At 36.3% G+C, this 144,179-nt stretch overlaps 5 protein-coding genes, 3 long non-coding RNA genes and 1 pseudogene across 16 annotated transcripts; 5 read left to right on the top strand and 4 right to left on the bottom strand.

Moving 5' to 3' along the window:
* Positions 1–21,767: 21,767 nt before the first annotated feature.
* Positions 21,768–23,061, bottom strand: LOC130469081 (uncharacterized). Its single transcript, XM_056838067.1, has 5 exons — positions 22,919–23,061; positions 22,714–22,842; positions 22,523–22,629; positions 22,345–22,444; positions 21,768–22,087 (listed from the first exon to the last, which is right to left on the bottom strand). Exons 1-5 carry the CDS (start codon positions 22,970–22,972, stop codon positions 21,986–21,988), a joined length of 492 nt encoding a protein of 163 aa, XP_056694045.1. The 5' UTR covers positions 22,973–23,061; the 3' UTR covers positions 21,768–21,985.
* Positions 23,062–31,628: 8,567 nt separating this feature from the next.
* Positions 31,629–35,943, bottom strand: LOC110799681 (uncharacterized). The gene is made up of 8 exons (XM_056838059.1): positions 35,767–35,943; positions 34,619–34,753; positions 34,346–34,471; positions 33,980–34,150; positions 32,537–32,743; positions 32,275–32,400; positions 32,004–32,192; positions 31,629–31,911 (listed from the first exon to the last, which is right to left on the bottom strand). The coding sequence occupies exons 3-7, from the start codon at positions 34,352–34,354 to the stop codon at positions 32,148–32,150; spliced, it is 558 nt and encodes a 185-aa protein (XP_056694037.1). The 5' UTR covers positions 34,355–34,471; positions 34,619–34,753; positions 35,767–35,943; the 3' UTR covers positions 31,629–31,911; positions 32,004–32,147.
* Positions 35,944–36,622: 679 nt separating this feature from the next.
* LOC130469055 (uncharacterized) lies at positions 36,623–37,950 on the top strand. The gene is made up of 2 exons (XM_056838058.1): positions 36,623–37,041; positions 37,195–37,950. Exons 1-2 carry the CDS (start codon positions 36,696–36,698, stop codon positions 37,236–37,238), a joined length of 390 nt encoding a protein of 129 aa, XP_056694036.1. The 5' UTR covers positions 36,623–36,695; the 3' UTR covers positions 37,239–37,950.
* A 4,631-nt stretch (positions 37,951–42,581) lies between these two features.
* LOC110790886 (uncharacterized) lies at positions 42,582–52,411 on the bottom strand. Of its 2 annotated transcripts, XR_008930552.1 has the most exons (6): positions 51,760–52,411; positions 46,420–46,511; positions 45,310–45,667; positions 45,056–45,188; positions 44,107–44,177; positions 42,582–43,185 (listed from the first exon to the last, which is right to left on the bottom strand). It is a non-coding gene; the product is annotated as an uncharacterized lncRNA (long non-coding RNA). The 2 variants fall into 2 exon arrangements; XR_008930551.1 differs by lacking the exon at positions 44,107–44,177 and having other exon boundaries at positions 45,056–45,185; positions 51,760–52,407.
* Positions 52,358–85,748, top strand: LOC130470361 (uncharacterized). Its single transcript, XM_056840363.1, has 2 exons — positions 52,358–52,480; positions 84,345–85,748. Exon 2 carries the CDS (start codon positions 84,448–84,450, stop codon positions 85,561–85,563), a length of 1,116 nt encoding a protein of 371 aa, XP_056696341.1. The 5' UTR covers positions 52,358–52,480; positions 84,345–84,447; the 3' UTR covers positions 85,564–85,748.
* A 1,588-nt stretch (positions 85,749–87,336) lies between these two features.
* On the bottom strand, positions 87,337–97,006 carry LOC110799686 (uncharacterized). 6 transcript variants are annotated; one of them, XR_008930548.1, is made up of 15 exons: positions 96,796–97,006; positions 96,569–96,622; positions 95,512–95,705; positions 94,861–94,919; positions 94,663–94,778; positions 94,239–94,300; positions 93,892–94,126; positions 93,171–93,389; positions 92,993–93,056; positions 91,237–91,307; positions 89,425–89,517; positions 89,242–89,343; positions 88,822–88,931; positions 88,162–88,250; positions 87,337–87,536 (listed from the first exon to the last, which is right to left on the bottom strand). It is a non-coding gene; the product is annotated as an uncharacterized lncRNA (long non-coding RNA). The 6 variants fall into 6 exon arrangements; XR_008930547.1 differs by lacking the exon at positions 88,822–88,931 and adding an exon at positions 96,296–96,330 and having other exon boundaries at positions 96,796–97,005; XR_008930549.1 differs by lacking the exon at positions 88,822–88,931 and having other exon boundaries at positions 94,861–94,930; positions 96,796–97,005.
* A 1,985-nt stretch (positions 97,007–98,991) lies between these two features.
* LOC130470360 (uncharacterized) lies at positions 98,992–112,739 on the top strand. 3 transcript variants are annotated; one of them, XM_056840361.1, is made up of 9 exons: positions 98,992–99,353; positions 99,455–99,551; positions 99,650–99,745; positions 100,402–100,466; positions 103,424–107,413; positions 107,515–107,611; positions 107,710–107,805; positions 108,462–108,526; positions 111,473–112,733. In XM_056840361.1, exon 5 carries the CDS (start codon positions 103,437–103,439, stop codon positions 104,646–104,648), a length of 1,212 nt encoding a protein of 403 aa, XP_056696339.1. In that variant the 5' UTR covers positions 98,992–99,353; positions 99,455–99,551; positions 99,650–99,745; positions 100,402–100,466; positions 103,424–103,436; the 3' UTR covers positions 104,649–107,413; positions 107,515–107,611; positions 107,710–107,805; positions 108,462–108,526; positions 111,473–112,733. The 3 variants fall into 3 exon arrangements, with proteins under 3 accessions (XP_056696339.1, XP_056696338.1, XP_056696340.1); XM_056840360.1 differs by lacking the exon at positions 111,473–112,733 and adding an exon at positions 109,517–109,751; XM_056840362.1 differs by lacking the exons at positions 98,992–99,353; positions 99,455–99,551; positions 99,650–99,745; positions 100,402–100,466 and having other exon boundaries at positions 103,618–107,413; positions 111,473–112,739.
* Positions 112,740–126,192: 13,453 nt separating this feature from the next.
* Positions 126,193–131,566, top strand: LOC110799683 (uncharacterized). The gene is made up of 6 exons (XR_002536441.2): positions 126,193–126,211; positions 126,312–126,364; positions 127,026–127,094; positions 128,116–128,268; positions 131,035–131,271; positions 131,365–131,566. It is a non-coding gene; the product is annotated as an uncharacterized lncRNA (long non-coding RNA).
* Positions 131,567–139,727: 8,161 nt separating this feature from the next.
* Positions 139,728–143,812, top strand: LOC110799684 (heat shock cognate 70 kDa protein-like; annotated as a pseudogene).
* The last annotated feature ends 367 nt before the right edge of the window (positions 143,813–144,179 follow it).

Genomic DNA, 144,179 nt, shown 5'->3' with positions numbered 1-144,179 from the left:
ATTAATTTGTTGAAAATTAGAATAATTTAGAATTAATTTGATTTTCATAATTAATTGTAATTTAATTAGAAACCTATGATTAAAAACCACCATAAAAATTGTAAATTTACGATAAATTTTAAATTTTTATGACCTAGACTTGAATCCATATCAATCGGAAATCAATTGGATAATAAATTTTCGATTTTTTCGCCCTAAAATTATGAAATTAATATTATTTATTAATTTGTCATTAATTTTAAATATAAATTTTAAATTTTATGCGATTCGTTCAAATAACTTGCACGCACGAAGCAATGGACGCTTCGTGTTACCCTTAAGGGGTGTTGTATAATGCGGGCATGCGACGACGAGCAAGGGAGCTCGTCGCCCGTGCGGCACGAATGCAATGAGCAAGGGCGTAGTGCACGAGCACAAGGCAGCAGCCCTGCCTTGTGTCGTGTGCCACGAGCAATGAACGGATGGGCATGGGCGAGGGGCGAGCCAAGGCAGTCGCGTGTGGGCAGCAAGCGAGCTGCGCCACAGCGCGCGCTGCCTCGCACAACAGCGCGCAGCCTCGTGCGCAGCGAGCGCAAGCTCGCGTGCCACGAGCGCTGCGCCCAGCATCACTCGCGCGCACCAGCGAGCGATCTCGCGCGCCAGCGCGCGATCTCGCGCGCCAGCGAGCGATGCAGCGCCCCAGCGAGCGATGGCTCGCGCGCACCAGCGAGCGATCTCGCGCACCAGCGAGCGCGGTAACGCGCGCGCGCTGCGAGCGATAGCTTGCGTGCGGTGGGCGCTGTGCGGAGGCTTGCGTATGGGACAGCAGCAACTATGCAACGAGCGCATGGGCTGCGCGCACATGGCCAGCAATGGCTGTGTGCGTACAGCCCATGGGCGTGCAACGCGTAGGGTGTTTGCGTTACGATTAGATCGTTTTGAATGTTTAATTTGAAAATTTCAGTTCACGTAATTTTTAATTGATTTTAAAATTAATAATTTGAATTAATTTCTTGGATTTTAATTTTGAATATTATAATTATAATAAATGGCATTTATTCTAATTATTTTACTAAAATTAAAATCATAAATTAATTTAAATGTGACTGAAATTAAAATTAAATTTTTGGATTCAATTATAAATTTATATGAGCTTTAAATTTTAATTAAATTTGTATGTTTCCGGTTAGACTAGAAATACAATTTTATGTTTAAAATTAGTAAAGCATATGAATTTATTGGTTTGAGTGGGAGTGCTTTTAGTCATAAACTCTTGATTAGGTCTACAAATCCTTAAGGTTAAAACAACTCGATTAGAATTAATAAGGACTGAATAATTGGTAGATTATTGGTGCCCTTGATTAATTGCTGCAAATGTTTACGTGATGCATAATGTGTTTAACTAACCAGCTATGTGGGCCATTCATGATAATGAATGGGTGAATGGTATATATTGTATATGTACTGTTTTGCAGGTTATGAAGTGACTAGTATGGCCCAAATAGGATAGAAAATATGGTCTGCGTACCATTAATTTGAATGTAATTGGTCTAAAGTACCAAAGTTGTTTTTCAATTCAAATATGGTCTGCGTACCATCAAATAGTTGTAATTAGTTATAACTTATCCTATTTGAAGAAAATGGTGCCTCCCACGGAGATTTTCAAGACGGACTTTGAAGTCAAAGCTTCAAGATGAAGTCGGGCCATACTAGATCACAAATATCTTATGCATGTTTTAAGTTATTTATTGCTTTAAATATGTCTTAAAATGCATGAGATCAAAAGCTTGATTATGTTGCATGATTAAGGATTTTAGTTCACTTAAAATCTAACCAACATAGTAAGAGCCTTAAGTTCCAAAACTTAAAAAATTGAGTTAAAAGGTGCCATGCCAAAATATACACTTGCTTGGATATCCTTTACATCAATCTAGTAATAGTTTTCGCTCAGCGAGGTGTTACTTATTGGTCCTAAAGGGGCAAGGTACACAAATAAATTGTGAGTACATGTTAGTTTTGGTGAAACTCAACGATATAAGTAAGGAGTCCTTTTATGTCGTGGCAAATTCGATAGGTTTACCTAATAAGTTCTTAGACGTACCTATCAACCAAGAATAGTTTCTAGACTATTAGCAAAAGGCTTTTGCTTACCTAAGATGTTCTAGGATTAAGTCGACAAACTGTGCTTAGTTCTTCAATGATTTTAGGATCTTGGAATCATTTTATTCACACCTGCCGGAACACATAACTTGAATAAAATGCTTAATAAACATTGAATTATGCATGAATGCTAGAATTTAAGTTTATTAAGAGAAACTGTGAATGGTTATTTATTTGTTTATTCTTTTCAATTGTAGTTTTTAATATGGCAAACAACAATTCATTCAACATTCGATCAATTCTCGAAAAGGAGAAGTTGAACGGGAAAAACTTCCTTGACTGGCAAAGGAACTTGCAAATAGTTCTTATGCAGGAAGAAAAGGAGTATGTCCTAGATGAGGCGATGCCCGAAGCTCCAGGCGACGGGATCACTCAGGCAGCCCTCAATCGTTGGATTGATGCCAACAAGGATGTGAAATGTCTAATGCTCGCCACCATGAGTGCGGATCTGCAGAAAACGTTCATCAACTCAGATGCTTTCACAATCATCAGTGAGTTGAAGAACATGTTCCAAGATCTGGCTCGAGTCGAAAGATTCGAGACTCATAGGCAAATTCTTGAGACCAAGCTTAAGAAAGGCGAGCCCGTAAGTCCACATGTTCTCAAAATGATTGGACTCATTGAGAATATGAGTCGGCTGGATCAGCAATTTTCTCAGGAAATGGCTATAGACACCATCCTCCATTCTCTTCATAGCGGGTATGATCAGTTCAAACTGAACTACAGTATGAATAGTCTGGACAAAACGCTCACTGAGCTTCACGGTATGCTGAAGACCGCTGAAAAGACGCTCAAAAGTGATAAGCAGGATGTGCTTATGGTGCGTGGGGGCAAGTTCAAGAAATCTGGAAAGAAGAGGAATGCTAAGAAAGGTGGCAACAAGGCCAGCCCAACTAAGCAAACTGGCGCCAAATCTGCAAAGAGGAAGGTCAGTCAACCCACTTCTGAATCCGAATGCTTCTACTGCAAGAAGAAGGGGCATTGGAAGAGAGATTGCTTGAAGCTAAAGGAAGATCAGAAGAACGGAACAGTCGTTCCATCTTCAGGTATTTTCGTTATAGACTGTATACTTGCTAATTCAACTTCTTGGGTATTAGATACAGGTTGTGGCTCACACTTATGTTCCAATCCACAGGGACTAAGAAGAAGTAGAAAGTTAAGCAAGGGTGAAGTCGACCTACGAGTGGGAAATGGAGCACGGATTGCTGCATTAGCTGTAGGAACATACTATTTGTCGTTGCCCTCCGGGCTAGTTTTGGAACTGGAAGAATGTTTCCATGTTCCAAGTCTTACTAAAAACATCATTTCAGTTTCTTGCTTAGATGCTAAGGGATTTTCCTTTATAATAAAAGACAATAGTTGTTCGTTTTATTTTAAAGAGATGTTTTATGGATCTGCTAGATTAGTCAATGGACTTTATTTATTAGATCACGACAAACAAGTATATAACATAAATACCAAAAAGGCCAAAAAGGATGATTCAGATCTCACCTATCTGTGGCATTGTCGATTAGGCCATATAAACTTGAAACGCTTAGAAAGACTTCAAAGGGAAGGAATTCTAGAATCATTTGACTTAGAGGATTATGGTAAATGCGAATCATGTTTACTTGGCAAAATGACAAAGCAACCTTTCTCTAAAGTTGGAGAAAGAGCAAATGAACTATTGGGTTTAATCCATACAGATGTATGTGGACCAATGAGTACAAATGCTAGAGGTGGTTTCAGCTACTTTATCACTTTCACTGATGACTTCAGTAGGTATGGTTATGTCTACCTAATGAAGCATAAGTCTGAATCCTTTGACAAATTCAAGGAATTTCAGAGTGAAGTAGAGAATCAATTAGGCAAGAAGATCAAGGCACTGCGGTCTGATAGAGGCGGTGAATATCTGAGCTATGAATTTGATGACCATCTGAAAGAATGTGGAATTCTATCAGAATTGACTCCTCCTGGAACACCACAATGGAACGGTGTGTCAGAACGGAGGAACAGAACCTTGCTAGACATGGTCAGGTCAATGATGGGTCAGGCCGAACTTCCATTAGAATTTTGGGGACATGCACTAAATACAGCTGCACTCACTATAAATAGAGCTCCGTCTAAAGCTGTCGAAAAGACTCCATACGAATTATGGTTTGGAAAGCCTCCAAATGTGTCTTTTCTTAAGATTTGGGGATGTGAAGTATACGTCAAACGATTAATTTCAGACAAACTTCATCCAAAATCTGACAAATGTATCCTTGTGGGCTATCCAAAGGAAACAAAGGGGTATTACTTCTACAATACATCTGAGAACAAAGTGTTTGTTGCTCGAGATGGTGTCTTTTTGGAGAAGGATCATATTTCCAAAATGACAAGTGGGAGAAAAGTAGACCTCGAAGAAATTCGAGTCGAACAACAAACTCTAGAGAATGCTCAAGATGACATTCAGGATGAAACTCAGAGACCTTTAGAAGAATCTGGTGAGAATCATGGTCAATCTAGAAATGTTACCCCGCGTAGATCGCAAAGATATAGATCTCAACCGGAAAGGTACTTAGGTATTTTGACGAACGAGAGCTATGACGTTCTATTACTTGAAAGTGATGAACCTGCGACTTACAAGCAAGCTATGACGAGCCCTAGCTCCAAGCAATGGCAAGAAGCCATGCAATCTGAATTAGACTCCATGTCTGAAAACCAAGTATGGGATTTGGTCGATTTGCCAGATGGCTACCAAGCCATTGGAAGCAAATGGGTTTTCAAACTGAAAAAGGACAAGGATGGGAAACTTGAAGTTTTCAAAGCTAGATTGGTTGCAAAAGGTTACAGGCAAGTCCACGGTGTGGATTACGATGAAACCTTTTCACCAGTTGCAATGCTAAAGTCTATTCGAATAATGTTAGCAATCGCTGCATATTACGATTACGAAATATGGCAGATGGATGTCAAAACTGCTTTCTTAAACGGCGTTTTAACAGAAACTGTGTTTATGACACAGCCTGAAGGTTTTGAGGATCCAAAGAATGCTAAAAAGGTATGCAAGCTAAAGAAATCAATCTACGGATTGAAGCAGGCATCCAGGAGCTGGAATATACGTTTTGATGAAGCAGTCAGTGACTTTGGTTTCATCAAGAACGCAGACGAATCTTGTGTATACAAGAAGGTCAGTGGGAGCAAAATTGCTTTCCTAGTATTATATGTCGACGACATATTGCTTATCGGAAATGACATTCCTATGTTAAACTCTGTCAAGATTTGGCTTGGGAAATGTTTTTCGATGAAGGACCTAGGAGAAGCACAGTACATATTGGGCATCAAGATTTACAGAGATAGATCTAAAAGGATGATTGGACTTAGTCAAAGCACTTATATCAATAAGGTGCTTGATAGGTTCAAGATGGCGGACTCCAAGCGAGGCTACCTACCCATGTCTCATGGAATGACTCTAAGCAAGACTCAGTGCCCAAAAACACTTGATGAGCGTAGACGAATGAATGGGATTCCATATGCATCATTGATTGGTTCAATAATGTATGCTATGATATGTACACGCCCGGATGTTGCGTACGCACTCAGTGCTACGAGCAGATACCAGTCAGACCCAGGAGAGGCGCATTGGACTGCTGCCAAGAACATTCTGAAGTACCTGAAAAGGCACAAAGATGACTTCCTGGTCTATGGTGGAGATGATGAATTAATTGTTAAAGGCTATACGGACGCAAGTTTCCAAACCGACAAAGATGATTTCAGATCACAGTCTGGGTTTGTCTTCTGCCTCAACGGAGGAGCAGTAAGCTGGAAAAGTGCTAAGCAAAGCACCATTGCGGATTCTACAACTGAAGCGGAGTACATTGCTGCACATGAAGCAGCAAAGGAAGCTATATGGCTAAGGAAGTTCATAGGAGAACTTGGTGTAGTCCCCTCCATTAAAGGACCAATAGCCCTGTATTGTGATAATAACGGAGCTATTGCACAGGCAAAAGAGCCTAGACACCACCAGAGAGTAAAGCATGTACTTCGTAGATTTCACCTTCTACGAGAGTTCGTTGAAAGAAAAGAAGTCGAGATAAGCAAAATTGGAACTGATGACAACATATCAGATCCATTAACTAAACCTCTGCCGCAAGCGAAGCACAACTCGCACACTGCAGCTATGGGAATCAAGCATATTGGAGAATGGCTTTGATGTCTCTGTTTAATGTTTTAAAGTTTTAGAGTTTAAATCTTTGTAAAACATTATTGGTTAATCATTCACAATAAATGAAAGGAATTCATTTTTCCATTTAATTTGTGGTTTATTAAATGATGAGTCCCTTCAACTTGACGATATATTCAAGATAGACTGTCAGGACCAGTCCTGTGACTAAGAAATGTCTATCAAGTGAACTTGAATGTCAAAGGTTGAAAATGGTCCCTAGTCGGAGTTTTCTATAAAATTGGACGCATAGAAAACGTTAGACGATTAGAATGCAAGATGACTAGTAGTTCTGTTTCTTGAACTATGTGGACATGGCAATGTCATAATCATTTGCATAGATACTTACTTTGGGAAGACTAGTATCGGACAAGACCTATGAAACTTTACTGTAAGAGATGAAAGTCTGTCATAAGTAAATTTCATTAAATTATTAGACACTAAATCCTCAATACCTGAGTGATTTGAGATTACTTGTTTGAGAACTGGTTGCTTTGACGTTGACCAACCGTCGCACCGTAAAAGGAGGCTATAAAGGCAACGCTCAGGTAATCACCTATCAAATGAAGTCTAATCTCAAGATCGCAAGATTGGGATTGTCCTCCCATAAATCGGGATGAGATGCTTAAAAGTTGTACAAGGCCACTCGGAGAGCTAGAAACTGTGAAATGCATGGCCGTGCTCGGATGAATCATAGGCTATGATTATCTGTTTATTTGATCAGTTGAACTCTGAAACCGAGGAACACCTCTGGACATAATAAGGATGACAACTCTTACCTTATGTTCAAGAGCAAGCATCGAGCGACAAAGGAATTAGGAAATGCACACTTGTCCCTAAGGACAAGTGGGAGACTGAAGGAAATAATGCCCTTGGTCCAAGTATGCATTCTATGTTAAGTCTAATAAATGCGGTTCAGTATTAATTAACAAGTTAATAATTCAGTGAGATCAAGTGAGCTGAATGCCTAGCTAGAGGCCGCTTCAGTTCAAGTGGAATTAATGATATTAATCCACAGCTTACTCTTGACTGAACCCGTAGGGTCACACAAATAGTACGTAAACGGATCAAGTATTTAATGGCATTAAATACTCCATCTATGAATATTCGGAACCGACGGATCTTGGTTTCAGTGGGAGCTAAGATCGTCACAGGCAAGAAATGAATACTCCGGAAACGATGATATTGCCGGAAACGGAAATATGGATCGTATCGGAAATATGAATATTATCCAAGTCGTAGATGTTGCCGGAAACGGAAACATGGTACGTATCGGAAAATATTGTTGGAAATGGAAATATTACCAGAATCGGAAATATTGCCGGAAACGGAAATATTGTCAGAATCGGAAATATTACCGGAATCGGAAAATAATTCCGGAAACGGAAATATTAAATATTTGTTCGAAACGGAAATTAATTCCGGAATCGGAAATATTGAATATTGTTCGTATCGGAAATAGATTCCGGAAATGGAATTTTAATCGGAAGCGTATCGTACGAATTAGCATCGGACGAGGCCTGCCGGACGAAGGCCCAGCACGAAGCCAGGCCATCGCCCAACAAGCACGCACGCCACAGCCCAGCGCGCACAAGGCCACGCATGCGTGGGCCGCGCTGCGTGGGCTGCTGCTCGCATGCGTGGGCAGCCCTTGTGGCTGCCGTGTGTGTGTGAGTTTGAGCTCATGCGAGATTCCTGAATCTGCAAGAGTCAGTGTATGATTAAATGTCTATTCCTATTGGATAAATTGATTAAGTAGAATTCATGTAGAATTCTAATTCCAATTAATTCGCATCCTACTAGGATTACGATTCCTTTTCCATAACTCTATAAATAAAGGCCTAGGGGTCATAATTTATACACAAGTTTCAAAGTATTCAAAAGTGAGTTTTTTGAGAGAAAATTCAAACACCCATCTTGCCCCAAAAGTGCCGAATTTTCTGAGTACCTTAAGGGCGATTCTAGTTGGTCAATCTTAAGGCGGATCCGGACGTGCTGTGGACTTTCTACGGAGGGACGACACTTGGAGTCCTAAAAGACTTGTTCTTGTTCGGTTCGGGCGCAGCTAGGGAAGGCACGCAACAAAGAGTATGCATCTAAACTATGCTAAATGATTATGTGTAAATAATATGTTTCCTGGGTTAATGGTTGTTTCCGCATGATCTATGTAGTGTCATATGTATCATAACCTAACAGTTATATCAACACCGGCTGCATCAATGACCTATGAAATAACCAAACGTATGAAATTGAAAAACAAAACAAAACAAAAGAACACCATATGTGAAGAGACGATTACCAACTTTATCATCTCTACAAATAATCACAAAACCACAGTACAAGGTAATGTAATGTTGTAGGAAAAGGAATGAACACATACATAGCAAGGTATATTTTGACATGGGTACAATGTTTTCAGTGTGCTTCGATCCAACTGCATTAATCCGCAATGTTTGAACAGAACATCACTTCATAATACAATCATATTGATGATGTTAGATGTTATATTGCACAAATAAAACAATCATGATGCACACGTACTCACCTGTTGTCTTTGTCACAAAAGGTATATTCATATAAGGCTCGATCCTCAGCGTTTCTTAGTTGCTCAAGGCAATCTTGTATGTCTTTTGAAGGGGTACCTTTTATGGAATTCTCCTGCATATTTTTGGACAAGGCTTAGATCGTCTACCTTCTATAGATGTTAGAGTACAAAGATTTTGAATTATGGGGTGAGGGGTCGGGGGAAGGGACAAGTGTGAGGCACTATAGAGAATCTGATATGCTAATAAGCTACTGTACAGGAGCCTATCTGATAGACAAGGGGTTTCAGTTTCACAAAATAGGTTATCAAAATCCAATCTTAACTAGGCACTATAGAGAAAGTCACTCATCCCAGTCACTAATATCAGAATATGTATTATAACCAGAGTACTCCATCTAAGTCACTCATCCCAGTCCATGTCAGTTCCTAGGGATCACCAATTCAGAACCAAGAAACCTAACTTTAAGCTCAATTTTCACTGAAAAAGACTAAACACTATGAAGCATATGACTTTCTAAAGATGAAGAAAAAAATAGATCAGAACAGAAAAATTGAATTCTCCTATAACATGGAGGCAGAATAGAGCCACACTCATAGTTACTATACGAAACAAACTGAAAAGGCAAAAAGGGAGATTGAAAATATGAGTGAAAGCAAACAGGACAAACCTCCCTTTTTGTAGTTGTATCCGATCGTAGAATGCGTGTTGTAGCCCTCTAAATAATTAGATAAAATCAAACCAATTAAATAATATACAACTAAATGTATCGAAATGGGAAACATGACAACATACGAACCTTTTTTCTACTTGATGATTCTCCCTCAAAATCAGCCTTCAACTTCTTCACCTATTATAAAGAAAAAAACTAACCATTTCAAATACCAGCGGCGGATAACAAACACAATTCCAAATGATCATTAGAATAAGAGAATGACCACTATTACCTCATACTTTTCTTGCTTGAGACCATTCCCATCGGAAGCAAGTTCTTCCTAGATCAATTAAATCGTGCGCAAAACATTAGCGGAAATCACAAAATAAAATAAGAACATATTTCAAATGGCACAGAGAGTGAGCACATGCCTGAACAATCCCTTGATCCTCATTAGCACCGATAGTTTCACTAGGATTTTTATTCTTGTTTGTAATTCCCTGGCAATCCTTCAAAAAATGATCCCCTTCTTTATTAGCATTAGTCATACCAGTAAGTATGGTTTCACATTTGCCATTGATATTCGTACACAAATCAGCCAATGACCGCATATGGGTTTTAATCTCAGAGTTATCAGTCTTCATGCATGCTACATCCTTCTCAATTTTCTGTAACCGATTCTCATGACTCAACCATTTCTCACATTTTCCATTGATATTCGTACACAAATCAGCCAATAACCGCATATGGGTTTTAATCTCAGAGATATCAGTCTTCATGCATGCTACATCCTTCTCAATTTTTTGTAACCGATTCTCATGACTCAACCATTTCTCGTCTCCCTGCATATGGGTTTTAATATCAGAGATATCAGTCTTCTTCATGCATGCTACAGCCTTCTCAATTCTCTGTGGCCGATTCTCATGATTCAGCCGTTTCTCGTCTCCCTTCAAATAATGTTTATATTCTTCCACTTCTACCATCAACTGTCGAGAAACAATTTAGTAAAAGGTACACAATTTAGGGATTAGTGTTAAGATTACTCGTAATAGTACCCCCCCCCCCCCCCCCCAAAAATAAAAATAATTACTAGCATCCACAATGTAAACACCTGTGCGCAATCATATCCATCGCAATTCTGCATGATGAACTTGTGCAACTTCTTTGTTTTATCGTCATCCCACTCGATAACGCGAGGAATGTTGATGCTCCAAAGTTCATAAAATTCTTGGTTAATTGAGTAGTCACAGAACATAACCTGACATCATAACTTGATTGTTAAAGATAAATATTCAATTATATATGTAACTACTTAATGATTAGAAAAATTAACTTACCGTGAATAATATAATGCATCCACCAACTGCAGTTTTTTTTATCTTTTTTCTCCTTGTACACTTTTGATGCAACAATGATGTTGTCATATATAAATTGACCCCAGTTTAGTGAAGGAATGATCTCAACATCTTCCAATAAATGAAGCCAGCTCTCCTTTGGCTTGTTCGAATAGGTTGGGGCGAACAAGGCTGTCATAAGTAGAAAAACTAGAGCTCTTTTGAAATTAACCACACTGGCATCAAGTTTCACAAGGATTGCACACAGATTTTTCACATCAATATTAGCAAAATCCAATGAATATTTTGTTTGCTTAGACTTATCTTCCTTTTCCACAACAGTTGAACCCTCAGCTTTAAACCCCAAGATGTTTTGGACATGGATTGGTTTAAAATTGATGATTTTTCCGTGATATTGAACGTTTTAGATTCTGGGTCAAAGTTGTTCAACATCCATAGACACATGTTACTCCTCAAAGTCAAAATATTGTACTTCAACAATGAACCAAACCCAAGGAAGTCTACTACGTCTTTCTTCTCTTTTGGAAACCTCTTCAACAATATGATAACGCTTTCGATATCACAATAAGCCGCAACACCTTGATGCTGTTTTGGAACAAAAGGCAAAGGACTAAAAAATGAATTCACTTTAAGAAAATAACATGCATGCTGATGAAATTGACACATCATAGATACATTACCCCTTGAGATTTATCATCACGCTTGCTGATTTGAATTCTTTTGTGGTGTTGCCTCTCACTTTCACTACAAACATTATTTAATTAGAAAGTTGAGTCTATGGCGTAGCAATTAAAACTAATAATAAATTAAAAATACCGCATTCGTTCCTTCCTCTTCAGAAGCGACATCTACAACTGATATTCAGGTGATAGTGTAGACTTCAGAGGACAAAAGTCAACTAACCAAATAAGTTCAGTTTCACTGGCAAAATAAATCTGAAAATTAACAATATCCATTAGATTTTTAATAGAAAGAAATTCAAATATAAAAAAACCAGCAACTCTCCAAGAACAATTCAACAACTAAAATACCACACAATTTACAATTAAACTACTACTATAAAAAAGTCAGCAATTCTACAACAAGGGCAACAACAAGGTCAACAACAATGTTAAAGAATCATGATTAGGTGATTACCATTTACCAAATATCAAGTCAGTAACTCAGTCAGTCACAACTACAGCTACCAACCTCATTAATTCTAAACAACACCTCAATAACAATTCAATTAACGTGTCAAACCACCGAGTGCTATCACAAGGTTGGTGTGCTTTTCCTTGTGGAGTTGTGGTAGATTTTCAAAGGTCAATCGCCTGTTATTTAGTTTACTATATTGCCCTTAATGAGAAGGGTAACATTAATGAATTAACGCTGGGAAATTATTTGCTTACTCCTACACTTTCCCATATCTTCTTCTATTAAAAAGCCGAAAGGAAGGAAGTGTTTTGCGTAATTTTTTTGTACAATTTTGTCCTTGTTTTTTTCCTTTATTTTTAAAAAAATTATTAATTTATATGATCCCAAATGTCATTTTATACGACACTTATCTTGCGCTTACAACACCTCAAAAATATCAATTTTAGTTGTTGAGAACCTCTGCCTTCATTTTAATTGATTGAGAACCCTTTCTCCTCACGGAGGCAACGCAGGGTTGCTCTGCCTTCTGACGGCAGTTTCCCTTCAATTCTGATCTCTCTATCTTGCGTGTGGTGACTTTATCTTGCGTGTGGTGACTTCTCTGATTTCTTGCGATTTTGCATGATCTAGGTGGTTTTTTGTTTGTATATTGTGGTTGATCAGTGTTATTGATTGCTCGTTAGGTGGATTGTGATAATTTGATCAAAGATGACCGAGATGCCTTTCGTTGAAATGAATTGTTATTTTGCTTCTAATCATGATTTATTTTGTATGTTTGTCTTACCAAGTGTTTGATTGAACTAATTTGGGAGTCAAAGTTTGTAGATAGATGAGTTTCATGTATTTTCTTCTATTCATCTACAATTTAAGATGTATGCTTATGCTTTTTAAATATTTTTTGTTATATTGTTAATTATATGGATGATTATGGTGGAGACGTGGACTAATCATAAAATACTGTTGTTAAAAATTTGCGACAATTAGACACTATTCTATATTGTGCTTATAATTCTTAATTCATGTGGTTGGGCTGCCTTATTGCCCACTATCTTCTCCCGGTAGGGGTCGATGATTAATTTAGTCATGACTCTATGCCAATTTGAAGTGTTTGCTCTTTCTTTATCCTGTATTTAGTATCCTCTATTACAGTATGCCAAACTTTTTTTTTTATCCACTTTACTTTTAGTCAAATTTCTATACCTCTCAAAAACAAGTTTATCCCTTGCAACACTCAATTAGCGTTCAGTAGATTACTAGATACGTTCAATGTATCTTAAATTAGTTTGAGAATACAAGCCTCTGACATTTTTTTTGTTAACTTTGTACTTATTTCAGTTATGTACGTTATCCTTGCACCAATGCATAGTTTTTCCTATACTATAATAAAGAAGCTCTTTTTAGCCTTGAGAAAAGACGATTTCCTTCATTAAACCGGCCAGTTGATAATATGCGAATAACATAGATGAATGTTTTCTTTGTTAAATTTACTTTTTCTTTTGCAATTAAGTGTATGATTTCTAATGATTCAACACGAATTTTACTCTATGATATCAAATTATCAATATTGACTATAAGAGTTTTCTTGATTTTTCCCTACTAGGTAACATAATCTATTACTTTCTAAAATTACATTGCATTATTATTGCGTAGATTAAGATAAGAAGATGATTTTTTTACCTAATAATTTTTGCACTAAAATTGTGTTTTAAGTTTAATTCCTATAGCACAGCAAATTGATGGAGTTTGCCAAAAACAAAGACTATCACATATCAATACGTTATCGATTACCGAGTGACGGGGCAAGAAACACTTTTAGTTAACAAATTGAAAGTGTCTTTTTCTGTATACTTTACCTACTTTTAGTTTGGACTATATTCTTCATGTATAAGAATTAAGAAGCTCAATGCAAAGAATCTAAATAGTTAGCTAATTATGTTTGTTTCTACACTTATTTATTTGTTTTATTTATTGAGCTTCACTCTTAGTATTGGTTAGCCATTTTTTCTAACAAAGATAATTGAGAAAGTTTAATGCATACCACAAGTTTATAAAAATGAATGTCCTGGCAAATCCCATTTTTAGATGCATGTACACAACAAGAATAGCATTATTGTAAAGTACTTTGTTACGAAGTAATTTAAATGTTTGTGCATACATTAAACTTTTTCTAAAAAAATCACGTGCAACGCACGTAAGTTTAAACTAGTAAGAATAAAAATGGTCTGGACTTTTAACTTCCAAAGTCCTAATGTAGACTTTTGCTACTATTCTATAATTTCTCCAAATACTTTCCAATTTACCAAATGCCTTGTCAAAAGAGACGACTGAGAACTCAACTGAATGAAAATTTGGTTGCTAATTCATGAAAGCAATTGGATGAACTGTATGTCTTCCTTTTCGTTGATTACATAATAATTAATGACAAACTAAACTACCATGTTGGAATGGGAGTAAGTATCTTATGGAGCAAAAAGGATAAAAATGGTGATTTAAAATGGCTTGCTGAAGGTCAGGCCAAGTAGCCCGTGAACTCCCGATGCCCCAAAAGTACTTTTTCGTGAAGATCTGGCCAGCAAATGTCAATTTTGAATGATCTCAATTCAGTCACTATTAAAGTACTAATCTTAATCTAGTTATCAAGCTATGCAGCCAACTACAAATGTAAGACAGAAACTAATTAATCTATTTAGACTTTGTTTTAGATTTAATTATCAGAAACAGATTATTAAACCAGGATTGAAGAATAATGAAATACTAATATACCAACATGCCAACATCTAACGAGGTTTAAAAAAAATGTTTCAGATTCAATTTTACAAGGAATTAAGTAATGACTAACAGACTAAGTCACGAACCCTAACTACTATTTGAGGCACTGACTATTTTTAAATCAATTTTAGAAGAAATTAAGTACCTGAATTCGAGAATCAATGGGTTTAGACATACGGCGACGACGGCGAGCCTTCAATCAACTCGTCGTCTGCTTGTCGTGGTTGGTAGTTTGTACACAAATGTGGAAGTTAGTGACCAACGGTGGTTGCCTACTCGTGTGGTGGTTCAGTCCGGCGAGTCGGTTAAGTTGGGACTTGGGCGGTGGCGGCGAATCGGCGATATCAATAAGAAGGAATGGAAGGGAGGTTTGAGGTTTGTGTAATTGGACTTTTGTTTGTGCAATTGGGCGATATGAGGCTGAGCCGTTCCGAGTTTCTAATAATCTAATATATCTAATCTAATACTTCATCCGTTCCGGAAATATCGCACCATTATTGACTTTCACTCATCTAAACATTACTTTGACTCTTAATATCTCGAATTGTGTCCAAGGAAAAATTATAAAAAATTAATATTTTGAAAATATATATCGATACGAATCTAATATGACCCCACATGACTAAAATTTCGTTTACGTACAAATCACAAAAAAGGCCACCAAGTTGTATTGTGAATAGTGGTAAAAAACAACTGGTGCGATATTTACGGAAAAGGCCGGAAGTAATTATTTATTTTATATTATATTTTTATTTTATTATTATATTTATATTTGTATTTATTATTTATTATTTATATTATTATTATATTTATTAAATTTATTATTTATTATTGATTATTTATTATTTATTATTTATTATTTATTATTTATTATTTATTATTTATTATTTATTTATTTATTATTTATTATTTATTATTTATATTATTATTTATTATTATTATTATATTCTTAATTTTTATTTATTATTTATTATTATTATTATTTATTATTTATTATTTATTATTTATTATTTATTATTTATTATTTATTATTTATTATTTATTATTTATTATTTATTATTTATTATTATATTATTATTTATTATTTATTATTTATTATTTATTATTTATTATTTATTATTATTATTTATTTATTATTTATTATTATTATTTATTATTTATTATTTATTATTTATTATTTATTATTTATTATTTATTATTTATTATTTATTATTTTATATTTATTATTATTTATTATTTATTATTTATTATTTATTATTATTATTTATTATTTATTATTTATTATTTATTATTTATTATTTATTATTTATTATTTATTATTTATTATTTATTATTTATTATTTATTATTTATTATTTATTATTTATTTATATTATTATTTATTATTTATTATTATTATTTATTATTTATTATTTATTATTTATTATTTATTATTTATTATTTATTATTTATTATTTATTATTATTATTTATTATTTTATATTTATTATTTATTATTCTTATTATATTATTTCTTATTATTATTTATATTATTATTTATTATTTATATTTATATTTATTATTTATATTTATTATTTATTCTTTATTATTTTACTTATTTATTATTTATTATTTATTATTTATTATTTATATTTATTATTATTATTTATTATTCTTATTTATTATTATTTATTTAGATTATTTATTATTATTTATTATTTATTCTTCATTATTTATATTTATTATTTATTATATTATTATTATTTATTATTTATTATTTATTATTTATTATTTATTTATTTATTATTTATTATTTATTATTTATTATTTATTATTTATTATTTATTATTGTATATTATATTTATTATTTATTATTATTATTTATTATTTATTATTATTATTTATTATTTATTATTTATCTATTTATATTTATTATTATTATTTATTATTTCTTATTTATTATTTATTATTTCTTATTTATTATTATTATTTATTATTTATTATTTATTATTTATTATTTATTATTTATTATTTATTATTTATTATTTATTATTTATTATTTATTATTTATTATATTATTTATTATTATTATTGATTATTGATTATTTATTATTGATTATTTATTATTTATTATTTATTATTTATTATTTATTATTTATTATTTATTATTTATTATTTATTATTATATTATTATTTATTATTTATTATTATTATTTATTATTTTATTTATTATTTATTATTTATTATTTATATTTATTATTTATTATTTATTATTTATTATTTTTATTTATTATTATTATTTATTATTTATTATTTATTATTTATTATTTATTATTTATTATTTATTATTTATTATTTATTATTTATTATTTATTATTTTATTATTTATTATTTATTATTTATTATTTATTATTTATTATTTATTATTTATTATTATTATTTATTATTATTTTATTATTATTTTTATTTTATTATTTATTATTTATTATTTATTATTATTATTTATTATATTATTTATTATTTATTATTATTATTATTATTATTATTTATTATTTATTATTTATTATTATTATTATTATTTATTATTTATTATTTATTATTTATTATTTATTATTTATTATTTATTACAAAAGAGTAAATAATAAAGGTAAAATAAATTGAAAATAAGATAATTAAGAGATCGAGTGATGTAAAAGATCGGTAATTTCGGTCACCCTATTTACTATTTTCGCGTTACCGCATACATGCATGATATAATGGATCTCGAAGTCGTGTTAGATAATTTAACCTGGTGTAGAGTGGTGAACGAAAGCCACATTCGAGGTTCTTAGTTACGTCCTTGCTTATTAATTCTATGCATTTCATTATCTAAGGGTGACAATATAATTGTTAATAAATTTATACCTAATTTAGGATTCCTAATTAAAACTAAATTAGAAGTTACCAAATACTTTGAGAATTTCCGTTTATTAATTAGGAGTTACTGAATAGTGAATAATAAAGGTAAAATAACCTGGAAATAAGAGAATCAAGAGATCGAGTTTTGCAAATGATCGGTAATTTCGGACACCCTGTTTATTATTTTTGCGTTACCGGATACATAATTTAAGCAAACTCAGCAGGGTCGTATTGGATAATTTAACCCGGGTTTATTATTTTCAACTACGGTGGCGGGAACATAATCTAAAATAATTCTTGTCATTTCACCCGCTTATGTACAACAAATCCTAACACTCATCTTCATTGTATTCACTTTTTACTCACACGAATAAGCACCTTAATTAGTATGTACTCTGTATATGTTACCAATAACTCAATAAGCTAAATAAAATGTTTGAAACACCCGACTTGTACCTGAATATCCGAAGTGGAAGTATTCTTACCCGTAGATAAGTTGGAATTGAATGAACCCGCTCTTTCCATTACCAGATTCAAAATATAGTTATTGGACTCGATCTTAACCCGTGTCCGAGAGTGAACCCGACCTGAATTTTATAAGATCTGAATTTGACCAAAACCCGAATCTAACTGCTACAAACCCGATTCAAACTCGACTATATAAGACTCGAACCTGAAATTGAACCCGACCGGAACATGAGTCGACCAGAACCTGACTTGTAACAGACATGGCAAAGTGACCCGACTAGACACGACCCAAGACTCGAGATGACCCTACCCGATCATGACCCGAGATGACCTGATCCGGACCTGACCCGATGACCTATTTGGACATCTCTAGTCTGTCTAAAGTCTCAACTCTAAGCCCAATTTTCTAATAACCCAAGTCATAGTTTTTACTGTCTGACTCTCTCACATAAGCTCTCTCGGTTACTAACTATCTCATCTCTCTTCCGAGTTCCTCTTTTCAATTGTTCATGGCGGCTTAGATCTAATAGGCTAATACTCGTTGGTCTCTGAATCTCGTTGGGCTCCCCCTTCTCATTGGCTAGTTGCTCCGTCCACCCTCATTGGTAATTTTCATTTTGTTTAATTTAATTTTTCGTTTTTTTCGATTTATTTCTGCTCAATTACACGATTATATGTAGATTTTATGGTAATTTTGTAGATTATAGGTTGATTTAAAGTAATTTCGTTTTTGATCCGTGATAGTTTGATGTGGTGTATGCAACTATGCATGTCTTGCCCTCTTACTGAATTTTCCTATAAATGCTTTTTGCAGAAGTTTGGTGACTATGGTTTTTGGGAATTGTGGGTTGAATCAGCTATTAAGGGGAAATTATTTCCAATCGTAAGGAATTGGGGTTGGGGTTGTGCGGTTGTTATTGTGTTCGTGTGTGCAAGTGTTTATACGGGCAATCAGTAGCAAGGACCCGTTTATTATCACTGCAGATTTGTGAAATACAATTAACTATTACTCCGTATGTGCACTCTTATCATTATTATATCGGGGTTGCCTTTATCTTATTTATATTTTTGATATTTGTTGTAGTTTTTCAAAGGAAATGGGTCGTAAGAAAACAAGAGCTAATAAAAACTACCGTCCATCGACCAAAGAAAAAAAATCAGAAAGTGAACATGTTATAGTCAATAGAGAAGTTTCTAATCGATTCAAGTACCCTCCCTTTGAAGAGATTTTTAAGTCGAAATATGCAGATAGAGAAGTTTGTTGTGGCCAATCTATTGATTTTGATTCATTCACGGATGGTGAAGCCCCTTTTGTATTTAATTGGTTCAACACTCAAGATTGGGTGTGGTTATTATCCACCGGTGCTAAAGTATACACTAACTTAGTAAGAGAATTTTACGCCCACGCAAACTTTAGTGATTTGAAATCAAAAGGGGTGGTAACTAGTTGGGTTAGGGGTAAAGACATTGTTCTTAATGAGAAGTATCTGTCTGAGGTTTTTCAAATACCTTCTGTGGGGATGTTTGATTTCACGTCACACAAGTACAACACTCATAAAGATTTTGATCTTGGAAAATGCATGCAATTGTTGTTGGGTGATAAAACTGTTATTGGTCACCGAAAGAAGCCAGAAACGAAAGAGTTTGAAGCTGATGTTAGGTTGCTTCATCTGATTGTGGCAAAAACAATCATTCCTCGTTTGGGAAACAAGGCTTCATTTACCTATCTTGACATGTTTGCTATGTACTGTATTCTAAGCAAAAAGAAAATGAACTTGCCTAAGTTTATACTTCATTATATGTCTCTTGCTGCCGGACAACAGAAACTTTGCTTGCCTTATGGAATGTGGCTCACCCACGTATTTGAAAAAAAATTGGTTGATCTAAGTGGGGAAACTTGTACTGAAACGATGAAGGGAGGAAAGTTGAAACCAAAGTATCTCTTCAACATAATGACTCTCACCGCTAACATGCGATGTAAATTGGAGGGAGGTGAATGGGTAAAGCCTGATGGTGATGGTAATTCACACTTGGGGGAGGATCAAATGGGTACCTCATCTGATGATGACGGTTCTAATGGTAAAAGGCGTAGACATCTGAAAAATAATTATTTCCCCCCTCCCGAGACACTTAAAAAGACATTAAGGTCGTGCTTGTTGGTGAAAAACATGTTGAAGGATATGTTTCCGGATAACTTTAGCACGAGTAAAATGCAATTGTTGAACGACCAAGTGGATGGTGAAATGAATTTGATGTTTGAAGATCCCAATGAAGACGAGGAGGACAAAATGCCCCGACCATCTTATTCAACAGCCGAAGCTGAAGGGATATTGTAGTGACAATAAGAATACAGATAAACTTTGTTTTTTCATTAATATTGTTATTATCTTTTTGAATGATACGTCCATCCAACCTAGAAGCTACTCATAGGAATGCAGATGATGATCAAATCCATTGAAGAATCTTACATATGTGGTCAAGTTGAAGAAGCGTTAATATGTGTTTAAACTATCTCCTTTTTTGTGTAATATAAGTTGCAACTACAATGTTGCAGAATGCACATCATTTGTCTTTTAAACTATGTGGTGTTTTACAGCCTGTTAGACTTATTTTTTCTAGGTTTGTACTTTTGTGTTTAAACTATGTTCTGTTATACGGCTTGTCTTTTAACTATCTCCTTGTTTAAATGTGATTATATTCTACTTCTATATGCTGCTTCATTATGTATGACATATGCATGCAAATTCACATAACTTGGGAGGAAGGCGCAATGGAGTTAGCTGTATAACTGTATTTGTAAGTGCTTCGCTTATGGAAGATGGAGGTATTCATGAGGGAACAAACCGAACCCAACAGATTTGAGGTTAGGGTGTATTGGTGTACTTGGGCGGTGGATGGCCATCAGTTTACAAGAACTTGATTTGTTCATTTGAACTTAATTAGAAGTTCGTGTAGAATATACTATTACATACTTTGGATTCCTATTTATCATTTAGTCATTACCAAATCAACGAAATGAGTATTATCGTTTTTAGTTTACAAGATATGTTGAATCCGATCAATTTAAACTAACAATTAAATCTACACAAAGTTTATGGAGTAGAAGGGTTGGGGATTTTCAGATTGAAGGAAATGCCAACAACTAGTTACTTACAAGTTTGAAGGATACGGCTGCAAAAAGGTTTTCTAGCTAATCAAGTTATTAAAACCTACTATTACTTTTTACTTCTTAAATATGTGGGTGCTAGAATCATTCATACATGTCTTACTATTTTATGAAATTTCATTGGAATCTTACAGTTAATGGTGAATGTGGAAGCATATAAACAATTGTTGAAAGGGGAGAAGATGGTGAAAGAACATGAGAGCCGGTTACAACGAATGGAAAATAACGTGTCAAGTATGATGACTGACATTTGTGCGATTAAAACCCAAACACAGTCATTGACGGACATGTGTCTGAAGTTTACCAAGGATTGTGAATCTTTACTAACAACCTCAAAGGTTATACTAGAAACGCTCGGTAAAGAAGAGTTCTCTATATTACTCATGCATTGTGGAGTAAATTGCGTGGTGACCGTGTTTTTTTGTATTGTTTGCAATGTAATCAAATTTCTTAATTAATAAATTTTAATTAATGCTCACATTGAAATTGAAATAAACGAAGTGTTCAAAAAACAATTAACAAAATCGTGCGTTGCACGGAAGCTAACTAGCTATCTGATGTAAATAGCCCTTCAACATGTAAAGTAGTGAAGGATAAGAGGCACATGCCTATAAACATTTACCTCAGACTACACTTCAAACATTTCCAAAATTGACAATCCTTTGTATTTGACAATAAGAACATTACAACTGCACATGTTAGGAGCCCCTAATTGCATTTTGGATGACCTTGTCCTTAATTGAATTATTCTTACTGCGAATGAGGCGCACCACCATCTTCAAACGCCAGTCTTCTACATCCTGAATAAAAGTTTTAAAAAATGTTACATGCATGTGACATTCCATTAAAACTAGCAAGGATCTTAGAGGAGGATGCATGGGTGTAGCTCTCCCACGATTCATACGGATCATACCCCATAAGTAGGCTAGACTTTAGTTTACCAGTTACGTGTTTTGTTTATTCGTACTTTAATTTCTGTACTTTTCCTTTTTTTTTTTGGACTTCGTTCCTTACTAGAAATCGAAAAAGAATTCATAACGAAAGTATGATGACTAACCATATCAAGAGGCGGGAATTTATGTTTGCTGAAAGTTTCTCCCCTGAGTGTAAGATTAATAATGTCCATCATTCGAATCACAAATACACCACTGTCGCATCTGCATATATGCAAAATATGTTACAAAATTGTAAACTTCATATAGTAACATATGATTTACAACAAGATAGGTACGAACGAGTGTAGATCTGTTGTAATCCTGCGCTTTATCAGCATGTACTTGTCTATTGTACTGAAAGGCCCATTCTGCCTATTTGAGGAAAGACACTTTCCAACTTCTTGCATCTGGCACATCAGGGGAATTATGTAATCATGTTGCAAGGTAGTTAAATTTGCAACCTATGTGAAATCGATGTTTTATTTCCTTACCATTCTTTTCAGAGCGTCATGATGTCTGTTCCGTACTCTACTGAGAGGGTCGATCATATATGTTTTCTTCTCTATCATGTCAACTACCAGCAGGAACCAATTACGCTCATCTTGAACCGGTACCAAAATCTGCGAAGAAACAAAGCAAAGTATTTCAAGGAACTGCAACTGCTATCAAGAGGCATCACTTTTGGTATAGTTATACCTTGCTACAGGTTGACACTGATTTTGGAATTAAAGTAGGCAGAAATTCGTGCATCTTCCCATGATCTGTACTTTTTGGATCGTTGTGTAGTGTACAACGTATACACACATGTTTAGGGTATGCAATATTTAGCTCCTTGCAAACAAAATCAATGACCTATCCACTCCGAAGGGAAACAAAATAAAGGTTATGCAGTAAAATCATGTCCCTAAAAACATCTAAATTCAAGTAATCCAAAACGTAATTGTCTTCGTATAAACTTACATCACTACTAATCGTTATTTTGGGATACAGGCTACACATCTGAACCCTCTGAATGTGTAGAAATCCATCTAAGCTGAATAACACCTCTCTATATCCCCAAACAATGAAGTTAGACCTAAACACTTGGTTTACTAACAAGAAAAGATTAGGGAGTGCAACACATTTTGATGAAGTACTCACTCGGGAACCTTAATTTTGTCAAATAAATATTCACAAATGGCACGATCTTCATCACTCATTGCAGCAAGAAATTCTTTCACCAAAACCACTGGAGTTTTGTGAGTGTCGAGGTTGTGAACCTCCTCACCTCCATCAGAATTAGTCTGAAATACAACCAATAAAATGTAAGCAAAACTTTTATCACAATTATCAGTAAGTAAAACATTCGGATCATTTTAAACAACCTCGACCATACATGCCCTCTTTTGGATAACGTTTATAAGGATAACCACTCTGTGACATCACAATTAAATTTAAACGATATGATGCCCAATTTACCTCTATTGCATTCGATCCAACATCTGCCACCAAAGAAGACACAGGTTGATGATCCTGAACAGAATTGAAGAAAACAATTTGTGTCAACACATGAAGCTTGTTAGTCAATTCCCAAATTTTTGAAATGTGTTGGGAAAATGGAATAATTGTACCATGGTTTCCGGGGGTTTATTAACATGTACTCCGTTGTTAAAAGCCAATCCTCGATTGTCTCCGATTTGAGCACCAACCTAGTATAGGGAATATCTTTCAACACATTATAAATGAAACACCTAATTTGGAAATTCGTTAACAAAAATTAAAACACATTTCAATGTAGCCCAAAGACATAGGATAATGATATGATTCCCAATTTACCAAAGACTTCCAAATCTTTTCAAATGAAATATGAAGTAACTAATTTGGAAATTCATTAAAAGAAACTAAAATACATTTCAATATATCATAAAGATTTAGGTTGAAGATATGATGCCCAATTTACCTCTATTGGGCTCGATCCAACATCTGCCACCAAAGACTTAAGTTGATGACCCTGATTAGAAAAATGCATTTTGTTTCAATACATGCAATGATGCAATAGATTGGTTTGTTAGCCAATTCCCAAAATTCTGAAAAATGCTGGGAAAGTAGATTAAATGTACCGTGATTTCTGAGGGTTTATTAGCATGTTCTCTGTTGTTAACTGCCGTTTCTTGGTTGTCTGGCTTGTGTCCAACATCAACGTCAACCTAGTTAGGAGGGAATTCTTTCAAATGTTTTTAAATGAAATAACAAATTTAGAAATTCAATAATAGAAATTAGAACGCATTTCAACTTAGCCAAAAGACTTAGATAGATGAAATGATGCCCATTTTACCTCTATTGCATTCGATCCAAAATCTGCCACCAAAGACTGTTGAAGATCCTGAATAGAAGAAAGCATTTTGTTTCAACATATGTTAGTCTGAAAAATGTTGGGAAAGTAGATTAAATGTACCATTGCTGCTGAGGGTTTATTAGCTTGTTCTTTGTTGTTAACCGCTCGTTCTTGATTGTCTCCAAATTCAGCGTCAACCTAGTACAGGGGAATATCTTTCAAATCATTTTAAATTAAACAACTAATTTGGAAATTCTTTAACAAATATTAAAAAAATATCTCAATGTAGCCCAAACACTTAGGTAAATGGTATAATGCCTATTTTACCTCTATTCGGCTTGATCAACCATCTGCTATCAATGACTTAGATTGAAGATCCTGAATACAATAAAGCATTTTATTTCAATACATTACGTAGACTAGCTTGTTAGTTAATTCCCAAAATTTTGAAATGTGTTGGAAAAATGGAGCAAATGTACCATGGTTTCCGAGGGTTTATTAACATGTACTCCGTTGTTAAAAGCCAATTCTTGATTGTTCCCGATTTCAGCGTCAACCTATTAAATGGGGAAATCTTTCAAATCATTTTAAATGAAATAACTAATTTGGAATTCAATTCATTAACAAAAATTAAAGCACATTTCAATATAGCATCTTTTTTGTCATAATGCACACAACAAAATAATATCGAACAGGTGACCTTGTATCAACAAAATAATATCGAACAGGTGACCTTGTATCAACAAAATACTGTAATGCGTTTTGGGCATTACCAAAACTAACTGGGGTTTGAACATGGACTGTTGTTGGAATACTCTTTCTCACTTCAGAATTAATTATTTGGGTTACTCGAATAATCATGACAGAAAATCTCTTCAAAATAAGACAAGAGTACATCATGCAAAAATAAAAAAATAAACATATCATTGTTACACAAGTTTCAAATCTTTTTCGCTTGTATAATTGGTTTAGACAGAAACAAAGGGAAATGAAAGTTTGCCTAAGAGTTGCAAAATTTTGTGAACAACTGAACATCATAATAGTATAAAAGCAATACCCCGCGTGAGTACTGAAATTACCGTGTATGTGGATGAGCAAAATAATAAAAGTTATAGAGTACTTCTTACCTGAAGTTCATCATTCCCATAATTATGATCCTCAAATACCAGAAAATCATTAGTACCATCCTTTGTGGACGCTTTATCAGTACCATCCTCTATTGATGCGTTGTTAACATCCTCATCATGTGGTTGTTTAAAATTATTTTTCAATTCTGTATTTTGTCCTTCCCCTCCTTCATTGTCTAACTTTTCTTGAACTATTTTGTGTTCAAAATCGATTTCAGTGGTGTCTAGCACAATTTTCTCCCTCATTTGTCTCTCATCTTCATCCACATCCACATCCACATCCATTTTCATACTATTAACTTCTTCAACTGATTCAGATTCACTTTTAGAAGAGCCTTCAACCAACTCATTTTTGACCTCCTTGACAAGATTTGCTATTGTAGTAACTGATTTGAGGATCTTGCTAAAATTAGCGTCAACATTCCTATACAGCGTAGTCAAAGAGACAATTTATGTTTTAACATCACCCAAGTCCTTCTTAAGTGAGCCAATCATGATCTCAACATTTGCAAAATGATCCAGGTGTTCTCTATCCACTTGTTTCTCGTCACCTTTCAGTAATTGCTTTTGTGCTTCTAATTTAACCATCAACTATATAATTCCACAAAAAACCATGAAAGTTAGGAGTTTAGTGAAAGATAATGCAAGTAATATAAGTATGGATTTACCTTTCCACAGCGATATCCACCTATCTTGTAGACAATGTACTTGTGCAGTGTTCTTGTTTTGTTGTCATCCCATAAGACAATTCTTGGAAGGTTGTACTTCCAAAGGTCATCTAAATCTCTTTGAATTGAGTAATCACAGAACATAATCTTCAATCAAAGTAGGTGACATTAGCACAATATGATGATGGGTGGGAAAACAATGTCAATCAATAAGGAAACGTACCATGAAGAACAATATACATCCACCAAATGGACCGATTTTGTTTTCTTTGTATGCCTTAGCTGCATCAACTAAGTTGTCAAAAATAAATTTCCCCCAATTTAGCAGAGGAATGAGGTCGACATTCTTGACAAGATGAACCCACCACCTTTTTGGCTTCTTTGTCGTTGTTGGAGCAAAAAAGAAGTCATAAGTAGTAAAACAAATGCCCTCTTAAAATTATCATCGTGGGCTTCAAGTTTCTGAGCTATTGAAGACATAGTCTTGATGTCCAATTTCTCAAAATTCAAAGTCAAATCTTCAAGAGTTATGTCTTTCCATTCATCTTCACAAATAGTGTCACTCTCATCATTAAAACCTAATATGTATTGTACATGTAATGGTGTAAAGGTTTTCACCTCGCCGTTAATGTTGAAAGTCAAATTATACGGGTCAAATGCTTCCAACATCCAAATACACATACTACTTCTAAGAGTAAGGCAGTTGTATCTCAGTAAAAATCCGAATCCAATTGACTCAAGGACCTTTTTTTTTTCTTGTGAAAAACTTCGCACCAATGTCAAAATACCTTCAATGTCACAATACGCAGAAAAACCATCCTAAAACCAACCACAAGATACAACTCAGTTCTTAAATATGGAAGTTTTGAAAAATATACACAGAGGATTTAAAAAGAGTAGGACAATAAACTAATCAATAATGAGACGTAAAGACATTTACCCCCGACAACAGAGACGACGGTACTTCTGTTCCACTGTTACGCTTCTTTGGAGTATTCATGTTCGGTTCACTATAACCACAAAATTCCAAACAGGGGCATATCATATAATTTGTATTTTGTATAATTGAGGCAAAATCGCAAACATAAAAAAAATAAAAAGTAAAATTCAACCAATTTATGGTTTCGATTTAAATTAAAAAACCAACCTCCTAATATATGTCCTCTTTGCACATGTCATATATTGTTGGCTATGTGTTTGTATTGTGATATAAAATCAGTTATAAGGATTTGTATGATACACTGTGCAGGGGCGGACCCAGCTGTCTACATAAGCGTCCAAAGGGACTCCCATTCCTAAAAAATGAAACCAAGTTTCTTAGCCCACTTAAAGGAAAATGAAAACTAGCCCATATTTTGGCCCCCCATTTTTGAGTTATTCGGCCCAATTGAAAGAAATCAACCTTCAAGCCACGTAAACCCAAGATAGAAAGTGGAGTAATAGTAATTCTTTTTTCTTTTTCCTTTTCTTTTGTTTTTATCTTAATTTCATTAGATGTTGACAGTAAAAACAACATACCTAATAACTGATTGATTATCACTCTCTCTTCATTTAATTTAAAAGTTTAATGTTTAAGTCAATTTTTTGTCTTGAGCACACTACGTATTTTTACAGGAATAAAATAGTGATATGGAGGTTTTTAGTTTCTATACCTTATTCAACGTTTTAATTAACATAATTTTTCTTTTTTACACAAACCTTCAGATATTTATAATATTTAATTAGGGAAAAGGTACCAGCTAAGACCCGAAAAACATGAGGTTGAAACCCCAAAGAAATATCCGTAAACTAGACCTAATCCCTCCTTTTGTCCCTCTTCGTTCCCAAAAATTTGACAAAAACGGTAATGCCCACTACCCAAACCCACGTTGTAAAACCCCTAATACAATAGAGATCTTATTAAGCTATACAATACCTAGATTTGATATCTATACAATCCCACAACCTAGAATGCCAACTCATAATCATCCTTTTTCCTAGTGAGTGGCCAAAGTAGTTGTTAATTTTGAACTAGAATATGCATTTGAATTTTTTTCCCCTACTGGTCAACCACAAAGGCATTATAAATGAAAAATATTCAAAAAGAAATTCGAACTTATGACCTATCATATACGCAAGTCCTCATGTTTTTATCGCCATCTTAATAATCACCCGACCGTGCAATTTATGTTATTTATTTTGGACCCCATTTTTTAGTTTATGGATCTGTCACTGACTCTGTGTATGAATTATAAATTACCATCGAAATTATTTAAGTCAGAGCACACAATAATCATTAAATACATACTCACTAATTACAATTACGAACCGCAAAGAATAACAGTGAAGTAGGAATTACATTGTGAAAACGACAACGAATTACAAGAAAATAGCACTTACGAGTTACGAATAAGATGCAGTTGGGTCGTCGCCGTCTTCCTGCGGTGAAAGCGAAAAAAACAAAAAACAAAAAGATACTACGATCTGGTAACATAAGAGAAAAGTTAGGGTTATTTCATTTATTTGGGATCCAAATTTCAAATGAGGAGCGTAAAGCCGTAAACATCGGCATAGACAAGGAAACTTGCCAGAGTATAATATATGGGGATATATATATATATATATATATATATATATATATATATATATATATATATATATATATATATATATATTCTTTAATTTTTAATTTGTCATGATTTTAAAATATGGTTTAAACTTTAAAGTGGAGTAACAATTTTTTTTTTGTGCGCATTTATCTTTTCTTTTCTTAAAAGGTTGTGTTTATCCTCTAAGTGTTTTATTCGCTTTAAACTTCCATGTCATTATTATTTTTATTTGAGATGCATAATATTTCTTCATAAATGGATTGACAATTTAAGAAATAATATCTAGAACTTTAATTAGTATTTTATTAAAATAAAAGAACATTTACTAACTTATAAAAATTAGATAATGGGGATTATGTATAACGGTTTTCTTTGGTATCGAATAAAATATATATATATATATATATATATATATATATATATATATATATATATATATATATATATATATATATATATATATAACCTATGCACCTTGTGCATAGATTAATTAAGTAATCATTATATGATTATATTAATCAATTAAATATATTATTCATAGCTAATTAAGGTTAGATTTTCAACTTTTTATTTTTATTAATTTATTTCTTTTATACTATATGCTGCTCTTGTACATAGACGTCGATTATGACCAGATGTTTTTCTAAAATTTAGCCCACCTACGCTGCTATGTACATCAATGGAAAAAATTAAATAATACGGAGTACACTCTAGATTAATGCATGACATTAAATATTACGTAGCATTGTTTTATTTAGAATCTTATTGTATTGTTATGCATTGATCATATAATTTGACGGTGGAGTAAAAGAAAACAACAAAATTTTGTTAGAAGAAAGCAATTACCTGACACTTCTATTAATAGGAAATGTAATACTCTGCTTTCAACCAATTAATCCCTAAAAAATTAGGTATCACATTTAGGTTTCTAGGGAATTTTTTATAACCGATCATATTCATAACAACATACTTCGTATAATATATATAAAAAAAAAAGGAAGTAAATAAAGATGTACTATCTCCGTCCCTTAATATTTGCACCGCTTTCTTTTTCGGGCCGTCACTTAATACTTGCACCGCTTCTATAAATGGAAATCTTTACCTATATTATATTATTTCTCACACTTACCTACTACCCCACCTACACCCCTATTCCCTACAGAAAATCATTTAAAAATCAACACCCCTCACTCACCACTCCCCACCCCTTACACATTTCCCACTAACTATATTAAAAAAAAAATACCACAATATCAACAAACACCCATTAAATTAATAAGTCAATTCAAATGTGTTAAACTCCACACCGGTCAAACCAGTGCGAGTATCAAGGGACGGAGGGAGTAGTATATTAGGGAACAAATTAATAAAAATAAAAAGGCCTGAAAAATCTAGAACTTTAATCTTGACTATTCTTTTTTTTTTTTTTTTTCTTTTATCCACTTCACGTGTGTTTATAAAGCAGAGTGTTTATAAAGCAGAAATTAGGAACTTTTATCCTCTTCCTCTGTCAAACTCTATTAGACGCCATATAAGACTCGAATTCCGAAATATTTCCAACTTAGACAGTTAGACGCCATCAAAGCAAAATTTGAAGCTGTCAAATTGTATTTCTCTATTAATGTTCTCAAATTATTCCATCTACTACTATCCTTATAATATACGAAGTCCTAATTCAAACAAATCTAGGATATATAATCGTATTAGAGGACTAATAGCTACTCCGTAGCAATCTAGACTCCTAAATAATCAATATCTTAATAGAAACTCATAATTAATATGCTAACGGAGACTCGATCTCATCAAACATGTTTAAATTCCCGTATTTATACAATTATACATTTGATTGGATGGAGATGAGGGCGTTGGTTTTAGGAGCGATTAATTGGTCAGTTTTGGTGGTTTTTCCTTTTATTGATGTTTTCTTAGTTTTAATATTTGATGAGGTTAGTAACTATCAGGCCTCAAAAGAAAAATGTTAGTAATTATCTTTTAAATTAATTTCCTTTTATTATTTATTATTATTATTGTTATTATTAGTAGTATTGTATTATTATTATCATTATGTTAAAGGAGATGAATAATAAAAGGGCAAAATCGTAATTTTCACCACTAAATACGGGCGTGTTTAAAAGCACGGGCGTGTTTAAAAGCACGGGCGTCAAATAACGATACACAAAAATAATAATCCAAACTACCAAAGATAGACATATACGGGGTAGTATGGATACGAAGTATAAAAGACAAAAAAGGAAAGAGGAGGCATAAAAAGCGGAAGTCAGCAGGAAGGATCGAAACCGAACTCGACTGCTTTAACAAAACCTAAACAACCACTGAGCCAATCGCATAGTTTATTGATTTTATTGTCGCGTACAATTATTATTCGCATTTTTTGTAGGCTAATGCGTCATAAAAATATTTTTTACTATCAATGCAATATTTTTAATATGAAAATATGTAAATAAGGTAGTGGATATAAATTAAAGAAGGAAACACATATTTATTATATTTATAATAAATAAAAATATTAAGATTTTCCTACCTTTTCTGTCACATTCGCCCATGTATAATAGGTTATATAAGTTAAATATTTTATTTTCCAATTACGTTCATTGTGATCGAAATTGACGATGGTTGCATGTGACACGGCTAAAAGGTCGCATGTTACGAACTTTATCATTTACAAATAAAATAATATCCAAAAACATAAATTAATTGTCTTATCAAAGTAAATAACCAAAGCAAATGATTGAAATTACATCAAACCCATCCCCCTCCTTTCAATCACCACAAAAAATAATCATAACAGCCATCCAACAGTTTGGCTTGCAGAGTAGTAATGGCCAAGGCTTATGAAAAGGTTTACAAAATCCATACCAACTCATTGTTCCTCGTCCTTCTCCGAATAACTTGTTTTCATTTTTGACTCATTCAACGAGCTCAGAAAAAGCGTCTCTCAAAAGTTGAGCCTATGATTTTGAATTTCGTTGGGCTGAAGATATTAAAATAGTTGTTGTCAGTGAGAATGTATTAAGAGAGCACAATCTTTTGTACAAATATTATTGAAGGAATTGACAATATTACCGTCAAAGTTATGTGAGCACAATCTTTAATGTCTTCAGCGTCTAAGTATCTTAGAAGGTACACTCCGGAATCAACTCTTAATTTTGGAAAAACATTTATAATATGAAGGGTGTAAGTAGTTGTGTCTCCAAACAACCGAAGCATCTACTTGTCTTTGTCATTCATGTATTTTTTCGAGCATCTGTTAAGCTATTGACAAACCCCACAATACTTGTCATCTAACTTTAGATGTAATAATTCATTATTAAGGCAATGCAATGTACAAACTTACCAATTTAAGTACCCTTTTCTCACATTGAGCGTTCACTGCGATAGATCCCACAATATATTTTACTTGAGCAGCCAAATCAATTACAACAAGAAACCAATGGTCTTGTTCAAATAAGGGGATATACACCTGAGAACGAAATAGTATAAGACTTGATTTAGAGAGGTCAATATCCACACTTTTTCTAAAGACATTGTAAAACCATAATCCTACACATTATGGTACATTAATTTTCATGAAAAAAAAGATATTTTAATTTCACTACCTGGTTAATCTCATCCAACTCATTTCCACGACTGTACCAGATGAGTGAATCCGAACATTTTATACGTCTAGAGGGACTTGATATATCATCACCCACACTAATTGAAATAAGGTTATGGAAATAGGTGGGTAAATACAATCTATTCCGAGTAGAAACACGATGAGACCATTCTCTTTCGAACATGTCCAACATATAAGCATCGATGAACTGTTAGTCAAAACATAGTAAATTCAGTACACATTAAATTAACAAATATGATGAAGGTTGCAACATGCGACCTTTAAGTGAGATAAGGAAATAATAAGGGTCTAAGTTATCAAAATTTTCACCTTTTGGGGTCTAAGTTTATTTTTTTCACCTTTTGGGGTCTATCTACAATTTTAAGCAAATTAACCCATATTTAACTCACCCTTAACCATACATGAAATAAATATACTTGGTATATTATATATATATATATATATATATATATATATATATATATATATATATATATATATATATATATATATATACACTCTAATTAACTAATTCTTTTTTAACTAACTAATAATAATAAAAATAAGCAATTTTTTTCCTTTTTTTAATTTTTTTTTGAGATTATTCCATTAATTAATTACCTAAGAATTGCAAAATTTGCAAGGCAATAAGCATAGTTATTTGGGAATCTGGAGTTCTCACCTTTCAACATTAAAAAAAGGGGTAATTTTTGTGTCAGACCGCCTTCTTTGAGGTGATCCATTTTACTGTTTTTTGTTTTCTTTATTTCCCATTCTTCTTTAAGGTGATCCATTTTATTATTTTTTGTTTTTTAATATCCATCTGAAAATGCCTTACATGTTTTTACATTGGATATTTGGATGTCATCTCCTTAATAAGTGCTCATTTGGTAATGTAGGAGAGTTGTAGTGACCAGATGCTGTGAGTTGGAGTGCCAAAAATACTAAGAAAAGAACGATTATTTGCTTCTATTATTTAATATAAGCAATTTTTTTCATTAATTTTTATTAATTGAAATATAATTAGTTAATTAGAGTATATATTTATATTTTTATTTCATGTATGGTTAACGGTGAGTTAAGAATGAGTTAATTTGCTTGAAAGTTGAAGATAGACCCCAAAGGGTGGAAAAAAAAACTTGGACCCCAGACGGTGAAAATTTTGATAACTTAGACCCCTATTGTTTCCTTATCTCACCTTTAAGTTGTGTCACAATGATGACATTACATACTTATGTGTAATGATTTGAATTGGAAACTAAAATATTTAACTTATATAAACTATTATACATGTTTCAAAAAGGATAGAAAAATCTCAAAATTCTAATTTGTTTCTTCTTTATATCGACTACCTTATTTTACATAGCCTACCTGACAACTATTTGCGACATTTATCATCACTCTTAAATTAATCATGAAACACAAGATACGCATTGATAATTACCTCGGGGTCCATCTCTCCACCTTTAAGGACAGAACTTGCATGTTTTGCAGTACAATTGACACATTCTACATCTCGATAGTAAAAATACTTGTCCTTGTCCGTACTCGAATTAAGTAAGTATAACATTGGTTCACGTACACTTGGGTGTAAAACCATTTTGTCATCAACAAACTGAAAATTTCACAAATTATTAGAAATATACTTTGTACTACGTATATAGTAAAGTTTGAAGGTTATATCGGATAAATTAAGTTGTTTAGGAATTTTAGCAATCTATCATAATAAGTAACCCCCAGCAAAAGAAACAGTAGACATCCAAAAGTTTTAAAGTTGTGTAATATTTCGTAGTAAATACAAAAAACTTACATTGTCCATGTTCTTTTATGATTTAGATTGGATCATACCCTCCAGATCATCCAATATTTTTTGTGTGTCATTAACCATAATCCATATATTTCTCAGTATCTCCTCACACGAGACATTTCTTCCAATCTACACTTAAAGCAAATAAATTCAAATTCGAATAATGAGATTACCATGAAACATGAATAATTGTACAAGGAAAAAAACACAATAACACAAATTAAAACAAAGGGAAATTTTATTTATAAAAGTAAATACTTCGTACAAAAAACTTACGTCGTTCACATTGCCCATGTTGTTTTTTGATTTATATTGTATCATACTCTCTAGGTCATCCAATCTTTTTTTTGTTTTGTTGGCCATAACCCATATATTTCTTAGTATCGCCTCATAGGATACATTGTATCCCGTCTACAAAGCAAAAAAATTCAACAATCGGGTTACCATGTAACATGGATATATAATTGTAGTAAACAACGAAATATAGGATAATTTTACAATAGCCACAATAAAATGGTAGCCACCATAATTTATTTAATCTTAGCCTTTAAATAAAAGTGGACTAATCTTGTCCATTGATTTTATTGACTTTTAATTAATCATAAACTATTTTTTTAGTGGAATTTATCATAAACAATTTTGTAATTATAAACGGTTTTATAAGAAATAAAAAAATGAATTAAGAATACCCATTCTTCCAAGAACCTGTAATTTGGTATCTCTCTCAAAGAACAAAAACAAAAAAAAAAAATCAATAAGACCTTCTCGTTTCCCTTCTTTTTCTGTAGATTTGTTCATATACTACGTAAGTTTTAATTCGCAGGTGTCAAATTTACGCTTATGATTTGCAAACCTCTCCGAATAATGGGAAATAAATTGACTATTAACCGAAATACTCCGATCCATAAATCAAAAAAGCAAACAGTATCAATCTTGATTTTTTTTTTTTCTATTTTTCAAGGAAAAAGAAAATTTGTTCAAATTTCAATCTAATTACTCGGTAAAGAATATCGTGGAAATAGAATCATGTTCTTCATTAATGCATGTTTTCCAGTTAAATTTCAATTGTTGATCGGTGCAACGGTTTTAATATAGGAGAAGATATAAAGAAAAAGAAAATCGACAACAAATAGGAGAAGATATATAGAATCATGTTCTTCATTAAACTTCCAGGACTTCTCTTTTTCATTGACAACAAATCAACAATGGAGGTACCATGAATCGAGGAAGAAAGCACGAAGATAGGAGTTTTAATTACTTTTTTTAAAAAAAAGTTTAATTTAAAATCAATGGTCCAGATCAATCAACAACAATTACGGGTTAAGTTAGGGTCTTATAGTGACTACCATTTTATTGTAGTCATTCAAAAGTCTTTCCGAAATATAATAACACAAATTAATATGCAAAAGAAATTTAATGCGTACCTTCTCATCCATCATCTTCAGATTTGTTGTTTGTCGTTCTAATGTAGAGATTGAATTCTTAGTTTCTTAATACATGGAAGAACCGGTGTTCGCGTTCATATTGTATATAGTTCAAGAGTTAGTATAGGAACATTAAAAAAGATAAGAAAGAAGAGACGTGTGTTTTTTTTTTTTTTGGAAAGATGTATATTATCCTCTAATAAATATTCGATTACCTTAAAAACCAAAAGAGGGACGAAAAACCTAACTAAATATATTCCGCTAAGATTTTAACATAAATATGTTAGCCAAGAAATTGAATATACCGAGAAGAAAGACCCAAGTGAATTTTCCTAGAAATCTCGTAAAAAACCAAACAGATTTTTTCCATAGATTGTTTCTGAATTTTCAGTCTAAAATCAACGAGTTTTGGTAAAAGATATTAACAACCAATTTTTTTTTTTTTTTTGGTAACCAACTAAAACAAACTTCGTAATATTTTTTTTTTATTATGAAAATAGGAAAATAAATCTTAGCCGTAAATATTAATAATAGTCTGGAGTTAATTTTTTTTTGTTCAAAGTCATCTAAATTAACGACCCTGGATATCTATAAAAAATGATAAAACACTGAATGCATGTTGGCTATCCATAACCACAAGTCCACACTCCACAATACGTCATTACGGATGGTGCGTAGACGTGTAGTTACATATTCTTAAGGACTCTTATAATATACGAAGTATATATGTTGATTATTAAAAAGATAAACCAATAGATATTTACAAAAATCAACAGATATGTTGGCGAAAAAAACCCTAGATAACATACGCCTCTAAAATTTAATATAAATATGTTAGTCAAGAAATTGAATTTGAGAACAAGGCTCAACATATAATATCTCATATACATCGATATTCCCAAAAAACTAAAAGCTTTGCTTTAAGTGCCATGTCGGGGGAAAAAACTAATGAGCAATCTACCGATTCACATATGAGTGCTTTTGCATTAAAAGATTTACAAGATTATGCAAGTTATTTTTGTTTCAAATATAGGACCGGCGAGCTCAATTTGGTGAAGATCGGAGACAGACACCAATGCCCATTGTGTTCAATGGAGAACGAATATAAAACGATTAATGAGTTATTGCATCATGCGGAAGCCATTGCATGTTCTGAGATTTCAGATATAGATTACAAGGCTAAGCATTTAGGGTTGGCGATGTACTTGACGGATAAGCCGTCGAAACCTGTCCAGGAACCAAAATCAAGATTGACTAGTTATAAGAGCGGTGCCGGTAATTTTTTATTTTATTGAGTTGTTTTTTTTGACAGCCAAATTTTATTGAGTTACGTTAGATCACTATTTATAATGTATATATAATTTATTTGAGTTCTTATTCAAATATTACAATGGGTCTAGTTAATTTGTATTCATTTCAAATACACAGGTGTTGAAGCTTCAAGTTCAAAGAGGAGGAAAGCAAACACTTAGGAAACAAGTAGCACAAATTGCATACTTCCACTTGCTTGTGATACAAGCAAAGAGTTGGTATGGCCCTGGATTGGATTGCTTGTTAACCTTCAAGCTGAACAAAATGAAAATGCTCATATTCAATTTCTGGAAACTTATTGCCTAAAGCATAAGAATGCGAAGATGATATGGGCAGGGGACATTATTGGTTTCACGGGAGTTGCATATGTGGAGTTTGGGAGTGACTGGGAGGGGTTAGACAATGCAAACAAGTTTGAGGAAACTTTAACAGCATGTCAACGAGGAAAGGAACATTGGTTGGGAGAAGGAAAAAGAAAGACAGGGATATATGGTTGGATAGCTTGTGCCAGTGACTTCTACCGTACCTGCCCGGTTGGATATCAACTGCATAGAATAGGGAGGTTGACAACTATTTCATCAAGAAAAGACGAAGAACAACTTTATATGCTTAAAGTTCACACATCATTGGATAGAGGGAGCAGCAGCCGAATTCTATAAGAGTATCGATTTCAATTATATGTATACAACTTGCATACATCTTATATAGTAGTTTAAAATTTGGTAAAATAATTGTTCATCAACTACATTAGATATTTTTTGTCAGCAAAGCTAAGACTTCAACATCATCTTTTTATTAATCAGATTCTTGTCGAGACCCTTTCAGATTTACTTAATTTTTTCACTTTACCCCTCGTACTCATTCAAGACTCCTAAAATTTATGAAAATATAAAAATAAAAAATAAAAATAAAAATAAAAATAATTGAGATTAAATTTACAATTTAAACCTCTTAAGTAGAGTCTTGGAATTCCAAGACTCTTGCTCAGAAGTTACGAAAATGATCAAGGTCGCAACATGCGACCTTTAAGCCGTGTCACAATGATGACATGGCACGCTTATGTGTCGTGATTTAAATTGGAAACTAAAATATTTAACTTATATAACCTATTATAGAAGAGGGTATACATAATTAGGGTTACAAATAAGCCGAGCCGAGTAATAACCTTATCGAGCTAAGCTTGTTAAGGAACATTGGTATTCGAGCAGGCTCGAGCTTGAACGAGCTTTTATTTTTTTTTGTTCGAGCCATGCTCGTTTAATAAAATACTTTCTCGGGCTCGGCTTGAGCTTGCTCGTTTGTATTTCGAGCTCGAGCTCAAATCTGAACGAGCTCTAAACGGGTTTTAGTAAATGATCGAAACCTATTCAATTCAAGGGTACTTATAGAGTTATAGTGGCCATAAAGATTGACGAAATATGAAGAAGTAGCTAATTTGGAAGTCAAGCAAAATTCTTGTTGATTGTCGTGATTGAGAAGATTAAAAGAGGAAGCAGGAAATATGAATGTATAATTGACAAAATTCAAGCAAATATGCATTGACTATTGAGTTTCTAGATATATAATTCCTAAAATTTGTTTACTTTTTACCATATTAAATTTAGACTAAATAATATATACAAATAATACATATTCTATATTTAAATTTGTATTATTCTATTAAAATATTTTACAAGCTATAACGGAGTTATAAACGGGCTACTAACGAGTTACAAAAGAGATATAAACGGGCTGTTCGTGAACAATAACGAGCCGAACGGGATGTTGTTCGAGTAAAGCTCGTTTAACAAACGAGCCTTAAATATTTGCTCGAGCTCGTTCAATTGCTTAATGAACGAGCTTTGACCAAGCTTTGACCGAGCTTGTTCGCGAGTTGTTCGCGAACGTCCTAGCTCATTTGCACCCCTATACATAATGTTTGATATACTCTACGATCGTAACTATGGTGAAAGAAAATTATTATTTGATTCTATTGTTATGTATTTGTTAGATTTAAATTTTGTGAATTAATTTGTTTATCAAAAAAAAAAAAAACTACAATAAAATAATGGAAATTAATGTGGTGATAATTACATATTTAATTCGGATGAGTAGTTAAGTTGCTAATATCTTATATAAATTAACGGGACCTTAATTTAAGTTAAGAAATCTTCATAAATTGATAAAAAAAAAAATCAAAATTAGAATATACTCCGCATTTTAATATTTATTCAATATATATCTTTTATTTTAAACACCCAAAAGATGCCTTAAATACTAAGTTAGATTTCACGTAGGTTCCTAAAACCTAATCACTTCACTTTTTCGAATTCATTCGGAGACAGCTGTGACGGAAACAATGGCTCTTGAACAGAACCGAGATGAGGATATCCAATATAATAAAGTAAGTTGTATTTTTTTTCCTTAACTAAAGCATCGTGCAGTTTAATTACTTGTGTTAAATATTTTTTGTTTGGAACAATCATTTTGTGAATAATATTTTTTATTTGGAACATCTTGTGAATACATATAAGATTGTTTATGTGTTTTAGCAATGGTTTGTTTTATATTTTGTAGATTAACGTTGATGTTGATATGAGATCTCTCTTGGAATTAACTTTTAACATCGCCAAAGCTGTGCATATAAAAGTGGAGGGTCTGGGAAAAGCTTTTGGAATAACTTACTCCAACAATAATACTGATATTGCGTCATATCGTCCAGAATCAAGGGCACATGAATTTGAAATCTCTTGTCAAACGAAAGACAGTTGACACAGACAATCAATGTCCTTCATCCACCATAGTGTCAAACTATGTTCATGGTACCAAAAAAACAAAGAACAATTCAGTAAGTCTGATTCTACTTATTTATTTAAATTTTAACATGTTTGTATATTAGCTAATATGTTTTTATAATTTAATTAGGTGAATAATTTGTCAATTGTTTTTTCTAAAACGTTTTCACCACAGAATGAGGTAAACGTACATCTTCTTTATTCTTTTACATTTTCTCGGGTTAATCTACTGAATGGATACTAATTGTTTCTCCATTACCATTGGTGCTAGTTAATGGTTCTGAATGACGACTTGATAAACAAATCGTTAGACCTGAGTAAGATGCCTGCGAAATACAAAGATTATACAAAGCACTTGGATCCTATAGCACAAAAATTGTTCATTGAGTTACTTTTGTCGGATGAGGATAACGATTTTTATCTCTCTTCCGATAATAGATTGGTATGTACTCTTGATAATGCAATGAGTATGCTCCCAGATAAAAATTTGAAAGCTCCGGTAATTATATATCATTGTCGTTGAATTTGGAATTTGGAATTTCATGAATAGTTAATATTCTTAGTTATTTCTAACATTTTGTTTTGTTTTGTTTTGCATCAGCTCATTAATGCTTGTTTATATACGATCAGTTGGAGTGAATCCCAAAAGAACACGGTTACCAAAGTATATATGCCTACGGACTTCCATAGTATGATTTTGGCAGGAGGAAATCCGCCAAATCCATGCTATTTACAGGATTTTAAAGATAGAATTTCCCCCTACATTCAATCTAAAGCTAAAAAGCCTCAGGAGGTGAATTTTCCTCATTTATTCACTTATGTAGAAATTATCCTATATAACCCTAGAATCATGACTAGCTTCTCATATAAGTCCGGAAATTTTGGGCTATAAATGTAAATTGCGTGTATCTGTTTAATTAGGTGGATATTTGCATACGTGGCCAGTATTTTGTTATTTCTTTTTCTCCATCCAATTCCATTTCCCTCATATGCAAAGTTTGTTATCAGGTTTAAATCCCTCTCAAGGAAGACGATGTTTGGTACCTTGTAGTTATTGATATAAAAAGGAAAGTGAACTATGTTGTTGATTCAATTGGTTCTTTCAACCGTGATGATCGTATGTCTAGAGCCCAACTAGTGGTAAGCTTTCAATCGTCCTTATATTTAGACTTTTAGTTTATGACGCTCACAATGGTATTAATCTAATTTATGCTACACATCTACTTGCATAATGAGAATCAATAGCTCTATTTTTATTTTGACCTGTTATAATTAATCTTGAAGTTTGAAAATAATAGTTCAAATAAAATAAAATAATAGAATAAGATAATTTCATGATACACTGTTGCACCATCGTTGTTGTGAATCTGCTTTAAATTTATAATTTCATTTACGTGGGCTTTTTTTTTACCAGATTGAGAGTGCTCATCGGTTTTTCAAAATTAAATCAGCAGTCAAACATTTTGTTGAAGAGGCTAAAAGATTTCCATACCAGCATGTACAGGTTCCTGCACAAACAAATGTTGTTGATTGTGGGTGTATATGCTGAAATACGTTGAGGCACTAGAAGTACCCCAAGATTGGAGTTACATTGATTACACGGTAATTTTCAAATAAAGTAATTTTGTTTTGACTTTATCTGATTCGATCACTTGGTACAACTTTGATGCTCATTCCTGGTTTTGGTACGCCACTGTATGTGTAGATTGAAGATATACGGAGGGATAGAATTACATGTTTTGTAAACCTTTTCACAAATTATGGAAATTACTCTTCTCTGCATTCGAAATTAATGATGGGATGGGATCGTGATCGAAAGAAGGAGGATGATTATGATGTTACTCCGTAATAATCTGCTGCCCTTATGAAAACAAATGCATGTCGGTTACTTGTTTTGGTTATATCATTACTTTGATAAGACATTTAATACATGTTTTTGGATATAATTCCGTTTTTAAAGATTATGATCGGTTTGTTTTTGTATCTGAGCTTTGTTCCTAAGGGGTATACAATTTTAAAGTTTGCTTCCTACAACACTTTGGATTTAATAGATGATTAGGAATTCATTATCACAAATGCGCCACAATAGAACATCAATTTATATTTAATTGCAACGTAAAAGAAAAAGCAAACCTTCTAGGAAGGTAATAATATTAATTCACTGTATTTAAAAAAATCTTAATTAAGGCAGTGTAAATGCCGGGTTTAAAATTACTGATCAAAATACTTAAAAGTTGTCCCGTTATATGTAAAAGTTTAGTTGATTGAAGAAAACGTTCGCCCGTGCCCGGTCAATATCTTTGATGCTTAATATATTAAGTATGTAGTATTTACTTCAGACCTGTAATTTATTGAAGAAAACGAAAAGTTAAGATAGAATATCAAAATACTATTCAATAAAATACAATATGATGAAATTAAATATACATTTTCGTGGGACTATTTGGATGTGGTTTTTATAATTTATAATTACTCGATCTTTTTCCTTTGGTTTCTCTGTCGCATGTGTCAATTGTAGTTTCCCAAATAATGACAATTCTTATTTCTTTTAACTAGTTGTTGGCCCGTGCGCTAGCGCGCACGGTCCCCCAAGTTATCGAAAAATAAATACGGAAACACAAATCAAACCCCGACCCTAATTAGTAAATGGAAAAAGTTTAGAAAAATGTTTGATTGGAAACTAAATTTGAATAATACTTGAACTAATGAATACTACCTACAAAGGCAAAGTTGAATACAAAGCAGTCCATGATAATGTAAATGCAGAGTAATTGAATACAACACTGAAGCAAAACACATGTCCTTCAAGTTGTCAATAAGTTGAATGCTCAAGAATCGGTAAGACAGAAGAAGCAGTAATACAGAAGTGGTAGCAAAAGCCACCTTTCTGAAGGATAACACAGTGGTCCCCCAAGTTATATATATCTATCTTCCAAGATATTATGCAAATCAGGAGCCTAATTATGGAATGAAAATAATCGGAGACATCCATCGAGTTTTCTAAAGTACAAATGACCCAAAAGGAGTAATGGGTAGTTTAAGTTCTAAAACAGTGTTACATAATAAGGACTTCTTCCAAAAGTGTAGATGCATATTGCCATGATACATAACTTCGTCACTTAGTAACTTTCACGCATTTGTAGCGTGGATGAGCATTCTCGGCAAAAGGAAGACGTCTGTGAAAGAGATCACTCCTCAAATGTAACCTCCAAAGCCTCCTCGGTGTTGTCCTCTACCGCCGCCTAATCCAACTCCACTTGCTTAGGCACCACTGTAGGGCATTAATCACGGAGAGAGTTGTTGCTGGTCGACTATGTGTTGCCTCTTTATCAGCCTGAAATATAAACATGTTATGTGAGGTTCATGGTTTGTATATCACAACTCATTGGCTAGTAATCAAAATAGGTATTTAGTCCTCCAAGGTTTTAGTATGCACATGTAGATGCTTATTGAAATAATAGAAGAACATGATGCTCTTTGCTGTTCTACGGATTCAGGGTCATAAAACTGAATTGTTTTCTTCCGTTTGAAGAATCTAGATCATAAACTACCAACACAGGCAGAGCAGTCAAAAAGGGTGGGTTAACAAATATCCCAAGACCATTGATAGTGTTTGTGTGGTGTGAGCCTAGTCCATAGCGCTCCCACCGCCTCAATTCTCCTCCATTTTTCATCACATATAAATTTTCTTTTAAAAAAGAAAACCAAACCATGGTTAGGAAAATATCAGAGAAAAGCGAAAAATAAATATTATAATATAAAAACAAGTTCCTTTAAAAAAAATGATTGGCAGCCCTTATTAAAACAAACCTAAAAAAGTAATTCGACTTAAGGTGTCAGATTACGCATGACATAAATCAAGAAATAGAAATTGAGAAAGACGAACATGATCCAGAAGGTTTCATCGTACTGAACAACCTATCAATTATATAAAAAAGAACTATACTTCCTTAAGACACCTGTACTCTTATGTTAATCCAGTACTAAAATTTGTCTTTATCAGGTAAAGCGCATAACATCGGTGTAGTTAGGCAAAGTAACGCGAACTGTTTTACAAGGGGAAAAAAGCACAGCATGCAGCAAAAACATCGAATAGATAAGCGTGTAAATTATAATCTCGGGTAGTCGGGTGTGTCATAACAAAGAGATACACACTTCAGACATTCATCCTTAATCCTTGTTCAAAAGGCTAAAAAATCCAAAATAAAAATAAAATTGAGGGAGTTGATTCCAACTTCATAAGGAGAACACAAACCTCACTAACTGAATGCCTGAATTAGAAAGAGACCTCCTGCTCTCTCAGGGAAATGAATGACATCCATACATCTAGGTCGGTAGAGAAAAGAAGGCGGCAGTTAATACAAAATGTGTGACCAAAGGAAATGTGCAAATCTGATTACATCATGAACAGGAAATCCAACACCCATTATTATGATTAGTAACACGAATTCCATTGTGATCAACGGAGCTAAAGCTCATTGCACCATGAAATGGGAAATCTAAAACGCATAATACCAAAAGAGAGAACACCTGCTGCACCTAGTATGAACACAAAGTTAATAGTACCCATCAAGTCGAAACTTGATACACTTGAAATTAACCAACTACCTAACCCCCATAGAGTTAAAACTCAATATGCACTTTATTTAGAGTCAAAACTCATTACACTACCTCTTAAGATAAACCGAACATCATCCTTGAATACTACCTAGAATGCAACAGATTATTCGAATATTGAACCGTTGCCTACGCCAAACACCTCCACACCACAAGAGAAGAACATTCATTTCAAACAACCCCGTCTTGACAGAACATTCATTTCAAAAAACTCCATCCAGCTATGAGGCCCGTCCCTGAGCCAGCAACTCTAATGATAACCCTAATCAATCTTATTAGAACCATATAGAAAAGGATAATACGATTTGCCAATATTTAAAAATTCATTTGAAACCAACCAAATCAATTAACTATAAGAAAGAAACAATCGCAATAGAATCGTAACAAAAACAAGAAACCCTGTATTCAAAGATCAATTAAAATGAGATAATCAATCCAAGTTATAAGGGTCAACAAATGCAAAAATTTAAACCATTAATTTACTCAAAACGACAAACAAAAACCATTAAAATTAAAGACAATGTATGATAACTAATCTGTTATGTGCTAAAACGATAATAATTAGAGAAAAAAATATGGCGCCTTACCCATTTTTTGTTGCGGGGACGACAATGAATTGGGAACCCTAAAACCTAGACATAATGGATCCATGGAGACGTTTCATTTTTGTTTAGTGATTTCTTCATCGTGATTTGTTGCTGCTCCAACTCTGCCGATCTGCTGTGGAAAGGGAAGTAGATGACCGGTGAGGATCCGGAAGGAGAGCAGTAACAAGACAAATATTTTATATATTATCTTCATCAATCAAGCTACGAGTATGAAAAAAGGAAGAGAGAAGTACCCCAAGATTTTTCTTGACATCATCGGCAGTAGGGCAAGCTTTACCGCTTAAAGCATCCAAAAAGTAAGCGGCAACAATCATCTCTGCAACACAAATTAATCTTCCCTCATTAACACTTGACTTGAGTTGTCTAAGCTCTGAAGCTCATTAGTGAGACAATTGAGTTCCTTGCATTGCTGCTCGAGTCTGTCATTGACTAATACTCCTGAAGTGATGTGGATGGAGAAGGGTGTAACATATTCTCCATTATGATGCAATGATTTTTCTGATTATCTCCTCCAGTAAGTTGAAGATTTTTCAACCCAAGAATCTGATTCATGATTGCATTGTTTTGTAGCCGTTGATGATTGTTAAGTTTCTGCATAACAAATGATCTAATATAAGTGTTGATTCAATTCATAAAAAATTTATGTTTGTTTCATAATCAGAAATTTCCACTTTTAACCGAGTTTTAGATGGTTTGAACCTGCTGCAATACTAAACTTAGCATTAGCATGAAAATGGGAATCTTTCGTCCCCGTTTTGCATATCGAAATGCCTACAAGGCTACAAGGGAGTAAGTTCAACCCAGTTATATGATTCATAACAACAAACGACTCCACAATACTTGTATGTGTATCTTTAAGACAAAAAAAACCGAAATCATCATCAGGAAAAAGAGATTCTGACAAAAACCTGAGAATTGCTACTGTCAAAACCCAGAAGTTAAGAATGCTTAGTGACGACTAACAGAAGACCGTTTCACAAAGTCTTGAGTTAGAATATTTGGGTCCCTCACTCCAAAGAAGATGGATGCAGTGTGCACAGGATATGATTTCGAAAATCCATGCCAACATGATCTTTAAGTGTTCTTATTGTGTGTTTGCATTAAATCATCTCCAACTACTTGGTATGCAAATTTGACAAGACCCAAGCAAACTGGTAAAGATAAATAGATGGATAGGTGTCAGAACATTTGGTAGATTTTCAGCATGAGGACGACAAAAAGGACGTATTCATAGGGGAAAAAAAAACCAAATACGCCAAGGTTATACCAAATTAGAGTTCGGATTTTAGTTTTATTAATCATCTAATCAGCACAAGGCAGAGCATATGAAGAAAGAAAGGAACCTGGATCCTGATCCATTCTTAAAACCCCTGGACAACTACACAGCCACTCCTTCCAAATCCAAGCTTGATATTGCTTTCATATCACCCATGCCCTGTAAAAACCAAATATTTAACCACAATTAGAAGTTTAATGAGATCAGCTGCATGTAACAAATTAACAACTACAGAAAATCTTCCCGAACACAAATCATAACCTCGGCTAAATAATCATACAGAGTATGATTTGTACTTTCCTCGGGCCCTCTCTCAACTAATCCTGTAAAAGCACCCCCGCCCACCCAAACCAAAAACACGCAAGATGTTGGGAGAGAAAGAGGAAAAGAGAGACCCTTCTAATTTCCCAGACATATACATTGATATTCTCACTCATTTAACCAAATTGACACGGTGAAAATATGTCTGCTACATATGAAGTTTAAACAGAAGAATTGGTAAAGGGCATATTCCCTAGGAAAAAGTTCCCTAAAACAACCGTCGTCTTCTAAAATTTACAAGACTTTCAATCCAACACATTAGTCAATTACAACTTCAAGGACTAAGAAACAGATAGCTGGAAATCTGGCAGTTTTAAGGCAAATGTACAAGACTGACCTTCGTGAAAAGGAGGAAATCTGTTAGATTTAAGACCTTCATGTTACCTTTTACTCTTTTGCAAAACATTCAGAAACATCACTTAGTAAATTAGTCCATCCCTTGTCCAGTTAGAGCAAGTAAAATATATCCAAACCTGTCCTTGGCACACAGAGCATATTTACAGCTACTGGGCATCCAAGAAAAATGCATATTTATTACCCACCAAGGAGATCAATTTAAACAAGGTAAACAAGCATAAGAACTATTAATCAGAAGACAAGGTAAACAAGCATAGGAACTATTAATCAGAAGACAACAATATATTACAGAGAAAAATCACAAGAATGTTTCATAAAATTTTTGAAAAGTTGTGCAGTAACGAATATCAATTATGTCATGTTTGCATAGACCACCACAATGTTCTTATTACACTTGAACTCAACCTTCTAAATAAAATAAGGTGAAAAGTCATCCCAATACCGAAGGACAACTTGTCCCAAATCGATCATTTTCACCTTAAATTAAGGGTGTACAATGGAATCCGGCATCATTACTCCATAATCTAAATCAAATTTATAACGAGGATGGAATAAAAAGTACTCCATAGCAGTAGAGTGACAAAGGTATTTCCCAACTTCTAACTGATTTAAAATCTTAAACAGAAGTGCATACTATGGTGGCATTTATATATTGAACTAAAGATGACCTTCTAATACTACATACTCTCCAGATTAGAACCCCTTACAAAAATAATACACAGATTTCAGCGTAATAGCATAAATATTAGTTTATTGTATATAAAACTCAAACTACTATACTGAGTTGAGGTTTGCTCTCAGCATCTTCAAATAATCCAATAAGAACACACATCAAACAAAAGCAACATACAGGGACAATTTAGACGCCATAATTCTGCACCCAACATCTCAACCATGATCTACTCCATACTAAACCGTTTAGTACTATATTAAATTCAGAGATAGTGTAATGTATTATAACTTCAAAATCGAATGGGAGGCGACAACAAGTTAAATAAGGAACCAGAAATTCACTTGTAAGGATGAACTACTCCACTAATCAAAGAACATCATCACTTTATCATGCTTCCTATATTCAATGAAGTTCAATAGAATCAAATCATCATGAAGACTGACATTTAAAGTAGGAATATTGCATACTGAAAAAAAGTTATTGGAAAAATCAGGAATAATTAAAACACAGTAACAAACCCTAGTTCCAAATTCTATCAGATTCCAGGAGAAGAAAGGCGAATCAAAAAGTTCAACAAAAGAGCATAATTCTACAAACTCGAATAAAAATAAAAACCCAAATTATTCATCCAAAATCAATAAATGGGCAACATAATTCAGCAAAATCATCAAGTGGGGTCAAAATGGAAAGCCCTAGCCTCAACAAAATTCACAAGAAATCCCCAAAAAATTAAATACGAAGAACCAAAATGAAAGACTCGTGTTTGCTTGATTCCACTCGTCAATACTAACCATTAATTGAAAAAAGTCGAATTGACAACAAAGCAACCAAATACCACAAATCAACTAACAATCAAACGCTAAAAATTGGCCTAAACAGCAAAATCAAGAACAAAACCAAAGGAAACGAACTAATTAGGTTGAATTAACATTCATTTTACTGTAACCGAGCATTTAAATGACCAATCAGTTTGACTTAAAAGAATAGGCTCCACTAAAACAGTAAAAAACCTGTAACTGAGCATTTAGATGCCACAAAAACTGAAACCGAGCATTTAGATGACGACCATCTGAAATCGAGACCAAACATCTGATTGACCATAAACCTAAAACCACGAGCATAGAAAAAGCAGAATGAACTCGGTATAAACATAGATAACCATAAACCTAAAATCGGGAACATAAATGTAAATATAACAAAATCAGGAATAGCAGAGCATTTAGATGACACCGAGCATTTCAGTTTGAACCAACCATGTAAAGGGCGACATTCATTTTAAAAAATGACCAATCAGTTTGACTTAAAAGCATAGGCTACACAAAAACAGGGGAATAACTAAAACCAAGCATCTAGATGACACCGAGCATTTCAGTTTTAGACGCCACCTAAATGCTCGAGGTCATCTAAAAACTAAAACCGAGCATTTAGATGCCACAAAAACTGAAACCGAGCATTTAGATGACGACCATCTGAAACCGAAACCAAATATCTAAATGACCATAAGCCTAAAACTACGAGCATATAAATAGCAAAATGAACTCGGTATTAAACATAAATGACCATAAAAATCTAACAAAATCAGGAATAGCAGAGCATTTAGATGACACCGAGCATTTCAGTTTGAATCAACCATGTAAAGGGAGACATTCATTTTAAACTGTAACCGAGCATTTAAATGACAAATCAAGTTTGACTTAACATAATAGGCTTCACAAAAACTGAAACCGAGCATTTAGATGCCACAAAGACTGAAATCGAGCATTTAGATGACGGCCACTTGAAATTGAAACCAAACATCTAAATGACCATAAACCTAAAACTACTGGATTAGAAATAGCAGAATGAACTCGCTATTAAACCTAAATGACCATAAACCTAAAATCAGGAACATAAATGAAAATGACTATAAACATCTAAATGACCATAAACCTAAAATCGGAGGGAGTACGTAACAATATGCTTTTAAAACAGATTGTGTGTTATTGTTTGAAAAAATGTGTTTTTAATTAGTAAATACGTAAAAATGTGCTTTTAGAAGGTTTAAAAAATATAAAAAATGACACCGGTTACACGTAGCTGTCAACAGTGACAAGAATAATCCAATCCATCAGCTGCACTAAAGGCCAAAGCCACTGCAGCACTGTGAAGAACTTGCATTTATTCATTATTTTTTCCATTCTCTATAGGCCTCTCCAGAGCTCCCCGGATAACTTTTTACAATAGTTGGGAAGCAGTGTTAGCTTTCCCAATTGGGTGGGTGGTAAGGATGTAAAATAAGACCAGCTTCAAGAACCCTCAAATTTCGTTTTTGCCATGCATCGTATTCTTGTTGATCGGTAAAGTCTGATGAATTCAACTGTTGTAACAACTTTAGTGGCAGAACCAAGTTATCAATAAGTTTTCCAAGATGTGACAAGGGTATGAAAATAGTAACTGGTTCAGCTTCTAGAAGCATAGAGAAACAATGGAACACATCAAGGGTAGGGCTCTTTTATAATACCAAACTTTTTTGAATACATGAACATGAGAAACTAAGGATAGCAAAGAAAGAGTACAAATTCTCCGACTCTAACAAAAATAAGAACTATATTCTCAATTAAATTTAGGAAAATTTGATATAGGCAGTCCAAACTATGAGTGTTTGTCTTTAAAAGGGTCCAACTATGAATTATTACTGGCAGGTCCAAACTTTGAGGGGTGTTCACTTTAAACGGACTTTTTGACCCATAACCTGCCAAACAAGTTTATTTTTAATTTTTTTCCTTGCCACATGGCACAACATCATTGGATGTTTGATTTTAAAATAAATAATAATTGAATTTTTTTATTTACCTCCTCCCTCCCTCAGCAACACCACCAACAACAACCTTCACCCTAACTGACAACCCCAACCCTAGCCGTCGACCCCAACCTAGCCGCAAACCCTAACCCCTAGCCGCCAAGCTAACCCCAACGATGCCGGCAGAATTCACCCCCCCGTCGGTCAATTGCTCCCCTCGTTGCCTGGCCGCAGCCGAAAAACACCTGAACCCCCGCCTAACTTAATCGCTCGGTTTTTCCTAGGCAGGGGATGGGGGTGGTGGAGCGGTTTTTTGATGGTGTGGCGTGGCAGTAGTGGTGGTGGTGCAGCAGCGAACTAAGGGGAGGGGAAGAGAGAGTGTTGCGTGGGAAGAGGGGAAATGGGGGACACGAGAGAGGGAGGAGGCACGTAGGACGGAGGTCGGGTTCTGGCGTGCCGGCGGCAGGGGTGGGGGTTTCAGGGGCGGGGAGGGGATGGAGGGGAGCGAGAGGAGGTGTCGAGGGTGGGGGAGTGGGTGGTGGGTCAGGGGATGAGGTTTATAGGGCTGGGAACCGAGGGGTGACATTGCAGGGGAGAGGGTGGCAAGGGTGGTGGTTTCAGGGGTGGGGAGGGGATGAGGTTTCCGGGGCTGGGAGAGGGTGGCAGTGCAGGGGAGGGGGTGGCAGTGCAAGGAGAGGGTGGCAAGGGTGGTGGGTTTAGAAGTTTACGTGTTGTAGCAGGTTAGGTGACTTGCTAGGACCGTTTTTGTAAAGCACCCCTCAAAGTTGGGACTTGCCAGTAATAATCCATAGTTGGTTCCTTTTAAAGACGAACGTTCATAGTTAGGACCGCCCTTGTCAATTTTTCCTTAAATTTATCGTGATGGACTGATTGTATCACCTCTTTTATAGTTTTCGAGTGAAGTAAGATAGAATCCACCGACAAACATACTTAACAAAAGCTCAATTTGAATTTAATCTCATCATCCTAAGCTGACCCAATACATTGGTTCATCAATCAATTAAATATTAACTAACTCTCTATCAAATTCAATAACCTAAAACAAAAGATTTGCATATTATAAAAGATCAAAACTTTGCAATTTCAATCGCAATACTACAGTACAACAATTTGACAAATTGAGCTTGAATTTCCCAACTATGGAGAAATTAACTAAATTGAAGCATAAAGCATCTACATCATGATCAACAAAGTCCGAAAACTCAAAATTAACAAACAATTCAACCAATTAAGGCCAAAGAACGACGAAATCTCACCTGAGAAGCAGCGATCCTTAGAAAAGCTCGTCGAATTCTAGAATCAACAATCTCATAGACTCTCATCTGAACTCTCATAATCTCACCAACAGTCAAAAGCTTAGTCTTAGGGCTACTCCCACCGAGCTGTGACCCAGGACTACCGCCATTACTACTTCTCCTCAACCCTAAGCTTGACGAAGCAGAAGATCTCAACCGAACCAAACTAAAACCCTAAAATCGAAACCCCAAAAATTTGGTTGACAAATCAAAGTACCAACATAACAGGACAAATAATCCACCATCCTGCTTCAAACGGTGGGATTTCGTAGGGACCTTTTCTTCTGAACTGCAAAAAATGAGGGAGAGGTCGACACAAACCCGTCTCGCCTACAATTGCACCTATCCTCTGCCTCGTTTATGGCAATTCAAAAGAAAAAGAAAGATCCACCCCCGCCATCAAAAGATCGCCTACCCCCGCCATTAAAAGATCGCCTACCCCCGCCATCAAAATGTTATTTTCGTTTTTTCTTGCTTTGAATTCGAATCCCATGGCTGGTTAGTGAGAGGATGAGAAGGAAAGAAGACAGGCGAATGGTGAGTTTTTCAGGGCTGGTGAGTTTTTTCGGACGCCATTGTTGAGGAAGAGGAGAAAGCGGGCGCCATCACCAAGGGAGAGGAGAAAGATAGCAGATGGCAAAGAAAGGAGGACAAACGTGGCAAAGGAGTAAGGGTAAAACGGGTATTCCACGTTAATTTACTGTTCCAAACTTGATGTTGTTGCTTTTATAAGGGTTATAGATTTACCAGCGTATATAATTAATCAATCAAATCTGATTAAGAGATTTTAATATTAATAATTACATAGTTAAGTTAATTTATTTAGGGGAAGGAAAAAGAGCGGGAAATTTTTTAACATGAGCGCGACAAGTGTCAGGTTTGCTTTTAGGGGCTTCTATTTTAGTATAGTTACTAGTATATTACCGTGCGATGCACGGTTTATAATCTAAATATAAATATGTGAAATATGGTAGACTATTATCAAAATATAGATATCTCCAGATTAAAATCAATGATGGATAAGTTTGTTATTGTCATTCGGTGTCTTGTTTATTAAAACAATTAAAACAAATAAAGTACATACGAAATATATAAAATTATTTACATTCACATTCACCACTTGTGTCACGTGTAAAATTCCCATCTACCCTTCACTTCGATAGTAATACTCACTCAATACTCGCATAGTAGCCCCATCAACCTCATTACCCGACCACTTAACATCTACCTACACTATTTACTTTATTAAGTTAGAGATGACTTTTGATGTGGGGTGGGACCTGCACACCCGTACTCGCCTACAATTCTCATCTACATCCCCTCCATCTACGATAGGAATGATACCCACCCCTCACAAAGTCTCAGGTAATGTTTGGTTGACATGAAAAAACATAGGAAGTACGGCCCAATTATATTCTCTTACTCTCTACCTTTCTCATACTACATGTAAAAGTACCCACTTGAAGGCATCAATTTTGAGTTTTTCTTTGTTTCTTTTGCTACACCCATGAGTAGAACTCAGGAAAACTAAACTAATATAAGAAAATATCGATTATCAAAACACAAACTCTCCAAAGAATAAGTAGTATACCATGTAGTGCCTTATAAATCAAAATTTGATTTTTTTTTTTTTACGTAAAATTTAAAAAATGAATAAATTGTGTGAGTAATGTAAGCATGTATGATGTTATCCCCACCCATCGTCGTGCGCGAGTATGAACCCCAAATTTATCTCAGTTTCACCAACTTTACTTTATTTCTTTATGTCAACCTTTTATTTATATGTTATCGTCTCTCACCCTACTTTATAAGACACAATTATATGATCTTACTCTCGATCTTTCTCCTACTACGTGTAAAAGCACCCACTTGACGGCGTCAATTTTGAGTTTTTTTGGTTTCTTTTGCTACACTAAATGAGTAGAACTCATGAAAACTTAGTTAATATAAGAAAATATCGATTATCACAAAATCAACTTTCCAAAGAATAAGTATTATACCATGTAATGTCTTCTAAATCAACACTTGATTTTTTAAAATAAATTTTAAAAATGAATAAATTGTGTTAGTAAATGTAAGCATGTACAACGTTATCCCCATCCATCATTGTGCGCGAGTATAAAGTCCAAATTTATCTCCGCTTCACGACCCACTTTTTTGGTCAACTATGGTTTTGTATGCTAAATGAAAATCATAATATAGCATCTTGATAATGTTTTTGTAGAATGTCATTGATTATTTTGATTGGAACCTAATTTTTATATCAGCGGTATCAACTTTTAGTTAGAGAGTACTTATTCTTACCCCATTAAATGTTGTACCATCCACTTTACCATAGCCAATATAATGTTTTATACCTAAACCCATCCATCAGGACTATCACCATCCGTCCCCTTACTGTAAAAGAAAATCTTCAACCATCACCTTACTCCACTCGATTCGAGCTCGTATTAGACAGTAATAGTCATGCATCCCCAAGTAATTAAATTCATGCTAAAATTTTACATGATTATAGTATATATGATTATACATTTGGCCTAAAACTTTATGTATTGGCTATAATTTTTTCTTAACTTTCATCATCAAGTTACGGATATTTAAAGGAATAATTTATAGAATACATGATCTGGACTTAGCCATTTTGATCTGTATACTAACATTACTGTATTATGAATTATATACCCATGTAATAAAATTTTCTTATGATAAGAAATGTTACAAACACTTTTGTATTACATCAAAATGTATCCAAGAAAATGGCCTAATCAAATAACGAATCAAAGTAGTAAATGAGACAATAACGAATATAGAGAACAAAATTTATATACTTCGTATAACGAATCATATATGTTAAGAAAAACCCTTTAGCGTATAATCATATATATTTATAAGTTATTCATTATTGTTACCATAAATACAGTAAATTAAATATGACAAAAAATTATTTATTGATTTATTTATTTATATTAAAAGAAAGGCGAATCAATGAGTGACATTTGTCATCACCACATTGATTTCCTCTATTTTAGTATAATATATAGATATAGATAGAAGATTCCTTATTTGTTTAAATATGGTAGATATGGTAGGTGACTAGGTGTGTATAGCCAAAAGATTTTGTATATAATATCATGTCCACCGTATACAATTAATGTAAAGTTTGAATCAACTTTACAATTATACAATTAGTCATGTCCTCTTTTAATAAGTTCACGAAATTAAGGAGGGGTAAAAAAGGCAATTCTTAAATATGTGTGTATCGTCAATTGAGAATCCAGACATATACGTGTATTTTTTTTTATAATTAAATTTAAATAAAAGGGTACATTAATTCCGGTAGTGACACGTGGACAGAGAGGAGAGAGGAACTTCTGTTTTAGTATAGAGATAGATAGAAGATTTGAATCTATGTAAATCAGTAAAAGATATCTAAAACTATATAAAAATATATGATTATCTTTTTTCCGTGGAAACTATAAAAGGATAGAATTACACTTTGATTAGATTTCCCCGAGTTAAGGTAACATATGGGGACTAACATTTGCTTTTTTTCACCTTTTGGGGACTCACTTATTTTTTTTCACCGTTGAGGACCTTCAACACAATTCCGGCCAAAAAAATAAAAAGTTATTAAAAAAAGTTAATTAGTTCCTTGGGTTAATATGTTAGTCCCTTGGGTTAATATGTTAGTCCCTTGGGGTAATAGAAAGTAAATGTCTTATACATTAATTCTTTACACGTTACCAAGGAATCAATTGCCCGCAATACGACACCGTATCTAGATATATTGACTGCAATACAACAAGTAAGAAATTGCAATAGAAAGTCAAAATTCTCTTCCTTTCGTAATTTTCCAGCCTTTTCTTCTTCCTTTGGGCTTGGATTCAAACCAAATTTGAAATTCTCAGTGAGTCGATCTCTCTTCATATGGTATGTATTTTGTTCTTCAATTCTTTTGTTTATTTCTCATAATTATTGAGTTGTTTGTTGTTTGAATGTCACCATTGAAGGGTTGAGTTAGGGTTTATGGTTTTAAAAATAACTTTTTTAAAAAACACAATTTAGGCATAATTCTTGTTAGTTGTTGCGTAAAATGGTATTTGTTTGGGCTCCCAATTGATTCTCAATTGGGCCACTAAGTCCAAAGCCCAATGGCTCTAAACAAACAGCATCAAAACCTACCAATGGCTAGTCAGCCATCCATCAAGGCCCAAGGCCCAATAGCAATAAATGACCTATGGGCATTTATTATGCAAACACTATAAATAGGCCGCCAAGGCTCACACCTCAAGGTACGTCCAATTTATCGCCTTAAGACTACTCTTCTAGAGAACTTCTCTCTAGAATCCGAGCATCGTTCTTACTTAGGCATCGGAGGGGCTTTCCTCGGAAACACCCCCGAGGCTAGTGACTTTGCTCTTGTGCAGGTGAATTCGGACTCTACTCATTCAAACAAGCAAGATCTTCAACACATACGAAAGGGCCTTCATTCGAAGCCCATTGTTTCCATCTTTACAACACCGGAACAATTTGGCGCCGTCTGTGGGGAAGAACACTTCAAAGCCTTTTGAAAGACATTAACCACCTCTTTCTGCAAAATGGTTAATGATGTTGTCAACAACGATGATGACGATATGATAGTGCGGTCAGATTCGGAATCTGACGAAGAGGAGCACCCTCAATCGATGGCGAGGTCACAGCCAAGCAGAGCTACGACCGCCACAAACGCAGGACCTCCGATTCCAACTAGGGAAGAGCTCACTGCGGCCATGACCATCATGCAAAACTTCCTCTTCAATGAGAAGCAGCAAGGATTGGCAAAAGACCGCAGAGAGGAGAGGAGGACCAGGCGAAGGCTGAACGAGCAGCCCAGTGTAGAAGTGTCCAGACCCGAAAGAGAGCTCCTCCCCTTGACAGGAACACACCTGACGTCGAGATGGATGGAAAGCACGTGGGACACCCAAAAAAGGGCACAACAACAACCAGATTGGTTTGCAAAACCATCACCTACTCCAACAACTCTCCAAAGCGAATCGACTACTCGTAACACCCGGATCCGAAGCTTGGTGCTCAGCAGGTTGAGGCCTTCGGTCCACTCAAGGTTAAGACCCTCGATCCATACGAGACTCGGGGTAGGCGAATCAAGCAGATCTGGCGAACGACCCGAGGTCAGTAGCCGAGAAAGAAGAAGAGACAGGAGGCATGATCGAACCCCTAGCCCCCATCGTACGCCCGAACGTTCTAACCACAGAACCTCGGCGAACGAGGGCATCAGGGCTAGACTCGGGAAAAGAATCATGACTCCCACGTCATCCCCTTTCTCGGACGAGCTGATCAGGGAAGAGATACCAAAGGTGAGACTGCCAGCACACCTGACGTATAGCGGAATCACGGATCCAAGGGATCATGTCATCTCCTACGAGCAGCAAATGTTCTTGAGTCCCTACTCCGAAGCATGTTGGTGTAAATATTTCCCAACCACGCTAACCGGAGTGGCGGGAGAATGGTTTAGATCGCTGCCGAAGGGATCGATCAAAAGCTGGAAGAAGCTGAAAAAGAGATTCTGCACACAGTTCGTGAGCAACAATCGCCCCGAGCGAACCACGGCAGAACTGACCTCGATCCAACAAGAAAAAGACGAAAGTCTAAGAGAGTTCATGGCCAGATTCATGAAGGAATCAACAAACATACCAAACTTACAACCGGATGTGGCCATCTTCGCCTTGAAACACGCGCTCCAGGAAGGGAAATTCCGTGATAAGCTCTCGATGAAAAACCCCTCCAAAATAGCCGACGTGCTCCAAATGGCTGATGCGTTCATCAGAACCGAAGAGTTCAACAAAGCCGCTGCAAGATTGAAAGGATCGTCGGATCCGAGAGAAACAAAGAATACCCAGAGCAAGCCCGAGGGCGGCTCAAGGAAAGGGAAGGAGAAAGTAGGAGCTAGAGAGATGAGCCCGAAGAAAGACGGGAGAAGGGGTGAACTTCAACCCAGATACACTAACTACACTCCACTGACTCTGCCCCGAAAAGAAATCTTTAGCCTCAACAGAAATGATGAAAAGTGGAAACTACCTGGGAAGCTCAAGTCCAACCCAGCTCGGAGAAACAAGAACAAATGGTGCGAGTTTCAAGATGACTTCGGTCACCACACCGAAGAATGCAACTCGCTGAAAGACAACATTGAGGACCTCGTTCGCCGAGGCTACCTGAAACAGTACTTGTTAGACCGAAGAGAGGAAAAAGAAAAGGCCGCCAATGGCAAACAACATGAGCAACCCTAGAAGAGGGTCTACGAAGCAACAGGACACAAGAAAAACGACATCCTAGTGGTGTTCGGAGGGCAGAAGTCTGGCCAGGCCAGCAAGAAACACCTAAGATCCCTCTCCCATCGGGTCAACTTCAGCGCGGTGGGAGACAACCAGCCACACCCCCCGAACATGACCTTCACTGCTGATGATTGCTTCGGAGTCCAATACAAACATGACGATCCTCTAGTCATTTCCATGGACCTCAATAACCACAACGTACATCGAGTGTTAATCGACGGAGGAATGATATATGCGTTTTATATAGAATTTTTACCCCCGTCCCTTAGTACTTTTATGTATCAAACGTGCTCTTAGGAGCCGTTTCTAGTACTAATGTGTGTTATTGAGTGTGCCTTGAGTTTCAGGTTTGATTATGAGAAATTGGTCGTTTTAGACCCGTTTCATTGTTGATCAAGGCCACTATATGAGTCCGAGAAGTTCGGGACCTCCATCGTCGACTTTCGGGAGCCTGAGATGCTTATGGTTGAGCCCCGGGAGTTAGACTTGGTGATACGGGCGAGATACATTGAAGATTGCAAATCGCCCTGGAAGCTGAGGGCGAAATGCAACCATCGGGCGGAAGTATAAGCAAGCCAAGTTCATCAACGCGCGCCCGATCGGGCGCAGCTCGCCCGATCCGGATCGGGCGGTCAATCTGGAGGCTTTGTGGAGATTTCGCAACCCGCCCGATCGGGCGGATTTTGGCCCGATCGGGCCGACTATCGAGTGATTCGCCCGATCGGGCGAAGCGTCGCCCGATCGGGCGACGCCAACCTCCAGCAGTTTTTCGCGTTTTTAATTCCATTTTTAGGCCTTATTTTGGCAAAACTATATAAGCAAACTTGTTTTATTTTTTAGGGACATGTTATTTTCCAGCACAAAACCCTTAGTTTATTTCTTTAAGTTTTATTTTCTCTCTACATCTATTCAAACACTTAGTTCGATTTATATAAAAACGCAAGCTTTCAATTTCCATTGTTCTTCAAGTCGGTATTGTTTCTTACTTTAATTTATTCTATTGCTTTGATCATGTTTTCCATTATGTTAATCGCTTTGTTATTAGTTATCATGAGTGAGTAGTTTAATTTCTAGGGTTTAGGGGATCCATGAATGCATGATTGGGATTATATATGGACTTGATTATTTGATTGATTAATTATAATTTCTATAGCTTATTATTATTGCTCGTCAATTCTGTTCGGCCGGACTATTTTGATTTGAGTTTGATTAACCTTAGATTATGCGCCGAGAGGTATAAATCTGATGTTTTTGGTCTGTGGCTATTGGATAGGAATTATTTCTAGTACGTAGCGAGAGCCCGCTAGTTGTTCTATCCTAAGGAATTCATAAGATTCGAGAGATGCATGTTTTCCTAGTTATGATTGTTAATTGATTGTTATTGTCCTTTGTCCAATCCCGGTCTGCATTTATGGTGAACCGCTGCCCTAGATTCCCTTAATATTGTTATATTCCAGTTTGATTATTTGCCTTAGCTTAATATACAAACCATTCCAATTCTTTGTTACCAGTAGTCTAGATTAGTTAATTAATAGTGGAAAGAACATTGTTTCCCTGTGGATACGATCCCTGCTTCCCTTGCTATATTTTTAGTTGGTGAACGTTAGGTTTATCTTTGATAGGAGTGCGATTTAGCCTGTCAAATTTTGGCGCCGTTGCCGGGGAAATTTGACAGGCTAAATCGCACTCCTATCCTATTTGAAGAAAATGGTGCCTCCCACGGAGATTTTCAAGACGGACTTTGAAGTCAAAGCTTCAAGATGAAGTCGGGCCATACTAGATCACAAATATCTTATGCATGTTTTAAGTTATTTATTGTTTTAAATATGTCTTAAAATGCATGAGATCAAAAGCTTGATTATGTTGCATGATTAAGGATTTTAGTTCACTTAAAATCTAACCAACATAGTAAGAGCCTTAAGTTCCAAACTTAAAAATTGAGTTAAAAGGTGCCATGCCAAAATATACACTTGCTTGGACATCCTTTACATCAATCTAGTAATAGTTTTCGCTCAGCGAGGTGTTACTTATTGGTCCTAAAGGGGCAAGGTACACAAATAATTGTGAGTACATGTTAGTTTTGGTGAAACTCAACGATATAAGTAAGGAGTCCTTTTATGTCGTGGCAAAATCGATAGGTTTACCTAATAAGTTCTTAGACGTGCCTATCAACCAAGAGTAGTTTCTAGACTATTAGCAAAAGGCTTTTGCTTACCTAAAATGTTTTAGAATTGAGTCGACAAACTGTGCTTATTTCTTCAATGGTTTTAGGGTCTTGGAATCATTTTATTCACACCTGCCGGAACACATAATTCGAATAAAATGCTAATAACTTGTTTGAATTGCATGGTTGCTTTAATTTCAAGTTATTACTCATGATAAATGTTTAGACTTTGCATGCTTCAATGAATGTTTTAATTATTGTTTATAATTAAATATCTTGCACTGCAATAAATCCTTTTAGAAAGGTAACAGTAAATTTCCTCGATTGGTAGTGAATCCAAGAACGATTCACGGAAAAGAGAGAAAGTGAGCAATTTAAAATGTACGTTTCTTATATCGACTTTTATGGTTGTTTTCGAATATCAAAATCGAATGGCAAACCAATTGGTGCTTGTGAATTCAAAATACAATGTAGTTTTGAGATCATAAAGCATTGAGTTTAAACGCTCAACCTTACCAATGGTTAACAACCTAATATCTTTGTCCATTTATTTCTCGAATGAGTCTAGTCCCTAGACATTCGAATAGATCGATACTTAGAGAACTTTAGAAGCTTCTGGTAAGATCATCTAGTTGAAACAAAATATTCAACATAAATTAAAATGGTAAAGAACCTTGTTGGTGACATTAGACATGTCTAACAAAGTATAAAAGTCAACACTAAAGAATTCAATTCTTAAGACTATAAGAAAGGGTACAAGAAATAGGAAAACGAGGAACAAATGAAAGGAATTTACGATTCCGTTTCTACCTATAAGTTTATGTTTAAAGAGAAGTGACCTAGCAATCAAACTTCCTTGGTATCATATACCGCTTGAGGTTCTTACTTCGGTAATAACTCAAACAATGAAAGCTAGGATACACTAATGACCTACAAGTGGGAAATGAAGCATGGCAATACTACATTAGTTGTAGGGTCATCTAGTTTGTTTTAAGTCCTTTCAAAGGTTGGAACTTAATGGCTATTTTGTTCCATAATCAGCATACCTAAATTTCTGCTTCAAACACAGAAAGACTCACATTCATAAGAACAAAAACAATGCTTGTTTGTTTGTTTATTTGAATGAAATGGTCAATTACTGGTTGAGTCAATATGCTTGATTAAAACAAACAACTCTTTAAAGAACTTTACTAGGTTCAAATCAAACCCTTGATTTGAGTTCCATTAAATCTTTGGCATTGTTGCTTAGACCATATCAACAAGTTAACATTCATAAGCTCTATTTTGATAGACTTTTGAAAGTTGGTTGATTTCTAGATCAACTTAAGACAAGCTAGTCTTACTTGTTGAAAGTAACAAAGAATATGAACTATTGTTAGAACGCCTAGACGATAGAGTTCAAAGCTAAAGAAAGGTTTTATGATTTTATTATTTCACATGGATTTGAGTGAATATAGTTTTATTTACTCAAATGTGATATAAGTTGAATCTGTTTGGCTAGTTCAAAGATTCGAAGTATAAAATCCACTTGGTAAGAAATCATAAAGATCTAGGTTAGATCATGTTGATGATTACTTGAGACCAAATATGATCATCAATGATTGTGTGGTGTAATTTCACAATCTAGGTCCATAAGATATGGCATATCTTAGTTGGAATAATCGAAGTCAATTAGTACTTGATTCGATCAATGATGGATCATAAAGACTTTTCCTATAATTTCTAAAACAAAATGCTCAACTACCACCAAACTAAACAAAATTCGTCAAAGCTATTGAAAAGTAATTTCAGGATATCTTTTCAATTATATATATCTAAAGAGTTGCTAAACTCAGTGGGAGCTTAGTGTTTGTTATTCAACAAACTAAGGCCCAAGTCTAGATATATGTTTCATTGTGATTTATTCAAATGAGACACAAGGGTATTGTTTCTACCACGAATTTTTGAGAACATAATGTTTGTTTGCTCGAAATAATGTCCTTTTGGAGATTCGTTTCCAAAATGACAAGTGGGAGAAAATAGACCTCGAAAATCTTCGAGGCGAACAACAAACATAAACGGACATTCCGGAGGCTTTTCGAAGTGCTTCAGAAAATCCGAACTTATTCTGTAAGGACTTTACAAGTGGCTTTAAAGAATAAACATCTCTTAGAAGACTTTACAAGTGCTTCAAGGAGAACAGAATATTCAAAGGACTTTCAAGTGGCTATTGATATTCTATTGTTTGATGTTCTATACCCAAGTAGGCATAGAATTCAAGTCACTGAAACTATGAGATTCTTCTATTAGATAGTGAAGAAACATAGAGATCAGGTCAATGAAACTATGAGATTCTTCTATTAAATAGTGAAGAAACCTACAACTTGCAGTCAAACTATTATCATATAGATTAATGAGTTTGTGACTTGTAAGAAAGCTATGACGAAATATAGATTCCCTAAAATGGTTAGAGGCCATATATAGACTATATGTTTAAATGGTTAGAGGCCATAAAACATACTCAATGTTTTGATGACAAAATTAAAATTTTGTTGATTTGCAAGAATAGTTTCACATCTATTGGTTGCAAGTTTGTTTTAAGGATAAAAACCATCAAACATGAAATTGTGTTCACACGCAAAGCTAGATTAGTTGCTAAAAGGTTACAAGCAAATTCATGGCATGGATTGTGTTGAAACCTCATGCATAATCGTAATGCTCAAGTCTATAATTCAAGCAATGATTGCATATCGGTACATATAGCAATTGGATGACAAAACAATTCCTCAATAAAATGTTGGAATAAACTATGTACATGGTATGTCATAGGATTTGTGGATCCAAATAAATGCTTGAAAAAGAAAGCTAGCTTATGAAATCTAAGTACAGATTTAAGCAAGCAATTGGGAATTAGAAATGTATTTTAGTGAAGCTAATAAGTATTTTAGTTTCATAAAATGTACATGATTCTTATAGATATATAAGAAGTTTAGTGGGAGTACATAAAACTTAATTGGTCCTATGTGTATTACACACATATCTCTCTATTGTGAAATAACATTCAAATGCTAATGACTTAGATTTGAAATAATTCATCAATGATGTGTCAGGTTATGATTCATATGACAGTTCATAAATCATGCGGAAAAAACCATAAAGCCAGGAAACATATTATTTACACATAATCATTTAGCATAGTTTAGATGCATACTCTTTGTTGCGTGCCTTCCCTAGCTGCGCCCGAACCGAACAAGAACAAGTCTTTAGGACTCCAAGTGTCGTCCCTCCGTAGATAGTCCACAGCACGTCCGGATCCGCCTTAAGATTGACCAACTAGAATCGCCCTTAAGGTTCTAATATTTTCGGTTAGGTAGGCAAGAATATTGGCTGATTTTTCTGCTTAAAAATCTTAGTTTTGAATACTTAAAACTTGTGTATAAATAATGACCCCTAGGCCTTTATTTATAGAGTTATGGAAAAGGAATCGTAATCCTAGTAGGATACGAATTAATTGAAATTAGAATCCTACATGAATTCTATTTAATTAATTTATCCAATTAGGAATAGAAATTTAATCATACACTAACTCTTGTAGATTTAGGAATCGCGCATGAGCACAAACTCACACACACACGACAGCCACAAGGGCTGCCCATGCGCGTGCGAGCAGCAGCCCACGCAGCGCGGCCCACGCATCCGTGGCCTTGGCGCGCGCTGGGCCTGCCTTGCGGTAGGCCTGGGCGCTGCCTTGGCTGGGCTTGTGGCGCGCGTGCTTGCTGGGCGATGCCCCGGCTTCGTGCTGGGCCTTCGTCCGGCAGGCCTCGTCCGATGCTAATTCGTACGATACGTTTCCGATTAAATTTCCAGTTCCGGAATTTATTTCCGATACGAACAATATTTAATATTTCCGATTCCGGAATTAATTTCCGTTTCGAACAAATATTTAATATTTCCGTTTATTTTCCGATTCCGGTAATATTTCCGATTCTGACAATATTTCCGTTTCCGGCAATATTTCCGATTCTGGTAATATTTCCATTTCCAATAATATTTTCCGATACGTACCATGTTTCCGTTTCCGGCAACATCTACGACTTGGATAATATTCATATTTCCGATACGATCCATATTTCCGTTTCCGGCAATATCATCGTTTCCGGAGTATTCATTTCTTGCCTGTGACGATCTTAGCTCCCACTGAAACCAAGATCCGTCGGTTCCGAATATTCATAGATGGAGTATTTAATGCCATTAAATACTTGATCCGTTTACGTACTATTTGTGTGACCCTACGGGTTCAGTCAAGAGTAAGCTGTGGATTAATATCATTAATTCCACTTGAACTGAAGCGGCCTCTAGCTAGGCATTCAGCTCACTTGATCTCACTGAATTATTAACTTGTTAATTAATACTGAACCGCATTTATTAGACTTAACATAGAATGCATACTTGGACCAAGGGCATTATTTCCTTCAGTCTCCCACTTGTCCTTAGGGACAAGTGTGCATTTCCTAATTCCTTTGTCGCTCGATGCTTGCTCTTGAACATAAGGTAAGAGTTGTCATCCTTATTATGTCCAGAGGTGTTCCTCGGTTTCAGAGTTCAACTGATCAAATAAACAGATAATCATAGCCTATGATTCATCCGAGCACGGCCATGCATTTCACAGTTTCTAGCTCTCCGAGTGGCCTTGTACAACTTTTAAGCATCTCATCCCGATTTATGGGAGGACAATCCCAATCTTGCGATCTTGAGATTAGACTTCGTTTGATAGGTGATTACCTGAGCGTTGCCTTTATAGCCTCCTTTTACGGTGCGACGGTTGGTCAACGTCAAAGCAACCAGTTCTCAAACAAGTAATCTCAAATCACTCAGGTATTGAGGATTTAGTGTCTAATAATTTAATGAAATTTACTTATGACAGACTTTCATCTCTTACAGTAAAGTTTCATAGGTCTTGTCCGATACTAGTCTTCCCAAAGTAAGTATCTATGCAAATGATTATGACATTGCCATGTCCACATAGTTCAAGAAACAGAACTACTAGTCATCTTGCATTCTAGTCGTCTAACGTTTTCTATGCGTCCGATTTTATAGAAAACTCCGACTAGGGACCATTTTCAACCTTTGACATTCAAGTTCACTTGATAGACATTTCTTAGTCACAGGACTGGTCCTGACAGTCTATCTTGAATATATCGTCAAATTGAAGGGACTCATCATTTAATACTAAACCAAGATTAAATGGAATATGAAAATACATTTCATATATGATAAATGTTCAACCCCAATGTTTTACAACCATGGGCCTCAAACCCATCTTTAAAACAGTTCATGGAATTCAAAGCTATGCTTGATTTCCAGTGCTACAACGTGAGTGTTGCTTCTCACTTGTTGCATAGGTTTAGTTATCATGCTTTGCCAATCTTAATATCTTTTCATCGAATGTTCTTCGAGATATGATGATAAGATCTTTTGAGTGTGTTTGTTTTGTGATCTATTCCTTCTAGCTACAAGAGTAGTTCTACGCATCTTGCAATGAAGAATCATCAAGTCAGAAGACATATGATCCATCCAAGTTCAGTGAAGAACTCTTTAACATAAACAAACAACCCTGTTTTATTGCTTCTTAGGCAATAAGTACTTTTACTTCAACTGTATAGGTTGCTAGTGATGCTTTGTTTGGATTTACCTATCCAAGCAGTTCATAGATATGTGGAAGACTCTCCAACTATATCTTAGAACATAGAAATTATTATTTTAATTTCCCACGCAACAACTCATGGTCTCCAATCCATGTTGCCATTTTAAAACACGATGCTCTATAGCTCGTCCTTATCAATGGTTAACTCCAAAGGGTCTTGCTTGATCCTTTGCCAGTGTTTATGCGTGTAGCATCAATATTTAGCGTATCTTTATTTCCTTGAATCAAGAACTATTCCTATGTACCTTTTCAAGTACCATAAGTATTCTTGGTCTCAATCTAGTTGATCTTCACTTAGATCAATAGAGATTGGTATATGTTCGTCATGCCTAAAGTCATACGATACGTTTTTGGCGATCCTCATATTATATCATACATGATAAATTCTTTTGCAGAATAATTCCCAATTGAATTCTATTCATGTAACTTTAGCTCATTCAATTCTAGTAGATACTGAATCCAGCTAAATTCTTTGACATATAATATAGGTTAAGAATCTCATTTAGACTCTTTGATGTTTAACTTAGTAAATGCTTATACATAGTTCAAACATTCTTTACTTAGATTTATTCACATGAGTCGAATGTCTCCAATGGAGACTTTCGTGTTTGATTTAGTAAATGCCATTACTTAACCCAAAACAATATCATAAGATCTTTGTAAATAGATCTTAATACCCAGTATGTACTAAGTTTCGCCATGGTCCATCATTGATGAATAATTTCAAATCTAAGTCATTAGCATTTGAATGTTATTTCATAATAGAGAGATATGTGTGTAATACACATAGGACCAATTAAGTTTTAAGTACTCCCACTAAACTTCTTATATATCTATAAGAATCATGTATATTTTATGAAACTAAAATGCTTATTAGCTTCACTTAAAATACAGTTCCATTTCCCAATTGCTTGCTTAAATCTGTACTTAGATTTTATAAGCTAGCTTTCCTTTTTAAGCATTTATTTGGATCCACAAATTCTATGACATACCATGTACATATTATATTCCAACATTTGATTGAGGAATACGTTTTGTCATCCAATTGCCATATGTACCAATATGCAATCATTGCTTGAATTATAGACTTAAGCATTACGATTTTGCATGAGGTTTCAACACAATCCATACCATGAATTTGCTTGTAACCTTAAGCAACTAATCTAGCTTTGTGTGTGAACACAATTCCATGTTTGATGGTTTTTATCCTTAAAACAAACTTGCAACCAATAGGTGTGAAACTATTCTTGCAAATCAACAAAATTTCAATTTTGTCATCAAAACATTGAGTATGTTTTATGGCCTCTAACCAATTTAGGGAATCTGGGTTTCGTCATAGCTTTCTTACAAGTCACAAACTCATTAATCTACATGATAATAGTTTGACTGTAAGTTGTAGGTTTCTTCACTATCTAATAGAAGAATTGCATAGTTTCAGTGAGTTGAACTCTATGCCTACTTGGGTATAGAACATCAAACAATAGAATATCAATAGCCACTTGAAAGTCCTTTGAATATTCTGTTCTCCTTGAAGCACTTGTAAAGTCTTCTAAGAGATGTCTATTCTTTAAAGCCACTTCTAAAGTCCTTAAAGAATAAGTTCGGATTTTCTGAAGAACTTCGAAAAGCCTCCGGAATGTCCGTTTATGTTTGTTGTTCGCCTCGAAGATCTTCGAGGTCTATTTTCTCCCACTTGTCATTTTGGAAACGAATCTCCAAAAGGACATTATTTCGAGCAAACAAACATTATGTTCTCAAAAATTCGTGGTAGAAACAATACCCTTGTGTCTCATTTGAATAAATCACAATGAAACATATATCTAGACTTGGGCCTTAGTTTGTTGAATAACAAACACTAAGCTCCCACTTAGTTTAGCAACTCTTTAGATATATATAATTGAAAAGATATCCTGAAATTACTTTTCAATAGCTTTGACGAATTTGGTTTAGTTTGGTGGTAGTTGAGCATTTTGTTTTAGAAATTATAGGAAAAGTCTTTATGATTCATCATTGATCGAATCAAGTACTAATTGACTTCAATCATTCCAACGTAGATATGCCATATCTTATGGAGCTAGATTGTGAAATTACAACACACAATCATTGATGATCATATTTGGTCTCAAGTAATCATCAACATGATCTAACCTAGATCTTTATGATTTCTTGCCGAGTGGATTTTATACTTCTGAATCTTTGAACTAGCCAAACAGATTCAACTTATATCACATTTGAGTAAATAAACCTATATTCACTCAAATCCATAATAAAGTCATAAAATCTTTCTTTAGCTTTGAACTCTATCGTCTAGGCGTTCTAACAATAGTTCATATTCTTTGTTACTTTCAACAAGTAAGACTAGCTTGTCTTAAGTTGATCTAGAAATCAACCAACTTTCAAAAGTCCATCAAAATAGAGCTTATGAATGTTAACTTGTTGATATGGTCTAAGCAACAATGCCAAAGATTTAATGGAACTCAAATCAAGGGTTTGATTTGAACCTAGTAAAGTTCTTTAAAGAGTTGTTTGTTTTAATCAAGCATATTGACTCAACCAGTAATTGACCATTTCATTCAAATAAACAAACAAACAAGCATTGTTTTTGTTCTTCGAATGTGAGTCTTTCTATGTTTGAAGCAGAAATTTAGGTATGCTGATTATGGAACAAAATAGCCATTTAGTTCCAGCCTTTGAAAGGACTTAAAACAAACTAGATGACCCTACAACTAATGTAGCATTGCCATGCTTCATTTCCCACTTGTAGGTCATTAGTGTATCCTAGCTTCCATTGTTTGAGTTATTACCGAAGTAAGAACCTCAAGCGGTATATGATACCAAGGAAGTTTGACTGCTAGGTCACTTCTCTTTAAACATAAACTTATAGGTAGAAACGGAATCGTAAATTCCTTTCATTTGTTCCTCGTTTTCCTATTTCTTGTACCCTTTCTTATAGTCTTAAGAATTGAATTCTTTAGTGTTGACTTTTATACTTTGTTAGACATGTCCAATGTCACCCCAACAAGGTTTTTACCATTTTAATTTATGTTGAATATTCTGTTTCAACTAGATGATCTTACAAGAAGCTTCTAAAGTTCTCTAAGCATCGATCTATTCGAATGTCTAGGGACTAGACTCATTCGAGAATTAAATGGACAGAGATATTAGGTTGTTAACCATTGGTAAAGCTGAGCGTTCAAGCTCAATGCTTTATGATCTCAAAACTACATTGTATTTTGAATTCACAAGCACCAATTGGTTTGCCATTCGATTTTGATCTTCGAAAACAACCATAAAAGTCGCTAAAAGAAACGTACATTTTAAATTGCTCACTTTCTCTCATTTCCGTGAATCGTTCTTGGATTCACTACCAATCGAGGAAATTTACTGTTACCTTTCTAAAAGGTTTTATTGCAGTGCAAGACATTTAATTATAAACAATAATTAAAACATACATTGAAGCATGCAAAGTCTAAACATTTATCATGAATAATAACTTGAAATTAAAGCAACCATGCAATTCAAACAAGTTATTAGCATTTTATTCGATTTTATTGTTCCGGCAGGTGTGAATAAAATGATTCCAAGATCCTAAAATCATTGAAGAACTAAGCACAGTTTGTCGACTTAATCCTAAAACATCTTAGGTAAGCAAAAGCCTTTTGCTAATAGTCTAGAAACTACTCTTGGTTGATAGGTACGTCTAAGAACTTATTAGGTAAACCTATCGATTTTGCCACGACATAAAAGGACTCCTTACTTATATCGTTGAGTTTCACCAAAACTAACATGTACTCACAATTATTTGTGTACCTTGCCCCTTTAGGACCAATAAGTAACACCTCGCTGAGCGAAAACTATTACTAGATTGATGTAAAGGATATCCAAGCAAGTGTATATTTTGGCATGGCACCTTATAACTCAATTTTTAAGTTTGGAACTTAAGGCTCTTACTATGTTGGTTAGATTTTAAGTGAACTAAAATCCTTAATCATGCAACATAATCAAGCTTTTGATCTCATGCATTTTAAGACATATTTAAAAGCAATAAATAACTTAAAACATGCATAAGATATTTGTGATCTAGTATGGCCCGACTTCATCTTGAAGCTTTGACTTCAAAGTCCGTCTTGAAAATCTCCGTGGGAGGCACCATTTTCTTCAAATAGGATAAGCTATAACTAATTACAACTATTTGATGGTTCGCAGACCATATTTGAATTGAAAAATAACTTTGGTACTTTAGACCAATTACATTCAAATTAATGGTACGCAGACCATATTTTCTATCCTATTTGGGCCATACTAGTCACTTCATAACCTGCAAAACAGTACATATACAATATATACCATTCACCCATTCATTATCATGAATGGCCCACATAGCTGGTTAGTAAAACACATTATGCATCACGTAAACATTTGCAGCAATTAATCAAGGGCACCAATAATCTACTAATTATTCAGTCCTTATTAATTCTAATCAAGTTGTTTTAACCTTAAGGATTTGTAGACCTAATCAAGAGTTTATGACTAAAAAGCGCTCCCACTTAAACCAATAAATTCATATGCTTTACCAATTTTAAACATAAAAATGTATTTCTAGTCCAACCGGAAACATACAAATTTAATTAAAATTTAAAGCTCATATCAATTTATAATTGAATCCAAAAATTTAATTTAATTTCAGTTGTATTTAAATTAATTCATGATTTTAATTTTAGTAAAATAATTAGAATAAATAATATTTATTATAATTATAATATTCAAAATTAAAATCCAAGAAAATAATTCAAATTATTAATTTTAAAATTAATTAAAATTACGTGAACTGAAATTTTCAAATTAAACATTCAAAACGATCTAATCGTAACGCAAACACCCCACGCGTTGCACGCCCATGGGCCGTACGCACACAGCCATTGCTGGCCATGTGCGCGCAGCCCATGCGCTCGTCGCATAGCTGCTGCTTTCCTATCGCAAGCCTCCGCACGCACTGATGCTCGCTGCGCGCGCCAGCGCTCATCGCACGCGAGCTATCGCTCGCAGTGCGCGCGCGCGACATCGCTCGCTGGGCGCGCGAGCCATCGCTCGCTGGGCGCGCGACATCGCTCGCTGTGCGCGCGAGCCATCGCTCGCTGGCGCGAGCCATCGCTCGCTGGGGCGCGACATCGCTCGCTGGGGCGCGACATCGCTCGCTGGGCGGGCGACATAGCGCGCTGTGCGCGCGAGTAATGCTGGGCGCAGCGCTCGTGGCACGCGAGCTTGCGCTCGCTGCGCGCGAGGCTGCGCGCTCTTGTGCGAGGCAGCGCGCGCTGTGGCGCAGCTCGCTTGCTGCCCACACGCGACTGCCTTGGCTCGCCCTTCGCCCATGCCCATTCGTTCATTGCTCGTGGCACACGACACAAGGCAGGGCTGCTGCCTTGTGCTCGTGCACTATGCCTTGCTCATTGCATTCGTGCCGCACGGGCGACGAGCTCCCTTGCTCGTCGTCGCATGCCCGCATTATACAACACCCCTTAAGGGTAACACGAAGCGTCCATTGCTTCGTGCGTGCAAGTTATATGAACGAATCGCATAAAAATTTAAAATTTATATTTAAAATTAATGACAAATTAATAAATATTATTAATTTCATAATTTTAGGGCGAAAAAATCGAAAATTTATTATCCAATTGATTTCCGATTGTTATGGATTCAAGTCTAGGTCATAAAAATTTAAAATTTATCGTAAATTTACAATTTTTATGGTGGTTTTTAATCATAGGTTTCTAATTAAATTACAATTAATTATGAAAATCAAATTAATTCTAAATTATTCTAATTTTTAACAAATTAATCATAATTACAAATTAGATTGCATAATTAACAAGACTAGGCATTCAAACTTGTTAAACATATGCAGTAGGTCAATCAAAAATTCAAGATTTATCAACAAGAATCGCAAATATTTAATTTAACATCTTAAATTTACGAAATTTTGCATTCGAAAAACTAAAACCTTCGAAAAGTCATAGTTAGGCTTCGAATTTGAGAATTCTGGGTTCGGCAGAAAAATATTATTTTTGTCAAAATTTTAGAATGCCTTTTACATGCGGAATTGACACAAAAATCACTCAATTCGGATGAGTAACGAAGAAACTGCCGAAAAACTGCGTACGTATGATTAAATAAACGCAATTTGCAATTAATTAACAATTACGAAAATTAATCACCCCTTTTAATTCTTGCAAATTTGTAATATTTAACCATGTTCATGCAATTTAGATTATGAAAATAATAAGGGGCTCGTGATACCACTGTCAGGTTATGATTCATATGACAGTTCATAAATCATGCGGAAAAAACCATAAAGCCAGGAAACATATTATTTACACATAATCATTTAGCATAGTTTAGATGCATACTCTTTGTTGCGTGCCTTCCCTAGCTGCGCCCGAACCGAACAAGAACAAGTCTTTAGGACTCCAAGTGTCGTCCCTCCGTAGATAGTCCACAGCACGTCCGGATCCGCCTTAAGATTGACCAACTAGAATCGCCCTTAAGGTTCTAATATTTTCGGTTAGGTAGGCAAGAATATTGGCTGATTTTTCTGCTTAAAAATCTTAGTTTTGAATACTTAAAACTTGTGTATAAATAATGACCCCTAGGCCTTTATTTATAGAGTTATGGAAAAGGAATCGTAATCCTAGTAGGATACGAATTAATTGAAATTAGAATCCTACATGAATTCTATTTAATTAATTTATCCAATTAGGAATAGAAATTTAATCATACACTAACTCTTGTAGATTTAGGAATCGCGCATGAGCACAAACTCACACACACACGACAGCCACAAGGGCTGCCCATGCGCGTGCGAGCAGCAGCCCACGCAGCGCGGCCCACGCATCCGTGGCCTTGGCGCGCGCTGGGCCTGCCTTGCGGTAGGCCTGGGCGCTGCCTTGGCTGGGCTTGTGGCGCGCGTGCTTGCTGGGCGATGCCCCGGCTTCGTGCTGGGCCTTCGTCCGGCAGGCCTCGTCCGATGCTAATTCGTACGATACGTTTCCGATTAAATTTCCAGTTCCGGAATTTATTTCCGATACGAACAATATTTAATATTTCCGATTCCGGAATTAATTTCCGTTTCGAACAAATATTTAATATTTCCGTTTATTTTCCGATTCCGGTAATATTTCCGATTCTGACAATATTTCCGTTTCCGGCAATATTTCCGATTCTGGTAATATTTCCATTTCCAATAATATTTTCCGATACGTACCATGTTTCCGTTTCCGGCAACATCTACGACTTGGATAATATTCATATTTCCGATACGATCCATATTTCCGTTTCCGGCAATATCATCGTTTCCGGAGTATTCATTTCTTGCCTGTGACGATCTTAGCTCCCACTGAAACCAAGATCCGTCGGTTCCGAATATTCATAGATGGAGTATTTAATGCCATTAAATACTTGATCCGTTTACGTACTATTTGTGTGACCCTACGGGTTCAGTCAAGAGTAAGCTGTGGATTAATATCATTAATTCCACTTGAACTGAAGCGGCCTCTAGTTAGGCATTCAGCTCACTTGATCTCACTGAATTATTAACTTGTTAATTAATACTGAACCGCATTTATTAGACTTAACATAGAATGCATACTTGGACCAAGGGCATTATTTCCTTCATGATGGACCATGGCGAAACTTAGTACATACTGGGTATTAAGATCTATTTACAAAAATCTTATGATATTGTTTTGGATTAAGTAATGGCATTTACTAAATCAAACACGAAAGTCTCCATTGGAGATATTCGACCCATATGAATAAATCTAAGTAAAGGATGTTTGAACTATGTATAAGCATTTACTAAGTTAAACATCAAAGAGTCTAAATGAGATTCTTAACCTATATTATATGTCAAAGAATTTAGCTGGATTCAGTATCTGCTGAAATTGAATAAGCTAAAGTTACATGAATAGAATTCAATTGGGAATTATTCTGCAAAAGAATTTATCATGTATGATATAATATGAGGATCGCCAAAAACGTATCGTATGACTTTAGCCATGACGAACATATACCAATCTCTGTTGATCTAAGTGAAGATCAACTAGATTGAGATCAAGAATACTTATGGTACTTGAAAAAGTACATAGGAATAGTTCTTGATTCAAGGAAATAAAGATATGCTAAATATTGATGCTACACGCAGAAACACTGGCAAAGGATCAAGCAAGACCCCTTTGGAGTTAACCATTGATAAGGACGAGCTATAGAGCATCGTGTTTTGAAATGGCAACATGGGTTGGAGACCATGAGTTGTTGCGTGGGAAATTAAAATAATAATTTCTATGTTCCAAGATATAGTTGGAGAATCTTCCACATATCTATGAACTGCCTGGATAGGTAAATCCAAACAAAGCATCACTAGCAACCTATACAGTTGAAGTAAAAGTAATTATTGCCTAAGAAGCAATAAAACAGGGTTGTTTAAAGTTCTTCACTGAACTTGGGTAGATCACCTATCTGCTGGCTTGATGGTTCTTCATTGAAAAATGCGTAGAACCACTCTTGAAGCAAGAAAAACGTCTGCTAACTTAATGGTTCTTCATTGCAAAATGAGTAAAACCACCATCAAAGTAAGAAAGACTAGATCACATAATAAACAAACTCGAAAAGATCTTATCATCATGTCTCGAAGAACATTCGATGAAAATGATATTAAGATTGGCAAAGCATGATAACTAAACCTATGCAACAAATGAGAAGCAACACTCACGTTGTAGCACTGGAAATCAAGCATAGCTTTGAATTCCATGAACTGTTTTAAAGATGGGTTTGAGGCCCATGGTTATAAAACATTGGGGTTGAACATTTATCATATATGAAATATATTTTCATATTCCATTTAATCTTGGTTTAGTATTAAATGATGAGTCCCTTCAAATTTGACGATATATTCAAGATAGACTGTCAGGACCAGTCCTGTGACTAAGAAATGTCTATCAAGTGAACTTGAATGTCAAAGGTTGAAAATGGTCCCTAATCGGAGTTTTCTATAAAATTGGACGCATAGAAAACGTTAGACGATTAGAATGCAAGATGACTAGTAGTTCTGTTTCTTGAACTATGTGGACATGGCAATGTCATAATCATTTGCATAGATACTTACTTCGGGAAGACTAGTATCGGACAAGACCTATGAAACTTTACTGTAAGAGATGAAAGTCTGTCATAAGTAAATTTCATTAAATTATTAGACACTAAATCCTCAATACCTGAGTGATTTGAGATTACTTGTTTGAGAACTAGTTGCTTTGACGTTGACCAACCGTCGCACCGTAAAAGGAGGCTATAAAGGCAACGCTCAGGTAATCACCTATCAAACGAAGTCTAATCTCAAGATCGCAAGATTGGGATTGTCCTCCCATAAATCGGGATGAGATGCTTAAAAGTTGTACAAGGCCACTCGGAGAGCTAGAAACTGTGAAATGCATGGCCGTGCTCGGATGAATCATAGGCTATGATTATCTGTTTATTTGATCAGTTGAACTCTGAAACCGAGGAACACCTCTGGACATAATAAGGATGACAACTCTTACCTTATGTTCAAGAGCAAGCATCGAGCGACAAAGGAATTAGGAAATGCACACTTGTCCCTAAGGACAAGTGGGAGACTGAAGGAAATAATGCCCTTGGTCCAAATATGCATTCTATGTTAAGTCTAATAAATGCGGTTCAGTATTAATTAACAAGTTAATAATTCAGTGAGATCAAGTGAGCTGAATGCCTAGCTAGAGGCCGCTTCAGTTCAAGTGGAATTAATGATATTAATCCACAGCTTACTCTTGACTGAACCCGTAGGGTCACACAAATAGTACGTAAACGGATCAAGTATTTAATGGCATTAAATACTCTATCTATGGATATTCGGAATCGACGGATCTTGGTTTCAGTGGGAGCTGAGATCGTCACAGGCAAGAAATGAATACTCCGGAAACGATGATATTACCGGAAACGGAAATATGGATCGTATCGGAAATATAAATATTATCCAAGTCGTAGATGTTGCCGGAAACGGAAACATGGTACGTATCGGGAAATATTATCGGAAATGGAAATATTACCAGAATCGGAAATATTGCCGGAAACGGAAATATTGTCAGAATCGGAAATATTACCGGAATCGGAAAATAATTCCGGAAACGGAAATATTAAATATTTGTTCGAAACGGAAATTAATTCCGGAATCGGAAATATTAAATATTGTTCGTATCGGAAATAAATTCCGGAATCGGAAAATTTAATCGGAAGCGCATCGTACGAATAAGCATCGGACGAGGCCTGCCGGACGAGGCCCAGCACGAAGCCAGGCCATCGCCCAGCAAGCCAAGCGCGCCGCACAAACAGCCACGCCAGGCCCAGCGCAAGGCCAGGCCCAGCAGGCTGCGCGCAGCGCGCAGCGCGCACAGCGCGCGCGGGCGCTGAGTGGGCTGCTGCTCGCGCGCACGCATGGGCGGCCCATCGTGGCTGCCGTGTGTGTGTGCGTAAGTGTTTGTGTTCGTGCACGTTTCCTAAAACGTGCAGAGTTCGGTTAATGATTAAATTCCTAATTCTATTTGATAAATTAATTAAATTAGAGTTCTTGTAGGATTCTAGGTTTAATTAATTTGTATCTGGATAGGATTCCAATTCCCTTTCCATAACCCTATAAATATGTGGCCTGGGTTCACAATTTATAACAAGTTTCAAAGTATTCAAAGTGAGTTTTTGAGAGAAAAATTCAGTCACACATTTGCCTATAAAGTGCCGAAAATAATAGTACCTTAAGGGCGATTCTAGTTGGTCAATCTTAAGGCGGATCCGGACGTGCTGTGGACTATCTACGGAGGGACGACACTTGGAGTCCTAAAGACTTGTTCTTGTTCGGTTCGGGCGCAGCTAGGGAAGGCACGCAACAAAGAGTATGCATCTAATCTATGCTAAATGATTATGTGTAAATAATATGTTTTCCTGGGTTTATGGTTTTTCCGCATGATTTATGAATTGTCATATGTATCATAACCTAACACATAAAGCCCTTCGGGCCGGATACTGGTGGCCCACTATGGTTTCCGAGGCAAAGCAGATGGCAAGGAAATGCGAGAAATGCCAAAAGTTCGCACCAGCCATCCATCAACCAGCTCAAACCCTACAATCAACACTGTATCCCTTACCATTCGCACAGTGGGGGTTAGACATCATTGGTCCCTTCCCCTCAGCTACGAACCAGAAGAAGTGGTTGATTGTAGGAGTCGACTATTTTAGCAAATGGATCGAAGCTGAAGCTGTCTCCTCCATCACCGAACCTCAGGTCCGCAAGTTCATATGGCAGAACATCATCACAAGGTTCGGCATACCAAGACTGATGGTCTTCGACCACGGGAAACAGTTCGACAACACCCCGTTGCAAAAATGGTGCAAACAGTTCGGCATACACCTAGCTTACTCGGCAGTTTGCCACCCACAAAGCAACGGGCAAGCCGAAGCTGCTAACAAACTCATCCTCAATGCACTCAAGAAAAGAGTCGAGGATGACAAAAACAAATGGTTAGAAGAGCTACCCGGAACGCTATGGTCCCTTCGGACCACTGAGAAAGAAGCTACCGGGCAAACACCGTTCCACCTTGTATATGGATCCGAAGCTGTCATCCCTGTGGAAATCGGAACAGAAAGCCTGAGGATCCAGGCATACAACAGGTATGATGGACTCCAAGGAGAAAGCAACAACCAACTTCTGTCCGAAGCTCTCGATCTACTGGACGAAGCTCGGAACGATGCAAGGACACTCAACGCAGCCTATTTACAGAGGGTCAACAAGCATTACAACCGAAGAGTCAACGCCAGACCCCTAAAAGTCGGTGATCTAGTACTCTGAAACGCCGCCTCGGTTCAGAAAGGACGGATCCATGGCAAACTCTCAGCCACTTGGGAAGGACCATACATCATCCATTCCGAAAAAAGGCCAGGCACGTTTATGCTGAAACAGTTAGATGGAACAATTTTGAAGAACCATTGGAATACCGATGTTCTCAAGAAATATTTTGTATGATCTCTGTCTGTAAACCAAGTAAGTTGTTTAATGAGAAGAGGAAAGCCATCGGCACCATGTGTTTCATTAAACTTATCTCTATATTTATTGTCCCTTTATATATACATGCAGCCTCGGATCTGATCAATCCGAGACTAAAAACAGGTTGACTTTGCCCATTCCTTGATAAAATGCAAGAAATGACCAAATCATACACTTCAGGGAATCGTCCAGAATCCTCGGATTCGCGACACCCAGATAAAACTTGTTCGCAACAAACAGTCGCTCAAATCAAGTTATAAAACTTCGGCTCAGATCCACGGATCGCCGAAGTCATAACTAAGAGGCAGACTAGCGATCTCTTGCCCAGGTTTCCGAACCACAAGAGATCGGAAGAACAATCCAGACCTCTTAGCAGATCGACGGATTTGAAGAGTCTGGAAATTAAAGAGTCTCTTAGCAGATCTACGGATTTGAAGAACTCGCAAAATTAAAGAGTCTCTTAGCAGATCTACGGATTTGAAGAACTCGCAAAATTAAAGAGTCTCTTAGCAGATCTACGGATTTGAAGAACTCGCAAAGTTAAAGAGTCTCTTAGCAGATCTACGGATTGGAAGAACTCGCAAATTAAAAAGTCTCTTAACAGATCTACGGATTTGAAGAGCTCGCAAGATCAAAGGGTTTGTAGCAAGTCTACAGAAAGAAGAGCTCGGAGAGTCTACGGATTCAAAGACTTAAAATTGCGAAAGTACAAAATTGAAAAGAAGCAGCCAAGTAACAAACATTCATTTTTCATTCAATATTTGGGGGAAGTACAAATACATCAAATAAACTCGGTACATACCCGAGGACCCTCAAAAATTGAAAACAAAATGAAACAGTTAAAATCGGCAGCCATCAACAGACAATACCGGCCTACCGAAGTACTAAGAAAACAAAAAGAAATGAGTACAACGCAGCGCCGAGGCAAAAGGGGGAAAGGCAAGCACATATTCGAAAGTCCTCAACTGGAACCGACCGACTCTGAAGAAGACGACTGCCCGAATCCCTAACTCTTGGGAGTCTCAGGAGCAGCCCCTAGGGGAGCATCCTTCGAAGAACCCCCAGCAGTAGTATCACCCTCGGAAGTCGCCTTCTGGGCCCGAGCCTCTGCAAGAGCAGCTTGGCGTTCAGCTTCAGCTTCGTCTCGATCAGCTTGGCATTCGACCAAGTGGTCCTCGGCCTGCATCCAGAGGGGAACTTTCTCGTTCCAAGGGAAATGGGGCATGTGCTTCGCAAATATGCGCCGAGCACCCAGGATATCGTTCCAGTATTGCTCTCTACACTGATCAGCAGTATAGAGATCAACTCGCTCTTGCTGCAACCTCCCAATGTAGTCGTCTTTTTCCTGGAGCTTCAGCCGAAGAACAGGCACCTTATCAGCTTGCTGCTGGATCAGCTCCCGATGCTTGACAAAATGGCAAAGCCTCAACTCTGCCTCTTTACTCTCCTTATCGGCCGCTTCAAATTTAGACTTCATCTCCTGGAAGAGTCTATCTTTTTCTTCAAGTTCGCTAGCGAACTTAGCGGCCATATCCTTCTTTTCCTCAGCAAAGGAAGCGATCTTCTCAGCATCCTCTTCAACTCGGAAGATGAGCTTGCCAACCTCGGCCCCGATCTTCTCAGCAGACTCTCTAGCCTCGCGACTATACTGAAGGTATAGCTGCTTGACTTCCGTAAGCTCGGAGAGGAGTTGCCCAGCCTTCTGGTCCAAAATGGGAATATCACGAGCATAAGCCTCACGATATTTCCTCAATTGTTTCTCCTCAATCGAGCTGCACTCGGAAGCGAACGAGGACCAGAAAACAGCCTGGGAACGAGGGAAAGATGAGCAAAAGTAGAAAAAGCATAAAACAAAAACACAACTCAAAGAGAAAAATCCAGCAATTACCTCGTTCAGATAGTACTGGGCCATCATAGCCGGATTCCTCTCTTTAGCCCCAGGAACCCTCCACTGCGGGTTAGCACGAAGAAGATTCTCCCGAGCAGCTTCGGGGCCCACCAAGGATCCCACGTGAGCCAAGGGGTCCTCTCCCAAAATCGGAGCCCTGGCATACCGAGCCATCGCCTCCCTCACTTCTTCGGGGATCCGTTTCAACGGAACATCCGAACAGGGATCAGCATGGATCAGCCTATCCAAGGCCGAGGTAGAAGTAGAACCCAAAGTTGAGTGGCGCCTCTTCCTCGTCAGACCTTGCTCGGGCTGCTCCTCCTCTCCAGCAGAGGGAACCTCTTTCTGAACCTCGGGAACCGCAGCTTCGGGGCCCGAGAGATCTACCATCTCCTTGTCTGGACTCTTCTCTCTTTCGAAGGGAAGATCAGCAGACTCCTTCTTCTCCTCAGCTACCTCAGGGACATCCGAGCCAGGAACAAAATCGGCTTCAATCGCCTCCATCACCTCGGTGATATCCTGGATTTCGATCCCCAAAGCAGCAGATGGTTTCAGGGGAGAGGGGATGATATCTTCCTCGATCAGCGGCTGGTCCACGGGCGGCGATTCAGCAACCACCACACTCTTTAACTTCTGCCCCGGCAAGGGCATGAAGTGAAGAAGATTCTTAGGAGGAGGCATGACTTCCGAAACCGCTTCCTACATGGCAAGCGTTCAAAGATCAGTTTCGGAAAAAGGGAGAACGGACTACAAAAAACTCCAAATCAGAACAAATACCTTCTCCGAGGAATGAGAAGCCTTTGCTTTCTTCGGATGCGCGGAAGGCCTCAAAAGAGTGATACCCTTCCTTTTGCGTTGATCCTAAAAAGGGGAGACCAAGGGTCAACAAATGTAAAAGAAGAAAAAGGAAGAAATAAAGAAAAAAGCGTGAAGTACCCAGTTCCTAGATAAAGAGATATCTATCCGAGCCGGAGATGAAACCGAAGGAACGGCACGCGGCACAGCGTCAGTCCCAGGACCCTAAAAAGATGGTCCAGGACCAAGACGTTAGCCGACGGCCAACCAAAAAGAAAAAGACAAACAGAAAACCGAGCCTATAAATGAACACTCACCGGATCCGAAGTTGTCTTCAACACAGGAAGCACAACCTTCACAGGAACAGCTTCAATAGAGGAGGCAGAATCCCACGGATCAGCTCGAACTTCGGATATCCGAGCAACCCCCGAAGGAGACAACACGTAATCCTTCAGGCGAGGATTACGGGGATTATCTTTTCCAAACTTGTACTCAGGAGCCGGGTCGTGAATAGTCTTCAGATCCAAAGAAATGCCCAACTTCTTAGGATCAATGCAGCTAAAGCCGTACTCTGCAAAAACAAAGCACAAAATATGTCAGCAAAACGAAACAGGAAAGAGAAGGACAAACTCACTGAAAAAACGGTCCCAGCCGAAAGACACCTACCCCTGTCAAAAATCCTGCTGAGACCGGCAACAGCAAGAATGTCCTCCCGCAAAATATAATTAAGGTTCGGGAGCCAGCTAGACGGCAGTCGATAATTATCCTCTTGAGCCAAGAACCACTGAAGGAGATCCACATAGTGGCGATGATTCCGATCCGGAGCTGCCACACCCCTCATATCAGGATCAGGAGCCACGAACCACTTCGGAAGACGATAAAAATTGGGATGCTTCGGATCCGTCGGCACACGAACGAGCAACCACTCCGTCTTCCAATTGTGGTCAGAGCTAAGGTAAGGGTACGCCGTAATGTAGTTCGGCTCCCCCCTCTTTCGGGACTTTTTGTTGACGATGGTCCACCAACCATACCCATCACCCTTGGAAGCATGATTGAGAACCAGATCGTGAAGATCCCGAAAAACAGCGACAGAGCAAGAGAAATTGACAAAGTCACACACTCATCTGAATCCGATTATGTGCCTCATGGATTTGGGTGTGAGCTGGGCCAAACTAATGTTGTACGACACCAAAAGCTCGGATACGAACGAATCCAAAGGAAAGCGGAGACCATTCTCCAAATGATGAGTGTACACGGAAATGAACCCTCTCGGTGGATGAGTCACCCGAGGACGCTCCTGTTCAGGAAGCTCGCACCAGTACCCCAAGGCGTGCTGAATTCCGTATAGCTCCTCGGCCTTCCGATGATAATTCCCCAACTTCGCTTCCACCAACCAGTCACCACTGACCGATTTCTCCAACGGACCGTCGATCTTAGTGGTCTCGTGCAAAATTGAGGCATACCTGCCCTTCGGATCAGCTTCCGTCCAATGAACTGGAAACTCGGGGTAGCGACGACGAACACCCGAAGAGCCAGCTTTCTCACCAGAAGTTGCGCGTTCAGACACGCTAGACCCACCAACTACATCATCTTTGGAAGCATCCCAACCAATCGAACGCCTCTCCACCGGCCTCTCCGAAGGCCGACCCCTCGAAGTTTTCGGTAACCTTCCCGAAGGCACGTTCTCCCTCTCACTAGAGGAGCCAACGACGAACTTGCTTTTGCCCCTATTCTTTGCCATGGTCGCGAATTCTCGGTCTAGGGTTTAGATTGAGGGGTAGAAGGAAAAACGAAGAAGAAAGGAGAATTCAGAAACAAATTACCTTTTTCCGAAGCGGAATTCGCCGATAAAACGAACAACACAAGTTCCCGAAGTCTAAAGCTGGCCGAATTTCGTAGATCTGAAGAAATTTGAAAACTGCGATCGCCGGAATTTAGAGAGAGAATAGGTTTGAAAGAAGGAGTAAAAAGTTCGAAAGGAGCAAAGCACCCAATATTTATAGAAAAGAAAGGGGGCGCATCAACTTCCTCAACCCATGATCTCCACGACACAATACAAATTCCCACACTTGTCATCAATGCAAGTCATCTCTTTTCAAAAAAGAGAGGGAACTTTTGGACTTCTGACAGCTGGAAACCCACCCATTTAATTCTAAATGGACCGGGTCTGGGGGGCATGTTGTTTGGGCTCCCAATTGATTCTCAATTGGGCCACTAAGTCCAAAGCCCAATGGCTCTAAACAAACAGCATCAAAACCTACCAATGGCTAGTCAGCCATCCATCAAGGCCCAAGGCCCAATAGCAATAAATGACCTATGGGCATTTATTATGCAAACACTATAAATAGGCCGCCAAGGCTCACACCTCAAGGTACGTCCAATTTATCGCCTTAAGACTACTCTTCTAGAGAACTTCTCTCTAGAATCCGAGCATCGTTCTTACTTAGGCATCGGAGGGGCTTTCCTCGGAAACACCCCCGAGGCTAGTGACTTTGCTCTTGTGCAGGTGAATTCGGACTCTACTCATTCAAACAAGCAAGATCTTCAACACATACGAAAGGGCCTTCATTCGAAGCCCATTGTTTCCATCTTTACAACACCGGAACAGTTTTGATTGGGAAAAAATAGTTGGATACGGATACATTTAAATTGAGCAATCCCTAAGTTGATACATCTCCAATACTTGATCAAAATTGGGAGATTTTTGGTAGAACAGGGGGACAAAATTAATGGATACAACTGAATTTTTCATTTTTTTTTTGTTTTGCAAGATATTTTACTTTTGTCTTTTTTAAGTAGTATTCATGAATTGTTGGAGAAGAAATAAACTTCATTAGAATTTGATTTATCGTGATTTTAGTTTTTTTTTTTTTTTATTTTACAGTTGGGCGTTTGATATTATATGCATTAAAAAAAAAAAAATCAATGTCTAGTTAACGGTGAGTTAAAGGGTGGTTGAGTCATCGGAGTTGCAGTTTTGGTTTCTAATTGACATCATTTTGCAGTTTTGATTTCGAATTTGTGGTTGCATGTCTAAATTAATAATTTATTTGTGTTGATTATCAAAAAAGAAAATGTATGAAGTAACATTACCACTACTAATAATATTAACCCTCTGTTTCTTCTTCGCATTTTTTTCAATGGAAGAATAGCTTGTTTTTTCTTTGGGAACGCTTCTCACCACTGCACTTTCCTCTGAAATTCGAATTAAAATTGTTGGGAAATTAATCGCCTCAATTGTTGAATCAGTTGTGGTTAGACATGTCAAACGAGTCGGTCGGGTCGGGTTGTAAAAAATTGTTTTCGGGTTCGGGTTGAATCGGGTCGGTCACTTTCGGGTTCGGGTTCGGGTTTATAAATGCTTGTTCGAGACCCAGAACTTTCGGGTTCGGGTTGACCCAATGGGTTGAGAGCATTTAAAATGCCACGCGCACCTTTTCTCTTATAATATAATGTTTAGTTTCTTAAAGAATGTGTAAACTAATTTAAAGTTCCTGTTCTTTTATTAAGTTGATTGTTTACGTTTTTGTGTATTAATATTTAGTTGTAGTTTGTACTTTTATATTAATTGTTTGGTTTGTTTATGTTAGGTTGCTGGAAAAAATGGATTAAAATTCAAAATTTAGGTGGTTGGTTGTTCGTTATGGAGAAAAGGTGTATGATATTCCCGTGAATGATCCTTTGTTTTATGGAATGAACAAACTATTGGAGGACCTGGAAAAGCAGATGGATAACGAAGGTTCTCCTTTTCCCCCTAATCCAATTTTGAGGTACTTCTGTTCCTATACCTTGAAAATGGTGGAGTTGGACCGTTTGAACCTGACTCTTATGTTTATAATGTGTAAGGACACCGATATTAATATAGTTCTTGAGGATGGCGTTGAGCCCAATGCATCAGTGTTACATTTTCTGGCCGAAAAAGAAAGAAAGGCAGCAGAGAAGTTAAAAAAGTTGAAGCAATTAGAGGAAGAACGTAGGAAAAGAGAAATGGATGAAGAGTTCTTGAACTTTTATGAGAGTTGTAGTTTAGGGGACTCTAATTCCCCCATTGAAATTGCTGAAGTGAAGCTTGTAGCTACTGGTTATAATATTGAGAGTGATGATGAAGGTGAAAATATTTATTTTAATATTTTCCCAAATGTCCCTTGGAACCCGCATCCTCCAACTCCACCTCAGCCTTCTACACATGGCACACCTAGTTCTTCTTGCTCTGCTGACCCAACTCATTCTTCTGCTTCCCATGACCCATGTCATGCTTTCCAGGATGGTCCTATTGCCCAATTATGTTATGAAGAGAGTGACGAAATTCCTCCTACTGATCCACCAAAGACTCCTAGGAGAAAGAACTTTGCTAAAAGGACAAAGAAGGGAAAAAAGCAACAACCAATTGCTATGAGTTTAATTGTGGGGATGGTCTTCGATGACAAAGAACGTCTACGTGAGATTTTGACAGATTTCTGTGTTCAAGAGAAGTTTAATATGAAAACGGTAAAAGCGGAAAGTAATAGATACACAGTCAAGTGTGCTGACAAAAAATGGAGATGGAGAGTACATGCCACTCCGATACCTGATGATAGTAAGTGGTTAATTAAGACTATGCAGCCGCTTCATAGTTGTAAGAAGTTGCTGCGCAGTAGAATGGCTGGCGTACGGTGGCTTACTACCCATTTGCTTGAGGACGTTAGGGCTAACCCTAATGTGGAAGTAGCAGAATTGGTTGTACTTGCTGATCAGCGGTTTCAAGAAAAAGTGCCAGTCCCCACAATGTACAAAGTGAAGGCCGCTGCTCTGCGAAAGATACAGGGGTAATTTGCCTAGTAGCTAGTTTAAGAAATAATATTGTCATTTAAATTCTCTGAATTACTTTGCTGGATTTAAATTTTTTGGATAACATTGATATTTGGTAGATGTAATATTTATAGATAATTTACTAATTAATATTCCATCCTTGCACAAATAGATGTATTACATCTTCAATATTATGGATGTAGTTTAATTAATTTTTTTCATCTTTCTCCTTTGATGGTATCAATTTGTATATTACCTTGGATAATTTGTATTCATGATGTAAGAAAAATCAGGGTCGTGTTAGATAATTTAACACGTAATTTAACAAACGAATCAAATAAGAGGTTCTTAATTAATTAGTTATGGAATCGCTTATGTCTTTATTCTACTACTTCCTTATCTAGGGTGACCCTAACTTATAAATATATTAATAAGTTCATATACTTCGCGACTTCCTATTTGTTACTTAGAACTTACTACATTAAATAGTAAATTACTTAAGACCAATGCCACTCCTTCGCCACTAACAACCAAGCTGCTACTGCAGCTAGCAACGCAACAACACCAACACCAACACCTCACCACACCACCGTCGCCTACTCACCAAGAGCAGCCAACATCGGAGCATCGCTGCTCTGCACTCCCCCTCCATCAACTCCAATTGCAGCATCCCTTAGCCAGCAATCGCACCCAAATACAGAACAAAAACAGAGAAATTCGGGTTTGACCGAACCAGTAACGGAGTTCGACCAAACCCAATAAATTTAGTAATAATTAAAGGGTCGCACTAGATAAATAAATGCTTAGAATAAATAAGAAATGACATGACTAAGGAAGAATGAACCTTTTATAATTGATTCGTTAGATACATTAAACCCTGTGAAATTATCCAACACGACACAGGTGAGATTGCGTATGTCATGTATACTTTAACGCAAAAATTGTAAATAAGTTGTTCGAAATTAACAATCTTTTGCAACACTCAATCTCTTGATTCTCTTAGGTCAAGGTCATTTTACCTTTATTATTCACTATTCAGTTATATCGATAATTTCATTTTTATTACCGAACTTTACAAAATATCTGATATTAATGAATATAATGGTGTATTTTAGTATTTTGTAACTCCTAAACGTACCTAATTAGGAGGTCCAACATAAATATAGATTTATTAATAATAAAAGGGTCGCATTAGATAAGGAAATGCTTAGAATAAATAAGGAATGCCATGACTAAGCACTAGATGAAAAAAGCTCAAGTGGGGGCTCATTTTAAGAGGTTAAGTGCGGGATTTTACATGTGCAGCACATGGCTTGCCCGCACTTGATGTTTCTCAAGTGATGCCAATATTCGCGGGCTCATTTTAAGGGGTTAAGTGCGGGCTTTTACATGTGCAGCACATGGCTTGCCCGCACTTGATGTTTCTCAAGTGCTGCCAAAATATTGGCAGCACTTGATACTTCAAGTGCTGGCAATTTACAAAATGAGCCCGCACTTGACAAATTTAGTGCTACCAATTTTGCAATATGAGCCCGCGCTTGACAAAGTTTGTGCTGCCAATTTCGAAAATGAGCCCGCACTAATTTTTTGCTGCCAATTTTGGAAATTAGTCCGCACTTGACATAAAAATGGGCAGCACAAGCATAAAAAAGAGCAGCAATTGATATATAAATGAGCCGCAATTGATGTAGAAATTTGTTATATAACTGATATCGCTACTACATATATTATACAACTAGACCACACATACTAGTTAACCTCCATACATCACATAAAAAAAGTATCCAATTAATAGATAATTAAATTGAATAGTATATAATTATAAATATAAAAATTGATTAAATTACAATCCTATGAAAAACTAGCATCCATAATCTAAGATTCACTACAAGAAAATATGAAAGACAATAAATGGTAATGAACTTTGCCAACTTTTCTCGAACTTCATTTATCTACTCAATGGTAAAAGGCTGCTCCCTCGGATTGTTGAATACCTAAAGAAGATTGATCATCGAGAAAAAAAAACATGTTAGTTATATGATAAATATTGTATGGTACATTAAAGTAAGACATAAATTGCTCACAACAATGAAATAATGAACCTTATAATAATAAAAAATGGCTTATTTCTCTCCTAACTTTCAACCAATGAGCCTAAATAAGTATTTTAAACATTTTGGATGTTTAATATACTTAGTTTTATGTTTCAAACACTCATTCTCACCTACTTTGGTCATGTTATGCACTAAAGGCTCGTTTGTTCATTATAATTCATATTTTGACTAAAATGGCTTATTTCGCTCCTAAGCTTCAACTAATGAACTTAAATAAGTATTTGAAACAATTTACATGTTCATTATACTTAGTATAACTAGTTGTTGGCCGCCGCGCTAACGCGCGCCGTCCCCCAAGGTAGAAAAAAAATCAATCGTGTAACTATTTTTATTGAATTATCTCAAGTATGGTTAATTAATACAACCTTGTATTTAAAGGAGGAAATATATTTCTTACTGATTTCTATAAATACATCTATAACATTTGTTTTGTAAATATTTGTTTCTCTACTTTGAATAAGCATTGATTTCCAAAGCCGTGCATGTCCAGAGTTTTATAGTCTACCTGTGGCTTTTTCAGCAGGCTCTCCAAGGTTGATGAATCCTTCACTGGTTGGCTAGATAAGAGGGTAACATTAGCAGCCGGATCACTACCTACAAACAATCCAAAAAGAGAATCAGAAACTTAAGCATACCCAGGAAAGCAACAGCTTTACTTCTATTTGTATTACGATGTTCCACATTTTAAATCAAAATAGAAACCTGTAAGAGAAAGTTACTCAAAAGAGTAGATTGTTGACCAACGGAAAGTCTATATTTGGAACAAGCAAGAAAACAACCGCCACACCAGAAAATTCAAACATGAAACATCATACAAATCCTAAGATAGTAAGATAACATAATCATGATAGGTTAGTACCTTGAGAAATTATACCCGTAGGGATAAATACCAAGTTTAAGACGACCTAACACCAACCCACTTTAACAGGTATTGTGGGACAGTTCAAGTTATTCCAACTGATAGACTTAACTAAATGAATGGAACAGTCCACCCCACTTTTACACAAGGACAGAACCATATCTAACGCAAAACAACCTAGTACAGTCAAAACATCACCAGGAGTATAGCTAGTGGTTCAGTGTCCTTTGAAATGTTGGATGAGACAAAGAATTAGAAATCAACCCATTGCGTGTTTAATAATTTACCCCAATATGTGGACTTTACCATAGATATGTAAACTTCGAACCATCGATATGTAGATATCATTTTTTTGATTCTTTGAAGAACATATGTCCATAGAAGCTATCGTTATGTCCCAATAGAAGCTATCATTACTGCAAATAACAACATCAAGTACATAAAAAGCAGATAAATTGTTACTACTTTACCAAGGCAGCCAAATTTTCTGTATGCATTGTATCATATACTTGTCAGGTTCCACAAACAGTTTAACCTCAAGTTCCCTCCCTCTAATGGACACAAAAACATGTTAACTACAGATGCACACTTATGTAATCTTAGATCACTCTTAACAACTTCAAGAATATAGCTAAGACTGTTGGCCCTTGATTTGTTACCCAAACACACTCTTAGTGAAAATTACATTCTTAACTGAAACATGGTTTAAAACATTAGATCACAAACCTATGGAAGATGCATTTGGACCAATGATAACAACTTTGGCATGTCAATCCCCTCATCAAAACGGAATAAATCATTTGCTACTTTCTTATAGTCAGGCATTGCCTGAAAGAAAACTCTACAAAATTAGTCGCACAATCAACATATGTTGAGTTAAAACCAAAAATATAGTGAAGTTAGAGCAACCTTTTGAGGCTGACCCAATCTTTGGTACATTAAGACCAGTAAAGAGTGAGCATGTGCATTTTTTGGAGCTTTGCTTGCCACATGTATCAAACCCTACAGACGAGCAAAGATTTGTAACGTTATAAACAGAAATAATCCCAAGGGATCATTATACAATAGCTAAAAAACATTATAGGGTCCATCAACATTTCTTTCTTGATGGAACTCTTAATCCTTAAGGGTCTAGGATTCAAGATATATTTGGAAAAAAAACAATATTGCCTCAATTAGACTTCCATCAGAATTTATTTCTAGAACGGAAGAATCTATATTATGGGTCTAGAATTCACAATATGGCACGTGCTTTAAAATAACCTTACTCAACTATCACAAGCTAATAACAAGTTTTTTTTCCTAATTTTTAGCAAACTTGCGCGCCGGCCATCAACTTGCAATTAACGAAATATGAAAAGTGTCAAAATACCCTCTAAAGATATAGCTGAGTATACTTGCATTTCAGGAGAGCCTGAAACAACATAGCATATATTACTTTGGACCACCTTCATGACTATGGTCCAGTCAAAAGTTTAATTTTAAACTAAGAATCGACCCATTAGAACAAAATACTCAGATTGAAGAACTTTCACATGGAATATTAATTGAATTCTGAGAAAAACAATGCCTAATGAACCCGACTATTATATATAATTACAGAAAGTTGGGAGTGTAATTATGAAAGTGAATGTTATTCACGAAAACAGACTGCTCACCCTTGTAGATAATCTAAATTGAGAAATTTTCTACCATAGAGATTATTTCTCCCAACCAATCTATTAAATTCAAAATCCAGACTAAAATAAGATAACTTTTAACTATTAAATGTTTTGGATGAAAGCTCAATATCAGTAATCCATTTGAATGTCAAAAAATGAAGCAAAATTACCTGGATAACTTTATATTAGTGTACTGTATAAATTAAATCCATAGGTCAGATGGAAAGCCTTTAACTATAAATTAAATCGAACATGAATCCGCTCCTCCAATTATAAATCGAGAGACCTTTCCCCCCTTCAGCCAGAAAGCAGCCAAGAGCTCAAGGACCTTCCAGAGAGCATGAACTGTCCGGTTGATTATAAAGAATAGGGCTAGCAAATAGGACATATAATAAAGATATACTTTTCATTGTTTTTTCAATTATTCCATGGAAAAAGAAGGGGGAAGAAGAGAAAGAAAATTTTCCTTAATTCATGATTCAGATAAATGACAATTTAACTAAAATTGCAAAATCGAACTTAGTTCCCAACCAGGGTCCAGAGGAGCAAAATGGTTACAAAAGATGAGGTATAAGTTTAATTATGCTATACAACACAGTAGTTCAGCTGTTCAGCTCCACATTCTATCCCAAGTCCTACCAATCATAGCAAAAATTAATGCAGTTCTGAAATATCACGGCAAGATAGCCAAGAAAATGCACACGAAAAAGCTCAAATGAGATATGCTCTAAGACTACTCCTTGAATCATATGACTAAATCCTCACTCTCCATCTAGGGATCCAAGAGGGGAATTCACCACTGTATAAATAATGTTGTAAAACTAATATTTCTGTGGACTAAACGATATAACCAAGGGATAAACGTTCGTATTACGGACAGTAAAGATTCCTAAGAGGCCAAGAGCACAAGAATACAATGCAGACGGCAGGAAAAGAATACAAGAGGAATAAACTATTACAGGCATATCAAAGAACTATTATGTATGCATACATCATAGCTCTTTGTCAATGAGCTATGATTGACAAATGCACATATATCTTGACCCGGATAACAACGTACCTTAAGAGTCGTATTATATTGGTCAAACTGGTCGGTATTTAAAGGTAGACCAATGCGTTTACTTGATAATCCTGCATGCATTACAACATATAAGTGACGCGGCAAATTTGACTGTGGAGCTCAACATAGCAAATAATTGAACAAATATTCTACATTTTCCCTCACCTAGCCACTCATCCTCGATCAATATAAAGTTATAAACAGACCATTTGGACCCCTAGGACGCATATACATACTCCAAGCAGATTCACTAATTTTATCAAATATCTATTGCAGATGGATTCAAGTTATCTTTGCTAGAATCCTTATTCCTAATGCGGTTTTTCCTCCAACATTCTTGCCAATTTCCACATAAAAACCTCGTAGTTGAGTCCTGGAATACCGATAAACAAGGAGATCCCATGGCATACTCCCCTTCAAAAAAATCCAACCCTAATAAATGTGGCATATTACGGAAACCCCACATCACTAAAGTTCATACATTTCCAATTCTAAGATCCCTCTCTTCAAACAAATGGGAAATCCCACAACTCAATCATGATATTCCAATTAAAATCCCAATTCTTTTTCGCGAAAAGAACGCTAAATCAACAAACAATCACCAACAAAAAGATGAAATAAACGGTCGTTCAATTCACACCCACTAAAGTACTACTTGAAATCATGCTTTATTAAACAATTGGGAAACTATTAATCACGAAAAATTCACAGCTAACCAGTCTAATTTCGAGGGTTTGCGACAAATACGGGCAAATTAAAATAATTAAAAATTTTGATAAAAAATTTAGGGATAAGTAGCAAACCAATTTTCACCAGGGAAATTTTAAATAGCATACGGGGAAGCAACATACACGTTAGCCTTAAGAAACAGAGCGAACAAATCCAACAGACAAAAAAAATAGTCTAATTTCTTTTTACTAATTCCCTTTATAGATAAATGAGAAATTCTCATTTAATAATAAGAAAAGTTACAAAATACAAGACATTGTGTCCATATAGAAGTAATTAAGTTTATCAGTTGCACATGATATTATTAAAGGAGACCACCACAACTCCCTGCTGATTTGGACTAAAACGAACAAGTAGAGTAATGAATACTAAGTACCCAATTCCAAAGTAAAAAAAAAGATTGTGAGAGATTAGAGCATCCATTTCTAACAACATACACCACATTATCACCAGAATACCACAACATGGACTTATATCTCCTTTGCCAGATGTGTCCATATCAATGGCGACTCATTATTTCGATGAATCATTTCTTCGGGCAACCAAACCAGCAAGCGAGGTGTTAAAACTATCATCAATAACGTCTGGCTAGACCCAAAGCTCCACATTTATCACAAACACCTTTGCCCAGCCTTTTGGGTCCCTAGACATTAAACAGATGGGAAGATGTAGATGCTAGGGCCAGTATTTTCAACCCTAGGGTCTTTCAACCTAACGCACATTGCACTAATTATTTGCAAGGCAAGCCATAATAAACAGATGGGAAGATGTAGAAGCCAGGATCATTATTTTCAACCCTAGGATCTTTCAACCTAAAGCACATTGCACTAATTTTTTGCAAGGGAAGCCATAATACTCTAAGTGAAAGTTGTCACCACCAGAGCGAGTAGTCCCCCGGTTTTCAACCATTTTAACCTAATTTACACAATTCAACCTACTTAGCAACAGAAACGTAATTACCAACCATTCTAACCCAAAATTACATTAAATTCAAGAACAAAAAATATTTAAAAAAAAGAGAAATTACCTTGCGAAGAATAATGTAAAGAAGCTCAACACCAACTTCAAAATCACGAACATTTTGGTGATGTCTTCCATCAAAAAAAAAAAAAAAATTTAATAATAAAAACAATCTAAAAAAAAAATCTTAAAAATAATCAGGAATTAAGAAACGAAATAATTAAGATAAGCGAAAATTGAAATACCTTCATTGCCGTCGCAACACCATGGTGAGATTAGTAGTAGCTACAAAATGGATTCTCCTGGACTTGGGGAGAAGAACCGAACGTTACAACCGGACAACGAATCTGTAGATAAGCCCCACATTTTCACAACCCACACCATGCCTTTTTTTTTTAAATCTCCCATCGATTCAATTTATTCACGTGCTTCTTCGTGGGCATTGATGATCGGACTGATAAACCCTAAGAACAATAAAACAACAAGATAAATCAAACTGCACAAAAATGTAGGAATTACCAACAAATTAGATCTTTAAAAGTCAAACATCAAAAAAAAATCCACTGCAAAATGCTAAAAAACGATACCCAAGACTGACTACCGTAAAAAAAATGCTAAAAAAAAGCAAAAATTTGAACATCAAACAGGAAAATCCCATATTTCTAAAATCAACAAGGTTGTATAAATAAATTCAACAGGAGATGAGTATGTAATACTTGTTGTGAGAATAGGGGTATGCTCTATAAGGAGTACTTTGTATGAGTTCCAAGACTACATATTTTAATATTCAGGCAAGAAGTTGTATTAAGGAAATCCACAAGACTTTAATACTGATCTAATTAAGGAATCTAACTTCAGCAACGTCGGTCATGAAGAATAATGGAATATATGAGGAGGAAACACCATACAAATCTGCTGACAATTCGTTCGAAGTTGAAGTTAAAGAATTTAAGGGCATTGTATTACCTGAAGAAAAAACTTGCAATTTTCTGGAAAAAGGAAGATTAAATCAGAACTTCAATCTTTGAATTCTAGAAACAGTTGTAAAATGCAGAAGATTCTTCAACACTCTGCAAATTTGAAGATGAAGCTTCAGATTGAGCTGATTTGAATAAAAATGGTGGAATATGAAATTGAAGCGACGACTTCCTCCTTTTCTTCAGTATTGTTGTTCTTTCTGTATGATTGAGCTTTGTAATTGCTGAAACGCAGATTCGATGTACACAAGGTTAATAATGATTTGATGAAAATTCAACCAGAAATTGAACAGAAATGACAGTCGTTTTCCCACTCTTTCACATGCATTTAATTACCTGTTCCTCTCTCCGAATTCATCCAGGGAACTGAAGAAATCGATCGATTTTGAGGTAAACAGCTGTAATAATTGCAGAAATTTCAAACATAATTAGACGGATTATAATCAGAAATGCTGTTAGCCAAAATTTGATTTAACAAAAAAAGCTTCAAATTTTCTAATTGTTCAATCGTCCAAATAATCCACACATTTTAATCATTTTGAAGATTATTACAGGTTTTATTACAGGTTTTAACTCTTTAAATTCCAAAACTCGTTAACCAAAAATTGATTTAACAAAAAAAGCTTCAAATTTTCCAATTGTTCAATCGTCCAAATAATCCACACATTTTAATGTTTTGATGATTACTACAGGTTTTATTACAGGTTTTATCTCTTTAAATTCCGAAATCCTCCATTGAAATAAAAACTACAGTACAAACCTTCAAATTCCAGAAACGAAAAAAGCTCATTCGAGATCGTCAACAACAGGTGAAAGCTACTACTCATTAATGGAATTCATCAACAGGATTTGAGATTCTTCACAGCATTATCGATCCTGCATTCGAGATACACAAACATAAAATAAGCACCATTCCAATATGAATGCAAATAGAAAATGCTAAAAGAGCATAACTTACCTCCCAGAGACCACCTTGGCTATTTCAGTCCATCTATTGCTAGCTAGATATCTCTGTACCTGCATAAAAGCTACTATTATTGTCACAACTACATTCAAATAAATAAAAGAAAGGCCTCAATATAAAAGTTACAAAATAATTAATCTGCCAATAGAAAAGTTCCAGATATTTAAGTTTTTGAGCATGACAAAGCAAAAAATGCCTATTTTCTGAAGGATACGCCTTAACAAATTTCTTAACCTGATATCCAAGAAAGTAAAGGCCGGAGGACATGTATCTTTACAACACTATAAGAAAGTTGTCACCTCATACAATGTCAAAGTAGATCTCAGGTGCATAAATAAAAGGGTTCTTGCTTGTCTTACTATGTTGGCTCATTACCTTAAAAATATTACCAACCCCTATCATCAAATTGAACCCCCTCAAACTCCATTACATGTTCAGATTACAAAACCCATTTCTGCTATAAAGGCAAAAAAAAACAAACACACGGACGAATAGGACACAGATGAAGCAAACAGAAAAAGAGTATTCGAAAACTTAAATCAACTCAGGGTCCCATAATTTTAGAATGTAAAATGAACCAAATTTCTTTTTTATTCCACAGTTAAGAAGATTTCCATGCGAGTAACAACATGTAACTTTTGTTACCTTCTTCTATCATCTTCTGGCGCCCAGATGGTTCGAGCTTTCCTTTCTTCTTGTTTGCCACAAGATTTTTTTTCCAACGAAGTTGCTCAACCTCCCGCTCTATGTGAGTGACAATTAGCTAAATTCATAAACATGCTTCCTTAATATAAGAACCCGTTTTCAAAAGCTGACGCGAATCGCGATCTCCCTCAAATCTGCGAGAATATTACAGAAATTCAGAACAATGGACAGCACCAAACAAAAACCCTAAAAATTGGACTGCAAAATAATTTTTAATTAAACAAATCCTAGATACCAGAGCTTATGCTCGAGCGCTCCAGAGACAAGATGTATTCAAGAAATCAACTAAAATCCCTAGATTACAAAAATTGAGGCAATGCTTCAGCACTATACTCAAATTTCACAAATAACTGCAAAAACTCCAACCTACAACTAATTCGGTTAAGACTTAAGACCATCAATGCTCCTCTAGAAAAGAAAATGAGCCTGCAACAATTCTTATGTGATCTCTTTTAACTCCCTAAGCCATCTTTTTACCAGACCATTAAGTACTTGTTTGTCTGCATCTCTCCACTTGATAAGCCAGAGTATAAACAACTATTTACATCAAAGAACATATTCTTTTAACAATCCATGATTATGCAATGACCTAACCACAACATAAGGTTATCATCTTCACCACCCACATCGTCAAAAAATTAAGCCCAAATCAAATATCCTAAATAGACAGTTGATAAAATAATTTCCCGCGTCATTAAGGAGAAGATTGAGAAATTGAAGATACCTTGCAAGAGTTCTTCCTTAAACTTTTGTCTCTGTCTAAAACCAAACCAAACTTAGTTTATAATCTTGAATTCTTGATTGATTTAGTTTAAATCAATACTATATCTTTATAAATTTATAATTACCCAATTCAAATTTCAATTACCCACATACTATATACTATATGTTAAATCATGAGCGAAATTAAGTTGAAATTTGACCACAATATGTGATTCACACACATATTATTACCAAGAAATCATGAAAATCGAACTTGGAATAACAATTTACATACCACGAAAATAGGTGTTCATGCTCCTGAACTTCCTAATGCCTCCAAGCCAAAATCCTAAAATAAAAAACCTAAATCAAAATCCTAAATAAAAAACCTAAATCAAAATTCTAAATCAAAATCAAAATTAAAAAACTCTACCAATTTCAGCAACATAAATCAATTTCAATTAGTAACATTTCGCAAGATAAATTGAGCACGGAAAATCACGAGAAGAGAGAACAACGAACCTCTACAGCTCTACTCCTCGCTTTCCTACCCCGCCGGCCACCATTATTCGGTTTACAGAAGGAGAAGAAACGCGCATCAACGTCGGCAAGGAGGTGACAGAGACGGCGGTTGAGGTTGAGACGGCGGTGCTGGTGAGTTTTTCTGGGTGCAATTGCTGAGGGAGATGAGAAGATCACATGTGGCAAAGAAGGTTGGGCGCCATTACTGAGGGAGAGGAGGTTGGGCCTAGACCTGGAAAACGGGTCGTTTGGATTGGATTCGGGTCGGGTCCGTTCGGGTCGGGTCATTTCAGGTTATATTTCTTTCGGGTCGGTTTCGGGTACGGGTCGGGTCCATTCGGTTTTTCATAATTGGGTCGGGTCTGGTTTCGGGTCAGAATATCGAATCGGGTCATATCGGATCGGGTCATAACGGATCGGGTCATATCGGATTGGGTTTTTCGGGTTATAATAATAAGAATAATATAAATAAAATAATAATAATAATATGATAAGGTAAAAAAAACTTGTATTTTAAACTAACTAGTTATTGGACCGCGCGCGGTCCCCCAAGATATTAGAATCGGTTCGGTATATTTTATTAGCGTGTAAGGAAAATCTATAGCGTAAAACATCGAGCCAACCATTAAGCTAAACAACAATTACAAATGGTAAAAGATGACACAAACAACCACGAAGTTATGTAACCGTACAAACTGGTGAGTACCATATCTTGATCCATGGAAGATAGATACAAAGTACTTGTGCAAATTAGAACATAAAGTACTCGGCGTAGTGCTCGAGTTATAATATGTACAAGAGTAGTTATGTTTATATTACAAAATATTTAAGGGGTATTTGTTGAGAACACCGCACTACGGGCTTGTCCCCTTTAAAAACCTCTAGGTAGTGAGGCTTCATCCCCACCTACTATACTATTGCAAGAGAAGCTATTTCTGTTGACATGAAGCGTAGGGCTCGGAAACATATTAAGTGCAAATTCTAAAGGGTTTGATTCTAGGCTAAGTAGAGACTACCTACATCTTACAAGTTTCCAAGGTAGATCAACCACAATACTAATTATTTTACAAGTGATTAAGCTTAGCTAAGCAAAAGGGTGGATGACAGATAGACTTGAATTACTGACCATAGGATCTAGATTCTTCATCCTAAGCAAAAGGGACGACTAATGATGCACTTGAATTACTTACCAGAGGAGTCATCCTCTTCATCCTCTCCTTCGTCTGATTGCCTTGAAATACTCCCCTGTGCATCATGGAGTTCAGCTATGAATTCCTGCTTTAGTTTCTTTTTAGGAATGGCTCCTTGCTCTACCTGCTTTCCAGTCACTGCTGCCTGCTCAGGGTTCTTCCTACGAAGTGTTGGTTGTTCAAGCTGCTGCCTAGCGACCATTGCTTGTGCAAGCACCTGGCTGGCACTCGGTCCTTGTTCAGGCTGCTGATCAGCAAAGTGATGCTCAACATTTTCTGCTTGGGCCTCCTCTGGTTCCAAAGCAATCGATTTCAAGCACCATTCAAGCACGCCGTTCTTTGAAAGGCCCACTGTTGGACCGATTTCCAGCAGTAAGTGGGTGGACTTGAGCATTTCCTGGAGCTGTTCAAAGATCACTGCATCATTCTGGAAATATAGGTGTTTGTTAAACTCAGGAGACGTGTTTAAGCCTATGTGCGGTACAAGATAAAACTGCCATTGAAGAATTAATAAGACAACACAAACTGCAATATTATACATATAAGTGACTAAGTTCCTAATTTCATCTGCAAGTTTTGTAGAAAGTTCGAGGGAAAAGGACAGCACTTTTCTGTGCGTTGTTTACAATTATTTGATTTAGAATGCTGGAGTGTGGGGCTTTCTTTGTGTGGTCTCTGCTTGTCTTTCATTTCTCATGTAATTTGCAGTTTAAACCTAATAAATTTAAATTTAATTTCCTTCAATGGTCAGCCTAATTTGATAAAAATGTGTAGCGTTTTGTCCTTTTCTTTCTAAATTTGTACATGTGTACATTCTAATGGGTTTTGCAAGTTTTTTCTATGTTTGACTTGTTAGTCTAAGGGAGATAGGCTTACGCTGTGCTTCTGTAATCCCCCGTAATTTTATACATTGTTTATATTTTTTACGTATATTTAATATATTTAAGTACAATTTGCGGATTTTAGAAATGAATATGTAATTAAAATATAATTATTCTATCTCATTTTGAATACTTTAATGACTTACGAAATCAAAATGTATTTTCGAATTTTACGTTAAAACGAATTCGAATTACGAAAATCGATTAAATTTAGAAAACGATCCTATCCGATTTTGGATTCGAATCCTAAAACTAAATTCCTAAGTCTAGCCCAATTGAATAAAGCCCAATATTATAAACCCATAACCCCATACTTCTACTCCATGTAAAACACAAAACACAAAACACCAAACCCCTCTATTCCTACTTCACGTAAAAACCAAAAAGGGCAAAACCCATCTCTCTCCTTTCCTGCTTCCTCTTCCTCCCTCTGCCCAGCCGCCGACCACCACGAGCACGCCACCAAGGCCGCCAGACCACCTCGCCGGTAAGCCACCGCTTCATCCCCTTCTCCTTCTTTCTTTCTCTTCCGTTCTCCTTTTTGTGTGACTCTCTTTCTCACTCGTTCTTTGTTGCCCGAGCCAACAGCCACGTCGCTGACCACCAGCTCTCACCACCACCTTGCTCGCGCAGCCCCCGCGTCGCCACCCAGCCTGCGCCGCCGCTGCCTTGTCCCTGCTCGCCGGTAGTTCTCTTTCCTCCTCCCTTTCTCTTTTCTCTTTTATTCTTTTGTTGTGGTTGTGTATTCAACTGATTGTGGATGACCACCACTCGTTCGCGCAGCCACCGCAAGTAGCACCACCGTGTGCCGCCGTCTCTCAGCCCTGCCGCAAGCCACCTCTGTCCGCCAGCCAACTCTCTCTCCTCCTTCTTGAATTGGTAACTTTCTTAAACCCTAAGTAACTAATTATTTTAAATTAAAGTTTGTTAATTTAGATTATGTTCTTAAATTAAATTTATAATTTTTATGGTAAATATGATTTTCAGATTTGATGTTGAGATTAAAAACGAATTAATTTTCAGTTTTGATTAATTAAAATTAAGATTAGGGCTTAATCATAATTTATTAACTTGAATTATGTTTTCTTGAATTAAAGTTATGGGTTTTGTGATTTAAATTATAAATTTGAGATTATATGGATTTTATAATAAAGTTATTAATTTTCAGATTATCTAATTACATTGAAATATTGATTTTTGATTATTTAAAGTATGAAATTCAAGGTTTTTATGATTATTAATCATGATGGGTTGAGTATGGATCATTGAATTGGTTGTGTTGAGATACTAGGAACGTAGATTGACCATGGTGAAGCTTTTAAATGAAATTATATTGCTGAAAATTTAAAGTACGATGTTTGCAAAAGTTTTCAACGAATTTCAATCACTAATTCAATAATCATGATTCTAGGAAATCAAATGTTTAAGTTTTGATATTGGGGAAAGTTCTAAATATGTTTAGGATGCATTTAGAATGCTTTCTTATGGTTGTCAATGATTAGGAATTTATTGGGATTATTTGTTGGTTGTTTTAGGCGGAGAATTCTCTTTAGGCGACTTTTGAAAGTGTTAAAGTGGCCTATCAGTTTGTTTACACAAGGTACGTACATACCTGTGTGCTTGGAATGTGTGCTAATTGTTGAAACCATGTTGAATCTTGTTGTTGAACTTGGTTATGTTGATATTATGGACGAACTGGGTTATATTGAATGTGCATGTTTAATACTGTTGGACAAACTTATTGAACTTATTTTGCACTATGAGAACTGTAACATGTTAGTATGGATGATTGATACAAACATGTTGGTTGGGAACACTAGATTATTCTATATGATTGGTTTGGATCGATTGGTTGTTGTTCCCTTTCTATCTTTTCACTACTTTATGAGGGCGGAGGACCTTGTTTAGTAAGTTGAAACTTTATGCCCATATACAGGGTTGCTCATGGTTAAAGGAAAGGTTGGATAAATTGGAATGAGTCTTGATTGATGCTTTTATGATCACTTACTTAATTCCAAGATAAAAACAGTTGTGAACAAATGTGAATTGTATGTCTTATGTAATGGTTGAGTCATAACGGAATCTCAATTTGTAAATCATGTAAAGTGAAACCGAATAGCAATAGCTTTAGACTGTGCACGTCTGAAGTGACGGACAAACAGGAGTTGGGGTTCATGGTGGTAGCCCATGGCCTTTTCTGGGACCGGATTGATCACCGTGTTCTATTTTTATTCAAACGTTCCTCGATATCGCAGGTCACTGAGGTTACGGAGTCGCGCCCGTACCTCGTCTTCCTTGGGGAAGACTTTTGGTTGGACAACTCGGTCCATTGTCTATTTCAACTAAAATAATATCATTGTCATTAAGTCTAGCTTAGCCTAGTCGAGTATGGTCGTCAAATTATTATGTTTTGTCTGTCCTTACTTATATTTATTAGTATCATGTTAGGGTTGTTGGTTTGATAGTATCATGCTAGGATTGTTGTTGTTTTAGTATGTAGTACTCAGCTTTGCTGATTACGTGCTTTGTTTGTGTGTGTTGATCATGGCTATGCCTTATTGATCCTGTGATGACCCATCTTTGGTGAGCAGTCTCTAAGGATCAATAAGCGTTGCCCATCTACAGGTTTGAAGATGATGCATCATTGGGATCGGGATTAGAGAGCTTGTAGTTCTATTCGTTTAATTAAGTGATTTAATTTGTTAACTTGGATTTGAAATTTGTCGTACTATTCGTATTTCCTTAATTCAGTTAATTGGTTTGGACCTAATATGTAATAGATTATTTATGAACCTAAAAGTTAGTTTTATGTTTTCCGCTGCAAAATTCTGAATAAGCCGTAACGTTTTCACACGGGCGATAATACTTTGATAATTCCCTACAGTTATATTTAAAAAGGGGTTATTTTAGAAAATGGGAATTGTTGGGGTGTTACAAAGTGGTATTTTTGAGCTAAAGGTTTTACTGACTTTTCGTGTCTGCTTTTCAAATTATTAGGCGCCTAAACTAGCTAGGTTCCTAAAACAAATTTCCTAGAATTGAGCTTCTACTTATTATATCATTCAAAAAATGCGTACTTTTTTTTTGGGGGACCAAATTCATTTTAATTTTGTTTGAAAGCATATTTATATTTCTTATTTAAATTCGAAATTAACTTATTAATTTGAAACTTTTCATTTATTCGAATTAAGTACGTTCCTTTTCTTTTCGAAATTTAATTAAATATATTCGAAATATATATATATATATATATATATATATATATATATATATATATATATATATATATATATATATATATATATATATATATATATATATATATATATATATATAAAAAAAAATCGTTTTTATTATTCATTCTTGTTTTATTCTTTAAACATTTCAGTGTTTTACTATGATTTATTATGAGAGATGGGTAGTATAGGAAAGGGCATATAGAATAGAAGCATTGTGTTTGCATTATATCAACATGATTGTACTTTATCTGCCTACTAACTGTTTGTGTCCTTCCTATGCTTTGCGATTGCTATTTATTCTTACTTATGGTGTATTGTGGGATCGTACGGTAAGTGAGAGTACTAATTACTAACATAGAAACTATGTTTAATCGTCATAGATCACTAATCATGTCTGACATAGAAGAGAATAGAGTAGGGAGCAACTCTAACCCTATCGTTCTGAGTGATGATGACTCCAGCCCTATCGTTCTAAGTGATGGTGACTCCAATCTTATTATGAGTGATGATGAAAAGGTGATGAATTATGAACCTGACAGTAGAATTCGTAGTCTATAGCACATTTGTCGCGAAGTAATGAAAACAAGTGCATATGGTAGTGATGATGAGGCAATTCGTGAGTATGACCGTGCTGTGGGTCAAACAAAAATGGATATCTACAAAGCCTTTCTGAGGGTTGAATCTGATTCTGAGCCTGAGATTGAGTTTGAGTTTGAGCCTGAACCTGAGCCCGAGCCCGAGCCTGAGCTAGAGGAAAATAATCATCAACTTCAAGGTCTACGAAGATCCTCAAGGCCAAGAAAAGAAGCTTATTATTGTGATATGGATGATGATGATGAACTTAAGTATGAGTTGTTCACCCTAGACGATTATAACGAATCAAAGGACAAGTCCGATGATGTCTCCCTTTAACTTTGCTTACATATTTAGTTGCGTGTGAGAAAATGTTGGACAATTCGCCCAACCATAGTTTATGTTTATATCGTAGAACCTTTTTACTTTATTTTGAGAACAGGTGTGTGTTAATATTTAGGATTGTTATCGACATTCTTTTGAGGAATAAAAGTTAGATTATGGATTATCCAAAGGATCAAAGTTTATTACGGGCACGCAAGGGGAATGTTTTCTTCTTTATTCAACCTTATTATTCGTGATGATTGAAGTTATTCCTTGTTTCTCAGCTGAATGTTCTGCATGCAAATATCATTCGTAGATGATTGTTCATTTTATGTGAATTTTGGATGTTGGTGTGATATTACATTGCTAGAGGATAATATAAGTAAAGTTTTGAACCTGAATTAGAGTATATTAATTTCAGGTCGCGTTCTAGGATGACCAACAGTAATGACCTAGCTGCTGTCTTTCGCCTCTTGGCGGAAAAACTAGCCCAGGAAAGAACTGAGCGCCCCAATTCTGCAGGAGACATGTTTGAAAGGCTTGCGAAAGTTAAGCCACCATACTTCAAGGGGCAAGCAGACCCGACCTTCTTAGAAAACTGGATTAGGGAGTTTGAAAAACTATTTTGGGTGGTAAACTGTCCTGAAAATATGAAAATAGGTCAAGCTGTCCTTTACCTAAAAGATGAGGCCGATCTATGGTGGAAAGAGAATGGAACTAGGCTAAGTGTTGTTGAAGGATTTAATTGGGACTCATTTGTTGTTGCATTGAGGGAAAAGTTTTATCCTCCTTTCATAACAAAACGAAAAGCGCAAGAATTCATAAACCTTGGGATGGGGAGTATGACTATCGCTGAATACTATAGTAAGTTTATAACTTTGTCGAGGTTTGCACCTGAGGTGGTAGCTACTGAGGAGCTAAAGGCTCAGAGGTTTGAGCAAGGGTTGACCGATGAGATTCAGTTGGGATTAGATGGAGAAACCTTTACATCCCTAGATAATGTGCGTGAGAAAACCACCCATATTTATGAATTGCAGTCTAGAAGGGACAAGAAAAATGTGGTTGGGGAGAAAAGAAAAGAGTTTAATGCTGGGAAAAACCAAGGGAATTTCAAGAAAAGTACGAAAGTGAACAGGAATGAGGGTGGAAATGGAAATTTTCAACAGAGGAACAATCAGGGGCACAACAATAGCAACCAATCTGAGAGAGTGCATCACTGTAAGAGATGCAACAACAACCATCCTGGTAAAAACTGCAAGGGAGAATTAGTGACATGCAACTATTGTCAGAAAAGGGGCCATAGGGAGTATGAGTGCTTCACCAAGCAGAAAAAGGAACAAAATGGTAATGGAAGTGAAAATCAAGTGAGGTTTAACCAGTCTGGAAGACAAGATTCAAAGCCTGGAGGGGCACAAAACAATCAAGGAAACTATAATAAGCCCGCAAATGATAACAACAACCAGAATAAGACTCCGGGCAAACCGTTCTTGATGTCTAGAAATGAAGCTGAATATTCTGCAGACGTAGTTCATGGTACTTTTTCTATTAACTCTGTGCTAGTTAAAACATTATGTGATTCGGGAGCAACTTATTCTTTTGTTTCGTCATCTGTTGTTAAGAGTCTGAATTTGGTAGATTTTGAGTAATTGATTTACCTGTTAGTATACCTACTAGTGTAACCATAAGGTGTACCAAGTTGTTTAAGAATCCGCCTTTTAAGATAAAAGATTGCGTTTTCTTTCCGATTTGATAGAGTTTAATCTGGGAAACCTATATGTAATTTTGGGGATGGATTGGCTAAGTTTGTTCAGGGCCAAGTTAGAGTTTGTAATTCAGAAACTAAGTATAAGGAACCCTATTGGAAATTTGACCTCATATAAACGTTTTGGGAAGACCAAGAACCTTGGGGTTATTTCTGCAATGCAAGTGAGGAAATTGATGATAAGGAGTGTGAACTATTTTTCTGTAGGAGCTAGATGTGAGTTAAGAAGTCGGAATGAAGATCGAGGATGTTCCAACTGTGAATGAATTCATGGATGTGTTTCCTAGTGAGATTGCAGGTATGCCACTTGCTAAGAGCCGTTGAGTCCCCTATAGACTTAGTTCCTAGAATGACGCATATATCTAGAGCACCATATAGAATGACACCTCCTGAAATGAGCTAATTAAGAAAAAGTTGCAAGAGTTGTTTGGTCAAGGAATATATTAGGCCTAGTGCATCACCGTGGGGAGCTCCTGTGTTGTTTGTTAAGGAGAAAGATAAGAGTATGGAATTATGCATCGATTTTAGGGAGCTAAACATCATCAAGAGCAAGTATCTATTGGATCAATTGAACTGGGCGAGTGTGTTATCGAAGAATGATTTGTGTTTGAAGTATCACCAATTGAGGATAGCTGATAAAGATATACCTAAGACCTCATTAGGACTCGTTATTGTCATTATGGGTTTAGAGTAATGTCTTTTGGGTTAACCAATGCACCTGCCATAATTATGGATTTGATGAATAAGATTTTCTACGAATCCCGAATTAAGTTCGTTATTATGTTACTGATGGTATCCTGATTTATTCAAGGAATGAAAAGAGCATAATGAAATCTTGAGGATTACTTTGGAGACGCTTAGATAGAATCTAGTTTTATGTGAATGAAGTACACAAATCTTGAAGTCATGTGCGTATAAGTGACACCGGTGGAAAAGTGAAGGACTATATTGATCGAAAACCACGTTACGTAAGGGAGTAAAATTAAGAGAAGATTCGAGTGGTCCAGGATTGTTAGAAATTTGTTGTCTTGAAAAGAGGGGAATATATGAATTGGTGAAATACTAGGATTTAAGCCCAAGAGTTATAAATCCATGAAAGGCGTAATGAGGTTCAGTAGAAAAGGAAAGTTGAGCAGAAGGAGTGTCTGTAGATCCTGCTAAGGTTCGAGCTGTGAGTGAGTGACCTACTCCAAAGAACGTGTCTAATATTTGAAGTTTCCTAGGCCTATTTGACTGTTATAAGAGGTTGTGAAGACTTTAGAAGAGAGCAAAACCAATGGCAAACTTGTTGAAAAAGGAATCAAAATTTGAGTGAAGTGAGAAAAGTGAGGAAGCTTCTAGATTTTAAAAGAGAATTTGACCTCCGCAACTGTTGTCGCGTCAATTGAAACCTTGTAAGCCTAATTACCAAACCCATGACCTAAAGTTAGTTGCTATTGTGTTACCTGCGAATATTTGGAGACATTACCTTTATAGGGCAACACGTAAGATCCTTACCGAGCACAAAAGTCTGAAACTTTGGCAATAAGGCCCAGTTGAATCTTGGGGACAACATCGAAAAATATACTGCTTTCCACCCTGCAATTGATGGTCAGCCTGGGAGGACTAACCAAACTACGGAATATATGTTGAGAGCCCGTGTTATTGACTTTAAGAGTAACTGGGGAACCACCTAGATTCGATTGGATTTCTTGAAAGATAGTTACCATACGAACAGTAAGATGTCACATGTTGAGGCATTGTATGGGAAAGAAGTGTAGAGGTTCCACTTGTTGGGATGATTTTAGTGAAAATATAGTATTGGGGGCAGAATTCGTTGAAGAAAGGAAATACCCAAAGTTATTCCCTGAGATGAGTTACGAGGGCGTAACTCGTTTTCTTTAAGAGGGGTAGAATACGATATAAATTCGCGCTTTTTACCTAATTTTATGGTGTTTTTATGCATTTTTATGCTTATTTTAGCAAATTATTCATGTCGATGCAAGTAAATAGATTCTTCGCGTAACAAATAGGTGTTCATGAGTAATTCAAGAAACTTTAAGTTGGCAAAAGAGTGTACATAAATGCCACAAGTATTTCTCCAATGAGAATGAGTTGAAAAGTTTGGAAAGATAGGTGAATTTTCGTGTCAAGTTTCGGGACGAAACTTCTTTTAAGAGGGGTAGATTGTAATCCCCCGTAATTTTATACATTGTTTATATTTTTTACGTATATTTAATATATTTAAGTACAATTTGCGGATTTTAGAAATGAATATGTAATTAAAATATAATTATTTTATCTCATTTTGAATACTTTAATGACTTACGAAATCAAAATGTATTTTCGAATTTTACGTTAAAACGAATTCGAATTACGAAAATCGATTAAATTTAGAAAACGATCCTATCCGATTTTGGATTCGAATCCTAAAACTAAATTCCTAAGTCTAGCCCAATTGAATAAAGCCCAATATTATAAACCCATAACCCCATACTTCTACTCCATGTAAAACACAAAACACAAAACACCAAACCCCTCTATTCCTACTTCACGTAAAAACCAAAAAGGGCAAAACCCATCTCTCTCCTTTCCTGCTTCCTCTTCCTCCCTCTGCCCAGCCGCCGACCACCACGAGCACGCCACCAAGGCCGCCAGACCACCTCGCCGGTAAGCCACCGCTTCATCCCCTTCTCCTTCTTTCTTTCTCTTCCGTTCTCCTTTTTGTGTGACTCTCTTTCTCACTCGTTCTTTGTTGCCCGAGCCAACAGCCACGTCGCTGACCACCAGCTCTCACCACCACCTTGCTCGCGCAGCCCCCGCGTCGCCACCCAGCCTGCGCCGCCGCTGCCTTGTCCCTGCTCGCCGGTAGTTCTCTTTCCTCCTCCCTTTCTCTTTTCTCTTTTATTCTTTTGTTGTGGTTGTGTATTCAACTGATTGTGGATGACCACCACTCGTTCGCGCAGCCACCGCAAGTAGCACCACCGTGTGCCGCCGTCTCTCAGCCCTGCCGCAAGCCACCTCTGTCCGCCAGCCAACTCTCTCTCCTCCTTCTTGAATTGGTAACTTTCTTAAACCCTAAGTAACTAATTATTTTAAATTAAAGTTTGTTAATTTAGATTATGTTCTTAAATTAAATTTATAATTTTTATGGTAAATATGATTTTCAGATTTGATGTTGAGATTAAAAACGAATTAATTTTCAGTTTTGATTAATTAAAATTAAGATTAGGGCTTAATCATAATTTATTAACTTGAATTATGTTTTCTTGAATTAAAGTTATGGGTTTTGTGATTTAAATTATAAATTTGAGATTATATGGATTTTATAATAAAGTTATTAATTTTCAGATTATCTAATTACATTGAAATATTGATTTTTGATTATTTAAAGTATGAAATTCAAGGTTTTTATGATTATTAATCATGATGGGTTGAGTATGGATCATTGAATTGGTTGTGTTGAGATACTAGGAACGTAGATTGACCATGGTGAAGCTTTTAAATGAAATTATATTGCTGAAAATTTAAAGTACGATGTTTGCAAAAGTTTTCAACGAATTTCAATCACTAATTCAATAATCATGATTCTAGGAAATCAAATGTTTAAGTTTTGATATTGGGGAAAGTTCTAAATATGTTTAGGATGCATTTAGAATGCTTTCTTATGGTTGTCAATGATTAGGAATTTATTGGGATTATTTGTTGGTTGTTTTAGGCGGAGAATTCTCTTTAGGCGACTTTTGAAAGTGTTAAAGTGGCCTATCAGTTTGTTTACACAAGGTACGTACATACCTGTGTGCTTGGAATGTGTGCTAATTGTTGAAACCATGTTGAATCTTGTTGTTGAACTTGGTTATGTTGATATTATGGACGAACTGGATTATATTGAATGTGCATGTTTAATACTGTTGGACAAACTTATTGAACTTATTTTGCACTATGAGAACTGTAACATGTTAGTATGGATGATTGATACAAACATGTTGGTTGGGAACACTAGATTATTCTATATGATTGGTTTGGATCGATTGGTTGTTGTTCCCTTTCTATCTTTTCACTACTTTATGAGGGCGGAGGACCTTGTTTAGTAAGTTGAAACTTTATGCCCATATACAGGGTTGCTCATGGTTAAAGGAAAGGTTGGATAAATTGGAATGAGTCTTGATTGATGCTTTTATGATCACTTACTTAATTCCAAGATAAAAACAGTTGTGAACAAATGTGAATTGTATGTCTTATGTAATGGTTGAGTCATAACGGAATCTCAATTTGTAAATCATGTAAAGTGAAACCGAATAGCAATAGCTTTAGACTGTGCACGTCTGAAGTGACGGACAAACAGGAGTTGGGGTTCATGGTGGTAGCCCATGGCCTTTTCTGGGACCGGATTGATCACCGTGTTCTATTTTATTCAAACGTTCCTCGATATCGCAGGTCACTGAGGTTACGGAGTCGCGCCCGTACCTCGTCTTCCTTGGGGAAGACTTTTGGTTGGACAACTCGGTCCATTGTCTATTTCAACTAAAATAATATCATTGTCATTAAGTCTAGCTTAGCCTAGTCGAGTATGGTCGTCAAATTATTATGTTTTGTCTGTCCTTACTTATATTTATTAGTATCATGTTAGGGTTGTTGGTTTGATAGTATCATGCTAGGATTGTTGTTGTTTTAGTATGTAGTACTCAGCTTTGCTGATTACGTGCTTTGTTTGTGTGTGTTGATCATGGCTATGCCTTATTGATCCTGTGATGACCCATCTTTGGTGAGCAGTCTCTAAGGATCAATAAGCGTTGCCCATCTACAGGTTTGAAGATGATGCATCATTGGGATCGGGATTAGAGAGCTTGTAGTTCTATTCGTTTAATTAAGTGATTTAATTTGTTAACTTGGATTTGAAATTTGTCGTACTATTCGTATTTCCTTAATTCAGTTAATTGGTTTGGACCTAATATGTAATAGATTATTTATGAACCTAAAAGTTAGTTTTATGTTTTCCGCTGCAAAATTCTGAATAAGCCGTAACGTTTTCACACGGGCGATAATACTTTGATAATTCCCTACAGTTATATTTAAAAAGGGGTTATTTTAGAAAATGGGAATTGTTGGGGTGTTACAAAGTGGTATTTTTGAGCTAAAGGTTTTACTGACTTTTCGTGTCTGCTTTTCAAATTATTAGGCGCCTAAACTAGCTAGGTTCCTAAAACAAATTTCCTAGAATTGAGCTTCTACTTATTATATCATTCAAAAAATGCGTACTTTTTTTTTGGGGGACCAAATTCATTTTAATTTTGTTTGAAAGCATATTTATATTTCTTATTTAAATTCGAAATTAACTTATTAATTTGAAACTTTTCATTTATTCGAATTAAGTACGTTCCTTTTCTTTTCGAAATTTAATTAAATATATTCGAAATATATATATATATATATATATATATATATATATATATATATATATATATATATATATATATATATATATATATATATATATATATATATATATAAAAAAATCGTTTTTATTATTCATTCTTGTTTTATTCTTTAAACGTTTCAGTGTTTTACTATGATTTATTATGAGAGATGGGTAGTATAGGAAAGGGCATATAGAATAGAAGCATTGTGTTTGCATTATATCAACATGATTGTACTTTATCTGCCTACTAACTGTTTGTGTCCTTCCTATGCTTTGCGATTGCTATTTATTCTTACTTATGGTGTATTGTGGGATCGTACGGTAAGTGAGAGTACTAATTACTAACATAGAAACTATGTTTAATCGTCATAGATCACTAATCATGTCTGACATAGAAGAGAATAGAGTAGGGAGCAACTCTAACCCTATCGTTCTGAGTGATGATGACTCCAGCCCTATCGTTCTAAGTGATGGTGACTCCAATCTTATTATGAGTGATGATGAAAAGGTGATGAATTATGAACCTGACAGTAGAATTCGTAGTCTATAGCACATTTGTCGCGAAGTAATGAAAACAAGTGCATATGGTAGTGATGATGAGGCAATTCGTGAGTATGACCGTGCTGTGGGTCAAACAAAAATGGATATCTACAAAGCCTTTCTGAGGGTTGAATCTGATTCTGAGCCTGAGATTGAGTTTGAGTTTGAGCCTGAACCTGAGCTCGAGCCCGAGCCTGAGCTAGAGGAAAATAATCATCAACTTCAAGGTCTACGAAGATCCTCAAGGCCAAGAAAAGAAGCTTATTATTTTGATATGGATGATGATGATGAACTTAAGTATGAGTTGTTCACCCTAGACGATTATAACGAATCAAAGGACAAGTCCGATGATGTCTCCCTTTAACTTTGCTTACATATTTAGTTGCGTGTGAGAAAATGTTGGACAATTCGCCCAACCATAGTTTATGTTTATATCGTAGAACCTTTTTACTTTATTTTGAGAACAGGTGTGTGTTAATATTTAGGATTGTTATCGACATTCTTTTGAGGAATAAAAGTTAGATTATGGATTATCCAAAGGATCAAAGTTTATTACGGGCACGCAAGGGGAATGTTTTCTTCTTTATTCAACCTTATTATTCGTGATGATTGAAGTTATTCCTTGTTTCTCAGCTGAATGTTCTGCATGCAAATATCATTCGTAGATGATTGTTCATTTTATGTGAATTTTGGATGTTGGTGTGATATTACATTGCTAGAGGATAATATAAGTAAAGTTTTGAACCTGAATTAGAGTATATTAATTTCAGGTCGCGTTCTAGGATGACCAACAGTAATGACCTAGCTGCTGTCTTTCGCCTCTTGGCGGAAAAACTAGCCCAGGAAAGAACTGAGCGCCCCGATTCTGCAGGAGACATGTTTGAAAGGCTTGCGAAAGTTAAGCCACCATACTTCAAGGGGCAAGCAGACCCGACCTTCCTAGAAAACTGGATTAGGGAGTTTGAAAAACTATTTTGGGTGGTAAACTGTCCTGAAAATATGAAAATAGGTCAAGCTGTCCTTTACCTAAAAGATGAGGCCGATCTATGGTGGAAAGAGAATGGAACTAGGCTAAGTGTTGTTGAAGGATTTAATTGGGACTCATTTGTTGTTGCGTTGAGGGAAAAGTTTTATCCTCCTTTCATAACAAAACGAAAAGCGCAAGAATTCATAAACCTTGGGATGGGGAGTATGACTATCGCTGAATACTATAGTAAGTTTATAACTTTGTCGAGGTTTGCACCTGAGGTGGTAGCTACTGAGGAGCTAAAGGCTCAGAGGTTTGAGCAAGGGTTGACCGATGAGATTCAGTTGGGATTAGATGGAGAAACCTTTACATCCCTAGATAATGTGCGTGAGAAAACCACCCATATTTATGAATTGCAGTCTAGAAGGGACAAGAAAAATGTGGTTGGGGAGAAAAGAAAAGAGTTTAATGCTGGGAAAAACCAAGGGAATTTCAAGAAAAGTACGAAAGTGAACAGGAATGAGGGTGGAAATGGAAATTTTCAACAGAGGAACAATCAGGGGCACAACAATAGCAACCAATCTGAGAGAGTGCATCACTGTAAGAGATGCAACAACAACCATCCTGGTAAAAACTGCAAGGGAGAATTAGTGACATGCAACTATTGTCAGAAAAGGGGCCATAGGGAGTATGAGTGCTTCACCAAGCAGAAAAAGGAACAAAATGGTAATGGAAGTGAAAATCAAGTGAGGTTTAACCAGTCTGGAAGACAAGATTCAAAGCCTGGAGGGGCACAAAACAATCAAGGAAACTATAATAAGCCCGCAAATGATAACAACAACCAGAATAAGACTCCGGGCAAACCGTTCTTGATGTCTAGAAATGAAGCTGAATATTCTGCAGACGTAGTTCATGGTACTTTTTCTATTAACTCTGTGCTAGTTAAAACATTATGTGATTCGGGAGCAACTTATTCTTTTGTTTCGTCATCTGTTGTTAAGAGTCTGAATTTGGTAGATTTTGAGTAATTGATTTACCTGTTAGTATACCTACTGGTGTAACCATAAGGTGTACCAAGTTGTTTAAGAATCCGCCTTTGAAGATAAAAGATTGCGTTTTCTTTCCGATTTGATAGAGTTTAATCTGGGAAACCTATATGTAATTTTGGGGATGGATTGGCTAAGTTTGTTCAGGGCCAAGTTAGAGTTTGTAATTCAGAAACTAAGTATAAGGAACCCTATTGGAAATTTGACCTCATATAAACGTTTTGGGAAGACCAAGAACCTTGGGGTTATTTCTGCAATGCAAGTGAGGAAATTGATGATAAGGAGTGTGAACTATTTTTCTGTAGGAGCTAGATGTGAGTTAAGAAGTCGGAATGAAGATCGAGGATGTTCCAACTGTGAATGAATTCATGGATGTGTTTCCTAGTGAGATTGCAGGTATGCCACTTGCTAAGAGCCGTTGAGTCCCCTATAGACTTAGTTCCTAGAATGACGCATATATCTAGAGCACCATATAGAATGACACCTCCTGAAATGAGCTAATTAAGTAAAAGTTGCAAGAGTTGTTTGGTCAAGGAATATATTAGGCCTAGTGCATCACCGTGGGGAGCTCCTGTGTTGTTTGTTAAGGAGAAAGATAAGAGTATGGAATTATGCATCGATTTTAGGGAGCTAAACATCATCAAGAGCAAGTATCTATTGGATCAATTGAACTGGGCGAGTGTGTTATCGAAGAATGATTTGTGTTTGAAGTATCACCAATTGAGGATAGCTGATAAAGATATACCTAAGACCTCATTAGGACTCGTTATTGTCATTATGGGTTTAGAGTAATGTCTTTTGGGTTAACCAATGCACCTGCCATAATTATGGATTTGATGAATAAGATTTTCTACGAATCCCGAATTAAGTTCGTTATTATGTTACTGATGGTATCCTGATTTATTCAAGGAATGAAAAGAGCATAATGAAATCTTGAGGATTACTTTGGAGACGCTTAGATAGAATCTAGTTTTATGTGAATGAAGTACACAAATCTTGAAGTCATGTGCGTATAAGTGACACCGGTGGAAAAGTGAAGGACTATATTGATCGAAAACCACGTTACGTAAGGGAGTAAAATTAAGAGAAGATTCGAGTGGTCCAGGATTGTTAGAAATTTGTTGTCTTGAAAAGAGGGGAATATATGAATTGGTGAAATACTAGGATTTAAGCCCAAGAGTTATAAATCCATGAAAGGCGTAATGAGGTTCAGTAGAAAAGGAAAGTTGAGCAGAAGGAGTGTCTGTAGATCCTGCTAAGGTTCGAGCTGTGAGTGAGTGACCTACTCCAAAGAACGTGTCTAATATTTGAAGTTTCCTAGGCCTATTTGACTGTTATAAGAGGTTGTGAAGACTTTAGAAGAGAGCAAAACCAATGGCAAACTTGTTGAAAAAGGAATCAAAATTTGAGTGAAGTGAGAAAAGTGAGGAAGCTTCTAGATTTTAAAAGAGAATTTGACCTCCGCAACTGTTGTCGCGTCAATTGAAACCTTGTAAGCCTAATTACCAAACCCATGACCTAAAGTTAGCTGCTATTGTGTTACCTGCGAATATTTGGAGACATTACCTTTATAGGGCAACACGTAAGATCCTTACCGAGCACAAAAGTCTGAAACTTTGGCAATAAGGCCCAGTTGAATCTTGGGGACAACATCGAAAAATGTACTGCTTTCCACCCTGCAATTGATGGTCAGCCTGGGAGGACTAACCAAACTACGGAATATATGTTGAGAGCCCGTGTTATTGACTTTAAGAGTAACTGGGGAACCACCTAGATTCGATTGGATTTCTTGAAAGATAGTTACCATGCGAACAGTAAGATGTCACATGTTGAGGCATTGTATGGGAAAGAAGTGTAGAGGTTCCACTTGTTGGGATGATTTTAGTGAAAATATAGTATTGGGGGCAGAATTCGTTGAAGAAAGGAAATACCCAAAGTTATTCCCTGAGATGAGTTACGAGGGCGTAACTCGTTTTCTTTAAGAGGGGTAGAATGCGATATAAATTCGCGCTTTTTACCTAATTTTATGGTGTTTTTATGCATTTTTATGCTTATTTTAGCAAATTATTCATGTCGATGCAAGTAAATAGATTCTTCGCGTAACAAATAGGTGTTCATGAGTAATTCAAGAAACTTTAAGTTGGCAAAAGAGTGTACATAAATGCCACAAGTATTTCTCCAATGAGAATGAGTTGAAAAGTTTGGAAAGATAGGTGAATTTTCGTGTCAAGTTTCGGGACGAAACTTCTTTTAAGAGGGGTAGATTGTAATCCCCCGTAATTTTATACATTGTTTATATTTTTTACGTATATTTAATATATTTAAGTACAATTTGCGGATTTTAGAAATGAATATGTAATTAAAATATAATTATTTTATCTCATTTTGAATACTTTAATGATTTACGAAATCAAAATGTATTTTCGAATTTTACGTTAAAACGAATTCGAATTACGAAAATCGATTAAATTTAGAAAACGATCCTATCCGATTTTGGATTCGAATCCTAAAACTAAATTCCTAAGTCTAGCTTCATCCTGAACGTGTCTGCAGCCGTCATCCTGAACAACTTCTCAGAATCTTCCGTGAATGAGGTGCATTCTATCGTGCCAGTACCATCAGATGCCACAAAATTGTAGGTAATTCTGCAATGATCATGTTCAAAAGTGTTACACAGCATTACATGTATTCGTCAGTAACAAAGCATTCTAAAGTTTGTAGCTTACTTGGGAGTAGACACGGTATCTGCTTTGCATCTGGTGCAAGTGTAGGTTGTCCCTGCTGGAATGTCTCCACACCGTCCACAAGCAGAGCACCCCAAGTATGCATTGATCGTGCTCATTTGAGGGTTGGGTATTGTAACCCTTAGCCAATGGCGCTGCTCTTGCAAGGTGTTGCATGGCTAGGGAAAAAAGTCGACAGGTTCACAAGTCAGGCACACTTCTTTATATTCCGAAGTGCATCAACATTACCGGAACAATAACACATACACTATCTGTGTATCACTTTTTCTCATATGAGTGTGGGTTTCCAGCAGGTTTAAGCTCAGTTACCCTGGGCCACTTTCTTGAAGTCAGTGATGGTTACCAGGTGTTTATGTTGTGATCGCTTTATTATGATTATGAAGCAACATTATAATGTATTTCTTTTCTTACTGAATGCAAAGTTATTGTAGTTGGTTGGATGACATTTTGTTGTTACTTAGTTTAGCAGTTATGCAATGCAATTTAATTTAGGTTATGCAATGCAATGTAAACACAGTGATGATGTTGTAGCAGCCCTTATATTTCCTATCTATTTTTAGCAGCTATGCAAAGCAATTTAGTTTAGGCTATTCAATATCTTCGAAGTTACTTCCATTATCCGTTTTTTTTTCTGTTTGCTGACATTTGTTTCTTACTTAGCTTAGCAGTTATGCAATGCAAACATAGTTCAACACTGATATGCTAGCCTAAAAATATTAGTTTTAGTTGTTGGAATTATGAAATCATCTGCCATTATTGTTTCATTCACTGGTGTTGTAATAATTGAAGACGATAATCAAGGAACATAGGACAAAAGCAAAGGTTTATACCCTTATCAGCCTCAGGGAATCCAGTGTGATGATCACCTTCTGTTTCGTAGGGTTCCTGACATCCAATACTCTTGCTTGCCTGTCACTTAGCCAGTCAGTGCGATTTTTGACCCTACAAAACATATGGAGGTTATTTGCCAGGTATTCTATGCTGTGTTTTTAAAGGGTAAGGAATAATATGTGTTGTGTTACCATTCCCTCAATGCGTCTGCTCTTTCTCCTTTTGGATCAGTAATGATTCTAGTTGACATAGTAGAACCAAGCGAGAAGCCTGTACATTACGCATCGTCTTTGGTAAGATTCTTTGTGTATGCAGACACTAATGGAGGATTAAGGTAATCAATACCTTTATGAGAGCTGCCTCTCAAAGCCGTGAATCCAAAAACAGTGAACTATTCTGCCATGAGGAAAGCGGCTTGCAATGTTCTCCAGTCAGCTCGTTCCAAACAGAAATCGTCATTGGCTGCTCATTGCTGCAAAATTGGGGAAGGTTTGGCACGTATGATTAAAGTGCAAGATGTTTAGATTTTTAAATAGGGTATGAGTTGTACCTATGGTCTGTCACCACAATTTCACGAACTAAGTATTCGCGTTGTTCAAATCCAGTGACTTTCCGTGCTTCTTCTTCGAGGTACAGAACAACAGCAACAACATCTGCGAATAAAAGGAGCATAGAAATAAGTATTGACGCATGTGTAGAGTATCACAACATGGTAGGAAAAAGGGTAGTTTCTTACCAAATCTTTCAGTTGGATCATACACTCTTCGGATGGTGGCTAGGCATTGGTATTCTGGTAATATCGGGCCTGACTCAGCATTAATTCGTTGGATTACCGCCTGTGAGCCAAAGCTCATCTGGTATCCAAGCAGACCATATTTCGCGTCTTTGGCTTTCCAATATTCATCGCTGGGTTTAATCGTAGCATTAACTATTTCATAACTCCCTAAGTGTTCAATAGCTTCCTTGTAGACATCGACTTGATTTCCAAAAAGTGCAGCACGCATTCGATTTCCCTGCATAAAACAATAGCATACAACATCTTAAATACGTAAGTACCACCAGTATACAAAGTATAGGAATCCAAAAAACTATGTTAAAAGGACCTCTTATTTACCATTACAAGATAGAATTTCCATGATTTAAAGAGATGAAGAACTGAAAAACTCTGCTGCAGTGGTCTGAATCCCATGCAAAGTTGTTCAGCTTCTTTAATCGATTTTGGAGCTTCTTTGGCTGCTGGTTTTCCTATTGGTTCTGTAATTGGGTGTTTAGTGATTTCTCTTAGTTTTAAGCCTTTACTCTCTAGTTGCCTATGAACCAAGTGAATCTTCTGATAAAACAACAAGCTGGGAAATTCCTTTGATTTTATGATTTAAAACATTTGGTTATGCATTTATAACGGGATGTTCTCTCTCATTGTTTCATTCTTGAATTCTAAGTACTGCCTCCATAATCAAGTATATTTGAATCTGACTCCTCAAGCTCAGACAAATTTCAAAAAAGGCTTAGCTGCATTTTGTTCTGTGATAGGTTGCCTATTATATTTCATGGCCGGTTTCTTAGTTCATAAGTGTAGTGTTAGGTTGCATATGATATACAAGATAGAGTAGATATCAGTATGGGTATATTAAGACTTGAGAAATTGCGTGAAATTCATCACAGAAAAATAAATCTAATATTACCTATGCTATTTTTTTCCCATCTAGTTCAGTAAATAGATTTATGCATACATGTTCACCCTAACTTAACCCTTGCAAGACTAATTGATGTATGCACAAAACTGGTCTCGGTATAAGAAGAATAGTTTTGTGACTTGTGTCACTTAAGTTTATAGGTTTTCTAGCAGATTAGTGTTTAGTTTCCGACATCTCATATTCTCATATTAATAAAGTGTGCGGTTGCTTCTTAGCATTAGGAAGACCTATGTCACTATATGCAATTTATCTGTAGTAGTATATTTTCATGTTTGCATACGACTAAACCGACATAAGAATATATCATAGGTAGCCTAAGTAAGGAGAGGATGTGTCCCATATATGCATGCATACTTGGTAAACAAAACCGTAATCATATATGTTCAGCAATATGGGAGCATAGTCGAAAGTCCTGTTTTCCTAAGGCAACGGGTTTTAAAAAAGAAATTAGTAGGCGAGAACGGTAACTGGATTTTATCTATTGACACAGTGGGTTTATCTATTCACATAGTGCAGAGCTTAATCTTTTCTAAATGGCAGCTATGCATTGGGAATGAGGCAGCAGAAGGAAGACTAACATTTATAGGGAGAACACTGATGTCCACCACTCACACATAAAACATGCTTTGGGAATAACTTAGCCTGGTCAACATTTCATTTAAATCACTAATTTGGGTGGCCTCAAACTGCTGACTTTACTGTGTAAATCAGATTGATACACATGGCATCCAAGCCTATTCATGGTTGGGCCTCCCTGCTCTCCACTGTGTGAACAGATAAAATCCACCAAAGACTTTGCATCATAATATAATATAAACTAACAACTGTATGGCCATACTCCCCTATAAAAAGCAACACCTATCCTCTATTCAGCCTCAAACTAAACCCACCCCTTAAACAAAGGCTCTTCAGGCATATCATTTTCTGAAGGACAATAAGCTCCCGTTCACCTAAAAGCCTCAAAATTAAACGTTCCTCAAATGGCAAGTGATGTCAAGATCGGGTCTTCTGTTGTACCCTTTGGTACACAACAGATCGTATTCATCATGCTTAGATGGTGTATGAATACCTGGATACTTACAGAAATATCACAATTAATATGAATGTTCTGATGTACTGTCGATACTAAGTATCATGGTCTGATGTATTGTCGATACTAACACGACATACATTTAAATTACCAGGCCATGTGTAGGTTTGATGAGATGAAGGTTTATGAAACTGAGGGTTGACACCACTAATTCCCAGTTCGATTGGCTGTCCCCTCAGGCTATGCGCCTTCAGAATCACAAACCACCTAAGGACCAGCACTATATGAGCAGCAAGCGGTAACCGTTGGACAACTCTATTATAAGCCTGTTCTGGTTGCATTGGTTGCTCTGTGGCTGGCCCTCCCCAGGCACAGGCTTGATCAGACTGTCCGCCATGTCTTGCCCCCATAATGTATAGAGAGCTGCCTTCAATCCAATGTATCCTAATTTTTGGACTATTAATGAAGCAGTGGTATGCATGTTTCCTAAATTTGCAAGTGTTGTATGTATTTGTCTATTAATGCTTTTACATTATCGTGTTATTTCTTATGACGATGCTACTACGTTAACTTATTTAACAGAATAACATCTTGAATAGGAAGCCATATGCATAAACCACAAACAGGCCAAGGAAATTAGACTCTACGAGGAAAAAATTGTAAACACAGCAGTTGCATGCATACAATTCAACATAAAACATGTATGATTAAAGAGTAATATGGAATCCCATAAAGCTAATTGCAGTGGTGAACACGTGCGACTAAACATGCAGTCATATTCGGAAAATCTAATAAATTGATAGATGGCGTACGGAACGAAATTATAACTACACATGCAGTCATATTCGGGAAATCATCATTGATTACGGGAAAAAAAAATTAATCGCTGGACGATATTCATAATGTCCACAAGCTGAACCCAAAAAACAGGGTTGTCTTAGAAATCTAATTATGCAGATAAAACACCACAGGTTACACTCTAGACTATGAATTAACATGTAATTAAGAGGATTAATTCCAGAACCCAAAATTTACATAAAGAGGATTAATGCACCACAGTTAAGGGGATAAAACACGACAGTTAACACTCCAACCTATGAATGAACATGTAATCAAGAGAATTAATGGAAGGAACAAAAATTCACAGAAAGAGGATTAATGCACCAGAATCCACAATTTACAGATGCAATCGAAAAAGAGCTAAATGGCAAAAGAAAACCCCAAAAATTACTGCAACACAATCAACAATTTCCAGATTTAATCGAAAAAACCCTAAATCGCAAGAAAACTTAAAATGTAATGGATGATAAATATATAACATACCTGTTAACAACCTATCAAGTTGTTAATCAAGCTACCATCCTAACCAGTAACCAAAGGTGGAAAGCTTTCAAGCATGTGGGAAGGAATGAACTATTTACCAATTGAATGATCATTTAGGAATTAGGGTTTGCCTAACTAACCAATTCAATCCGTCGGGTAATCAATTCAATGCTTCCCACAGGCCAGAAAAGTTCCAATCTTCGTAGAAGAATAGCGCCGCCGTACAAGAGAAAACGAACTGCCAAGAAGCAGAGAGCTGGATCAAAGGGAACAAGGCGAAGAAGGAGAAACAGGCGGAGAAGGTGAGGCAAAAGGGAAAACAGAGGAGAAAGGAATGGGAGGAAGAGAAAGAAAGAAAAGGGAACCGCCAGAAACAAAAGCAATCAGGAAATAAAGATCAGAAAATAAAGAAGGGAAAATAAAGAAGGGAAAATAAAGAAGGAAATATGCTAGGACCAAGGTTTGAACCTTGGTTGATTGAGCACATAGGATAGAGTCATCAAAGGGAAGCAATGTGGGAATTTTTCCTTATGAATAGTGAAAATCATCCATATGTGACTCATAACACTAGGTTGATACATTTTAAAGGTTTGGGATTGGTAAATTTAAGTTGCTAGGTTGATTTTCGATTCGGGTTGATTTAAATTTTACGGTTATTTTCGGTTCGGGTTAATTCGGTTTCGGGTGAATATCGGTTCGGGTATTTCGGGTCGGGTCGGGTCGTTCGGGTATCGGGTCAATTCAGGTCAAATCTCTTTCGGGTCGGTTTCGGTTACGGGTCGGTTCTGTTTGGTTTTCGGGTTAATTTCGGGTCGTCGTTTCGGATCGATTTCGGGTTACGGGTCGGATCAATCGGGTCGGTTTTTCGGGTCCGGGTCAATTTTGACAGGTCTAGTTGGGCCTCATTACTAAGGGAGAAGTAAGGGTAAAATTGGTAGTTCATGAAAATTTACTGTTCCAAACTTTAAGTTGTGGCTTTTATAAGGGTTATAGAAGTGCTACCGATTTTCTAAAACGAGCCCGCACTTGTGAAAATGGTTTTTTTTTTTGCTTTCAAGTGCTGCCAATTTATTAAATGAGCCGCACTTGAAGAGAAGCACATGATATTTTTTCTTCTAGTGAAGTAACAAAGAACCAGCTTATATTTGATTCGTTTTACCCCAAATAATATAAAACGGTTATAGTTTATGGGTTTAATTACTACGTGCTTATTTTTCTTAATAAGCCATACCATTGGTATTCCTAATCTTTTCATCTTTCACATTTCTTGATAACTTTGTTGTCCTATATAAGATGAGTATTTGTTGATTTAATCATTCATGTTCAATGTATCAATCCACATTTTAACTGATGGAATGGCTATAAAATTTTGTGATTTCCTTCTTAGTATTTAAAAATCGAAACCACTATGTCCACGTGTCACACTCTGATTTCCTCCCTCCATTTCTTCCTTTCTTTTTCCAATTTCAACCAAGCTTTGGTTACTGATCTAATCCCTTCTTCTTCATTCCCCTTCTTCTCCCTTACAAATCAATACTCTATTTAATTCTTGTATTAAGTACGTAAATCTCTTCAGCTTTTTTTAAGTTTAACCCCCTCATTAAATATTGTATTAAGTTTTACCCCAAATAATATAAAACGATTATAGTTTATGGGTTTAATTACTACGTGCTTATTTTTCTTAATAAGCCATACCATTGGTATTCCTAATCTTTTCATCTTTCACATTTCTTGATAACTTTGTTGTCCTGTATAAGATGAGTATTTGTTGATTTAATCATTCATGTTCAATGTATCAATCCACTTTTTAACTGATGGAATGGCTATAAAATTTTGTGATTTCCTTGTTACTTTTGGTTTGTTTTATTCCTAAAATCTGGGTTGTTCTTTATGAGGTAATGTTTTTTGTTGATTATATCATCATGATTGATAAACTTTATCGGTCAATTTTTTTTCAATTGCATACATGGTTATAAATGCGGAGGTGAGTAGACTTTTATAGGCTTGCAATTACTTTCGCAGCGATCTACATTTGCCTAACATTGAGGTGCTGTAGAATTGCTAGATTTTAATATTGCAAGTTAGGTCGACAACTCTTTTAGGATTTGCAAGAACATATGAGGTTATTAAGGAATGTTAAAGGATTTGATTAGATGGGTTGAGAAGGGTGTCATAATATACATTTCATGGCATTAGCAGTTAGGTTGCGAAAAGTAAGAAGTATTGACATTGAAAAAATTGGGAATTAAATTGAAGACGATATTTTGTGATTGTTTCAAAGGATACTTTAACCGGTTGCAACATCGGACTCGGAGATGACAAAGGATCGAAGATCGGTAGCCTCCAAACTCTAGCTTGCTTAATAGAGAGTATTGATGCATTGTATATTTGCATTTAGTACAATACCAAAAAAAAAAGAGAGATTAAAATGGCACCTTTTGGTACTACTCGTAGCATTTATTTCTTTAATTTCATAATCGGAAATGCATATGCTTTTGTAATTCACAAAGTAGCACTCCGTATATGTTACTCCGGAGTAAATATAATAATAGTAATTGTTTCTATTTTTCCTATTTTTTAAGAGATTCATTGTTCCTTTTATTTTCTTACAAGGAAAATATTGAGATTTAATATGAAGACCAATTCACTTAATTTTAGGGTTGATCTTCTCGTATTGTGATATAATAGAGGAGTACGTTGTTTACTAATTCATCGCAAGTCCATGTAATTCTCCGTGTCATTCATTGTGTTATGTTGAAATTATAATTATAATTATTATAGGACAATTTATCATTTTTCTTTAGATAATTTTCCATAGAAAAATCACGTGCGTAGAACGGGCAAAAAAAACTAGTTTAATTTTTAATATGGGGAATTTGGGACTCCTAAAATACATTTAGAAGTTAGATAATTAAGCTCTTGAACTATCAAAAAAAAAAAAAAATTAAGTTCTTGAAAAATCCGTTGTTCTCTCTCCTCCCTCTTACATGCATTCTCATTTCTCAATTCCTTCACAGGGCGAACTTAATTAGGGCTGCTCCCCTTATTTTCACCATTTTTTTAAAAAAAGTAGTTGAATTAGCGTTCTCTCGCCGGTGCCTTGCCACCGTATTCGCCTCCAACCGAATTCATCGCCGGTTTCGCCGCAATCGGAACCGATCAATCTTTCTCTTCTGCATGCCGCCGCTACTTTCCAATTTCATCAGATTCTCAGATATTAAGGTAAAAATAATCCATGTCCTTATTATTTTACTCTAATAGTTATTCAAGTGCATAATTCTGTAGTTAATTTTATCCTTTTGCTGAAATTCTGTAGTTAATAATCCATGCCCTTATTATTTTACTCTAATAGTTATTCAAGTGCATAATTCGGGCCGAGCCCACTCCATGTCCATGTAGTTTCGTGCCGTGCCGGGACGAAAAGTCAAACCAGGCCCAGGCCCACGGGGTTTCGTGCCGGTCCGGGCCGGCCCGTCGTGCCTAAGGCTAATTTTATTAAATTTAGTGTGCTTTGTCGTGTCTTGTCCTGCATTTTCCAAAAAATTAAGGCCCAAGCCCAGCCCACGACTTTGTGCCCGTGCTTTTTTCGTGCTCGTGCCGGGTCGGGCTTTTTTTCGTGCCGGGTCGGGTTGGGCTTCGGACTGGCCCGGCCCACTTCCATCTTTAGATGAAAAGTGTGAGAATTTGTTGTTTCTTACTGTAAGATTTTTTTTATTTTGACAGAACACAAACACTAATTAATTTACTATGGAAGATATCGAAGAACCCTGTCGATTGATGGAGTTAGCTGAAGAGTTACTCCTTCAAATCCTGTTTCGACTTTCGATTGCCGCTAAGATCACTAGCGGCGGTCAGACGTGTATGCAATGGATTGAACACCCTAATCGCGAATCCTAGTTTCGCCATGTCTTATCTTACAGACACGGAAACTGCACACATGACCATAGCTGTGTTACCTCCTAATAAATTATCATCTATTAACATCAGTAATAAGACTGACATAACTAAGGGCGTAAGATTAACCCATTGGAGCCAACATGACAAGTTTCATGGATGTTCTGTTTTCTTTATTGGGTCATGCAATGGAATTATTTGTCTCTATATCCAGGATATGAGATCAAGTGAACATTATGTGTATCTTTGGAACCCTCTCACTAGAATAGGCAAGGAAATCATATCGCCTGTTGGTGGGAATTCCGTTTATGTTCATGTAGATTCTTGCTAGTTCGGCTATGTCCACTCCTTAAAGAACTACACGATCCTCCTAGTTTCTTCTACTTCAGTTTATAAAGGTCAGATTGCGACATTTTCAAGGCAAATGCATCTGTTTAGGAATATTCAATGGAACCTAATAAAGGTTAGTGATGAAGATTTTCGTTCAATTTCGAAGACTAACTCAGTTTTCATGGAAAACGCATTGCATTACCTCGCAAACGACACCCACATTCTCAAATTTGATCTCGCTGCTGAAACATTTGAAAGGATACCCTTGTCAATTATTACGCTTGCGCGTTCAACTCAGATGTTGCTTGGTGTAATAGGAGTACATGATTGTCTGTGTATTTCCTTTGTTCATGACTCCAAGGTACACAGGGGGAGATCTCCTGAGTGGATATTTGAGCTCTGGAGTTTGCAAGAATATAACGACTGGGATTCTTGGACTAAGTTGTATGTATTGGACTTGAATCTGGAGATGGCTAAATGTTGCACCACAATTTTAGGGCTCACATACAGGGGGTTCATTTGTGTACAAATTAAGGATGGTGGACTAGCACTTATTGATGCACGTAAAAGTGCAATTTCACCCGTCATTGTTTTTGTTAGGGAGTCCAAATCAGAGGCTTTTAAGATGATAGATTATGTGGAGAGTCTTGTTTCTCCCTTTTCTATTTTAAAAGCCGATGACACAGTTGATGATGACGGTGAAGGCAATTAAATCTCTGATTTTTCCTTTTCCAGTGCAATTGTTTTTGTGGATGTGTAGCTAAAGTATTTTGCAGCGTTCTTGGATAAGTTTTTGCTTCCGGTGAATTCCCGATGTTTCACCACGCTGCTGTGTACATAGGTTATGGTATAGTTAATAGTACAGGCTTTTGTAGGTGTTTTGCAGCGTTGTTGGATAAGTTTTTGCTTCTGGTGATTTCACGGTGTTTCACCACGCTGCTATGTATATAGATTATAGTATAGTTAGTAGTGCAGACTTTTGTAGGTGTATTTTGCAGCGTTCTTGGATAAGTTTTTGCTTTCGGTGATTTCCTGATGTTTCACCACGCTGCTAGATTATGGTATAGTTAGTAGTGCAAGCTTTTGTTGGTGATTTCCCCAATCTTTTGTATTGCCGCTATATATGCTTCATGCTGTTGTTTAACACTCATTTGGCAGTAGCCTAATAATATCTTCTATTTATGTTAACACTTCTAAAGCTTTGAATTTACCATGCTCCAATTTCTTGCCTTATTTTTCATTTTGTCTTATTCTTAAGAATAGTGCAGGGACTATGTCACCCCTACCTCGCGCCAATTTGTTTCGTGTTTGTGGAGATTGTTGCTTTCTCTTCGTTTCTTTTTTGCTCTCATTTTCCCTCCCCTCTCTCGTCTCCTCTTCTTTCTCTTCCCTCCATTGCTCTTCTCTGCTACTCCATTCCACCCAACAACTTCTACTCGATCGCTCTATTTATGTTCTCTAATTTTTCTATTCTCCTCTCATACATGAGTTGTCGTTCTCTGGGTTTATTTTCTCAGCATCTTTGGTTGATATCCTTGATTGCGTCAAGGTTTTTTTGGGGGGTTTTGGTATTTCAGCTTAGGGTTTATAATTCCGATCATCTGATCCTATCCAAGCTATCTCATTCGTTCAACTTCAAAGGAATTTCAGGTACTTTTCTTCTTATCTTCCTTTAATTCTGTATTTTTAGAATATTCTAGGTCTATCTATTTAAAATTTGAGTTTCTTTTTGGTGTTTTTGGGATTTCAGATTTGGGTTTATCTCCTTCTCCTCTCACCACACAAAAGGGAGCTCCACGGAAGGTAATTTATTCCCCGTTCTTCTTTTATAATCATCTAATCATTTTTTTTCTTTCATCTGATTGCACTTTTCTTTTCGTCAATCTTTTGGATTACCAGAATGCTCGTACTTATTTGTGGGTTCTGATTTTTTTTATTTTAATTATGTTTGTTGACTTCTGCTGCAAAATGGATAAGTTTGAGTTTGGGTTTTTAACACTCAGAAAATTCACGAGTTGGGGGTAGCTAATTTAAAATTTTGAGCAGCTAGGTGGGATTTGTACGGGATACAACTTTCTCTGTCTAGAAAAGATTAAAAAATGTGGTTCAATATATATGTTCTAATTTTTCCAAACTTATAGCTACCATTGAAGATACAAGATATTTGCAGGTTGATGTTCAGAAGTTCTAAAGCGTATATGAGTGTTTTGATGTATTTTTCAGCTGTGAATCTGTGATAATTTCCCCTAAATATTTGGCTAAAATATTGGTGGAATTTTTCGACATTACAATCTTACTTTATTCATCCTTGTTTGTTCTTACACAATGAAAAAGTCAGCTTATTTAAGCCTTCGTTTTCCTTTCAAACCATATGCAATTCGATCTCGACAAATCCATTGACGAGTTTGGTAACATATAAAGCATTTACTCATATATCTCTAACTGAAATTACTTTGGTTCGTAGATGGAAGAAGCAGTCCACGATAGTGCATAGGACTCAGCGGGATACCAATCCATCCTCCCTTATTGTGAGGTGTGTTCTGTGCACTTACATAGTTACACCACATTAAATGTTGTTGTTCTACATATGCCAAGTGTATGTTTACCAATTGTCGTTGTGGTTTAAGCTTGCAAGAATCCAGTCTCTGCAGTAATGTTCACGTGTTTGATTCACTTCACCATTAATAGAAACACCCAAGCAGGACCAGTTCCCTCTTATGTCTTTCGACAATTTTTTCTCAGCTTAAGCTTGTTGTTGGGAATTGCAGCAGCATGCAAGCCTATATACGAGCTTGAATTAATTATATGCTTACAGTGGAGATGCTAAAATATTGGTGGTCAGATGCCCCCATTACCAGTCAAGGCCTTATGTTACTTTTCCCAGTGAACAAGCTATAAGTTAATCAGTATGTGATATGACACTCATGCATAGCGTTCTTGGGATAAAAACCAAATACCGACAATTTTTGAATGTGTTTATGATTTACAGAAGGAGCATTCTCATGAAACACTTGTCAAATATTTTACACTGCCCCTATTATATTCATAAAAACTGCAGGACTGTTGTTTCGATTTCATTGCTAATCTCAACTTACATATCTGCAGTATGAGTAGAAATCTACAATATCTGAATAATGGGAACATATGAGTATTTCACATATTCGCTTGCTGAGAAACGAAAGCATAGTTGTAAATCTTGTGTCAAAATTCTGTTTTCTATTTTGGAATGTCTTAGATAATGTCCTAAATTTTTATTTGTTTTTCTGCAACTTTTTCACAAGTCTACAAAATATGCCACTGCTGCTAATTTTATATTAGTTCTTAGTATACGTATTTTGCGAACTAGCATGATCCTTATGAAATAGTGTGTGTAGAACTGTCACTTGTCAGTCTTATTTGTAATTGCTATTAATCACATGGAAGGGTCAGGCCAGAAAACTTCATGTTTGTATTGCATGTTGAAAAAATCTTGAAAAAATCATCCTGTAATTAGTGATATTTTCTTAAATATGCTTCTTATGTTATCGAGTTGGATTCTGTCGTTTATCCTTCAGGTGGTTGGGTTGGATCTGGTGGATGATGAAAGAAAACCCGAACGATGCCCCACAAAACATATGCCTGCACCAGAACAGTGGACCAACATCTTCAATCCTGCGTTTTCATACTATGCATATTGCTGTTATGCTAACCTCTACACCCTGAACAAGGTTTTACTCTGAAATTCATAAATACTCACACAGTGAATTTGTTATCTCCATATTTTATCTCCATCTGTTTGCATCGGTTTGTCCCCTACCTCGGTGAAGGGTACTTATTAAATGCACAAGGTGAGAAGAAAGATGGGAATTAAAGAAAATCCAATGCAAGAAAAAAGATTTTTTTGGGAAAAGAACATATCCTTTTTCCGACTATCCTACCTTGGTGAAACTTGGGTTTGGGTGGATACTGCATAGGGATTATGGGTGTCGTGTAGCTTCTTACTAAGCCTACTGGAACCTTTCTCTTGATGTGTTAAATAACATGGATTATAGCTAGGTTTTTTAAGCCATTCCTGTGACTGAACTGAAAGTTGAGGTTCTCAGTTTTGTCCGTCCATAGCAATCACTTGGACTGCTTGTCAATAGGCCTTTAGAGAGAGTGAGGCACCTAGGTTTCTCTAAAGTGAATATCATATGTTTGAAGTACCGCAAAGATACCATTTTATTATGCTTGAGATATGGAGATGAATTTTCAGTCATCATTTCCATTCACCTCCTTCCTTGAATCCTGATGAACTGTGTACTAGTACTCCTCAGCTTTAAGATCAGAACCATGAAGTCCTCATCAGTTGAACCTAATGAATCATCTTTTTTCCTGATTTATAATAGTTATAGGGATAAAATAATCACAGTTTATTGAATGAATCATCTCAAAACTGATTGTTTCAACTGATGAATCACAGTCTATTGAATCAGATGATACTCAGTTGGTACTAGGATTTTGTGGTTGTTGATTGATTGGCCTTTTTTTTAGAATAGTATTGATTTAATTGATTGATAAAATGATGCTTCTTTCTTACTGTTCTTCTATTCGGTTGAATTTTTAAAATTGAGGATTTTATTAGTTATGTAATTTTGTTTGCATTTTTAGTTGAGCCAAAGTTAAAACCGAAAGAGGATTTTTAGTTTTGGATTAAGAATGCAACAGAAGACCAGTGGAAACTGAAGATTATTACAGTATATTGCCAGATTCTAGCTGTTTTGGTCATTACTATCCTATCATGTCAGGATTTATGTGTTTAATTATTTCCTTTATCGATCACTTGAATTCATGTTCTTTAGTCGACAATGCCATTCTATTTATCTTGTCTGTCGTGGATAGCATCTTGTAGAGAATTCATAAGCTAACAAGTTCTTTGATGGGTTGGGCATAGTTTGTATGTATCAAAATTTTCCATCTTTTTGCAGAATTTCTACAAGAATTAGATCAAAAACTGTTCAAAACGAAGATGCTATACTTTAAGCCTCCCCTTCTTCCTGTGTTGTGATTTCGTGAATGGATTTCTTGTTTAATATATCGTGTAGCAAGTGTGAGTATGTGATGTTTTAATTTTTTTAAAATCTATTTGCAGCATTGGGTTTGTGTGTTGACCGTTTCTCTTAAGTGCAAATTTTTAATATTTGTGTTATGTATATGATACTTTGTGAAAAATGGGTTATTCTTGTGCTTTGTACAATAGAGTGTAGTTTGAGAGGGATAAAGAAATTAACAAAGTGTGAAAGTAGATTGATTTTCTGGTAGTTAGAAATAGAAATGAATCGATGACTGGTGTGTAGGCTCAATCAGGATTATAAAGTGGCCAAGAGGTTGACAATATCACAAGCTTTGCACCATCAAGGGTACATTTGGAGCATAAAAAATTGTTGATATATATTTCATGGTTAGGGTTTGGTTATTTGTGTTTTGTGTTTATTGCCATTTTCTTGGGTTATTGATTTTTGAGAACTTGATTGAATCAACTTTTTTGTTGTTTCCTTGAACATTAGAGTTTGATTTCACCTACATGTCAATCTGTTCTTTGGGGTATTACTTTTAATTTTCATTTTGCAGTACTTTAAAGTTTAAAGATATAAGATTCGAGGCCTTTTAGACAAAACTCTTTCTTTGAAGGGGGTTCATATATAGCTAAGATTATCGTGTTTGTCTAAGGCTCACAGTACAACCTCTACTAACTACGGTGTTCAGCTTATAGATGTCATTAGAATTCAGCTATTTCATGGTTTGACATGTATAGGCTAGATTCCAGTGACATGCATAACCTTTATGTCCTATGATACCTAGGTGATAAGGTATTTCAGTAGCTAACACTCTCAAAGTCTTCGTTAGCTCCAAGTTTTATTACGGAGGGAAGTCACTCAGGCGAAAGGCTAAAACTATATTCTACACTTCAGATGATTAGTGATCTCTCTTTTGAGGCTATCCAGGCCTAGAATACGATTTGAAGGGGTGCAATGGTTTGTGGTCATCCATTAAACAATCCTTAACCTAGGGAGTATTATGAAAATCTCACCTTCATGTTCATTAGGTCTTTTGCCAAAGTCATGACTTTTATACCAAACAACATATAATCAAGGGATTATATTATGTAGATCTTAACTTCCTATCACTTTCTTTCCCTAAAATAATTTTACTAAAGTACTGAGATTATTTGCTAACAGTGTTGATCACCCATCCTACCCGTCAGACATTAGTTATGTTGATTAGTGTAAGCATACTTTTCTTACCTAGACCCGAGGTCCGGGTGCCGAAAGTATGAAACCAATGTAGTATGGCCTTGATTAAGGTAGGTATGATCACTAAATTTACTAGAGGCTTTCAAGTACTTCTTTTCTGTTACTCAAAATTCTATTTGATTAACCAGAATATCTCAACCAAAATTTATTCAGTCTTTATATGTTGTTGATCATCCGGTATTGTTTTGGTTTTGGTATTAGGCTGCTGCTGAGGCTCAGAAATCAAGTGGAATTCAGCAGGGTTCTGTTGAAGCTAGGAAGAACAATGCAAAAATTCAACAGCATGGAGGGTATATTTCAATAATGTACAATCGGAAATAAGTCTATTGGAAGACATGTTAAATGGAGTATTCAGGCTTCTGAGTCGGCAAACGAAGATTACATGCATGTAGAGCACGAAGAGGACAGACTACTAACAATCATTATCTAGCAGAAAGGGTATGCGTTTCCTTATTGATTCTTCTTGGTAGGTATTAAAGTTTATCTTTTGTTGTTACTGATGCATACGATGATCATTTATCTTGAATATAGGTTAGGAGAGGAAAAACCAGTGAGAGGATGAAATTTCTTCAAGGCCTTGTACCTGGTTGCAGCAAGGTGATTTATGTACCTACTATCCCGTGTTCCGGGGGAATATATAGCCTTATTGTATATCGGTACCGTTTCATGTATGAATATTCTGGCTACTTCACCAGTGTTTTCTTCAAAATCTTGAACTTATGTTTCTCGTGTATGTTTACCCCCCGTTCCAGTTTTTACCCATGAAAGATGTGAGTGCAATAGTTAGCCCGCAACAGGATTTCAATATTCAGTGCCTTCTCAAGACATATGTTTGAATGCAAATTAAATGGTTTCAGTTCTTAAATTGCCTAAATGTAGAGGACATTTATAAACAACCTTATAAGTGTTGGAAATTCTCATTGGGAAACACAAAGGAAAAAAGGGTGAGTGAAAATTCAAGAGTCCCACATTGGAAAAACTCTTCATATTCCTCTTGTTTATTAATTGGGGAATGAGTGTAACTCTTGTTTAAGAAAGTGTGAGAATGGTATGGGTGGACACATCACACACACGCGCGCGCGCGCCGGGCCGGGCGCGGGCCTTGGGCCTTGGGCCTTGGTACTTGGGAATGCGGTTCGCGGGCGTGGCGTGGGTTTTGCTTAAGTCATTGTTACGGGAATCTGTATTGATTACGTACCCGTTGGATTAATTACCATTAATTACGTCCGTTACTACATTCAATGTCTCTGACCGTTTTTGGCTGTTGCAACATTCATTCCCTCAGCCGTTTTTGTCTGTTGCAATGCTTTCCTTCTAATTATTTAAATCAGAGTTTCAGTTCCCTTCTCACAGAAAATCATACACACAAAATACGAAAACACATTCTTACTCTCACACAAAATTGCTCTCGGTTTTGGGCATACGTTCTGACTCCATCCGGCTTTGTGAGTGCACACAACGTCGGAGTTGCGCTAATCCTGGAGGGCGACCGCATTCTGTTCTACTGCACCGGGAGGTAGCGCGGAATCGTCTTTTAGGACAGTGGGTGTCCACGACGCAACAATTGTTCTTCGTTCAGTTCATCGAATCAGACAAGTTTGTTCTAATTTTCGCTTTAATCGCAACAATCTAAAAGACGATTATTATGGCTTTGACTTCCAAATTCATGATTCCTGATATGTCTAAGTTAGAACCTCTTGATGGCAAGAATTATAAACGTTGGGCTGTTAGGATGCGATTCTATTTAGAACAAATTGAGATTGCTTATGTGCTTGATGATGTTGTCGAACCTGATGATGAAACTGAATTGCATGCTTTTGAGTTGAAATTTGCTAAAGATGATAGGACATGTAAGGGCATGTTGCTGCATCATATGTCGAATACCTTGCTTGATATCTATATGGGGTTTAATCATGCTAGGGATATTTGGGATGCATTAGAAAAGAAATATGGAACTGATGATGCTGGTACTAAGCGTTATTGTGTCAGTAAGTGGTTAGCTTTTCAAGTCCAAGATGATAAACCAATTATTGATCAGATTCATGCTTATGAAAATATTTGCATTGCTATGGCTGCCGAGGGTTTGAGTATTTGTGATATTACCCTTGCTATAGTTTTAATTGAGAAACTCCCACCCTCTTGGAAAGATTTTCGTAATCAGTTAATGCATAAGAAAAAGGACCTTACCTTAGAGGAGCTTGTAGGTCACCTGAAAATTGAGGAGGAAAATCGTATTAAGGATAAGGGTCAATCTGTGTTTTCCGGATCTGCTAAGGCTAACCTTGTAGAACCTAAGCCTCATGCATATTCTGAAAAGTTTAAGGGAAAGGGAAGTCCTTTCAAGCCTCAAGGGAAACCAATGAAGTATAAGTTCAAGGGCAAGTGTTTTGAATGTGGGAAAACTGGTCACAAGTCTGTAGATTGCAGATCCAAGAAGAAGTCGGTTCAGAACCAAGCCAACCTTGCTGAAGCTAATGAAGTTTCTAATCCTAACCATTTTGTTGCTGTTGTTTCAGAAGCTAACTTGACAGGTAATGTTGCTGAATGGATCGTTGATACTGGAGCAACGAGACATATCTGCACCAACAAAGACATGTTCACTACCTACGAAAAAACTGATGGTGAAAATGTCTTCATGGGTAATTCAGCTTCTGCAACTGTTCAAGGCAAAGGGAAGATCGTTCTCACTCTTACCTCTGGAAAACTTATTACTCTTACCAATGTGTTGCATGTTCCAGAAATGCGTAGGAACCTGATTTCTGGTAGCTTGCTAATGAAGGCTGGATTGAAGCTTTCATTTGATTCTGATAGGCTTGTTATTACTCATAATGGGGAGTTTGTGGGAAAGGGTTTCTGTAATGGGGGTTTATTTACTCTTGATGTCAAACTTGAAATTATGAATAAGAATGCTAGTACTTCTTCTGTTTATATTGCTGAGTCTATTGATTTATGGCATGCAAGGTTGGGTCATCTTAACATTGCTTCAATTAAAAGGCTTAAACAACTTAACTTGATTCCCAGTTTTTCTAAAACTGATTTTGCAAAATGTGAAGTATGTGTTGAGGCCAAGTTTGCAAAGAAGCCATTTAAATCAATAGATAGACAAACTAAAGTACTAGAGCTTGTTCATAGTGACTTGGGGGATTTTAAAAATTATGAGAGCAGGGGTGGTAAAAGGTATTATATTACTTTTGTTGATGACTGCTCAAGATTCACCATGGTTTATCTTCTCAGGTCAAAAGATGAGGCTGAGGAAATGTTCCTCAAATACAAGGCCGAAGTGGAGAACCAACTTGATAGGAAGATCAAGAGACTTAGGAGTGATAGGGGTGGTGAATATGACCCTAACACTCTTAAGGCATTTTGTGAGCAGAATGGGATCATTCATGAGACAACGGCTCCCTACACACCCGAGCAGAACGGGATTGCTGAAAGGAAGAACAGAACATTGAAGAACATGATGAATTCTATGCTTATTAGTTCTGGGTTTTCTGATAACATGTGGGGGGAAGCTATATTATCTGCTTGTCATGTTTTAAACAGGGTACCTCACAAGAAGCTAGACAAGACTCCATACGAAATATGGAAGGGTCGTGCACCTAACCTAAGTTATTTGAAAGTGTGGGGGTGTCTAGCAAAGGTGGCTATACCCAGCTTCAAAAGGGACAAGATTGGTCCTAAAACGGTTGATTGTATTTTTATTGGTTATGCTTACCAAAGTGCTGCATATCGTTTTCTTGTTAAAGGTGCTAACAATTCTTATGCAGGTGGTAACATCATTGAGGCAAGAGATGCCGAGTTTTTTGAAACAGTATTTCCTTTGAAAATATCTTGTATCAATGATGTGCCTTCTTCTAGCACTTCTTCTAGCATGCCTGTTGTTGCTCCTCCCACCTCTGATGTGAATTCTGAATTGGAGCCAAGGAGGAGCAAGAGGGCAAGAAAGGAAACCAGTTATGGTGATGATTTTATTACTGCTTTCTTAACTGAACCTTACTTGATTGATGATGACTTTGTTTATGTCTTTATTTTGGAAGATGATCCTAGGACCTATGAAGAGGCTATGAAATCTGTTGATGCAGTGTTTTGGAAAGAGGCAATAGATAGTGAACTTCAGTCAATCCTAAGTAACAATACTTGGGAGTTGGTTGATCTGCCTAGGGGTTGCAAGCCCATTACTTGTAAATGGATCTTTAGGAAAAAATTGAAATCCACTGGATCCATTGACAAGTATAAGGCTAGAATTGTGGTAAGGGGATTCACCCAAAGGCATGGTATTGATTATTTTGATACTTATTCTCCTGTCACTAAAATTGCTACTATTAGAACTTTGATTGCTCTTGCTTGCATTCATGATCTTGTTGTGCATCAAATGGATGTTAAAACTGCATTCTTAAATGGTGATTTGGATGAGGAAATTTACATGGTTCAACCGGAAGGGTTTGTTGTTCCTGGTCAAGAGAATAAGGTTTGTAAATTAGTCAAGTCCTTGTATGGGCTTAAGCAAGCTCCAAAGCAATGGCATGACAAATTTGACAAGACTATGACAGGTAATGGGTTCCATGTAAATGAAGGTGATTCTTGTGTTTACTCTAAGCATGATTCTGATGGTTGTGTGATTATTTGTCTTTATGTGGATGATATGTTAATTTTTGGGACTAATTTGGATCGAGTAAATGAGACAAAAAGTTTTCTAAGTTCTAAGTTTGAAATGAAAGATATGGGTGAGGCAGATGTGATTTTAGGAGTGAAAATCAAGAGAACTCCAAATGGCATTTGTCTTAGCCAAGCTCACTATGTTGAAAAGTTACTTAAAAAATTTAACTCTTTTGACGTCGATCCAGTTAGGACTCCCTATGATCCAAGCATCCACTTAAGGAAAAATAATGGTGATCCTGTTAGCCAATCTGAATATGCTAAGATTATTGGTAGTGTTATGTTTCTGATGAACTACACTAGACCTGACATTGCTTATTCTGTGAGTAGATTAAGCAGGTATACTCATAACCCAAGTCATGAACATTGGGATGCTTTGAAGAGATTGCTCAGGTACCTTAAGGGTACCATGGATTGGAGTTTGCACTACTCCAAGTTTCCAGGAGTTTTGGAAGGCTATTGTGATGCTAACTGGGTTTCTGGCAATGATGAAATTAACTCTACCAGTGGTTATGTTTTCACCCTAGGGGGTGGAGCTGTGTCTTGGAAATCTTGTAAACAATCTTGTACTGCTATGTCTACTATGGAATCTGAGTTTATTGCTCTTGAATTGGCAGGTCATGAGGCAGAATGGTTGAGAAATGTGCTTGCAGATATTCCGCTGTGGGGGAAGCCAGCTCCTTCAGTTGCACTTCATTGTGATTCGCAAGCGGCTATTGCTGTGGCAAACAACCATGCCTACAATGGGAAGAAAAGGCACATTCGTTTGAGGCACAAGGCCATCAAAGAATTGTTGTCAAGTGGGGTGATATCACTAGACTATGTAAAGTCTGAAATGAACATTGCGGATCCGTTAACGAAAGGCCTATGTAGAAAACTAGTTTTGGAAACATCGGAAGGGATGGGCCTGAAGCCCGTTGAATGAATTGTAAAATAATGAACTCCTACTCACAGAGTTCAAAGGACGACATTATTGTTATAATTCGGAAGCACAAAATTTTATTTTATTTTTGTCCATCCCCTAGATGTTATAATGTGCTTGCTACAATAGGAAAGAGGTTGAGCATACGGCTCTTAATGAACCCATACCATATGTTTGGTGGTGTGAATGTAGCTCACACTTGATGGGATTCACCTACGTAGGTGTGGAAGTGTGGCCGCTTCCTATGAGAATTGCGATATGGGCTATTCTCTAGAGCACCTATGAGCATATCCAGGTCGGACGTATGGCCAGTATAAGGCGTCACTTTATTCGCGGAGTCAGAATGTCATACATATTCAGTTGCGTGCTTTAAGTGACGGGTTTCTATCTCCCTATCAAGTTCAATACGAAAGTCACTTGGTAGGAAAGAGATCATAGCTTAAATGTCACTAAGTGTTAATTCAAGTCGAAAGACATTGACACCTATTCAATTGTTTGGTTTGCCCAAAACCAATATCCTTCTCCTTTCTTTTCTTTCTTTTCCGCATATTCGAACCTGTGGGGGATTGTTGGAAATTCTCATTGGGAAACACAAAGGAAAAAAGGGTGAGTGAAAATTCAAGAGTCCCACATTGGAAAAACTCTTCATATTCCTCTTGTTTATTAATTGGGGAATGAGTGTAACTCTTGTTTAAGAAAGTGTGAGAATGGTATGGGTGGACACATCACACACACGCGCGCGCGCGCCGGGCCGGGCGCGGGCCGTGGGCCGTGGGCCGTGGGCCGTGGGCCTTGGGCCTTGGGCCTTGGGCCTTGGGCCTTGGGCCTTGGTACTTGGTACTTGGTACTTGGTACTTGGTACTTGGGCCTTGGGCCTTGGGCCTTGGGCCTTGGGCCTTGGGCCTTGGTACTTGGTACTTGGTACTTGGTACTTGGTACTTAAGTCATTGTTACGGGAATCTGTATTGATTACGTAACCGTTGGATTAATTACCATTAATTACGTCCGTTACTACATTCAATGTCTCTGACCGTTTTTGGCTGTTGCAACATTCATTCCCTCAGCCGTTTTTGTCTGTTGCAATGCTTTCCTTCTCACAGAAAATCATACACACAAAATACGAAAACACATTCTTACTCTCACACAAAATTGCTCTCGGTTTTGGGCATACGTTCTGACTCCATCCGGCTTTGTGAGTGCACACAACGTCGGAGTTGCGCTAATCCTGGAGGGCGACCGCATTCTGTTCTACTGCACCGGGAGGTAGCGCGGAATCGTCTATTAGGACAGTGGGTGTCCACGACGCAACAATTGTTCTTCGTTCAGTTCATCGAATCAGATAAGTTTGTTCTAATTTTCGCTTTAATCGCAACAATAAGTAATCTGATTTTCTTGATGACGTGTCTATTTTTCACAGCAGATGTTCTCAGGAAGAGTTGGTCCTTCATCTGGTCTTGTTTTTTCTCTAGATATTAAATGTCTTACCCTTCCCTAAATAACGTCCAGCCGCCCATTTCAAGTGACTTGAGTGCTGATTTGGCTAGCCAACCCCATGTAAATGGAACAAATCACCCAACAATCCAACATATCAGATGATGAGATGTTTGAAGAATAATTGGCAAAGAGTCCAACAAATTTCAGTTGTGTGTTTTTATAAAGTAAATATGAAGTACTTGGTATTAGATTAGCATAGTAGGAAAATTAGTTCACAATTCCAGTAGTATGAGAGGAATTGATATGTGAGGAATTGATAGTTGAGGAATGAGGATATCGAGTATTTTTATGGTCATATGTTCTGAATTACTCACGACATGTTTATCTCAAATCTAAAGCATGGTGACTTTTGCACAGATCGATGGGAAACGAAAAATTTCATCGTTCGCGCGCGGTCCGATCCTAGTGATGGTGAAAATCACCTATACGTGACTCAAAACACTATGCTTAAGCATAGTGTTTCAAGTTCATACATTTTAAAGGTTTGGGATAAGAATTTTCTATTCCACTAAAAAACAAAGTAATTGTGAAAACAAAGTAATCCTGCTAATAGATTTTTTAATTTGGAAATAAAAATAAATCACTTTCACAATTATATCGATCATAATTTCACAAAATAGGTTTTGATAACTTAGGGGGCGGCGCACGTTAGCGCGTCGTCCAACAACTAGTTTATATAAAAACGTTAAGTTGTTCAACACGTTTGAATTTTTTCTCATTTTAATTTTTCAGTATCTAGTAATAAATAATTAAAATAGATTTATTGTTGAAGTTAATATTTGGTCGTGTCAATGACAAATCGGGTTATCAACAGGTCGGGTAAATCGGGTAGCAGGTTGTCACAAGTCGGGTCAATAGCAGGTTTCATCAAGTTACAATCGGTTTCGGGTTGACATCGGGTCGGGTATTGAATCGGGTTCGGGTCATTCGGTCGGGTCAATTCGGTTGTCGGTCATCTTCGGGTCGGGTGTCGGGTTCGGGTGTTACAACATCGGGTTAAAATCGGTTATCGGTTTTTTCGGGTCGGGTACAGGTCGGGTTTCGGGTTACCTGTTTTACCATAATTTCGGGTCATGGTGGGTCAGGGTTCGATCGGTTCAGGTCGGTTCGGGTCGGGTCAGCTTTGACAGCTCTAGCGGGTACGGGTGCAGGGGAGGGGGTCCCGTACGGCCGTACCCGCCCCGCCTAACTATCTGAAAACCCGAATATCCCATAATCCAATTCGTATCTGAACCGATTTTTTGGATTTCCGATCCGAAAATTGAATTCGGATCAGATATCCGATTCGAAAATTCAAATACCAAATACCTACTTGGATATTGATTTTCATTATTTCGGATATCCGATATCCGAAAAATATCTGAAATAAAAATAAAATCTAATGCAATTTATTTTTAATTTTTACAATGTGAACAATCTATAACCCTTATAAAAGCAACAACTTGAAGTTTGGAACAGTAACTTTACATGTTCCGTTGTTTTCCGATTTCATCTGATTTGAATTTTATTTTGGCATTGATTTGGTAGTATAGTAAATCCTTTCATCTCGATCTATTGTTACTTAGGATGTCTATATACTCAATCTATCTTTCTGTCATATATGCCTTTTGCGATGTAAAGTGAAAAAAGTCTAACTCTCACTTTAGTTTATCGTAGAAGCCTCGCCTGCCCGGGTATCGAATCCTTTATATCCGAAACTTTTCGGATCAGATACAACTATCAAATTTCACAATTTCCGGATTCGGATGTTCCGATCGGATATCCGATCCATGCTCACCCCTACTCGGCCTAAGTGCCATCCCTTAAATACCCAATCATTTCAAATACATAACAAATTAACAACCGTCCTGGCGTCCTCCGTCTTCTTCGATTCTCTGCCTTCCCCAATTGTTTTTCCCAAACTCTAAATTTTCCGGGAAAACAACTCTTGAAATTTACAGAGCTCTCATCGCCTCTCTTGCTCGGCTTCTCTTTCTCTCAGGTATTCTCTGAACCTTCAACTCTTTAATTTTGTTCATATTTTAAACCCTTAAATATGATCGATTTTCACGAATTATACTCGCATGAAGTGCCTCAAGTAATTGCGAACCTAGAAAACTGAAATTCAATAGAGGGTATACTGTTTTGGTAATATTTTTGGGGTTTAAGCTGTAATTTTAATACTGCCCTTGCTCGTATTCTCCAACTCTCCATTCTCTTTCTTTTTCAATTATTCATCCCGCTTTTTCAATTTTTCACCCCGCTTGCAACCCAGTATCTTTGTTCAAACTTGAGTGAAATACTTCTCTATTGAGGTATAATTTGATTCAAGTCTTGTTTATTTTGGCTCATATTAGGTTAATTTGAATGACAAAATTACGCCCAATATTTAGGTTTTTTCTCTAATTATTTTTTCTCAATTTACTTCACTCGATTTTTTATTGTATTTAACATTCTCAAACGATCTAATGGTTGTAAGTGTTCGAGATATGATCAAGCATCTGTCTATCATTTGGCCTAGTTCTCTACCTAACTTGATTATATTTTCTTCGCACAATAGTCTAGAAACTACGTGTTTGATTGATTAAAATCTAGTATGTGTGACCATCAATATTGATTTGAGAAATTGGGGATCTCCATACTTGAATTCGACTCTAATGCGTAGATCATGTTTTAATAAAATGCAGAGGATTTAGGGAGATTATGTATGTATTCATCCCTTTTTAACGGAGATGCTTCACCCTTCCCTCTTATTAGTTGGCTTATTTTAAGACTATTGTTTCTATTTTAATACTTTTCTCTAGGTAGCTTCACTATTTGTATCAGAATCCTTGAGCAGCTCTTAGCCTCTGCCAGGGATTGTACTTTTTCTTCAGTCTTCAATGATTTTAGATTCAACATTATAGTGTATCTTGCTATATTCTCCTGCTTTTGGTGATCCTGACTTTGGTGTTTCCCTAGATTTTATTTATTTTATCAAACTGAGCAAATCTAATTAGATGCATAATTGTTCACTTGATAATTTCGTATGTTAATTTGGTTACACCCAGAATGGATCGTGAAACAGCAATAGGAATCGATCTTGGCACATCGTACTCATGTGTCGGAGTATGGAATGCTGAGAAAAACCGTCCTGAAATCATCACCAATGACTTGGGTAAACGCACGACGCCGTCTTGGGTGTCCTTCAAACAAAAAGACGCCTAATCGGTGAGTTTGCCAAGAACCAGAGGGCACACAATCCTGCTAACACCATATTTGGTTCGTTCTATCTTTCTTTTCTATGTATTATAATTAATTAGTACCAAAAGTTTGTTTTGTTATGGTAATTGAACTTTACAAGGACTACTCTTCTGTGATTCTCTTGACTGCTTTTATATGATTATTTGGCATGTACTCTTATAGTTGCTTCCTTTTAGTGTTTCAGTTATCTGAGTTTTAATACCTTATCCATTTCTCTTCAAGTCTTCATGGATATTTTAGGCTATGCTAGCAATTGTTTGAATTGTCCGGAGATCGGCACACATCTGAATGTCAAATGTCATATAGTTTTATCCACCTTGAATATTTAAATTGTTTTTGATGTAAGGTTTGTCGATAGACCATAACTCTTTACTGGTGATACATTCATGATTATGGCAGATGCGAAGAGGATTATAGGGAGGAGATTCGATGACAAATGTTTACAAAACGACATAAGTCTCTGGCCTTTTAAAGTTGTTCCTGCTCCTGATGGTGACAATGGCAATAAGCCTATGATTTTGGTAACTTCCTGTGAGGGTGAAGACAAGCAATTTTGTGCTGAGCAGATATCCTCAATGGTCCTCAATAAGATGAAAGATATTGCGTCAGAATATCTTGGTTCAGAAGTTAAAAAAGCTGTGATAATTGTTCCTGCCTACTTCAACAATGCCCAACGCCAGGCAACATTAGATGCTGGATTAGTAGCTGGACTTGAAGTCATGAGCATTATTAACGAACCAACAGCTGCTGCGATTGCCTATGGCCACAAAAAGATGATTGATTGGAGTGCTGCCACATCAAAGAATGTCTTGATTTTTGATTTTGGTGGTGGAAAATTTGATGTTTCGATTATCAATGTGAAAAAGAATGTCTTTGAAGTCATCGCAGTATGTGGGGACACCCACCTTGGTGGAGAGGATATTGACAATAGAATGGTAAGCCACTTTATGCGCGAGATTAAAAGTAAATACAATCAGGAAATAAATGACAACCCTAGGGCTGTTGGGAGGTTGAGAGCTGCATGTGAGGAGGCTAAGAGAGCCCTCTCTTATACTACAGAGGCTTATATTCTAATTAATGGTCTCTTTAAGGGTATCAATTTCTTATCAAGCATCACTAGAGAAAATTTTGAATGCCTAAATGAGGATCTGTTTGCCCGTTGTTTGGACCATGTTGATAAGTGTCTGAATGATGCAAAAATGAAGATAACTGATGTAGATCATGTTGTCCTTATTGGTGGTTCAACTCGGATCCCCAGAGTTCAGTACTTGTTGCAAGAATTTTTCCAAGGGAAGTTCCTCAGCAAAGGCATTAACCCAGACGAGGCCGTTGCTTGTGGTGCTGCTATTCATGCTGATGTGTTGGCTGGTGTAGATATGAATTGTACGGACCTTATGCTTCTGGATGTTACCCCCTTATCCCTTGGTGTTGAGATTAATAGTGATGGGTTGTTTAATGTCGTGATTCCTCAAAACACCTCAATCCCTGTGAAGAGGTTGACCCGTTGTTCCACTTATTTGGACAATCAGTCCTATGCAGAAATTTGTGTGTACGAGGGTGAGAGACCCATGGCCAAGGATAACGATTTCTTGGGTAGCTTCACGCTTGAAGGGATCCCTCCAGCACCTGCTGGTGTTCCAGATTTAATTGTATGCATGGAAATTGATGCGAATGGCATCTTGACTGTGTCAACTGTCGAAAAAAACACTAGGACAAAAAAACAACTTATTATTACTGGAAGTGGGAGATTACAAAAGAATGAGATTGATAGGTTGTTGGAAGAGGCCAAACAATTCAAATATCAGGATGAGGTGTGCAAGAAAACAGTTATAGCAAAGAACAATTTGGACTACTATATTGATGAATTGACAACAAAAGGCTGCGAAGAAATAATTGGGATGCAGAAGAAACGAAAGCTAGACGATGCAATTGAGAAAATAACCGACTGGTTAGATGGGAACTATATGCTTCCTGAACCCTACAAGTTTGAGGAGAAATTGAACGAGCTAAAGAGCATTTGCGACCCTATCTTCACAACGATAGTCCAACAAGAGAACGACGATGATATCACGGGTACTAATTAATCTTCCCCAAAATTTAAGACGCCCCCCCTCTCTTTATTATTCCTTTATTTTATAGACCAACTTTAATCTCAATGTCTAATTTTATCTAAAATACCCCTGATATTTTATCTGCTCAATCTCAATGTCTAATTTTATTTAAAATACCCCTGATAGGAGCAGCTTTTTGTGCTTGGGTTAGTGTTTCTGTCGTAGTGGGTGTTGCTGGTAACAAATTGGTTAGGTTAATGTAGACGTGCAATGGTTTAATTAAATGTAAATGAGTTAATTAATGTTGTCATGGATTCCAGGGAACTGAGGCAACATTGTTAAGAGATGCGGCTTCTGTTAGAGGGGTAGAAAGACCAACCACCTGGCAGATCTAGTAGCCAAGGATGCAAAGGAGAGAAACTATGAGCTAAACTTCACAAGTGTTTGTATTCAATTGGGTTTTGTAACTTAATGTCTCTAAACTTTTATCACTTCGATGTGGAGAACCTTTGTAATGCTTTCTTGATTTTAATCTAATTTCGATCCCTATCCTATCAGACAATAAGTAATTGTAAGACTATAATTTGAATGAAAGTTTGGTTTTGGAATGAATTGAATGCAACTTATTTTGGAATGGTGTGCTTATTATGCCTACTGGTTTGGCTGGAGAGGTTGTTGTGGAGTTCTAGGTTTGTTGTGAGAGTAGTCTTCTTGCAGGAAGAAGCTGAAGTTGTTGTGTCCAGGACTGCTAAATGGTGTTGGTTGCTGATCAATCCTGATGGTTGATATTGAGCGCTGCAGATCAGTGGTGATCTGTTTCAGCTGGCAGCAGATCAGTGCCGATTGCTGTTGCATGGTGTTTGAGTCTGTGGGAATGCATAGCAGCAAGCGTAAATCTATAACTATTACTAAAGTAATAACCGCTGACATCATTTTCCTCTCAAGCTGTACACGTGTCGTGTCCTCCTTTTAACATTTTTCCGCCCAAACTGCACTACTCT

This window comes from Spinacia oleracea, chromosome 3, assembly GCF_020520425.1.
Source record: "Spinacia oleracea cultivar Varoflay chromosome 3, BTI_SOV_V1, whole genome shotgun sequence".
Lineage (NCBI taxonomy): Eukaryota > Viridiplantae > Streptophyta > Magnoliopsida > Caryophyllales > Amaranthaceae > Spinacia > Spinacia oleracea.
Note: the sequence above shows the minus strand (reverse complement) of the source record. Positions and strands in the feature narration are given on the sequence as shown.

What these genes read in the sequence shown, in the direction of transcription:
- LOC130470361 (XM_056840363.1), top strand. Translation starts at nt 84,448, where the DNA reads ATGAACAAACTATTGGAGGACCTGGAAAAGCAGATGGATAACGAAGGT.
- LOC110799681 (XM_056838059.1), bottom strand. An exon ending in GTGGAGAGATGGACCCCGAG is followed by an intron (nt 32,744 to 33,979) that starts GTAATTATCAAT and finishes TTTGACTAACAG; the next exon opens with TTCATCGATGCTTATATGTT. An exon ending in AGAAAAGGGTACTTAAATTG is followed by an intron (nt 32,193 to 32,274) that starts GTAAGTTTGTAC and finishes GTTTGTCAATAG; the next exon opens with CTTAACAGATGCTCGAAAAA.
- LOC130469081 (XM_056838067.1), bottom strand. Translation starts at nt 22,972, where the DNA reads ATGCACGAATTTCTGCCTACTTTAATTCCAAAATCAGTGTCAACCTGT. An exon ending in ATGACGCTCTGAAAAGAATG is followed by an intron (nt 22,630 to 22,713) that starts GTAAGGAAATAA and finishes CTGATGTGCCAG; the next exon opens with ATGCAAGAAGTTGGAAAGTG. An exon ending in ATTACAACAGATCTACACTC is followed by an intron (nt 22,445 to 22,522) that starts GTTCGTACCTAT and finishes GCATATATGCAG; the next exon opens with ATGCGACAGTGGTGTATTTG.
- LOC130470360 (XM_056840362.1), top strand. Translation starts at nt 111,486, where the DNA reads ATGACCAACAGTAATGACCTAGCTGCTGTCTTTCGCCTCTTGGCGGAA.
- LOC130469055 (XM_056838058.1), top strand. Translation starts at nt 36,696, where the DNA reads ATGTCGGGGGAAAAAACTAATGAGCAATCTACCGATTCACATATGAGT. An exon ending in TAGTTATAAGAGCGGTGCCG is followed by an intron (nt 37,042 to 37,194) that starts GTAATTTTTTAT and finishes TCAAATACACAG; the next exon opens with GTGTTGAAGCTTCAAGTTCA.